Source organism: Fringilla coelebs (genome assembly GCF_963513975.1).
Source record: "Fringilla coelebs genome assembly, chromosome: 12".
NCBI classification, from domain to species: Eukaryota; Metazoa; Chordata; class Aves; order Passeriformes; family Fringillidae; genus Fringilla; species Fringilla coelebs.
Window position 1 is genome coordinate 13,278,929 of NC_140038.1, and position 144,179 is coordinate 13,423,107.

Consider the following 144,179-nt stretch of genomic DNA (forward strand, 5'->3'; position numbering starts at 1 on the left):
ATTGATTCATCTGGATTTTTTAAAATCAGCTAAAGATACATAGAGAAAATACAAAATATTTCATACAGAAGCAATTTCATATAAAATTTCTGTAAAAAAAAGATGTCTTTGTATTTGGAACAAGCAATTCTTTGAAGAGCAGACAGACTGAAGCCAGGCTGCCCACAGATTTCTGCATCTCAGCTGGTATTTCTTCTTTTACCTGAGTTTGCTCTTTTGTGCAAATCTATGCAGTCTCTTCATGAGATTGACTGAATTTGCACACCGGTTTTAAAGATGATTCAGACATGCACTAAGTCCATCAGTGTGTCCAAGGTGCATCAGTTTTGTTTTCTTTGGAAGTAAGGCTGAAAGGGCATGATCAGGGAAATTAGGGAACAGAGTCTAATGACATGCTATTGGTGGTTGAGTGGTTTCAACTGTGTGAACAGAAAAAGAGTGAGGTTACAACCTGTTAATTGCTACTAGAAATTACAGTGGGACCTTTATACTCACTCCAGATCTGAATGAAGTTAAAGTAGCGATGACTACAGCTAAAACCAGATTTTTAGAAATGCCTAGGTGTCATAGCATGCTATCTTGTGATCTGAGCAGCAAAATACAAAGAAAAACAATCTTACAGATTGTGAGATTATGACTGATTTGTTAGATTATTTTAAATAGCATTATTTGCTTACTGTGTAAAATATTTTATCAGCAAAAGGCACTTGTTATTTCACAAATACAATAATTTGATTGCAGAAAATATCAAATAACTAAATATGTTATACAGATGCTTGAGATGGAGTGTGATGAAATATGGGGAGTCAAGAAAACTAGAATGCACAATCAGAAAAAGCACAGATGCCATGTAGGGAGTAGTGCTCCTTCAGCATTTGGCAAATCTTTATTAGCCTTGTAATGAACTTTGGTTTAGCTTTGGTTTTCTTCAAACTTCTAAAAGCAAAATTTGCAGTATTTAACCTGCTTTCAGTCTTAAAGAGAAAATGAACAAGTCGGTTTCCAATTATTTAACTAAGGTGCTTGAAATACTGCATGTATTATGACACAGCAGGTACTTCCTCTGGGACAGGACTGGAGTCTGACCCGGGCGGCTCTGGGGACTCCCGGCGGTAGAATCTGTGACCCTGAGAATCTGTGTTGACATAGACATAACCTGCAGCGTCTGGATTAAGTCCTGGGCAGACCTCTGGCTTCTTTGGTGTATATTCAGTGCGATACAAAGTTTCATCTTTAAAAGGAACTCCAGGAGGTAAAACCTGCACAGGTTTGAAACTTTGAGGTGGATTGGCTTGATGAGGTATGTAATGGGACCTGAATGTAGTTAAACTAGCAAATTTTCCTGTGGGCTTTTGAATTTCCTCTTCTTTCTTAAGAGGCCCTCGTGGACAAACTCTCCAGGCTTGATAGTCTTCTTTTGTAGTAGTTTTCCCTTGAAAAGGGCCAGTGTTTTTTCTCCCAGGAGCTGGTTTCACGGGGACTCTAGGAGCAACCTTGTGTTTAATGTAATCGAGACGGTTTGAGGACTTGAGGTCCATCTTGTCTGTGGGTGGAACGTACTCTGTCGGTTTGTGGAACTCGGGTGCGGTGACCACATATGGCTGAAAGCGATCCTGGAATTCAGTGGTTCCTTTAAAAGGATCGTCAGATCCATGTTTTCTACCCTCAGGCTTGCAGCTTTTTGCTTGTTCCCCAGGCATCCCTTTAAAATCTCTCTGGTGGGTTGTGAGATCTTCAAAGGGTTCCTCGCTTGGCTTGTACTCTTCCCTTGGCCTTACGTACAGGGGCTCCATCTCATGGACAACGTACGCCGTGCGATGGATGGTGTTGCCATCAAAAGGCCCCTCTGGCAGCTTGCTGTAAGCAGGTTTGCAGCTTGCAGGGGGATTGGGCTGCTTAGGGATGTAGTCATCTTGAAACGTGGAAGGATTTCCAAACCTCTCCGAAGGCGGCTCGTAGTCACGCTCCACCTTACAGGGTTCTGTTCTTTGACTTATCCATAACCTGTAGTGATCTGTAAGGCAAAACCAAAATTCCACCACACAGGTGTTATTACTTAAAACTATTCCTTTAAAATTAAGACCAAGTCTTCTGGTATTAAATCTTGCAAAACAAAGAAAATGGATGTAAGTGAAAATGATAAAATGATAAATGATTATCTGCGTGTTTGTGATCTGACAAAATTGTCACTATTATAGCATGTGATAAAACCAGACACCCAAAATGGCACCTGATGCCCTATTTTGACTCTTTGCTCAACAGAAACTATACAGCAAATAGCTCTATACATGCTTTAAATACAATATCTTCCATTTTACTTAAAAGATTTAGCACCTTTGCACTGACCGTCGTAATGCAATAATTTGTGTTAAGACAGATCATTACTAGGATGATGTATATGTAAGTTATATTGTACACAAGCAGAAGCCTGAACTCCACTTTTGACCTACTCTGTGGAAAAATAAGTGACATGAACTAAAACTATACTGAAAAATATACTGCACTGTAGCAGGCACAGGCCCTGCGAGCCTGCCTTGGCGTTCAGAAAACAGGATGCTGAGTCAGGATGACTGAACAAAAGGAGCCCCTCTCTCCCGCTCTCGGACCCTGGCTTATCTCTCTGTAAAGCTATAGGTCACTTTCCTTTAACCCTTACCATTAGACAATTCTCAATCCTCCCTAACCCTATATAAACCCCTGTTTCTGCCCGGCTCGTCGGAGCCGCTGTCCCTGAGACCCTTCGAGACACTCCGTGGAAGAGCTACGAAGAAGACTAATAAAGACATCGTCTTGGAACCTCATACAACGCTCTCCTCTCTTTCCCGGTCTTGCGAGTGCCTGCTGGGTGCCCCAGCCAAGCCTAGCTAGCCTAAAGAGCTGAAATCACTCATAAGCTAATAATCACTGAGCTGTATATCACTAAAGGCTAGCTAAGGCATAGGCTGGGTGCACTGCCAGAGCTTGGGCTGGTTAGCCCCCCTCAGAGCTAAGCTATCCGGCTTTAATGCAGCTCCTGGGTACACCCCGTAGCCCAGCCAGCGGCATTACTGCACCTTAATTTCCATCCAGTTTTCCCTGAGATAGCCCAACCAGGTGCATGTTGGAATTTCCTTGTAGCTGACCAAACCTCAGAGAGGGCTTTTAATTTAGAAGCAATAGGTCTCCCCTCAACAACTGGAGCGCTGAATGTTTTGGGGCATCATCACCTGCTTCCTAGTATGTTTTGCTCCCTGTCCCAAACCAACAAATCCAGTTTCTAACACAGGTAATTCCAATGCTACCTTCATCTTGGTTATTTCTCTTTCTGTAGGGGACACCTTATTTACCTCGGTAGGTTGGGACAGTATCCACTTTGGCATCTGAAGTGTGTTTCCTCTCTCGAGGCCTTGCTAATGTCACTGGTCCTACTTTATGAGGATTGTAATCTCTCTGGTAAATGGTTCCCAGGTCAATCTTCCCTGACTTTGGTCTATATTCTTCTTGTTGGCGAAAAGGTCTCGTAACAATTTCATATGGTAAATAATCAGACCTGAATTGGGGAAAAGAAAACACTGGTCAAAAAATCTTTTCTTCCTTCTGAAGCCACTTCTGTATTTTTTTCCACTATTTGGAAAAATAACAAAATGTTTATGCTGAAAAATCTATCAGACACCATATGTTGGAGGGATAGCACAAAGGAGAGAAAACCACAGTACATAAATCTAGCATCTCTGATGCATTATGGAGTCTTTACTCAGAGGTAGATGGTTTTTTAACACTCCAAGTCCCATTCATGTTTTAACAATATTATTTAAAGTGTCTGTAAGGGGACTTACAAAATTGCTATAATTTTGCAAAGAAAAATGATCAGAAAGAAGCAGAGCAAAGCTCAAATTACTGCAAGTGGTAGCATTTACTGATTGCCTGAGGAGAATGGAATATAATCAGAAACAGCATTTCACTGTTTTTGTATGGGCACATTACATTAAAAGGATGTATATTACATATGGGGGTGTTTAAATAGACCATACAAGCACATGACCAGTCTGGCAGAATAGCATTTGGCCTTCCTATTTATGTCTCTTTTTCTTTGATAAACAAAGAAATTTCACCAGATACCCTCACAGCTTAAAAGAAAAACAATAATAATGGAAAAAGTAAATGTTGATGCTGCAGTCACATCACAAACAATGAATGAGTGATATTTTTTCCTAATTCTTTGAAAGATGCTCTTTAATTCTGTAAGCTTAAAGAGTCTATGCACAGATAGGACAGATATACTGAACCCCTTTACAGTTTGCTTTCTTAAAGCTAGTAATTTTCTTAAAACGAATAATCTGAATTTAAAAAATCAATAAAATAATTCCTTTTCTTTTTTCTTGAGATTTCATTATCTTGGATTCTACGTATATATTACAGAAAATTCCCCAGTTCACCAGGTTTTCCGTAAGACCTAAATATCCTAACAGGCTGAAAACAAGACAAAAATTTTTTATTCTCTTTACAGGTTAAAGGCTGCTGTAAAGAATGCAAATCTTGCTGGATGCATGTTTTGCTATTTTTTACAACCTTTATATTTTAAATATGCAAAAAGTGCAAAGGATGCAATGACTGTATTTTGAGAAGATTGCGATACAATACTTAAAAACAAAGAATTAAAAACTTGACAGACTAATTATAAAACATGGTTTGAAAACATTTACTTGAACGTTGTGGTGTCGTCCATTCTCGCCTTATCCCCTTGGAGCTCTGGTTTTGGCTTACAGCTCTCAGGAGGGCAGATGTTGCCATAGCCAGGGTAGTTCTCCAAATACTCAGTTTTGTGGCTCGGCTTCGCTCCATCACCGTAAATCTTTGTGGGTCTGTGGCAGCAGCGGTGGCGTCTGGGTCAAACAGATCAGAGCAGAGAATTTTGAATCGTTTCATTTAAAAGGAAAACCCATACTCTGTCTACTGGGAGTGAATAACAAATGGGAACGATTGAACAATGTCAGTAGTTCTTGTTTAAAATCTTTTCTGAGTGATAAAACCACAAAATAGTGTGCTGATGGCACAGGTCCCAGAGCACACCATGCTAATACAGTAATAAAAGCACTATCAGCTGGGACTTAGTCCTTGAAGCAGAATACAAAGCATGGGCAGAGTTGCTCTCAGTCCTCTAAATGGTGCTAGCACCAAGATGCACTTTCCTCTCATCTGTAATGTTTAATGATATTCCTCCTTTTATTTGGAAAAGTAACTAACTATGCTTCATTTCCTGTCTCATACCATCTCTTTTTTACTGCTATTACTTCATTGCTTGTCTTTTTATTTCTGTACCTATCTCACCTATTTTCACCACTACTGATTAACACTTTTTGATTAAAATTTTATGGTGTGTAATCTCATGTGCCCTTCTAGTGGTCTGCAGGCTATTTATGAATTTTCAACTCTTTTTTTTCCTCCACAGACTCACTAAATTCTCTATCCAAAGCACATGTTTATTTGAAAGTAATGACATCTCTTTTTCTTAATAGGTTTTATTTCAATTCCTCCTGCTTCTCATTGATGCTTATATCAATGACACCATTGTGGAAAAAAGGGAGGTATATAATGACAATTCCTTATTTATGCCTTGTTGTTTTCAATTAATGATCCATAAAATTAAAATTTAAATGGTATTGTTTTGAAAATCTTGTTGTATTAGTTCCAATTTGCACAATGAACATCTCTGGCTGACCTAAAGGAAATATATAATGACAGGTTTTCCTCCTACTTATGGCTGATAACTTGCAATGCAAAGGAAAAAAAACCAATAAATATTTTTTCAAATGAACAAGTATTGTAAAATTCTGTGATGAAAAGCTAATTATCTAAACCCCAAGAAGGGGAAAATTGTACACCTCTTAGTAAATAGAAATAAAGTCAAGTTTCAGGAAGCTAGATATCCAAAGAACATTTCAAAGGTCTACAGAGAATTTTAGTTAGCACTGAATACCATAAAGGAAAATAATAAATTAAAGCAAGGTAAAACAGAATACAGAAACAGACATGAAGGACTCCTGCTGGGAAAATGAAAAAATGAAAATGAAAAAAACACTGAAAAAAGTTCTTGGAGATCCTAAAGCTGGTATTTGTTTGTGCTGCCAGATTTTGCCAGCTCAGTGGTTAAAAAAATGAGAAATAAAGTAGCCCTGTCTATGAACTCAGATCCTTTCAATGCCTCAGGTGTTTACTCCTTTTCAATCAAATAAATTAACAATTGAGAGACCTTTTCAAAACATAGCAGGAAAGAAAAAAGGAAGAAGAGGGAAAGAACAGGAAAGGTAGGAAAACAAGGAGGTAAGTGTGTGCTATTTCTCACTACAGTGTTTGCCTGTCGTTACATTTGTCATGAAATTCACTTTCACCTCAGTAATGTTTTTTTCAGCAAGTACAAACAGCACATGCTGTGTCACGTAGCATCTAAAAGTAACAGCTAAGCAGAAACAGAAGACATTGAATGGATGGTTTGAAAGCTGGTTGAAATACAGGTTATCAACTTATAATATTCTTCATGTATTTTTTGGCATACAATTCAAAGGAGTTGGAAACAAACATTATCCATCTGCAAAAACTTCACTTTGACAATCTTCAGTTTGCCATAATATGGCCTGGAAGTCCAACCACCAATCAAATCACCTTCTGTTTTCTGGGGTCACCATTCTTTAAGGACTTAATTCTGAACATTTTTAACAATGTTGTGAGTATATCTCATGTACTACTGAATGGACATGCTACAAACTGAAATAGAAAAATAATTACTGCAGAATGACCCTGTAGTTCTTGGTAAATACAAAACAGGTGAAATCTACTCTTCAAGGAAAGATGTTTGTAATTTTATTAGAATTCATTGTTGATCCAAAAATGTCCTTCAAACCACTCATTTCTAGTGTATAAAATAATTCTGAACACAATCTAACTGTGCACAAAATGACTTGGAATCATATGATATTGTTGAGGAAGTTCCTACATCCTACTCTGTGTTGTGAAAGTGCTTTCAGTCAGCCTGAAGGGTAATGTAAAATTACCTTGGGAATTTGACTTGGAGAAGAGATTGGGGGTTTTTTTGGTTAACTGATAAATCTGCTTTAGGATGTTGTCAAATCTAGAATGTTGTCCAATTGCTAAACCAAAATTTTTCATTTAGATAATAATTTTATAAAATTAATTCTATAAGGCATCACATTGCTAAGAATCATCAGAGAATACAGATTCCAGCTCTGATACATGAAATATGTTGCTTAGAGTTTGGCCTGCACTCCTTGAGACATTGTTTATTTTTAACTTCTTCCTTTTATTTATCATAATTTCCACCCCAGAGTCACTGATAATTCAAATGGGTTTGGTGAGACTATCTCTTTTCCCATGCCTGACTGGCACTTGCTTTGATGGATTATTATTCTTTCCCTTCTTTGTAGGAGACTATCTGGTGTCTTGCATAAGGTTTGAACAGAATCTCAGCTAAATAAAAGTGACAGTACATCAGCTCTCCTGTGCCAAATGCTCTTGTTCTCGTTATTTTAATAGAATGCTGATGATTTTAACTTATTTAAGGCCTGGCATATGTACTTTTTTTAATACAATGCTAGCAAGACCCTCAAAATTCTACCACAAAGCATTTTCCTTCCAGAGAACTAGACTAAAAATGAGAAAAACTTAATATTTGACATAATAGAAAACTTACTGCCCCTCCACAAACACAGCTCAAAGCTTTTATTTTTAATTTCTTTTTAATTTTGCCAGTGCACACACTATGGTCTGGAAGACAGAAATGATGGATGGACATTGTTTTTGAGAGTCATCTACTTTCCTATTCTTGACAGGAAATCTGGTAGTTTTTACTGGGTTTGTATTTATATGTGGTCAGTATGATGGCTTAAGCAGCCCATTTTAGAGAAATCTTTCCTTTTAACTTACATTTATTCAGGAATATAGATTTTTATGATAATGATAACAAAAGGGCAAGAAATGGGGGAAGGCTGACAAACTGAGAAGGAGGTAAAGCAGTAGTTTCTTTTTGTGTCTCAAAACAACTTTGAAGCTTTTGTAGGCTGTGATTATCTTTTGTAGCAGACTAATACTATTCCTGAGTGCAGAAAATTTATCTACCACACAGGTTTTATTCTTCTTTGGAAGTCAGATTTAACATCCTAAATTTGAGAAAGCAGAATGAAGTTCTGTCTTACTGGCTTTGCTCCCCTCTAAGTTTTTCAGTGTTTTTAAAACTCTGTTGATAGGGGAGATTGTTTCCTTCTATTTTATTATTTAGAATTAAGCAGTGATTATAACTCCATAAAATTTCCTGCAGATAGCTAAATGATAATGTCTACAAAACATCAGATATTTATAGCTGCTTTGAAGTCTCTGCTAAGCTGTGTATGCATTCCAATGTCCAGGTAACACTGCCAAGTGACCAAGCAGCCTTCCCCTGACAACAGAAACTCTGGACACTGAAGCAAACACAATGTGCTGCCTAAACCAATAATGGCTTAAGATTTTATTGACTGTAAAAACTTCAGTGAGGTTTGTTTTAAACCACAAGCTTTATGCATATTTAATTCAATTATTCATATTATTGAACTCAGTTTTTGGATTGAGAAATTTTGGTTGAGTTGAAGCTCATTTTGTGCTGCCTCATTGTGTTATCTCACCATCTTTGTACTCGAGCCCGAGCCAGTTTTGTTATCTCATCATGAAAACATTGTGTTCCAACTCTTCATTAATCTAGGACTTAAGAAATAAATTTATGGGGCAAAATTCACCACAGGCTTGGCCAAAAAGAACATGAGGAGCTTTACTCAGTGTCTGCCTCACACCTCTGTCTACAGATGACCAAAAAAGTGGCTGATGAACAGATAGACAGACTTCCCACACAGAAACACATGGAGGGGGCCTGCTCTGCAGACTTTGATATGAAACTTGTGGGTCATGGGGTACTTTGCAACCATAGGGTTTGCTCTATACTTCCATAAACATTGAGCACACCTCTGTGATCTTATGATGAATGTTCTTGTATGGAGTTGTTAGATTTTTTATTTTTTTTTTAGTATGAAGTGAATTTTTGAATCCTAGGATGATGATTTTTGTGAATTTTTTTAAAAAGTAGAGAAGAAATTGAAAATATTAACAGTTGTGACTCCAACCTATAAATTTATATCTGAATTTTGACAGGTCCAAGTGCCTAATTATTTTGGGAGACCTGATTTGTGTGCTTTTTTTTCACCTATGGCATTGATAATATTGTTTATAGACCTGTAATAGTAATATACCCTAAAAAATTGCCTACTCTTGTGCCAGCCTCCCTGGGTCAAAGAGGCTACAGGAAAATGATGAACAGTTTGTCTCTCTATGGGATCATGGAACATAAAGCAAAGTGGTGAGTGCTACTGGAGGTGATGGCAGAAGGGCAGATAGATTAAATCTCTCTCAAGGGCTGCAGGGCTTGCACAGGTTGCTGACAAGGGTGCTAGGACTCTTCCAAAGGTTCTTTGGTGCAGTCCTTCAATGGGAGCTGGCTCTGGTTTCTGGAAAAGCCTGATTCTGATTTAGTCTGGGTGGCTTTTAAAGACTGTCTCCATTTTGTTCTATTTTAGTCCATTTAGGACCTTCTTTTACCCTTACCTGATTTAAATATAAATACACTTTACTGAGAGCATGCTCATACTTGGGTCCTACTCCCCAGGGGCCCAGGGTGCTGCTCATGTTATCAATGAGGCTGGAAAAGGCCTCTGAGATTATCAAGTTCAACCTGTGACCAAACACCACCATGACAACCAGACCATGGCACTGAGTGCCACGTCCAGTCTCTCCTTAAACACCCCATGGGACATGGGCACCCCATTCCAATGCCCAACCACCCTTTCTGGGCAGACATTCATTCTAATGTCCAACCTAAAGCTCTTCTGGTGCACCTTGAGACTGTGTCCTCTCGCGCTGTCACCGGCCGTGTAGGAGAAGAGGCTGAGCCCCACCTGGCTGTGATCTCCTGCAGAGGGTGAAGGAGCCTCCTCCTCCTCTCCAGGCTGAACACCCCCGGCTCTGTCAGCCCCTCCTTATCACACCTGTGCTCCAGACCCTTCCCCAGCTCCGACTGACCTTTTTCCCTTCTCTGGACATGCTCCAGCACCTCAGTGCCCACCCTGAGCAGAGAAGCCCAGAGCTGGGCCCAGCACTCGAGCTGTGCTCCCCAGTGCCGAGCGCAGGGATGGCCCCGGCCCTGCTGGGCGCCCTGCTCCTGCCCAGCCCGGTGCCACCGGCACTCCCGGCACACGCTGGCTGCCGTTCAGCCGGGGCTCCACACCCGGCTCCTTCTCTGCCGGCACTGCCCAGCCCTGTGCCCCGGCCTGGAAAGCTGTGTGGGGTGGTCGTGACCCAAGGGCAGCACCCGGCCCTTGGCCTTGTTGAACCTTTTACCACCGGCATCATTCCGTGGGTCCAGCCTGTCAGGTCCCTCTGCAGAGCCTTCCTACCCTGCCGCAGACCGATGCTGTGGCGGCCGAGAGTGCCGAGGGAGGGAGGCGCTGCCTCGCTCGGTGCCCGCCTCACTCACCCGCAGTTGCAGATCTCGCAGATGCAGCGCGGCGGCCCCATGCCCGGCCCTCTCGGCCGCTCGGCCGGTAACTAGGGACGCCGCCGCGAGCGGCACCGGCGGTGCCCGGCGCGGCCCGGCTTCCGTCCGGCGTCACGGGGCGGGCCCGGCAGCGGCCGAGCGGGGCGGGCGCGGCTTTCCGGGAGCGGCGGCGGAGCGGGCGCAGGTGCGTGTGCCCAGTGCCGGGAGGGCCCGGGCTGCGGGGCTGGCCCCGGCGCGGCCTTCGCCCCGCGGCGAGCCGGAGGGCAGCGCTGTGCCCCGCCTGGGGTGGCCCCGGGGCAGCGCGGCCGTGCCCGCTCGGAGCGGCGGGAGGGGAAGGCGAACCGGGGGAACCGTGAGGTTTGTGCCGCTGCGGGCGGCCGCGCTCCTGAGGCGCGTTCAAAGGGCAGACACGGCCCGTGGGTTCTTTGGAGTGCCCCCGCGGCGGGCAGGGTTCGCGGAGCTGCCCCCAGGAGCGGCTCTGATCGCAGTTGGCGTCTTTAAAAACCAAAGCCTTTCCTCAAGTTAACACCTCGGTAAAACACTCTGCTCCGTTCGCAGAATTAGCCAGCCATGGTGCTCACCAGCGTGGGGAAGATGGTTGGCCTGCAGAAGAAGGCGTCCGGCATCAGGAATATCTGTATATTGGCCCACGTGGATCACGGTATGGCAGGGGCTGGTGTCTGCCCCTCTGGTGTGTGTGTGAGCGGTGGTGAGATACTTTGCTCACTGTTCTAAACTAGTAGGATTTTGTGCATTTAGCTTTAAACTGGCTTGAACATGTTTCAGGGAAGTAAATGTGCTTTATGCACCTTTTTTTTTGGCCTGATTGAGCTTGTCATACATAAAAGAGCATCATACTATAATAATTTGAAATTGAATGAATAGTTGAAATTGAATGTTTGCTATGATGGTGAATGTTGGTGTGAATTTAATATATTTTTGAGAGGCAGAAAGGTATTTTTCTATGTTTTCTTGATAGAACAAGTTTGTTATGTAGGTGGAAATAGTAAGCACTTTTTTTAGAACACAAACATTTTGTCTAATTGCATGTTTTAATGAGGTCCTGATGTACTGTTTGTTATTTCAACTGCTCTTCTGGTCATGACAGGTAAATTTGCATCCACTTTTCAAAAATAAATTTGTGTGCATGCAAAGCAGAAGTAATTTGATTTGTTTCTTGAAAGTTAATTTGTACTTTTCATGGCATTTTATAGTCTTTATTGATGTTGATCTCTTAGAATACTGTATGTTGCATCTTTTGCCATTGCTTGTATTCATTTAGTCTAAGTAATTTATTTTTCTTTTCAGGCAAAACCACTCTAGCTGATTGCCTTATATCTAGCAATGGAATAATCTCCAGCCGTTTGGCAGGAAAGGTAGAGTTACATTGCCACTTTTAACACAATTCTGGTCTGTACATGCTGGGATTGTAAATTCTGGATCATTAAGAAAATTCCATCTGAAGTCTTTCTAAACCTCGTTTTTTCACCATCATACTCTGACAATTGATAAGTAAATTGTGAAGATGGTTCTACAGACTTATTATCTTTCCTGTGTTTCTGTACTCAGCTGAGATACCTCGACAGTAGGGAAGATGAGCAGATCCGAGGAATAACAATGAAATCTAGTGCAATTTCACTGCACTTTGTGAAAGGTAAGTTGTTGATGCTGGCTTGTGTAAATTTTAATATGCATTTCTGTTAATTTCCCCTGTCTCTTCGTTGTTGCTGTTGTGATCTTTGTGTGCAACTTTGGCTTTTGTGTTAGGCTCTAATTCTGCAGAGACTTAGGCAAGTAAGTCTGCCAAGATAATTGAGTTCCATCTCAGGGTCAGGAAAAACATTTTCAATCATATCTCCAAGTGGACGCCATGAGAGTAGTTGCCTCATCTTTTATTTTAGATATAACTACATATATTTTGATCTTAAGTCTTGAATCACTTTAAGGCAAGACCTTCTTTGAGAAAGACTCAAGTTTTAGTACAGTCTTAGTTCTTTGTTGAGATACCTGTTACCCTTACTGTGCTGTAAGGGTTTTTATAGTGTAGTCAGTGTCAGGACATTAAAAAATAATAGCTGAAGCAGTATAACTGGGTGGCTGGAAGAAATATCTTTGAAAACTGTTCTGAAATATTAATTTATTGTTTGATCCTAGGTGATCAGGAGTATCTGATTAATTTAATAGACTCCCCAGGGCACGTGGATTTTTCTTCAGAAGTATCTACTGCTGTTCGACTCTGTGATGGTTGCATCATAGTGGTGGATGCTGTTGAAGGAGTCTGTCCACAGGTGAAATAAAGTGTATTAAGTAGAGAAAGAGGGGAGTAAGCAAAGTATGAAGTGGGTTATATAGAAATGAAAGAGGAGCTGTCTAAGAAGCTTTACAAAATTTTTAATAAATACAGTCGAGCTGTTAAAGTGAGTAGTAAAAATAATAGTTGTGCTGAAAAACTGAGCAGTGCTGGTGAAGGGATGTAGAGAAGCAGGGTTGAAACAGTGGGTATGCCATTTTTCAGGTGCAATGGAATATTTTGATAGAGAAATAATTGGATATATTTCTCTGGGCTTTCAGGGTTTGGAAAAGAATGCACAAAATAATGAGGTTGCTCTTTTCCATAGCTTACTTTTCTAAGTAGTTTGGTTTTTGTTATTTTGGATGTTTTTGCCATGTGATCCCACTATTCTGCAGGATTGCTCAATAACTAACACTGTATACATCGTGGGAGTCAAACTTCTGGTTTGAGTGTCAGCCTGTCCTTTACTATATTTATTAAATTCTAGAATTATATTTGAGTTTTTTTAATGTTCTGTGTTTTTGGTGCTATCAGGCTTTCTGTAATGGGTTTTTTCAAAACTCTTTCCTTCTCAGACTCAGGCAGTCCTGCGGCAGGCGTGGCTGGAAAATATCCGTCCCGTCCTGGTGATTAACAAAATCGACCGCTTGATTGTGGAGCTGAAGCTCACCCCTCAGGAAGCATATTTGCACCTTAAGAATATCCTAGAGCAGGTATTTGTGCTGAGGTGTCATTTCACACAGCAGGTTTTGTGGCACTGTGTAGCATCCAGTCTGATTTTTAACGTTGAGGTGCGTCTTATTCCTGTTTGGTTTTGAGGTTAATTTGCAGTGCCTGTGATGGAGAAAAGGGTAGTAAAGGCCTCTTGACAGGTCATCAGGAAAAGTGTTCATTTTTAGAAGTAATGTGCTGGATGTTTTGTTCTTCTCTTAAATTGCTTAAACTAACTGGAGGTTGACTGTTCCTGGTATTGAGGATTTATGTAGGAATAATGTTGTTTCATCTTTAGAATTGTAGTTTAAGTTGCCCTCAAAACTTCCTTCCCACCCAGGTTGATTTGGGAGCATTTATCTGCTTGGTTTCCTTTTGCCCTCTGTTGTTTGCTTTGTTGGCAGAAATAAGCTCCTATTTCAACATTCCTTGTTTTGAGAGACAAAGTGTGTTACATGTGATACTTTGATTCTGTCCTGGTGTGGCTGACTTGGAAAACTTTAGGGTGTTTATGTCAAAACATAAACTCCTGTGGTCTTCAAATGTGTAGAATTAGGTGTGTTTTAATTGCCAAATGAATCACAGGCGTGCTAGCTTGTTAACACAGCTTCTCTTTTTATGTTTTTGAGGGTGGGAAAATTACATTTTAATTGCAAGGGTTGTGAAAGAGTGAATGAATCTGAGGGTGTTTTTACATATCTTTCTCTAGATCAATGCAGTCACTGGATCACTTTTTACCTCCAAAGTGTTAGAAGAAAGAGCTGAAAAAGAAACAGAAAGTGAAATCCTTTCAGACACATCACCAGGAGATCAAATTTATGACTGGAGTACTGGATTGGAAGACACTGATGATTCACATCTCTATTTTTCACCAGAACATGGAAATGTGGTGTTTGCCAGTGCAATTGATGGCTGGGGTTTTGGGTAAGTTTGAGATTTAATTACTGACCTTTTTTTAAAAATTGATTACTGCCGTTAAAGTATTTCAGGTGCATCATGTTTTTAAAGATGTTTGTTAGATTCTTCTATGATATGCAGCTGTGTCTAAATTATCTGGGTGACAGGGATCCCTGTTTTACTTAGACAGGAGCTTCTGAGCCTACAGTGGGGTCCAGCCTAGCCCGGTAAACATTATTTTCTTACTTGCTGCTGTTGGATAGACTGTAGCAGACAAGGGCAGGAGCTGTTCGGGGTACTCTGGTGAGGCGGGCAGCAGGGTTTGAGCAGTGCACGTGTTCTGGTCGCTGGCCACGAGGTGGAGGCGTTGTCCTCGTCCTGAAATTGTAATTACAGGGATAGCTCGGGTGTGACACAGGGAATGTCTTGAGTACTGCAGAGCCCTTACAGAAAATCATCTCCAGGATTTTTAAATCCAAGTCAGACTGTAAATAAGGTGCCATGCATAGTTTGTTGTCCAACACAAACAGCTCTTGTCCCTTCAGAGGGAAGGGAAAATTAAATGGACTATTTTAGTTTATTATCTTTCAAGACTGTTTTGTTTCTTCTGATGAACTGTCAGGCCCTGGCTCTGATAAATCATATAATGGAGAGGGTAAAAAAGAAGATTTTTCTTAATTACTTTAAAGAGGTTCTTCTGGACTGCCAGCTACAGTGTGCTGAAGTATGGATCAGTGGAGCTTTTACTTAATAATGGAAAGTCTTGACTGCTGTTTCTTGGTTGTGGGTTCTTTTCCTGAAGGTAATAGCAGAAAAAATTATTAGGCAGTGCCAGCCTCATCCAATGTGGTAAGTGCATATGCTTTTCACACAATTCTCAAGTATTGAAAAATGCCATTAATATATATGCAGGAACTGCTGGCACAAGAATCTTGAAAGTTCTCCCTGAATTGAGAGTTTAGGTAGTTTCTGGAAAAGAAATCTCTTTGGGCTTAGTTCAGAACTCACAGCTTATGTGTTGCTGACATGGACAGGTCCTTTTCTTAGCTGTGTAAAACTTAAGAATTCCGAATTTCAAAGAAAAGATTATCAAATAGCGCTGTTCTGTAAACTGGATTGTTACGTGTATTTTTTTTTCTGTATGCACAGGGAGCAAATATGTGGAAATATTTATTATTACTGCTCATAGAACATTTTCAGCAAGGAAACCATAGCATGTTCTGGGCTAAGCAGGCTGCTTTTGTTAACTCCTGGGGACTGCTGAACAACACAGTTGGCTTTACAACATAGTTATGGCATTACAGTTTTGTATAATTTTCTTGGGTTTATTCATTAGTAAAGTAATGATTCAAACAAGAAGAATCTTCATAAGTGGTTAATTAAAAATAATTACCACCATCTGATGGCTGAAGTGTGACTCAAAAGAATGCTTTGTTTTTAACATCTTCTATTCTGGTCCCAGACCATAGTTAAATGTGTCATGGGAAGTCTTTCAAAGTGTAAGTTCAAGAGTCGTCACTAATGTATTTATAAGGTTTGTGTTATGCTTTTGAGTTTTTGATGAGGGGATAGTACACAAATGTTTATTTCAAGTAAAGCCTTGAAGCTGACTTGAAACAAAACAGAGCCATTCAAATACTGTTGATGTTTTTGATCTGTTATGACTAAATATTTTTACAGGTGTAAATGTTAAACAATGTTAACGGAAGACAATTGGAAAAGTGGGAGTAAAACAAGGATTTGAGATTTTTGTCTGATTTTCACATAGGCTGTTGCTGTAAAAAACATTACACTTCCATCAAAATATGTTTTCTTTGCTTTCAGAATTGAACATTTTGCCAAACTGTATAGCCAAAAAATTGGAATCAAGCCTGCAGTACTTCTGAAGACTTTATGGGGAGATTATTATCTAAATACAAAAGCAAAGAAGATAATGAAAGGTGATCAGGTATGGAGGGTGTCAAAAATGCAACCTTTTTTGCCATAGGGATTTTCCATTGGACGCTGTGCTGAAGCCCTGGTCTGAAAACTGCACTTCTCTAGCATTAAACATTTCTACCATTAAAAGTTAAGGGAGGAGAGAATGGTTTCCTTATTTTCATGTAATCATGATTTTTTTCCTGTTTGCATAGGTAATGATTAATAGTTATATAAGGGGTGATAAGTAAGCTCAAGGTAGTCACATGCCATATTTATCAGGTTCTTTTTCTGAAACTGAAACCCTTGTCTTCCACTTGTAAATTTCATGTTTATTTTGTGCCTTATACCATTCTTATAAGACAGATTTCTTGATTTTAAATAAAGGTTTTACATGTTCCTAATGAAAAGTGCAATCATAAGCCTACTGAAAATGTGAGGAATTGCTGGTAATGCCATTTTTTTTTCTTCTTTTTTTATTTTTTTTAATCTACCAGTCAAAAGGAAAGAAACCTTTGTTTGTGCAGCTGGTGCTGGACAACATTTGGAGTCTGTATGAGGCTGTTATGAAAAGGTGAGAACATCTGTAAAGTTTTTGTGGCATCTCCTTTCATGTGCTTTGGTGTTTTTTAAAATACCCAAAAATAATAGATGCTGGTTATATATTGCTTCTGTGGATTTTTAATCTATTTATTCTTTTCCTTACAGAGACAAAGAAAAGATAGAAAAGATAGTTACCTCTTTGGGACTGAGAATTGGTGCTCGGGAGTCACGGCACGCTGACCCAAAGGTTCATCTAAATGCCATTTGTAGCCAGTGGCTACCAATATCTGATGCAGTCCTCTGTATCCTTAAAAAAATACAATTTTTTTTTCTGTTGGCAGTTCTCAGACTTCTGAGTGTGCTCACATATTTCACTGTGTGATTTGTTGCCTTTTTTTTTAATGTCTGTGCCTAACTAGCTGGACCTATCTTCTTGCTTGTAACATTACAAATGACATATCAACCATTATTTTTACATTTCTGCCGACCTTTTACTTTTGCACATCTGATTTTTAGAAGACAAATTATGAAACCAGAGGTAATTCGACAATACACCTTCTTTTTGTAACTTTATATCCAAGTTTTAGTCATTTTCCTGAGGTAGAAACTGATCTCCTGTTTATAATAGTATTATAGGTCTTCCATCCATGAAGTTTTGTATATGTCTGGTATTATGTTTTAGGCATGAAATTTATTAATTCAAAATCAGCCTTTGCTGTTTGTCAGCTGTGCCCATTGTTTATAATAAGATATGTCTTATATTATGGTAGATGTGCACAAATTATTGATTTGTAAATACTAATTACTTCTGCAAATCTTACCCCAGTTGTGCTGTTTTCAGCTTCCCAGCTGCACTTAGGGTGGACCACCCCTCCTTACCTTTGCCCCTGATAAATGGCAACAAACTGTTGCTGACCTGAGAGGGACCTGAATGCACTGAGACAGCAGAGCTGGATTTTGGATCTGCTGCTGCTGGTTAGTGCATGGGGCTCAATTAAAGAAGCATTGAAAGCATTCAGTAAGAAAATACAAATATGTATCCTTAACAGTGTGTTTTAGCCATGGTGTGTAGTAAGATTCCCAGTCCTCTGGACATCACTGCAGAGAGAGTGGAAAAGCTGATGTGTGTTGGAGCAAGAACATTTGATTCTTTGCCCCCAGAAACTCAGGAGCTGAAAAGTGGTGAGTAAGTGTTCTCCCATTAACATGAAGGTTGTTTCTGTCCTGGTGATTTTGTTTGTCTTTGGCTTGTAAGATGTGTAGTAATCTGTATGAAATTTATAAATATTCTACTTCCAGTAACTTTGTTGATGTTTGTCATTAACATGTCATAGTTTTATGGTCAAGCATTTTTCTTCCATCCCATATATTCCTGGGTTTTAGTCAATTTAACCTGCAGATGATGTTAAGTCCAGGACTCTGAAACTGAGAGATCTACAAGAATACAAGGTTAATACATTGTTAGTTCTGAGCTGTAGAAGTCATTATGTAATTGAGAATGGAATATTTTGCTAACTTGTTTATTAAAATCATTAATTTTTAGCCAGCAGTGGTTTGAATTTGGATTTAATTTTTGCAAGTGTATTGATTACCTTTTAGCGATTAATAACGAATCATAGCACAGTGCTTTGAGGAGAGCTTCAAGAAATCTAAGAGAATGAGATACCAAATGTCAATTAAAAATGAGATGTGAATGTCAAATTGACAGGCTGTTAGGAAGTGTTTCCCAGGGGTGACAAAACTGGCTTTTCATCCTTTATTGAATGTTTGAAAACATGGTATTCTCCAGACAGTATTCAACACTGTATTACTGTAAGTTAATGGGAAGACATTTGCCTCTGTAAACTTGGATCTTATTGCTCTTGGTTATGAGCAAGTAGTGGACTTACACATTTAGTGAGTATTTTGCTAATTTTTAGTAGTAGTCTTGTGCTTTTGTTTGCCTTAGCTCTGTGGTCTTTTTATATTTCAGCTAAAAAGGAGAAGTGTAGGAGAAGATGATTCAGTTTCTGTGTTAGAAGTTTTGGATGGTACTGCCTGGTTTGAATTTCATGTGTTTCACTTTGGGTGGAAAAAATGGTTAATGGGAATTTCCTATGTATTGAATGAGTTTTGTGTGAATCTTTCACCTTTTGAGGAATATCTGTTCTTGCAGTGAATTTGTTAGGATTTTGTGAGCAGGACTTCTTCCTTTAGTTTGAAAGGAAGGAGAATACTTTGAGGTACTGAATAAATAATGTTCAGTCGTAATCCTGTGCTGCTCTTTGGTTTCCATTGTGATCTAAATCAGCCTGTAAACTTAAGTTGTTTAATTGGAGTATATGTATTTTTTATCAAGAGTTCTGTTTTTGAAGTTTCGATCATTTTATTGTGTAACACACTTTAAGATACAGGCAGTGTTATCAAATGATTAGTCCAGAGAAATTTTCTACTTTTTCTTGTTGGTTTGTCCTTAGCATATTATCTATTGAAACTGGAAATAAACAGTAATGCCTACAAAATTAATGTAAAGTCATAGCTTTGTCCATACTTTTAAGGAAAGTATGTCCTTCCTTTTAAGGAAAAAAATGTGAAAATAACTTGTGTTTATGTTTTGTTTTAGCTTTTATGAAATGCAGTAGTGAAGAAGCAGCCCCAGTTATTGTCTTTGTTTCCAAAATGTTTCCTGTTGATGCAAAGGCATTGCCACAGAATAAACCAAGGTAGGAAAATGTAACATTTTATTTTCTGATCTGTGTTAGTTACTTCTGGGGGGAAAAAAATATGTCGAAGGCATGGATAAGTTGACCATGATCAAAATGGTCAATTTATCTATGAGAAAATAATTAATTAATTTTTTAAATGTAGTCAAGTCTTTTCTGCTAGTAAAGATTTTCTGAATGAGTTCAGGAGGTGATTTGTTTAATCATAGTAGTTTTAGGAGATAGAGCAAATCTGTTGGAGAATAGTACTGTTGTCCAAAGGTGGTATCCTAATGTGTGTAGTGTAAGCACTTTCAGGATGTCTGGTGGAAATGATGGAGTTGTAAACTAACTTGGTTTTTCTGCAAGGCTGTGTTGGCATGATCGTAGCAGCTTGTGTTTGTACCAAGGAATCCTTCCCATCAAACAGCTCAGTGATTATCCTGTCCATTGCACCAGCAAAATAAAATGGGTTGATTAAAGTAGTCCAAATCTTGACTGACTTTTTACAGTGATCTGAAGGGCATTAATGCACTTCCAAAGATTTTTTTCTGGGAGGTTTGGAAGATTTTTTTGTCACAGCCTTTTGTTTTTTAATAGCCATCCTATTTTCTTTGAGGAATAGGTCCTTCTAGATCTCATTCTCCTGGCACACTTAGGTGTACTACTTTAATCACCAGCTTTTTGTGCAGAAGAAATGTTGATGACTTTACAAGAGCGAGGTTTACTTTTCTGATGATTTTAGAAGAATGAGGTTCATCTTAATCTTTCATCCCTCCAAGCCTCTGGATTATTTTTAGTAGGCAACTTCTGTGTTAACTGGCCATTTTATGTTTTTGGGGGAATTGTCACTGTACAGCAAAGTAATATAGAAAATGATGATTTTCCTGCTGTATTAGACTGTGTTTAATCTTTGTGTGAAAAGCAGTTCTGCTACTGTAGTAATATTTGAAAGCTTTGCTATTACTTCAGCTTTTTCTTGCACTTGCTAGATTTATTTCAGTGGTTTTCTTGCCAAGGTTATTTACTGTGAGTGTTCCAGCAGAAATCTTCCTTGCACTGTTAGCACTCGGGGGAAGATGCTCCGTGTGCAGACACTAGATGGTGCAGTTTTGCTTCGAGTGCTGTCCTGAAGTGTCTCTGGCACAGGAGCTCACTCAGGTGTGGCACAGCAGCGCCATTCCTGCTTTGTCTCCTTTCCTGGGGATGGGCTCCAGTTATCAGAGGCTACTGCACTGAGGCCATCACTTTTTGGCTGTTCTGTCACTGATAATGACCTGGTTTTTTATTTGTTGGGAGAATAAAGAGTCTTTGAGGTGATGAGTATCTGAAATAGGGTGGCTTTTACATACACCAGACAGAAATTTTCAGTATTGTAGTTACTCTCCTTTCTCCTTGCTTATTCAGTGCACTGAAAATTTTAATGTGTTGCTCTGTAGTTTGTGTGAAAAGTATTTCTTGCTGGCCTTTGTATTAAATAATTCAGTTACAAATTAGCTAATATTAAAATGAAATCACATGTGTGTTTTTCTTGGAGAGAATCAGTCGTTATTAGTACTGTGTGGTTTTTGCTGATTAGGTAATGTCTAAGCTGTGTTTTGAAGGGACAGTTGGCTTCCATTAATTGAAAACCAGCAATAGAGCTAAACCTGTATTTCTCAGTGCTTGATTTGTTAAGAGTCTACAGGTAAGCAGTTCTTGAAGAAATTGGAAACAGAGGTTAATTCTAAAGGAAAGCACTCTCAAGAACTGAAGTATTTTAAAAACACAATATTGTGTGCCTGTGATTCTTGAGCATATTTTTAATTGTATTGGTCATTGTGTGCTGTTTACAGTTACTCAGTGAAGATTGTGCTTAACAGAATTGAGTGATGGTTGAGGGCAGCATGTGAGATTGCAGTATTTAAACTGGCATTCCATGAGGGTGCTCCATAAGAATGTCTGAACATGGGGAGAAACAGGGAATATCTACACTATGTCTATTACCAATTGCTTCACATTTTCCTATTGAAGAACATTAATCCATGTTGTGTATTTCACTTACATGTTAATTTTGAAGAGCCATAGCTGTGCTCTTATGTATCTTGATGTTTGAATGCTGCCCTCACCTAAGGTTATTTGCATCCCTTGAGAGTGGGGAAGGATTTTAAGCATGTTAAAGCATGTAAAAAAATCTCAGTGTTCTTCAGATTTTTTTTTTGCAAGATTTATCTCCTACTTGCAGAGGGAAAAAAATGTAGATCTATGCTAGTCTCTCTTTTTTCCTTTTGTGAGGCAGTTTTGGGTAAAAAAGGTTACCTTTTTGTAACTTTGTTGGAAGACTCCAGCTGACTTTGTCCTTTTTGATAGCTTGCCTTATTTCTGCCATCTGCTTGTAATACTTATTAAGCATAAGTTGGAAAAGTAAAAAGCTCTTCTAAGTCCAGGGTGTACAGTAAACGATAACAAAGGATGGATTTTTAATTAAAACAACCTCCTTTGAGACTGCTGTTGGCAACTAGTACCTCCTTGAAGGTCACTTGAAAATGAATAGATTCTATACTAAAGCTGGTATGATTTTGTGTTTGCTGTTTAAATAGCAGAATACATGGTAAAATTGTTAGTTGTCAAGTTAAAGCAGGTTGTCAGCTTATATTTATCTTTCCTTGGAAAGATTTGTAAATTGACTTTTTGTATGGTACTACTATGTCATTAATTTTTACCAAGTTTTGTAAAGAAACGAGAATTGCAAGTGTTTTGTCTTCCTGTTTCTTCTGTCTGATCTTCTGAAATTATTTGCTAATTCCCACCAAGTCAGGCAAAAATGTAAATTGTTGGTTGGGCAGAGAAGATTAATAGATTTAGGGCCCCTCCTCCACTTGCTTCATGTAATGGTTATTTGATGATGCCTGTGCTTATTTATTCTAGAGTATTTCTGTGTGCAATAGGAGGTGTTCATTCAGCATATGCTGTTTCTTTCTCTGTTTTCTACTGGTGTGTGACTTTGAACCCCAGTCTAAGACAGAATGCTCGAGTGTAGGTGTAGGAATAAAAGCCAAGCTTGGCATTTAGGTAGAGGGTATATAAATGTACCAGTTTGCTTTTTTGAGATTCAGAGTTCTGTCTTCATATAACCCAGTGTAAAAGAGAAATATTTAGTAGTTAATTGAATTGCTTCCAACTAATTGCTAGGGCTGTTTAATGTAAAATGTTTAGAAAATATAAACTGAATATATAAATGTAAATGAAAATATAAAATGAATATAATTAAAATATAAAATGAATATCATATGTTTGTTATGACGAAATCATCTACTTAGTAAAGCTTTATGTGTAAATCTTGCAGTGATGTAATGCCACATGAGCAATAGGAAGCAAACCTTTTATGTTACCTCAAGTCCATCTTATAATCCTGAATAATGTAAATAAATAAAGTGTACTGAAGAAATTCAATTTCTACTTTCCAGTGGTAATAAAGAAAAGTCTATTGAACAGATAAGCTAGTGCACTAAAATTATATTTCATTACTGCCTGGGAGGTATAAAACCTATAATACCTCCATTATTTTCCTCCAGATAATATGAAAGGTGGTTCTTTCTTCTCAGTCAGCTTGAAATCAGGACTGTTTTTTTTCTTAGGGTCACCCTGAAAGACACTTCTCCATACAATTCTGCATGAAATTACAGTGATAGTTGTTTCTTTGTTTTGTGGTACAGCTTGTTAGCATCTCTTAAACAAACAGATTGTAGTGTGCTTCATTTATATTCTTTCTAATGTATTATAAAAAGTGTAGTGGGAAAAAAATCCTGTGATTTTTGCCAGATCTTCAGCTGAAATGACATTGATCAAAATGAGAACCTGTATAAAGCTCCAAGCTCCGTAAGAAATTAATATCTTCTTGCAAGTAAATTAATTTCTTTGTTTAAGGCAATATGACTTGTAGCAGCTTCAGTGTGATCAGAACCCATCATCTTTTGTTTTCATTAGCATTTTGTTCTAAATTGTAGTTTGTGCGCTGCAAATTCATAGGACATGTATCATCTGAATGGGCTGTCAGATTTGCAGGTTAGCATCTGAATTTGGCATCCAGTTGCATTACTAATAAATGCTTTTCGAAAATTAAAAGCCCTGTTAGGGTTATCATGAAATAGATTTCAGTAATAGTATACATTTGAGTGTGGCTAAGACCTTGGCAACTGATCCAAGAAAGAAATACAGAATAATGGTTGAAATTGGAATCTCTGGACATACTATAGTTTGTGTAATGGTGAGCTTAAGTGAGTAAAGCTTGTAATATTTTGGAAGAGTTCTGCTTCAAGTTTCTTTTTTGTTTTTTGCACATTCAGCATGTCAGATAAATCAGAGGTCTCTCTATCAGTCTGGAGTGTTTTTCCAGGCCGTGTGACAGCTTGGGATTGATACCTTAGTTCATTACTTGTCACAGAATGAATGATATCTGCTCTATAATGTAATACAAACAGTTGAGTATTCCCTGTTGAAAGAGTCCTGTAAGTCTATTGTATGAAATTTTGTGGAAGTTGTGATTTGGATAATTTTCAGTTATTGCTTTTGTGCTAACACATTTATTTCTACTGTGAATTGTGTACCAGTCTCATTGCAATAGAACTGATAGTAAATGAGCTGAGTAGATGTACATTAGTTTGTGAATGGCAATTGTTCCACAGACATTAAGTAGTTTAATTCAGAACTTAATGAGCTTCTAAAGGATATGGGAGACCACTGGACACACACTGTACTGAAATACAGCAAACTGCACTTGACCAAGCTGTCCTTAGGGATGCTGCTGACAGGATTCTTTGAGTGCCAGGTGAGCAGAGCAGCAGCCAATGATTTCACTAGAGCTTAATTCTGAAGAGCAGAGTCATTAATAGGATTCTCTATTAATTACATGGATTTAAAGATGTTATCAGAAGTTATTCCATCGTCACCTTTTGAAGTCAAACATCTGTTCATGAGCTCATGCAGTTTAAACTGGAAAAAGCTGCATGGAGAGAAAGCATTCTCAGAGCTTGGAAACCATTGTTCATGGCCTGAGAGATGTATCACAGACATTTGTTGGCAGTACTATTAGTCTTTCAGAAAGCAGTTGATGTTTTGACTGTGGTGTTTCCTTTTTAAAACGGTCTGGAGGTTAAAAACATAAACATAACACTTCAGTAATCAAAGACAAATTTATCTTTGGCAGTTTTGTTCTGATTATTCACTCTTTCTGAGTGAATTTTTGAAGGCTGTCTTTAATAATGTGAAAGAGTAGAAAAGCTGTCATGTTCAGAGGATTGATTGCATAAGGAAGTTTAGTTGTCATTCAGTTTGAACTAAATGTGTTATCCTGGGGGAATGTGGGAATCAGAGAAGTCAGCAGGAGCTTGCTTACATTACCTGAAATCTAATGCCTTTAATCAGCAATCTATTAAATGTGAATAGCATGGATGTGATACCCTTTCCCATACTGTTATTTCCATAGCATTTGTTTAGCACATGTTTGAGGTTGAGTTGGTGATGGTGTGGGCACCCTTCTGTGCCAGCTCCGTTTCGTTACTTGTGCCAGGCTCCCGTGTCTGGGTGCTGTGGCATTTCTCTGGAGTCAGGGAATCTCTCTTTCTCTTTCTTCTACAGAATTTTTCTTTTCTGATTTTTGTGTGACTGCATGTTGCCATTTTTCTCTCTGCCAGTATTATGAGGCTGCTGTTCCTTTCTAATGTAACAAAAAAGGGGAAGGGGTGAAGAAGAAGAAGAACCAAGCTTTCTTTTGGTGTGGGCAGCTTTTGTTCAGAATTTACTTCTGATTTTACTTCTGATTGGTTTTGCCAACTGGAGAAGTGGAATAATTCAGGGTATAATTTGAAACTGGTTTTGTTACAGATCTAGTGCTTGATGTGCATTAATCTTGTTCTGTGTTCTGCTTGATTGTGTTACAATTCTATATAAGGATTTATTTGACAACATTATCTTTTTGTAATTTTTAATGATACTACTGGGAGTGACTAATTTTATAGAAATTGATGTTGACAGAAACCAGGATGGAAGTCTATGTTGTACCTGCAGTAAAAGTCCCACCTGTGCTCAATCTGCTTTTTCATCAAAATGAGAATATTATTGTGTGTTGATATATATATTGCAACTTACACCAGTGCATTCAGAATCTTAGGGTACCTTTGATATGTGTGGTTATTTAACACCTAAATATACTGATATTGAAAAATACCATATAAAGTGAAAAAAAGCAAAGAAGCTTTTTTTCTTTTACTCTCAGGTATTTTTGGACAATCAGATGTGTTGCAATGCATACATAGTCCCTGTATGTATACTATGCCATCATATATAGACTGTGTTTATGTCACCCTTGGCAGTCTGATCTGTACTTTCCCTATCAATCTATCTCCTCTAGAAATTTTTCTGACATTCCAAACCTTTAAATAACTTTGAACAGCTGCCTTCAAGAAAAAAAAAATCATAAAAAAGTTTTCTTCTCCACCATCTGCTTTGCATTTTGTATTGTTAAGCCTCGCTCTCTTCAACAGTAAAATAAGCAAGCCAAGCAGAAATACCACAGTATTTGAAATTTTAGAGATACATATTCTTAATTCTGCCATGACTGTTCAAGAGACAGTTTTTTCCTTTAAAAAAAAACCCAAAAAACGAAGTTGCTAAGAAGTTTGACGTGGTGATTTTCTTGCATTCTCCTTTTCCATAACATTCAATATGTCTGTCCCAGATTCTGAGTTCTAAAAGTCTGTGCTTCAAATGCTGGCATTTTATCCTGGGGGCCTCTCTTAGGTAATTTTTAGTGAGATTTTAAACTTCTATATAGTTTCCTTACTCTTTCAAATTGAACATTTGGGTTCAAGATAAGCATTACAACTGTGATTTCTTCAAGTTCTATGAAGAATTTTGATTAATGAAGTGTCTCATTTTTTAAATTGAGTCTCTTGCACAAGGTGTATGCAGAAAACCATCCTGATTATGATATAAATAAAAACCTTACTGGCAGTGAGTTGGTCTCAGCCATGTAATCTGTTCAAGACTTCCTGCCCCTAATTAATCCAGTTAAGAGCAGAGTAGGTGTCCAGTAACTCTTTCTACTGACTGCACATAAAACCTTTGACCTGTGGTTAATAGGGTTTCAAAGTGAGCAATAGTTGATATAGCAAAGTGAGTCCATTTTTTTGTGCCTTTTTTTAGTTGAGATCATATTTATATGGTTTTTCTGTAAACAGAAATTACTCTACTGCAGTAGTACTTCCTGTGGTTTTCTTCCCCTTATCATTCATTGCTGCTGTTGCTGTTCAGGAAATCTAGACCTCTAAATGTGTAGGCTGAGGAGGGGAAGTAACTTGTCCAAGGCTACTCACCAAGCTAAAGCTACTAATAGGGTACTTTTTGTTTTAATGCTGTGTGCTTGATGCAGTTGACTGAAAAAATCTTTACCAATCATTACAGTAAGGACTGTTGGTTTTGTTTCCACCATGTGAGCAAATGCAGGACAAATCATGTAGCTTGAGGTTTTGCTGTGGGATTATGTTCTCCTTCTTCACCTGAAGTCATGGTCCAAGATTTGGGATTAGTTTTTCCAGTTGTGTTGCAGAAATGCATCTTTTGTGGTAGAAAAACTTCTGTTCCTTCTCTGGAGTTAGACTTTCAGTAAGAATACTAATATAATATTAAAAGTACATGGGTTTTTATTTTGGAAATTTTTTAATGCTGGAAAGCAGTATATATGTTCATTGCTCCCACTGGGGAAAAAAAAAAGACAAACCCAATATTGACAGCATTCTGGTTCCATTAAAAAAATTATGTCTACATAACTTCATTATTTCTTCTGCTTTTAAGTTACAGCACTAAAGATTATTTTTTAATGTTGGCACGTAACAGCACATTACTTGAGAATTTGTTGATACTGAAATTAGTAAACAGAATAGATTATTCATAGAAGTATCTGTAATGATTAGGTTCCCCTCGTTTGCATGGGAAATTAATGGAAACAGTAATAGCTGAAAAGAGAAGATGACTAGTGTCTGAATTTATTTTCAGTTTTTAAAATCATCAAATAGAAGATAACATTACCAAACATATTTTTATTTAGGACTGGATTTAAACGTCAAATGGACAGTTTTGGGCAATGCTGTTAGATTTCATATGTGTGTAATGAAGATCACTTTGCTGTTTGAAATGCTTGCATTGGCAAACAAGTCTCTTTATATTGCCTTACGTAAGAGTGTTGATAATATTCTTTATCTTTTATTATTTATTGCTCTAAATCATACTTTGAAGCACTTAGCTTTAAGGCAGGGTGTGCCAGTGAGTAGATGGATGCATTAGCCTATTAAAATTATTTTTTGTTGTTGTTTTCTGTTTTAAATCTTTTGCCTTAATGGGCTTATTCACTTTATGAAAGGGAACATTAATAAACAAAGACTCTTCTCTGCATTTGAGCACTTGCTGTAAAGATTACCTTAAAGTAATAAAGATAACATGAGTAATTAAAAATGACAGTATTTGATCTCTGCATTTGGAAGAAAAAGGAAAGTCTAAATATGGTAGAGGAAGAGTTTGCTAATTTTAGCTGACTTAAAATTATTGTATTGGGGGACAAAAGGCATTCTGCATGAGTTTTTACTTATGTCAAATATAGTATTCTAATTACTGTTATTGAATTTATTTTAAAATAAATGACATTACCAAATACTGATGTTTTAAAATACAATGTAGGCCATTAACTCAAGAAGAACTTGCTCATCGGCGGGAACTTGCCAAACGAAGGCATGCAGAAAAACTGGCAGCAAGTCAAGGGAAGGAGCTGTCAGAAAAAACCCCAAGTGAAAATTCACCTGAAGTAACTGAGAGCACTGGAAATACAAAAGGTGTGTGGCACCTGAATACCTGATTTTCTAGGAAGATGTTTAGTAGTGTTGCCAAGGGGCATCTTACAAATCCACATTGTGAATTATCCAGTCTAAAGTGCAATACATGGAGCTGAACCAAGAGTGGGGAGGGATTTGTAAGAAAGCTGACAGGTCATAAACAGTGAAATAGTGCCATGGATTGATGTTCCTTAGCCTGAGAATGTGCTTGATCTCAGTACTTTGAGTCATTGAAGGGAGTTGATGCTTCAAGGAGATGCTCTGCTAAAAGACTGAGTCACTGTAAACGCCAAAATTGGTACAAAAGCAGGGTGTGAACAGCAGGACTGGATTATGGTAACAGCTATGGGGGTTGGTCTTTTCTCCCAAGTAACAAGTGGCAGGACAAGAGGAAATGTCCTTAGATTGTGCCAGAGAAGGTTTAGAGGAAAAATTTCTTGACCAGAAGTGTAAAGCATTAGGAGGGGCTGCCCAGGGAAGTCAGTGAGTCATGTTCCTGGGGATATTTAAAACATGCTACACTAAAGAACATGGGTTTGTGGTGGACTTGGCAGTGCTGGGTTGGACTTGAGGATCTTAAAGGTCTGTCTTAACTGGAACAATTCTGTGATTGCCACATGTGACAATATAACATATAATTTTTTTATTCCTCCAGATGATGAGGCAGAAAGTGTTTTTATGCTTAATGTATTTTTTCTGACTGCTTAGGTGAAGAGCAACAGCTCCCTGGTGAAGGAGACAGTGTGACCTCAAAGGCAGTGAAACAGGAAGCAGACAACAAGGAGTATTTCATTGCTTTTGCCAGAGTGTTCAGTGGCATGGTGAAAAGAGGGCAAAAAATCTTTGTTTTAGGACCAAAATATGATCCTGCTGAGTCTTTACATAAGGTAAGACCTGACTGTGAACTGTTGCAGGAACTTGGGATTCTTTTGAAAAACTGATGACTTAACTTCTTACACGTCTCACTCAAAAAAAAAAGAAAAAAGTTCAAGTTAATAATTCCAAAAAGTATCAAAGTAATTTAGATAGTTGTGCTAATAGCTGATTGTGTCTGTAAACTCATTATAAACTGTAGCGTTTCCAAAATAGTTTTAAGTACAGTGTTGTATTAGCTAACCATAAATCCAGTATGTATTTATTTTATTTTAAAATAAAAATGTGAAAGAAAAAGCAATTTTTTTAGGGAAGAGAAGGTCCACAATAGTATTGGGAAAAACTGGTGTTGAATGTTTTGAGATTCTGATCAAAGAAGTTCATTACTTTTGAATTTACTTCAAAACATTTGTGTTTTCAGTGATAATGAAAAGTGAGGTAGAAGTAGCGTACACCAAAAATTTGCCAAAGAAAGCATTATTTTTTATCTTCTTGGTAACATTCATGTGTTTGCCTCAAGTGTGGATTTTTGGGACTGTATGTTGGTTTCTAACATTTGAGCTTTGAGATGAAAATGCTTTGGATTGTATTTTTAAGCTTTGGAATGCAAGGAGGTTTTGTGGGAGAAGGTTTTATCAGAGCTAAGTGATGAATGTCCAAATGCTGGTTTTGTGCTCTGTGTAGCTGTCATCCCAGAGCTCTGCCACTGATGATCTGCCAGCAGTCCCTCACATGACGTGCTGCACTTTGGAGAACCTCTACTTACTTATGGGAAGAGAGCTTGAAGATCTTGAGGAAGTGCCTGCAGGAAATGTTCTGGGTAAGAACTAGGATTTAATTTCCTAGAGCCTGAATCCTTATGTTGTCCAAAATACACTGAAGTTGGTTTAATGTGATTAATAAATATGAAACCTTAAATCCATTAATATTTCTAAGCATGTTGTATGTGCAAAAAGGGAAGGCAGTCTAATTAAATTGGGATTTCTGTACACTTTGAATAGGAGAAAAGTACAGATTGCATTAGCCTGTTATCTTCAGGCTGGATGATTGCCAGGTAAGCATTGCTGCCAGGAATTGCCAAAGGCAGCAGTGAATTTCCATATTTCATAGATTGCAAGGATTATTTATAATATTTTCCCAACAGTGGAAATTCTTTAATGTGACTTTACTAGAGATGTGGATGAATGTAGTTTTATTTATGGGTCTGTTTGAACCCTGGTGCTAAAAATTACTTCTTTTATGGCTGTGGCAATTTTTTCACTTTCTCTATGGACAAAGTTGTAAAAGTCAAGCTAATCATTGAGTTATGCTCTTTTGTGCCAGATTCTGAGCTGCTTTGCTCTAGAATGAGTACTGCCTAATTTTTAGAAATTTATGGTGTATATATGCAGTAAATGAAAAATATGTGTACTCTGTAAGGGTTGAAATACTTTAATTTAGGCATCTAACCATGCTTTGTCTCTTTAATCATGGGTCTAGCATTCAGAACATTAGCAGCTGGTGAACTGCTTTTATTTGGAAGCTTAATATTTTAAAATTCTGAATTTTACCTTACTGTAGTGTGATTCTAGTTGACCATTTGCAGTATAAAAAGAGTGAATGAGTGTGGTTGAGTGTGAGAAAATATATGAAATATACGGTCTGTTTACTTCAAAAAAGGATTAAGAGTTTGGAAAAAAAATAGGGAAACTCATCCCAAAACATTTTACAGTAAAAATGAAAGAATGTGATCTTTGTGAATAGCAAACAGTAAATACTCTTGGAGCTGCCTCCAGCAGAGAAAAATGCATTGTAAGGATTTTGTTATGTCTTCAGTGTTAAGAGCTGGACCAAATTTTAAGAAGGGTTTTTGTAACTGTCAGATTCTACCAAAGTTTGTTGGTAGTCCAGTACTGAAGGCTGCTCTTCAGTGAGGTCTGACTGTTCCATAAAGAAAAGCAGTTTGCTTGAGTACTAAGAGTTCTAAATGGTCATATTTAGAAGAATTCATTAGAATTTTAAGATCAGAATTCACAGGCAATCTTAGCCAGACTATATTTGGTGTTTCATCTTTTATCATCCCATCATTGTAAAGTGATCAAACAAAGCACGTTTTCATTTTTACCTGAAGCATCTAAGCTCAAGTCTGTATGTTGGGTTTTTAAACATAATTTAATTTTAAAGAGGTTTTTTTTTAGACTAAAAATCCTAAATGCCTTTCCTTTATTTCTCCCATTTCCCTGTAAGGCTGCACTGTTAATTTACATCAATTCAGTAAGCTGTTAAATGATTTGGTGATGATTTCTCACACTCAGAAGAATATGCAATGCATTTATATGAAAGGAATGTGTAACAATGGTGATGCAAGACTTTTATTATTCCAGTTAGCAACAGTGATTTCTGTTTGTAAGGCCATTTGTCTTGCAGCTTTAGTGCATACAGCAGTGATTTCTCTCCAGCCATATAAGGAAATTGCTTGTGGATTATCCAGTAAATTAAGGAAGCTTTTCTGAGAGCTCTGTGGTTTCACCCTGTATAATTAAGTTATTGCCATAAGGAATACACAGTTAATCATGACTGCCTATTTCCACTTTAAGCTCATGATATAGATTTTTCAGATTTTTTTTCATCGGTGTTTGGGGGTTTTTGCTATTATTTATTTGTTGTTTCTTACACGGGAGGATCTGCTTGGTTCTAGTCTAAGTGTCCTTTTCATCCTTTATACTGGCTTATGGAAAGGTTTAGTGATCAAAGACAAAGCTTGATACAGAGGTCATTTTACTGAAGATGGGAAGATGTAATCCCTTATTCCTTCTGCTCAATTAAAAGGAGAGTAATATTAACATTTCCTTAAAATACTACTCTCCTTTTAATTGATAAAAATCTGAGATTGCAAAACACCCCAAGCAGAAAGGGCAATGAAGCATAGTGTGTTTGTCTTAGAGACACTAATGCTGGCCTTTGTTTCCATAATATCATCTGTGCAAATAGCAAGCTATTCTAACTGTCCCATGCTCCTTAAAGGCTTGTCCTCCTTTCCTACAGCAAAAATGTATCAGAGGAAGGAGCTTGATGTAGGCAATCATCTGGCTATCCAGAGGTTTTAGCTTCTTTGGTTTAGTGAGTGTTACAGTAGCTTAGGTTCCTGCTGGGACACTTCCCTTGGGAATATCAGTGGCACTGGAGGTTCCTGCTCCATGCAGACCCTCCAGAGGGGGTGGATTTAACAGGAGGTCAGCCCTGGCTGTAGCCTGAAATCCACTGCTCTCTAATTTGATTATCATAGCTGTCCTTGCTGGTGTTTGGTTTCTCTTCTGAAAAGGAAAATTAGAAATGGTTAGTTAGAATACAGTAATTGATTTTGTTTGGATGTTTAATGTAAGGCCTTCTGTTTGCTAAGTAGTGTTAGGTATTGTTGAACAAGCTGATAGAGACTGCATTATCAGTAGAGACTGATAATGCAGGTACATAAATAGAAGAATTAACACTACCATAAACAATTTTTCTTTTTCATTTTTTTTATTAATGAAAGTTGTGGGGAAGCAGCACTTATTAGGTCTTTCCATGAAGGAAAATAATGTGCCTTCTTTACCAGGAGGCAAAACAGTAACTTAAATTGAAACAGTGTTGAAAGCGTCACAAAGGAGATTATTAAATGCAAGTTTTAAATAATTTCAATTGTGTTTCTATGTTGAGAATACTAGTCTAAATTAAAACTCTTTCTCACACCAGTAAGTGTCTTTAACTATTAATAAGTCTGAATTACAGGGAATACAAGAAGATGGGATGGTTGATTTGCTGGTTCCCATGTAAGAATCTCTTCCCTTTATGTATATAAATACATTTATTTATTTGTTTACTTTATTTACTTGCTTGAACCACTCAAAGAAAAAGTACAATTACAGGAAAAGCATCACTTTGCAACAATTGTTGTGAAATTCTTGTGGTTGAAGACTATAAAAAGAACTGAGTGATCCCCAGAGTGACAAAGGAATAATCATGAGGCAGTATGTGAGGAAAAAGTAATTTGGGCTCATAAGTAAAGATTTAACAAGTGCATGCCCTCCAGATGCACAGAATAATAGCTTCTTTTTTTCTCCCTCCTTTTAAAAAATTTTTCTTGTTTCCATCCTATAATTGAAAACAAAATACCTTTTTTGTTCTCTGCAAAAAAAGGGTTGTTGGAGGTAGTGTAAAGAAGTATTTAAAAAAAAAAAAAAGAGGCAGTGGTTTTTTTGTGATCATGTAATGCACAGATTAAGGGCTTAGGATTCTCATGCCATTGAGATATTGATTATCATTTCTTAGAAAGGTGAACAAGTGCTGATGTACAAAAACAACACACATTTGAAAACACTGGTTTAGATACTTGTGTAAATGAATGTGGGATTTTTTTAAATTGACTCAGTCTCATGTTTTTCCTGAATGAATCATTGAAGGATCATTCAGTGATACATTTTTGTTAATTGGAGTAGAGTTTATCTGAAGGCATGTTGTGCATGCACACACTCAAGTTCAGAATGACATGCATCTGAAATGACTGATCTGTGTGCTGCTTTTTATCCACAGCTGACACAATGGACTTGTGTTTGCTAGTGTACAAAACCTAGATTTTTCTTAGAGCTGCCTATACAACTATTGAAGAGCTTTTTGTGTCTTGTTGAATACTGTTAAAAGCAGAGCTTTTCCCTTGCCACTAGATTTGTAGTGCTTTAGTGTAGGGCTCATAGGAGGCTAGATGATTTCCTGAATGTTTTCAAATGCAGTTAGCTATGTGAATATCAAGAGTTCTACCAAATTAAGAGCATTTTGGTTTTTTAACTTACCAAATGACATTGTTAGAAGCAGCAATCTGGAAGTCCCTTCTGTTGCCAGCTCACTGTCAGACTTCCTACATGACACACTGTTGTGTACCTTGGTGTTTCCATTTCTAAAATGCTCGTTTTCCCATACAGTGTTCTTTCATGTTTTACTTATTTATAAAGCACTCATAGGATTCTTGACATGGGAACAATGTGGTGCAGGAAATGTGGGTGATGATGGATTCATTCCTTTGGATTTTTTGGTACCTTTCTGAAGATAGGTGCCATAGAACTGCAGTAGCATGAAGAACTGGTGTGAATGAGTACAGCTAACCTCATTACAAGGTGTCTAACAAGCACTTTTTTCCTTTAGGACTTCATTGAACAATTTAGGAGCTTTTAATAAGCAGCCTCTGTTAAGAGCAAAGAGCAGCTGCAAGCAGCAATGCCATTTTAAAGGCCCAGAATGGCTTTCTAGGCCTGATGCCAGCTAGCAGGCATTGCCACCTTCTGTGAGAGCACTAGGAACAGGCCTGCTGTTCACCAGCCTTGTATTTCTGTGCAAACATTTGGTGGGCTAATTTCACTCTCTGAATCAGTAATGTGATTATTTAAAAAAAAAAATTAAATAAATAAAATCGCCAGCTTGAAGTGATTCCAGCTGCAGGGGCTGTCTCAGCCCAGCCTGCAGTGGTGGCTGAACACAGGAGGGCAGTCTTCCTCCAGAATATTACTGAACTTAGCCCAAAATACTGAATGAAACAAAGAAAACTCAAACCTTTGTCTTCCGTTTTGGAATACTTACAATTTTTATCTCTAACTGCCATCTTATAATGTCTAGAAAATAGCCTTCTAAGGCTAAAAATAGCATTTTAACTTGTTTTTAGTAATTCAGCCCTGTTGAGGAAAAGGTATATAATTGAATAGATTTTGTTGTTGAATGACATTTGATCTCCATGGACTATTGCATTTACCTGACACCATATTATTTATATTATTTTCCTACCCAGTTAGTGTTTTATTATTAGTGAAATTGTTGAAAAAATGGAATATGTTCGATTTGTTTCTTTGAGTTAAAGACATAATAGTTAATCTCTTGCCTGGCCTCTTTCAGAGCTGGAAACTGAAACCATTTTCTTTAACTCTATTTTTGCTGTAGTGGGTTTAGTCCCTTTGCACTTCCTGCTCTTAGCTTTTCTAACAAGGCAGGCTGAGAAATTTGTATTGCTTAGAGGGCAACATAACATGACATAGTGCACAGCTAATGAACTAGCACCAAATGAAATTAGAAGTGTATTTTGCTGATCATCTGCTGAGATTCCTTTGCCCTGTTTGCTTTACCATTTCATATGGGTTATTTTGAGGGCTTTGACTTGACAAACTTTATTACGAAAGAAATAAGTGATTCATTACCTTGTTTTCAAATCAATATCAAGATATCACTTGAGAAGAAAAAAATATGCCATGTCTTAGGTCAGAGTTACAGCACTGACGTGTCTTTATTAACTCTGCTAAATTTTTTTTTGGGAGCATCCTTTGAATGGTTAATAGTTTCCTTATAAAGCCCTTTTTGTTAAGTGGTTTTTTGGTGGGTCTTTTTGGTGGTTTTTTTTTTTTTTTTTCCATAATTTAAATTGCTTTTTGAGTATCTGTATTTTTTCTGGTTTTCTGACTGAAGCTTATTAAGGCTATAAAAGGAAATCATAAGTGTAGTAATCCTTTCTGAGGAGAAACACTTCTAAATTCTCTAGTGCTTCTGGAATGTTCTCTGCTCTAATTTTCAGGAGTTGATTATGAGATCTTACAAATGTTTTTAGTCTTGCCACTAAAATGGAAGGGGTTTTTAAATCACAGTTTAAAATTTGAACTGTATAAGACTATTTAAGCTAAAGTCATAATACATTCATCTGTAACAATGCCTGTAAATTTGCTCTTGACCCCTGCTGGAATCTGATGTCAAAATAATGCAAATTATTAAGTTTTTGAGGAAAGGGGAGAATGCAATGAAATATTCTATGTCAGTTTTATAGCAACTTTGAATTTTTATAATCTGTAAAAACTGAGCTTTTGTGTAAATGGAAATTAGATTTCTATATAATTTCTCAAATGTGAGGCAAGCACTCCTGATTCTTTGGGGTTTGTATGCAGACAGTTACTTGCTGCTGCTTGAGGTTTCCCAAATAATACCAGAAGGAGAACTGCCCAGACTTGTCAGTGTTGGTTGTTGCTGCTTGTGTGCCTGTGGGCAGCAGTGGGGCTAACAAGAACCGAGACAATTTCATAGCACTGCTGCTTGAAGGAGCTCAGAGCACAGCAGCAGGCACTTGCAGTTCCTTAATATAAACATCTAGAAATAGAGTGGGCACAGGCTCTGAGGTGCAGTCTGTTTATCACCCCAGAGTTTGCTGCAAAAATAAATGATTCTTGGTCATGAGACTTCAAATTTGTCCAGTGCCTGTTACCACACTGCTCTTCATTGTTCAGAATTCAGGGCCAGTGGTAGAGGGGCCTGACTCCTCTTGTGTCAGAGTGGACAATTGACCCCTGTAGTCACTGCCCCTGGGCAGGTGTTACTCAGCCTTTCAGTAGCTAACTGTGGCTTTAGGTCACAGGTACTACCTGGTTTATCTCCAAAATCTCCAAATCTTCTCTGAGTGGTTGGGTGGGTGTAATTTTGCAAGTCTCTTTAAAATGAAAAGACAGGGATTTCCCCCAGTATTTCACACCTTACTGTCTTTAAGTCAGCATCAGTGTACTATTTTCAGTCTCTTCCTCTGTGAAAGTGCGTGTAAAAATAAAGGGAGAACAGTTATCTGCAGAAATATCCATATTTATTACTTGGCTAATGAACCTCTTTTCCAATACTGTATGAAGAGAAGAGGTTACAGTAGTTAATGTAAATTATCATCAGTGTAAAGTGGTAAGAGAAATCTTAAGGTGAAGTTTTGAGATTATTTGCTCAGCTCACATCTGCAGTGTTGCATTTGGGATTTTTTACAGCACACTGAGATACGTCAGTGATCATTTAGGGAAATGACCTCATGTTTTCATTTGAAGAGCCTGAATGCTATGCCCCTTAGTCTGCTTATAAAAATTGCTTGGAGTGTGCTTTTTTTCTTTGGTGTGTTGTATTTCTTTAAAGCCAGTATCCTCTTGAAAACTAGAATGTCAGCATTTTTTAGTAGGTGTCTGTAGTGTAGCTGTTTGCTCCCTCCTTTCCTCTGATGTGGTTCTAAGGGAAACCATCTAACTAGCCTTGATTGGTGGAATATCTCTAAAGAGACTTTAGTATCCATTACTAAATGAGGAATTATAATAGAGGAGCCACAGTGACTTCAGTTTTGTTCTCAATGTTAATAGCATTCCATTTCTAAGAAAATCCTGCCTGTTAGTGCAGCTATGAAATGCTGCATCAGGAGTGGGAAACACCAGTTTGGGACATCAGGGCATTAGAGCCAATGTCTGAATAATTCAGCACACAGGCCTCACTTGAGGAGTCAGTGCTTGAGACTCAGTTTTTAACAGAGGTGTAAATTATCTGATTTAATTTAGACTACATAATTGAAACTTTTATCCCCATGTACAAAATGGCATTAGGCTTTTCTTCCTTCTGAATTAAATATGCTAGAGAATTGCCTTTCCAGAAGTTGTTACTGTAGAGCTGAAACTTTCAGAAAGCTGTTTTGAAGGAACATTTCCTTTATTTAATGTCACCGTGAGTTTTCTAAAATTCAGACAGAGCATTCAGTGTCATTTCAGAAATAGGTGCAAAATAATTGCTTTAAGCACAAATGGGTTTGAAAATACATGCCTTTCTGCATGTAAATTCATGTATAGTCATTCAGACATGAAAAAGACACCATCAATCAAATCTCTTTAGGAATGTGTCCAATTACCAATGCAGAAAAGAAGTTCTATACTAAAAGGATTTGGAGTTTTGCAGTGTTATTTGTGGAAAATACATCTTTCTTGCTGCTGTGATGGTGTACATGAATCAAATCCTGACATCTTTGAAAAGATGTGTGTACTTTTAATCATCTGGCTATTCCTTTCTCTGTTTTTGGCAGATAAAGTTCAATTTCCATCAGATGGAAATTGATTGCACAGGTAGTCAATTCATGTTCTAAAAGGTAGTTGTGAAATGTAGATATTAGTCAGTGTCAAGTGATAGTATACTTGGGGGCAGGTAACTAAATAAAATTATAGCTGGAACACTGCCTTGTAGGTGTCATTTAGGCTGGACTTTTACTCAAGTGTGCAGTTGCAAAGGTACAGAAGGCTGTAAAAAGTGACCTTAAATCATAAAGTTATCCATGTGGATAATGTGCTTTCTGTAACAGAGATGTATTCCACATGTGTGTGCACCTCTGTTGCTAACACAGCTTCTCTCTTGCCAGGTCTCAAATACTGTCCTGCTTCTTTATTCTTTGCAGTCTCAAGCAGTGTGCTTTTCCCAACACAACCTAAATAACTCAAATAATTGTACTAATGATAGAAAATATTCTCATTCCTGGTGTTTGTACTGCTGAAATTTACCATGTGTAACACTTTGGGTGGGGGAGGAGAAGCTTGGATCTAGAAATTAGTTCAGTTGTCTCAAAATGTTATCCTCTGTGTGCCCTGAAGTGATGGATAAATAAACGTGGTTTTTCTAGGCAGTGTAGGCTTTGGTAGTTACATCTAGTTTGTCACTACTTTTGCCTGGTTATTCACTTCTGAGTATTTTCTTTTAAATCTTTCCTTTTTCACCTTTAGTACACCAGGAGGTTGCTCTCTGTGTATGTGTTTAGCAATAAAAGATTTACAGTTCTCTTGAATATCTAATCTCTGTTTCTGTATAAAATCTTTTCTAAGGTTCTGTAAATTTGAAACTCTTTTACGTGCATTTGACTAAGGCTTTTTCCCATCTTTATACTTTAAACAAGTGTCCTTTGAACAAAACTGTTCTAAAGAACAAATTTTGTGGTTTTCTGTTTTTCACTGTTTCAGTTTCTTGAAGCATATGTACAACTCTCTGATAAGGATTATATTTTAATTTGTATAGTAAATATCTCAATATTCAGGGCATCTGAGTTATGATGATTCCTTTACAAATTAGGGTAATTAGAGAATTGTTGTGTTCTTTTCCATGTTTCTTTGCAAGAATTGCCTATAGGAACCAGTTATCTTGTTTTAATCTTAAACTGTTTTCTTACTCCCATTTAATGTGAAGCCAGAGGGCACTGTTTTTCATACAATACAAAAAGTTCTGCTATTTCAACTTTGGATGAAGGTCTCATATGGATTCACAGTACTGTCAGTGTAGTGGAAACTCTGGATTATAGTTTTTAATGTATATTTCTTCATGCAGAAAATCTACAAGTGTTTTGACTCTAAATTAAATTAATCTCACCGAGTAGCCCGAGAGCCAAAAATCTGCAATCAGCATGGTTCCTACTTATTAACTCCACTTGGAAATGTACAGGTTCCAGAGGCAGTCTAGTGTTAAGTAAAGTCACTGCCGTGAAAACGTTTTGTTCAGCCTCTTTTTTCTGACACTTTCTTTGTCCTGAGAAAAGCTACTGTTTTATGGAAAAGGAGCTTCTCTCTGAATGTTTCTTTAACTTTCATGGCTACACTAATTGCCTTCTGCTCAGAGTAATAGCCCGACTGTAGAAATTAGGCTGGACCTCCCTCAGCTGTTTTTGGAGTGTTAACATGGCTCTGAAATTGACCCTTTTCCCCTAAGCTCCCCAGCCCAAATCTCACCGTTAACCTCTTGTTTTCCCTTTCTATTCCACCTTTCTCTCTGTATTTCTGTTATTCTACCTCTGCCTTTAATTTGTATTACCTTAGTTACCCATGTCAATAAAGTAAGGCTTTATGAGAATATTTTAGTTAACCACAGCCTAAGCAAACGAAAACTCTTCTTTTAACTGGCATTGTTTATGCAAAACCACTAATCTGTGAGGGCAATTTACTTGAATGTGTTCTAAATTCCTGGAGCACTTCCTAACGTGAAGTGTTAAGGGGAGAGGAGCAGGATTCCTGCTTCCCCACCTGGTGTGAAGTGTTCCTCTTACTGTGTGGTAGCCCTGGTGCCTGTAATACACAGCATCCTTACAATAAAGAAATAAATCCCATCTGTGGCTGTGAAATGCTTCTACTTTTACATTTAGACTAGCCACAGAAGCCTTCATTTATTCCTTTGGATGTTTCTGCTCTGCTTCCATCGTCGGTTGTACCCAGAGCTTCTTCAAGGAGTTCAGAGAAAGCAGTGAGGGGTTGCACTGAGGGCAGGGGAGTCGGAGTGGGGAAGACCAGTTTGGAGTCATTTCTGCACATAACCCCACTGAAGGCACATGATTCACAGAGAATCACAAACAGCAAGGTTCAAAAGTCAAGAGACTGTTAACAAAGGCTGTGTTTCAATGACTTATTTTCTAAATATTATCCCAGATTTGGATGTTGTTGGTGTCTCAGCTGCAATTGCAGAAGTGTTGTGAGGGTTGTTTGGCCTGTGTCAGGCTGTGAGTCATGGAGCTGGCTTTGTCTGGGCTGTGAACTGTGGGGGGGGACTTAAGGCACAGCTATATTTAGGATTATCAACTGATGTCAAACTGTGGAGCACTGCTAAACAACACTGTTAAAGGGGCAGCACTGGATAGTTTAGGCTCAAAGTTTAGATAGTTGATATTTACTGGAAGTAATCTGCAAACCAAACAATGTAAGTTTCAACTCCATTTGTATTTAGCCAGTAAAAACTATTGTAATTTCATGGACAAAATGGTATGATTTCAAAAGAGCAAGCCTAGTTTTACATGTTTCAGAATCTGAATGGGTAAGAACATTATGTATAAAGAATTGTTAAATTCTAGTCATAGACAAGAAATAATGTTCGAAGAGCTGGTAACATTGAGTTTATGTCTTAAGATGCAGAGCACCTGCTCACCCTACTTGATTGTATTTGAAATTCTGCCATTAATGCCTGGGACCAAATTTAGATATCTTTTACATCTAATTAAGACTAAAAGAAGTAGGGTTCTTCTCTAAACTTTCTTGTTCCTTACTACCTAATTCTTTCCAGTGAGGTGTGTTATGTATAGGAGCTAAATTCAAGAGTGATTTTTAAAAATTAGGAGTTCCGCTTTCCAAGGCTGCTCCTCTGTCATGACTGTCATGGACATAGCTAATGTTTTTTTGTGGGGTTTTACATTTGCTAGCCTTCCTTTTGCATGCATGTTTTGGTAGATAATCCACCTAATTTGGTGGAGAGAATTTTATATTGAAATCTTTGCTTCTGGTCCTTGTCTGTGTGAAAACAGTGAGATTGCAGTAGGAAGACTGCAGGGAGTGTAAGGACCCCAGCTGTGATGTGAGTCAAAGTTTTTCTGACAGAATAGAGGTAATTTCTGTCATCCCAATAAATTTGAAGTTGGGAAGTTTTTCTAAAACTCTTGATGTTGGTTTAAGTACGCTTATTATTGACTTGAATGTAGCCAGATCTGTGCTGAGACAATGTACTGGTGGAAAAATAGAAAAACTCCACACTGAGTGTGTCAGTTTTACAGTTGTTTAAGTTAATGTATGAGACATTAGTCAGTCTATCTGTTACTGACATTTTAAGCTTCAATGAAATGGCAGCTTTGATACAAGTCTGTTTCAGTGACTAACTGCATTTCTGAAACATAATATTGAGCAACTAATACTCATCCAAAGGCTTGATGTTTTCCAAGTGTCATATGTTAAGATTTGTACAATACTGAGGTATTGGGTCACCAACTGGTGTGAGCTGCGTGGCTGTGAACCCATTACTGTAAATGAAAATGCAACCTGCTGGTAGTTCTTGTTCCATCAGTTACTGCACTTACACAAAGACATTCATGCCCATTCCTTACTCTTTAGCCTGCTGGAGCTGATGAGGACCAGGCAGTTGAAAGCACAAACGATTGAGAAGCTCTCCAAATGGGATGTAAAATGTCTGGAATCCTGATGGGTATATTTTTTTGGAGCTTTTGCACAAAAGAATAATTGGTTTGTGATGTTCAAAAAGAAAGTTCTCTGAGCAGTGTTACTAGCAAAGCCTGGATTCCTGTGGACTGATCTCCTTAAAATCCTCAGCTCCCCTCTCTGCTGCAGTTGTGTCCCAGTTGGCCGCCGGGCTGCGCGTGCTGGTCCCAGGCAGCTGCTCCAGGCGGGACGTACAATGATCGTGTTTTGCCTTCAGTGAGATCACCAATTTTGGTCTCCCTTCAGTACTTAGCCAATGATTTTACATAACTTGTGGAAACTTAATTACACCTGAACCCTCTGCTCTCTCTCACTGGTGAACTTAGTGAAAGTTGACAACATGTTTGAAAGTTGTTGAGGGGAGCATGTGTGATTACAGGAGTTGCGTTTACTTTGGAAATGGGACTAAAAACATGATCCATTTTTAACAGATTCTTTTGTGTCCACAGTGCCATCAGGAAGTATGACATACTGTGTTGAAAGCCTTGCCTCTAAACCAAAAAGAGTCATTTCAGTGCTCAGGCATTTTTAGCAGAAATGCCTCTCATTTTTAGTAAAAAAGGTTTATCTCTCTGGAACTGTTCCAAAGCATTTAAAGCTGACACAGAGCAGTGGCAAATGGCCACCACGTTTCTTCTGTTCAGAAAAGCAGCTGACTTTTTTTTTTTTTTTCTCTGTGTGTTTTAAGGTTTTGCTTTGTCTTGAAGCCGCGGCCGAGCCACTGCTGTTGCCTGTGGGTGACACTGGATACCTCATCTGTGGGCTCTGCTGCTTAGGCAGCACAGTGTCAGCCAGCCTGAACTTTTTTCACAGCCTAGAGGTGTTAAACTGCTCCCTCTAACATAGATGGGAAAGAGGGAAAAGGTCTCTCAACTAGTTTTTGGAGATGCTGATTGCTTAACCTGGTGTTGTGGTTGGTGTCATCATGCCATTGGGGTTTCACTAGATTTAATATGTTGAGTTTCCTGTTCTTGGACAATGTCAGGAGCAGCCTCTTAATGCTTTGATAGTTGGGGGAGTGCAAAATTGCTTTTTATTGGATGAGTTTTACTCTGTTTAGTTAGTATCTGACAAATGCTGGTGCTGGGGAGCCAGAAGTGGGGACAGGCTTGGTGTTGTAGGGCACAGCTGGCTGTGGGTCATCCCAGCTGTATTTGGGATGGTGTTCTCAGACTGCCTTTTGGGGTGGGCTCTCTTTTCCTTCTATCCTTGAATGCAAATGAATTGATCAGTGACTGGTGATATTCCTGTAAAAAAGGGAATTAAACCAGGGTTTTCCAGATGTGGTGGTGTTAAAGCTCCAAGCTCCCTCCCTGGTATCTTTTGTCACTGTGAGGCTCCTGCCTGTTTGTAGCAAATGAACACAGCAGTGTTGGGGATGTTCTCAATGCATATAGACTCATGTGATGTAAATAAAATTAAATCTTATTAGTTATTTTGTTGGGGTTTGGGTTTTTTAGCAACAAGGCAGTAAAAATCAAGATTAGTTCTATTTAATATCTTAATTTTAAAATAGAGGAATGTTTTAAAGCTCAGTTTAATAATGTGTTCCTCTGCACTAGTCCTAAGAATTCTCATACCTTAGGAATGATCTCTATTTCTTTCCTTTTTTTTTCTTGTCCTAGAGCTAATGGAAGTTAATATGTTGCAATATTTTAGGATGTCAAAATTATGCAGACTGCAAATTACAGTAATAACTCTCGATGATACATTAACTGAACTAATCAGAAATTAGGGCGAAAATTACAGTCTTCTTTCCTTTGGGGGAAAAAGGTTTGGAGGGATAGGGAGGATAAATAGCATTCCTAAACTTTTAAGGTTTTTTTACATTTTAAATATACTTGATTTTGGTATGCTTAGTTTACTCAGACTGACAGTGCTACTTAAGGTGAAGCTGACTTTTAAAATCCATTATTTAAATAAAATTTTGTGGAAAAATCAGAATTATTTTCAATCTGAAGTCGGTATTAATGGCCCCGTAACGGGTTTTCATGTGGCAGCAACTTTTTTCATTCTTATTTTACAATTTGAATGCGTTTTCTGTTTATTTTTTAATTAGTTTAGCTATTAAAGTGGAGCCTGTGATAAATAACTCATTATCAATAACTTTCTAGGCTGCTGATATAACAAGTGTATTTAAGACATTTCTGTTCCTTCTGATGCCATCTGTTTTACACCCGTTATGTCAAATAGTCCAAATCTGAGTCATTTGCAAGGTGCTTTATTTAATTAGAATCCTTCTGATTAATTATTTCCCAAAATATTATTGCTTGTGTAAATACAAATGAGCTACTTAAAGGTTTCTTTTAGCTTGCAGTGAAATGTTATATTCTTCTTTATCCATCTTGAAAATTACTGTATTTAAAGTAAACATCAATTTCTGTATAATGCAGGCTGAAGCAGTCCATTATTCATGGTGCTTTGGAAGACTCTAAGCCATATTTCCCAAGGCAGCAAGATCAGGCAGCATAAATCACTTACAGACAGATGTGTTGGGGGTGGGGAGGCTGCCTTTAAAAGAGAGCATTAGGCATTGGGTCAGGTCTTGGAAAATTGAATTTTAATTAGTTATTGCATGTCTTACAAGTTAACAGGATAAATGGTCAATGGCTCAGGCATTTCCCACAGGAGATTGGACACATTTGGTAGTCAGTGTGCTGCTTTCCCTGTGCTATCTGGACTGTCCTCGTAACTGGTTAGTCTGTATTTGCATTTATCTGATGTATTGGATGATAAAGGCCTTATGTTCTTTCTTTAGGTAATGAAATATAAATCACATGTATTGGGATTCTGCAGTTAAACATAAATCAGCACATGGGTGGACAAAGTTTAATGAGCTTTTGAACTAAGTGCCATTGTCCTTTGTAATTGACACTTCTAGTAGTAGATTCTAAATTCGCTGTGTACCTGGGATATGTAGTGCAAAATTTGTAGGAATATATTCATGTAGCTTTTCCTAGGCAAAAATGACAAAACTTCGAAGAGTTCTACAGATTAAAATTAATTCTTTGCTAGATGAGTGCCTGAAGGCTTAATTAATTTTAACATCTTATAATTGATTCCGGGAAGTAGCAGATGTTAGTTATATTTTACAATCTTCTTAAATCTACTGTTTAAGAAAACAGTATATACATGAAGTCTGCCCATTTTCAGGAGGCATTACTAAAACTGAATAAAGCCTAAAATGGCATTTGCTCTTTGGGTGGTTTGTAGACTATGCTGTAACTAGTCTGATTTATGAAGAAATCAGTTGATGTTATTGATCTATTAGTTGAGATTAGTTATTTTGCTGTTACAGGAAGCATTTGATCAAGAAATTAGAAAAAATTAAGTCTTCTATTGTGCTGAAACCCCTCAATGAATTTTAGATCTTTGTTCATTTGCATGTTGCTTCTACTACTCTCATAAAAATAGTAAAATATTGTATGGGAGTTTTTGTGTTCCCATTGTCAGCTTAGAAATAAATATTGAACTTTGCTACATGTTCAAGTGGAAAGGCTTTGCCTCCATCTCCTGCTTTTAGTGTTAAGCACTTTTCATGCTCAGTCAGATAGAGCACAAGTGATTCCATGCTTCCCTTCCCAGCCTCAGGCTGCTGCCTCCTTCTCCTCCGCCTTCTGAACATCCATACCTTTCAGTGTAGGTGAAATATTAAACAAAAACATTGAAATAAATTGAGAAGTGATTGTTTTGAGTAATACTTCTGATATCTGTTCTCTTCATGATCCTGTAACACGTGGTCCTCTTTTAATAGATTTCTGGAACTGAGTATATGTGCACAGCTAACGTTTTGATGGTGGTCCTGCAAAAGATTGTTGTACTTTTTTCTAATGTAACTAGCCAGAGAAGTTGGTTTTTAAGAACTTTGTTTCCTTTTGAAGTGTAAAATAGAAATATCAAATGTGTCTTTGCTAGATGACTGCTGGAGATTTGTCTTTTTCTTCTGCTAGCTTGAGGGAAGAAATTTGGATCTTCTGGTATATGTTCCTTTTTCAAACTTAGTTATTCATATTTAGCCTAAGTCTGAAGTATTTTACCAAAGTCTGCAATGTTTTGTTGAGTTTTGTTGATGGATGAGGGTGTTGTTGTTGTGGTTTTGGTGTTTTAATTTTTTTTTGCTTAATAGTTTTCTCATTTTACCAGTAGAAACCAGCAGTGGATGGCCAGCATGTGTGAACATGCAGGGAGGCCTCCAGAGCTGCAACTGAAACATTTCTCATCTTCACAGAAAGATACACAGAGTCTTCAGAGAGAGTAGCTATGTTGACTTGAAGACTTCCTTTTTTCTTAGAGGATTGCTGGGCAACTTTTTTCCCTGCAGAGAATGCTTCATAGGAATTCAGCTGATCTGTTTTCCAATACAGCATGCAATTTCAACTGTTTATTTATAAAAGCACATTTACTATTACTAAATAAAAACCCTCAAAACAAATCAGTGTTTCAAAAGACTTGTAGATTACCAAAGTAAATATGTTGAACAACTATTCCTAAATTCCATGTGTTTGGGACAGCAACCATTCTCAACTGGTGCTGAAGTTCTGGTAGGAATTTTTTTTTTAAATTAAGTAAATTCAGATGTTTTGCTGTCGGGTCAAATTAAAATAATCTATTTAAAGTAATTATAAATCTAAAATTTGGTTTGTGTTTCAGAAAGCTTGCAGAGTTTTGTATGGCACTAAATACTTCCCACATGCAGTAGTGGAAGCATTAATTTGACATACAGGTTGCAGCTGAAGTGAGCTCCAGTGCCTGTGTGGTCACATTGCACAGAGATCTGTCCACATATTTACTGTTCTTCACGATTGCTGCTTTCAAGTGATGTCAAGTTGAGCTGGTGTGTGGAAAGGAACTTTAATGTGTGGGCTAAGGCAAAATATATTGCATATATATTGCTAAGGACAGCTACTGACCATTTTCGAAAACCACAAAAGGTGCTGTTCAGTGCCTTTATCAAGAATGCTTTACAGTTAAAAGGTTAAAGTAGTTTTAATTGGAGGAAAGATTTTTTTTCCTTTTTTCTTTTTTTTTTCCCTGTGGAGCTACAAGTGCATTGATTTCATAATACATAAAGATGGATGCAGATCTAAGTACAGATCTAAGTACAAAATTCCTAGGTTTGTGTGCTAAAATGACACTTAAACATAAATGTTGAAAAATTGGGATCATTTTCTTCAGTCTAAGCTCCAAAAATTAGTATGCCATGATAAATGAAACAATTCTGTACCGTAAGAAAAACATGATTATTTGAAATGCTTTCATCTTCTGTAGTTATTGGTCTCATTAAGCAGCTTAAGGAAATCAATATTTTATCTTGACTACAACAGTTTGTAAATCCAGAATCTAGTTTTGGAATGTTAACAGATTTTGGTTTAATTCTGTTTCCTTTAAAGTAAATTTGTATTTTAGCAAGCAAATTTCTGACTCAGCTTTGATGTCAGCTTTGTCACACAGACTGATTGCAGGTAGCTCTCAGGCCATTCACTGCAACATTTTAAAGATATTACTGTTTAGTGTAAAGGATATTTTTTACAGTTTCCTTGAAATTGTTCACAGTCTCATCTGAAGAAGTATAGGAATGTTCATAATTAGAATTGTAACTCAATCAACACTTAGGGAAATGTGTGTTATCATGCAGTCTAAGGGCCCAATGAAATAGATGGTATTTTTTCCCAAAGATACTCAGCAGAAGATAAATGAGGCTGGTTTACTCATTATGTGTGTTTGCAATCCCTCTAGAAGCTATAATCTAGTAATGGGACGTTTTAGTGGAACGTGCTGTTAGAGTGTATTCTTGCTCTCCTTGCAGCTCTGAAAGCAGACAGCTTTGTTCTCTGAACTGCTGTTTTTTTCCTGAAAGAACTCAGTGGGGTGCTCCAGCACTGTTTCATCTTTCACTTCCTGAGGATTCAGTACTAAAGTACTGAGTTGCTTCTTGTGTCCAAAGCTGCTTATTGCATTCAGTGTCTTACCACAATTGTGCCCCTTGGGAAGAGGGAGTTTTGTTGTAGCATTATTTGTAATATGAGTTTTCTCTCATGCGATCAGAAAGTTAGGCTCAATTTCCCTTCAACTGCTGTGAACTGAAAAGTAAAATTTCATAATAAAATTACACCTGAACACTTTGGTACTGAGAAGCTGAATTCATGTTAATCTCCAGTGCATACTCAGGTAGAACTTGTGTTTTTGAAACTCAGGAAGGAGCTGGGGCAAATGGTTCTACAATCTGTTGGATACTGGTGATTTTTAGAGATTCAGCTCAAGGAAAAAAAAATGGGAAAGCGGAAAAAGAAAATGTTTAATTAACTTTTCTGTAAACTGATTGGAACTGAGAGCAGCTGAAACCATGCACATACCTTACAATATTCTTTTTTCCATACAAACAATTTCACTTGCCTAGAAACAAGTAAGAACTGAGGGGGAAGTGCACAATTAGAGTTGAGAAGAGGAGGCTCACCAGCAATCTGTGCTAACATGTGGTGTGTATTATGGAAAAAGTTGATGAAATCTCAACTAGAATGTGGTCTGTGTCTTGACTTACATTCCCCTCTCTTCTAGAAACAGTTTCTAATATAGAAAGGTCAAATTTTGCCCTTAGATGTCTCTCTGCAGTGCCCACGAGACACAAGAGAAACATGCTTAAAATCTGAGGTGATAAATGTATAATGCAAGTTATTCTTTAGCCATCGTAGTTACTTGTCCCTGCAGTTACAGTCATATCGTCTCTGTGATTAGTAAAACCTTTTAAGATTCCTCAAATGTAAAAGCCATACTATTGCAACTGAGTTTAATCCTACCAAATGCCACTTTTGCTTTCCAAAATCCCCCTCCTTTCCTTTTTTTTTTTTTTTTTTTAATTAGGGACTGAAAGGCTGGAGGCTGATGCTTAAAGTTTATCTGGCTACAGTGAACCAATGTTAGTCACCCAATAGGTAACAGTGTGCTAATGGTATAATGTTTTGTAGTCTTCATCTAGATACTGGGAGATGGAAAATTATTTGCATAGATTTGGGGAAGAATGATGATTGATATGGAAGCATTTTCCTTGATTTTTTTAATTTTAATATTCTTTGGCAAATATAGTTTGTTCTTCTGTTTTGGTTGACCTTTGGACTATTTACTTCAAGAATGAGCTGGAAACATCTAGAGCCAATCATACTTTTAAGGTGGATTTGTGAATTTGTTTTCTCATACATATTTTTAAAATCACCTTTTAAAGATGTTTCTTTTAAAATGCCTCTCACAGGGCACAATAAAAGTATTCATATTACTGCTCAAAAAAATTATAGAGATGTCATTGTGTTTACAATCCCGTTGAAACAACAGGCAGATGCTCACTTTGAGATTTCAGATTGTGTAGATTTACAGAAGTTTGCCTCACACCTACATAATTCACATGAATTATGGAGGAGCTTGCATGGTCTTCACTGTTCCATAGAGAAGTGTATGGAGCATTTAAACCAGGAGGCTTTACATGTTGTAAGGTCCTAATCTTTCTAAGGAGGTATCATTGATAAGAAATGATAGATTTCAGTGAGACAGAGCCTTACTGGGAAGATTAACATCAGCTCTCTGCTTTACTTAGTTCCTTATGGTGTTAGTCCAAAGCCTGACAAGTCTCCATTCCAGAGCAGCCCGGGATTCCTGAGTGGTGATATCATCAGTGAGAGAAGATATAGATCGACTGAACTAATGTGCTGAGGCTAGTAACAATGTGGCAGAAGTTAAAATTTAAACAGCTTTCATTCTTCTTTGTTTGATTTTTCACACTGCAAACTAAACTATTCCCTTATCTGATTGAAAAACTTTAGCGTGGTGTTGGTGTCTGCCTCATTTTTTTTCAACTTGAAAGAACGTTAAATGCCTAAATCTTTCTACATCAAGAGCAACTAATTACAGATACCTTGAAGTTGATCTTTTATGTGTTCAGATCTTTATGGCTGAATTGAGCTGGCAAAGCATACTTTAAAGGCAGCAAAATTATTGTGTAAGGTGTAGTGGTTACCAGCAAGACATAGAAGTGAAAAGTAAATTGAGACTTGTCTGAAAACTCCTACTCCTTTTGAAAATTTCAGTCATGATGTTCTTGTCTCTTTTTACCATTTAGCTTCTATCATATGCTAATATCTGGTGATACAGGCAGGTATATACTTGATTTATTATTCTTATCTTCTAGGGCAAGTCAGAGAAGGGACTAAATGAAATAAGAACCTTTGTAAATCTTATATTTCACCACCTCTGTAATAATTCTCCCTGAACCATCATTTGGTCCACTTTTAAAAGCACCAACCACCAGCCTCTGAAGGTCTTACTTACCATTATCTCACAGGCTTTTTTTCAGGCTTAATTTTTGAGTGATCTTTCTGAGACCTTTCAAGTAGCATATGGATACATATCTGAGATCTGTGATCTCAAGTAGTGTGTGCAAATTTCAGTGGTCTGGATTTATGTATCATCATAATTAGTGGAATTCTTCCATTGATGACATGTGGTGCTATGGAATTAGTTATGTTACCTCTTCCTCTAAAATTATTCAGAAAACACATTAGCAGTTACTCAGTAATCACGCTGTGCAAAAAGAGTATCCAAAAATCTTTATAGATTTTTTTCAACATTTGTTAATAAGAATTTTTAAATTAAATAGATTCAACATGGCTGGACAAAGTTCTCTGCTAGCTCACACACTTCAGCAAATAAAACACTCAGGTTGTAAGCCTAACAGATTTTCATGAAAACTGACAGTTTTTTATTTTTAGTGTACTACTGGTGCCAGACACTTATATTTCATGTATTTTTGCCTTCAAATATGAAACAGAAGAGCAAAAAGCTTCAATTTTTCTTTATGACAATAAAAGTACAGGAACGTGTTAAGAAAGAGTGAGTCTATCTGAAGTAAGATTTGGTAACTTCATTTCTCTGGTTCACATTACACTGTGCAAAGAAGCTGTTCACCTCCCATTCTAAATCATGTTCATTTTACCAGCTGGAGAAGATCAGAATAAAATGGACCCATCCCTTTTCTCAGTCCCTGGTGGTGATGATGATCCAGCATTTGTTTTTCATTCAAACCACATGTTGAATAAGTGAAGAAGAGGAAATACATTCTGGTCATAGGTCAGGTGCAACACAGAGTTTATACAGATTTATTTTCTTTGTAGCATCTGCAATCCTGCATTTAAAGCCATTGAATGTTGTTCTGCTTCCAGTTATTCTGAGGCAGGTTTTCTTATATAATGACATTTTGGGTTTTGGATTGCCCTGCTGGCCAGGCATCCAGCCTGCAGAGCTGGAGGAAGAGCCTGATTCTGCAGCTGAATCTGCAGCAGAACTCAAACTCCAGACCTCAAACTCTTGCATGATCTCATAGGGTGGAAGCTGACCCTCTTTGTTTCTGGCCCCAAATGAAGAAAGCTAAGCCAAAAAAATAAATTAAAAAAACCTGGAAAAGTATTAGGGTGATGATGGGGAGTTGGGGTGAAGAACTCCTTGGGCATGTAGGAGAGAGTAAGGAGGAAGGAGCACAAATATACTGCAGTCTGCAATGGAAATTTGATTTTTAAGCAGATATAGATTATGAGCTGAAGATTTCCGTTTTCTCATAGCATTACAAGTTACATGCTCATTTTATTTATACTCTGTTCGAACTGCAAAGCTCATTGCTTATGATTGAAGGAGCATCAGGAAAAGTAATTGTATAAATTGATATCAACTTTATTTGTTGTCTTTATTATTCACACACTTCTAGTCGGGTTTTAATAGCTTTGACTAAATTATGAATGATGTGCAGTTGGTTAGGAATTTGAAGGCAATAATTTCACAATCTCTTAAATGTGCCAGCCAGCCAAAACTCAGTATGCATTTGCAGCAGCTATTTTGCAGATTTATAGCTAATATTTTTTTCTATATTTTCTCTTATCACTACAATTTAATCTGACTTTTCTTCAACTTGTCAGCATTATAATGTATAATAGAATGAGAATTAATAGCTTACAATGGGATGAATTCATTTTTACAAGAATCAAGTTGGACAAAAAGTGAATCCCAAATGGGCATGAGGGGGTGGGAAGAAAAAAAAAAACATTCTTCACAATAATAATAATAATGAAGCACTGGAGGAGGTTGCCAGCAGAGGCTGTGCAGTCTCTACTGTGAAAAGTGTTTAAGCCTTGGGAAGAAGGTCCTGAGCAACTTGATCTAATTGTGAAGTTTGCCCTGCTTTGGCCTGGATGTTGGACTGCATGACCATTGCAGGCCTCATGCAATCTAAATTTTTCTAAATTTAAACCAGAATTAAATCTGAACTGTACAAAGGCTTGGACATATTAGAAGGGAAAAAATTCCTCATGTCCTTTCTGTTCTTCAGAGCTATAAACATGCCTTTTAAAATACTGAGGGAATGCAATGGGAACTGTGAGACTAAATATCAAATGTCACACCAGAGACTTAAGAACCCAGTTTATGGACAAGTATCTTAACAGATATTTTATATGAACAGTGAGGAGTTCTTGAATCCTCCTTTTGTGATTAGAATGATTTCACCTTTTATTAACTTGATGTTCATGTTTTCAGTCTCTTTTAATATGATAGTCGGTGATCTTTTTTTGTTGTTTTGCCTTTTTTTCCCCCAATTTCTATTAGGAATAGGAGGCCTGCAAGATTTTGTGCTGAAGTCTGCAACACTGTCAACATCACCTGCTTGTCCACCATTTACACCTCTCAACTTCGAAGCTACCCCGATTGTGCGAGTAGCAGTTGAACCCAAACATCCAAGTAAGCTTCGGGAGGAATGGGGATGGTTACACCAGCTCAGTGTGGCTGCACCAGCCCTCAGTGATTTGGCTGGTTGATGAGCTAGCCACTGAATCAGAGACTTGCCCAATATTAAATAACCTACAGGTTGCCTGGAGGGCAGTGTGGGTTGTTCCAGCTGCCTTGCTCAGGTCTTGGTAGATGAGGAGACACAGGAGAGTTGTTGTGCCCTTTTGTGACAGCTGCTCACAAGTCAGACCCTGCATGGGCAAACAGTTCAGTGTTCCTTTACTGTGAAGATGAGCAGACTCTGTGTCTGCTGCCCTTCTTTTATGGGTGTCAGTAAGCTTGTGCAGATTTGCAGTCCTGCTCCTCGATGCCCCATCCCACTTCCTGCAAAACAGAGTGGGATACCTCTGGCTTTATTTGAATTTCAGCCCCATTTCCATTTGTTGTTGTAGCAGCGTTGGTAGAACCAAAATAACTGGCTTTATGTTCAGTTGCAAAATACTCTGACACTGAGATTACATGTTTTTTTAGAGAGCCATTGGACAGCTTGGCAGCTCTTTGTTTCATGTGTTTGAGTAACAGATAATCATATATTGTACATCCTACATTTGTTAAAGCAGTTTTGAAAGTATTGGAAATTACTGGTTCTGCAGATTGTAGTATTAAGTTCAAAATATTAAAGGAATGTAATTCTAGAACTGCTGACCAGTTTGGGGGTAACTTTTGTTCCTTAAGAAATAAAGCTGGATCATTCTTGCACCATTACTTAGTTTCTTGTCCTCAGTAGCTTCTGAGTTCATGATCTGAACTAAATTTTTAGGGGGACAAAAGCCTGAAAGGTGGTTGTACCTGCAGAGGTCTCCTGAAAATCCACTATAACTTGCAATAACAGGAAGACAGGCAAAATGTGGCCATTGCAGTTGCCCAGAGAGCTGTGTTAGTCTTGAAGTGGCCCTCACACATTGTCACATGTGTGCATTGCGCTGCCACATCAGACCTGCTTCAAAACTACATCTGCTTATGTTGAAAAATAACTCATCTAAATTATTTTCTATGTACATTTTACAAAATTACTGCATGTCTTCATGCTCATGTCAAAATCTTCTTGTATGATTGCCAAAAGCTCTGAAAGAAAAAAAAAAAAAAGTACTCATCAATCCATGAGCTTAAATGCAGAGACAAAGTTGAAAGTCTGTGTTCAACTCTGTTGGCCATGTGAAATAACACTCAGTTTTTCCACTTTTCTTTTTTTTTTTTTTTTTTTTTTTTTGTTTGTTTTTGAAAGCTATTTTTCTATTACACCCTTATAAGCTCAGCAGTAAATAAACAATATCATATTTCTTTTAATAGTCTCCAAGTGAATGACAACTTTAATGTCACTCTTCCTTCTGAATATGAATATACATTCCTGGAAACCCCTGGGGTATTCTCTACTGCCTGTGTAAAATAAAAAAAAGAATTCATAATTAATTTCTTTAAATGGTGTTCATTATGAAAGGCTGCTGACATGGGGTGTTTATGCATAGCTTTGATGTAATCTAGCCAAATTTGACTCAGCTGTGCTTGTTCATTCTCCATTAACTTTAAGACAGCTCATTTTAAACACCTTCATTTTAGGGACAGCTGTGATTTGTTTCACTGAAAAGCTCTCACATTCCTGATTATTCCTCTTTTCAGATTTTCATTACTTTAAAGCTTTCTAGTGGCTTACAGCTACTTCAAAATCCTTCCTGTGCTTTATTTGAAATTATGCCTTCTAAGTAATCCATATTGTTACTTTTGTTTTGGTAAAGTTAATATTATTATTTATTTATTTGGAGCATTTTAAGCATTAGCAATTGCACTTAGTTATAAAAGATTGCAAGGAAATGAAATTATTTACTGAAAGATGACTTTAAAAAGTTGTCATGGATAAGAAAGGTTATAATTTGATAATTTGTGAAAATGAGGAGTGAAGTCCTGAATTTTTTAATCACTTAATTTCAGTAAAATTTTTGGGTTTTATTGGGTGTGAGGTGTATCTGAAGTTAACTGTGTATAGGAAGCAGCATAGCACAGTCATAGTCAATAGCTGACCTGTTCTACTGAACCTGCTGTAAAGCTGTGTAAACAAAAAATGTGCAATCCATTGAAGTGTGGTGTTATATGGTTATATTTGTATGATGTGAATTTTGTCATCAGTGCATAAATTGTTGGTGACAAATGCTGAGTGCAGCTTATGTTTTCAGTTGGTGCTCTTAAACCACGCTGCTGTGTGTGACTCATAAGCAGAAAATTGCCCACTGAAAGTTTTTGTGTATTCCTAAAATACCCATTTGTGTTCAGGCTTCCATAAAAATGAGTGTTACTATTTCTCAGTTTAAGTCTATCCTATTTTGAGTATTTCTTTCCCAGTATTCCTTTGTTAATAATACCCTGTTTTGCCAGGTGATATGCCTCAGCTGGTCAGAGGGATGAAACTTTTAAACCAAGCTGATCCATGTGTGCAAGTTTTAATCCAGGAGACAGGAGAACATGTGCTGGTGACAGCAGGAGAAGTTCATCTTCAGCGCTGCTTGGATGACCTGAAAGAAAGGTTAGAGGGGCAAGGAGGAAGAAATATTTTTAGTTCAGTAGGTGTCTGTTGTATTTCTCTGTCAGATGGATATCTTTGATTTATATTCTGGTAAAATAGAGCTTTATCCACAAACAGTTTTTACCATTGAGTCATAAATGTACCTTTTTGTAGCTATAAAATTATCTGTAGCTGGGCAGAAGCCACTAATTCATTGCTTCTATACATCTAACACAGACTTGGGGCAGTTTCTAGAAATTACAAATTGCAGTACTTTCAAGAGTCTAATTAAGAATGTAATGTAGCATTTGTACAAAATAAAAACTGAGGGGACTCATGTCTGATAAATGAACTCTAAAAAGTCTTAAAGCATCAAGACCAAAAGTGTATGTGCACACTCTATCCTGTGCCTTTCCTCACTGATTTTTTTTCAAAGGTTGATCTGTTCTCATTTATGAGTAGTATTTTTTGCAAGCACACATGCATATATTTAGTATCCTCTAATGTCTCTTCAAATGGCAGAAGAACAGATGTCTGTAACAATCCCTTCCTGTAACTTCATTTACTAAAACATTTCTGATACTTCTGCCACATCCATTTACTGGCATTTTCTACCTAAACCAAAGAGCAAACCTGATGAGTGGTTGAATGTTTGTCTTACTGTACCCATACTCATTTTAGTTAATCTCAGAGAACTGTAGTTTCTTATGAAAATTAGCTGGATCGCTTGTAAAACTGGATGTATGTTTTAATGGTTATTCTCATTACAATTTAGTGCCACGTATTTTACTGCTTCTAAAAATGTAATATTATTTATTGATACATTTTGCTCAAATGAAGTGTGTTTAAGCAAAACTGGTTGTGCCTGTCTTCAGCTGCAGTTTGCATAGCAGGATTGCATTACTGGCAGGGGTCCAAATCTGAAAAAAAGAAACTTAAAATAATACTCAATGACAGGGTAATAGGATTATAGTGAGCAGCCAGTAGGACTTACTTACGTACATTTATGTACATTTTCATCCCTAAACTTTTGTTTCATGTATGTGATTTTGGAGGTTTTTATGATTTGTCATCTAATTTGTTTTTTGTTAAGAGAAATGGTCACTTTTCTGTCGAAAGTGACCATTTTAGACCCCGTGCCTGTGGCATTGTGAGCAGAAACAAGAAACACCTGGAGACACAGATGAGCTGGGCTCCCACCATTGTCCTGCCTGACTGTGGTTCATGATTTCTCAGTCGGGTACCAGCTTCCAGAAGGAGTTGGGAGCAGGTGTGTTCACTATAGAGCTCATGCTCCTTCTAAATCTCTAAGGATTTGGCATATTTTAGTTGCCATCCCTCACACACCAGCTTGTGGTGATGCCTTCAGAGGCTGCCTAGAACAGAGCCTAGACAGAGTAAAAAAATAAAGAAGGTATTTATTAAAAAGGCCTTCAGAGGATACACCTTGGGCAGTACAAGAGCCTGGCCAGGGCTACACCCAAGATGGTCTCTGAGTCTTGAGTTTCCACATTTTTGTAAGTTTTGTTCCATTTCCATATTGGGGTTAATTATCCCCAGTTCACGGTTGTTTACACTTTTTGGGCCTGAAGCTGCAGTGGTGTCCTTGGTTCTCAGGCTGGAAAAGGATTGTTGTGTCTAACTAAGCTGTGAAGAGAACTTGCTCACACTTTATATGAAGTTCAGAGTTACATACTAATGCATTACAAAATCTGGAAAATATGAAAGCTAAAACTTAAGGCATCAGTGGGACAAGAATTGTCCCTTCCTTCTCGCCCCATTTTGTAGAAGAAAAACTCCAGAATAGGATTCTTGTCTTGCTCCATTCCTCATGGATTCTGTGTTAATTCTGACAGTGGTAAACTGGCACTACTGAACTTGTAAAGTGTGAGGAGAAGTTGTGCTCTGAAATATGCTCTTTGTTTCTGTATAGATGTTTAACTTCTTCTAAGTGCACATAATTTGGAAAAGCAAATGGTGAACTAGGGATCAAGACATCATATAATAACCTTAAAATGTGACCCACAAGTTTTTCCTCCAAAATATTGGCAAAGGTTATTCAAAATGCTTGACTCACATTTGAAGTAAGGGGGCAGGACCCTGATATTGGCATCTATCACAATTGCATTGACTGGGTTTTGCAGATTTGATGCATTTGGACTCGTTACAGCAGTTGAGGATGTTCTGCTGAATTCAAACTACATTGCATTGTCAAGATTTTATTCAGATTTTTTCGAAGGCACATATTTAATTTTAGCTTTCCCACTGTGTATTTAGAAAATCATGTTCAAGTGACAGTTATTGTCAGAGATGTGGAGATACATGGAAACAACTAAAAGATTAGTCATCTGTGTTCATCTAAATGATTAAATATGGATGTTCTGCTTGATTTCAGCAAATTTATATTTTTTTTGTTCCCAATTAGTTCTTTTTGAATGGAGTAAGAAATTAGACCTTGTAACTTTCAACATTTTATTTTCTGCATTGTACAATAGAAATTTTTAGAACTTTCTTTCCCAAGAGCATTGCAAATACTAAGCATGAGGGGATTAAGTTACCCTTTTCAGAATGAGAAACAAAGAGAATTAAGGTAATGGTGACATATGGGTGGGTTTGTGTTTGGTCTTTTGGTATAATGCAAATTCTTGAAAGAACTGCAAAAGGGATAAATCTTCTGGTTCTGACTCCCATAGAAATAAATCTTACAATTGTATTGCTTTTCTTCTGCAACTTTTTTTATCACTGCCAAAATTTACTGGGACATAGGAAATTTTGGTTAGTCCTTCTGTTGTCATTTAATGAACCTGCTCAGAGCTCATGGATGGTTAAGAAGGATACACAGCTCTGATCTTTGAGTCAGTCAGATAATAAATAATTCCTCCTTTTTCCTTGCTGTCATTCACAGCATTTGACATACCTAAAACGTTGTGCCTGACTTTAAAGCATCACTTCATAGCATTAAGCTTTTATAATAGTGGTTATCAGACAAAGCTCTGTTACTCTTTCCCAGTGCTTCATCTTTTCTGGGCATCTCCCTGTGTGAGCAGTTGTGCTGGCTCACACCAAGTATCCATCTCTGTACCATGTCTGAGCAGTGTGGCCAACAGGCAGGGATAGGAGGAGTAAAACTGGAGTAACTGTGATGCTTTCCCAGGCCTCTGTCATTTCAGTCCAGGGCCCTTTGTGGTTTGGTTGTCAGTTAATCCTGGTCAGCCTTTCCCATACCCCATGTGGTTTTGTAGGTCTCTGTTGCACCCTTGGAACATCTGAAGGCTTCTTGTCCTTGAGTTCCTTTGATCATCTTTATTCTCAGTTTTTTTCTAGTTCTGTTTCGTTTGAGGGCAGAGAACAGCACATACTTTCCAAGATGTGGGTGAACCAGTGATTTATGCAGAGGCATAGCAATGCTTTTGCTTTTATTTTTTTGAGTTCCTTTCCAAATATTTCTGAAGACATAAAAGGCAGTGCTTCTTTTTTGAAGTACATAAAATTTGGGTTTGAAATGCATTACCTAGTAATCTATGTTGCAATCAGATTTCTTCATGAACATCTGTTCCGTGTTAAGGCCGCTGCCCTACCTCCCACCCCCAAGTTTAAAACTATTTTCAAGATTTTAAACTATTTCTTAAACTTTGTTTTGCAGGTTTGCAAAGGTGCAGATCAGTGTGTCTGCTCCTATTATACCCTTCCGAGAGACGATAACAAGACCTCCCAAAGTCGACATGGTGAATGAAGAAATAGGAAAACAGCAGAAAGTTGCTGTCATACACCAGACAAAAGAGGACCAGAATAAAATTCCTGAAGGAATTCAGGTTGATTCAGATGGGCTTGTTACAATTAATACGCCAAATAAACAAGCTACTCTCAGTGTGAGAGCAATGCCACTCCCTGAGGAGGTAACTCGACTTCTTGAAGAAAACAGTGACTTAATTCGAACTATGGAACAACTCAACACATCTCTGAATGAAGAGAAAAAAACCCATGAGATAAATCAGAAGACTCTTGATAGAATCAAAGAATTCAAACAAAAGTTAGAGAAAAGTCTTCAGGGAAGAAAGTGGAGAAATGCCGTTGATCAGATCTGGTCATTTGGACCACGGAAGTGTGGGCCTAATATTTTGTTACATAATTTTGGGGGCTATAAAAGATCTGTGTGGCAGTGCCTTGGGAACTCTGTGAAAGAAGTAGGTAAATATAGAGACTTTGACAACAGCATAGTGAGTGGGTTTCAGCTGGCTACACTTTCGGGTCCCATGTGTGAAGAGCCTCTCATGGGTGTTTGTTTTTCAGTGGAAAAATGGGAAATAAGTAAAGCTGGAGATACTCTGTCAAACAGTAGTCAGGATTCAGGGGAACTTGATGCCACAGAACATCAGCAAAATGAAGATAATACTCTAGCAAGCAGTTGCACTGCTGAAGGTCCCAGTGCACATGAACACCAGGGCAGGAGCCAAAGTGGCGCAGACTCACCTGAGAAAACGAGTAAGCACAAAGGAGAATTACCACTTGCAGATTGTTACGGGCCTTTCTCTGGACAGCTGATTGCCACCATGAAGGAAGCCTGTCGTTATGCTTTGCAGGCAAAGCCACAGAGGCTCATGGCAGCGATGTACACGTGTGAAATCATGGCTACTGCAGAAGTTTTAGGTAAGACTGGGAAAATAAACCTTTGCCAAGAATTTGCCTTCCGATTTCTAAGGTGAGGTTTTATCAATGAGACTGAATCAGAAGGTATAACTTCATTAAAGGTTTTGTCAGGAATCTTTTACAGTTCTCCAGTAGATTCTCTAATGACTTTCTAATGCCTGTGATATTTACACTATTCTGAATGAGAATTCAGCAATCTTCTTGCTTATCTGAACCATAGGCATAAAGAACAATGCTGCACCTTTGGGAAATGCAAGATAAAAAATATTGCCTTTCTATGGAGTTTCTGTAAGACCAGCTTCAGTAACCATGAATATCAACACTGTCCCTCATAACTGAGCATAAGTCCCATGAAGAGAGGGGAAACCTCTCCTGATTATTAAGGGAGTGCAAGATCTTAGCAAATGCCATATCAAGGTATTTTAATACAATAATGCAAAAAGAAAATCAGGAAAAGGAATATTAAATTATTGTTGTAGTCCAGTTGGAAGTTTTGTGTTTTTAAGTAGCATCTGTATTCTTCTGGTATGCAAGCTGCTGAACCCAGTGCATGGCAAATGGTGTCACTGATATTACCTTACCACTTACACCTACTTAAACTTGTTTTTATGACCTACTTATGACACCACTTAACTGTATTTATTCTTGGAGTGTTCCATGGGAGTTGCTTGCACGCTGATTCTGATCCAAAGCACTGAGATTTTCTTTAAAATCAACTTCCAATGCATTTAAGCTATCAGCAGTTTTACTTTGACTGTACTAATCTTGGCACAAGTTGCAGCATATCCCACATACAATAATTAAATATTTGGTTACTTGTAAAGAAATCTCAGCTGTTATGCACACAATCACACTGATAGCAGTCCAAAGACCAAAAATTACAGTTGTTGTAATGTAAATAAATGCCTTTGAGTGAGCAACTGTTTTGTGCAGATGCATGATCCTGCTCTTTGCTGGAGGTACCCTGTAGCAGGCCTGGTAGAGGGTGTGCTGCCATGGGCTTAAGGGCACATTACCCTAAACATCCCCTACCATGGCAGGGAACTTTGGCATTTCAAACTCTTTTCTAATGTGTAATATTTCTAATAGCTGTCAAAACTGGACTGTGTATTGTTCCATGTTGCTGTTCCAAGCACTTTGGCACATTACTTCTAAGTCTCTATATCAAGCTATAAGCAAGGTACCAATTTTTAGACCTCAGAAACACTGTATAAATTGCTATTTTCCAAACTACTCAGTACCCAAAAGGCATGATTGTTTACACTGAAGTAATAAACATGCATTGGCTCATCTGTTGTGCCATAAACCCAAATGGAAACATGGCTTTTTAATGCATATATGTATATATATTTAATGAGTGTAATTTTGGATTCAGACATGCAAACAAATTAGTACAGTCTAATGAATGTGAATTGTGTTGTAATAGCCATGGACATGCACTTAGTTCATTACAAATTCATGGGTTTTAATATTTATTGTGGAAACTTCAGCTAATAAATTGCATGCTCATTAGGAGGAGTGAAAAGCAGGCCTTCAGTGCAGTCAGGCTTGGCAGTGGACGTGTGTCAAACCACTGGCTTTTGTATCTTTATTCTTTCCTTTGGCATTCCATACATTGATGACCTGGGAAGTTTAATATATCTCCATATTGAGCTGCTTCTTTCTAAGATGGTCACTTCTGCAAAAGTGAAGTCTTCTATGTTCTCAGAATATAAAACCTTTTCCATCAAACTTTTCTGACAATCAGTAACTCAAACTGAAGCTGAGGAGAGGAGCAGGGAGAGGGGGACACTGTTTTTAAGTGTTTTTCTTGTGTGCTTACTATCTTGATCAACACAAATGTATTTGTTAGTTTTTGTCTGTAAAATACTTTCAAAAACATGATGCCTGCTGTGAAGTCAAATATGGACATTTTCACAGCTACTTCCATGACATCCACACAGTATTTCAATAGATTAAATATTAACTTGGGAAAGAAAATTGAAATTATCCATGACTAACTTAAGACTGAATTTATTAACAAACCAATTGAACTCGTTAAACACAATAAATATGTAGTATTTCAGATAAACTAGTTTTTTGGGATTAGAATAGCTCTGCACTATCTGGGACAAGTACCATGTAGGGGTATGGTCATCCAAGCAAATTTCTACCAGGAGCTTAGATACAATTCCTGAAACACAATAATATTTCTTAGTAATGATTCTCAAATATTTGGTTTTAAGAAAAAAAGCAAGTTAGGCACATACTCTGGCGAAGTGCCTTTTTAAAACTGTCATATAAAGGTATGAAATGGACATAGATGGATTCATCCAGCAGTAATAATGGATTAGATGCTACTCAGATGGCTGTGCACATTCTATGGCAGGATATGTTGTTTGAATTTAATGTGTCCATTTAATTGATTGACTTACAAACCAGAGTTTTAGGCAAAAAAAAGTTATCCCTTTTTCTTAAAGCTGAGCCTTGCTGAACAAATACTGATGTATTTCTGTTCATGGTGTATTCAGGATGTGAATAAGTTGGTAAGCTGATGAGAATTGTGTCTCTGCAGGTCGTGTGTATGCTGTGCTGTCCAAAAGGGAAGGCAGAGTGCTGCAGGAGGAGATGAAGGAGGGCACGGATGTGTTTATTATTAAGGCAGTCCTGCCAGTAGCAGAAAGCTTTGGCTTTGCTGATGAAATCAGGAAGAGAACCAGTGGCCTGGCCAGTCCACAGCTGGTGTTCAGCCACTGGGAGGTAAAAATATCTATTCATTCCATCTGTTTTGGTGATCTATTTCCTGTAGATGTGGCAGACTGGAATAATAAGCAGAAAAGGTTAAGTTTTGGTCAAGACATTTGATTAATTCCTTTTTGAAATGACAAAAAGCCTTATATTATTTCTTTTTGTAGATATGCTGTTCAGAAATGTATTTATATTTTGTTTAGATGGTATTTTTATTTCAATAGCAAGTAAGTCTTTCATAAATGAAACTGTTTCTTTATAGATGTGTTTTCCTGTATTTATGTGCCCTTTTTCACGAGTTCTCTGGTAAACTTGTTTGGGGAATGGGAAAAAAACCAAAACCACAAAACAGCCCCAACCTACCACTAACAGAAAATAAATGTATCAGCAAATCTAATGCACATGAAAGTTAACCTCTTAAGGTCTAGCAGGCACCTTCCATATTTCCAGCCAACATATATTTTCATGCTTAAAAGGCAAATCAAATAGATTTCATTCTTTCAAAATTAAATGTGTTGGTAGTAAGTAGTGGTGACCTCAGAATCATTCCTTTTGGTCATCCTTGTCACTTAAAGAAATGAAGAGTTGAATGTGAAGGTGTAAATCAAATGGGAAAACTGGTGAGGAGTGTCATCAGCTGAAAGTGCAGTGTAGTTTATTTCTATGATGTGGAGAGTATATATTCAGGGGGAAAATAAAAGGCTGTAAATCAGAGCTCCTTGTTCAAGACAAGCACACCTGCATTGTCAGGCTCCTCAGAAGACTCCACTGAAGAAGCTAAAAATGGCTTCAAGGGCAAAAGTCAGTGGGTGTAAACTTTTCACCTTAAATTTTTAAAATAACTTTAAAGTCTAGGTTTTTCTGGGTTTGGTTGGTGGTGTTTGTTTTGCTCTAGCCTTCCTTTATTTGGTGTTAAAAAACAATAGAATCTTTTGTAAATGGATGAAAAAAAAATCTTTAATTCTTTGTTTGATCCTTGATTTATTTTGTCACCTCAAATGTCAAGTGTCTGAGTACAACCAACTGCAGATTTTGAGGTCAGTGACACTCCCTGCAGTTACCAGTATGGGCTGCTTACCAGTGTTTCTCTGTATGTGCTGCTTTTTCACATGGTGTAGATTCTTCATCCACAGCTAAGTTGTCCCCCTATCTGTAAAATAGTCCACTAACTGTATTTCTTTGTTAGTAACTGTGGTAACTGTGTCAGAAATTTGATGTGGATGATAATGGAAAAGGAGGACCTGTGCAAACTGGCCACATGCTAGCCAAAGAATTGGGAAGAGTACTTGAAACAGTTCACTTGGAAAAGCAGATTATGTCTTGCTTGGCAGTGGTGCCTTACTGGTGTTAGTAAAAGTAGGCACCAAAGACTTAGGTCTCCTCCTTTATATTGATTTATTTAATCTATCTTAAGTACACCTTCACATAGAGCCACAAAAGGAAAAACAGCTGCACAGAATGCAGAAGGGAAAAAAAAAGATCCTACACACATGGTGTACACACCCAACAAAATAGATAAACTGCATCTTTTAAGTGTAGAGGTTTTGGTTACAGCTGGTTACAGATCAGGCACCTCAAACCAGTGAGGGTTGGCTGCACTGTGTACAGAAATCTTGTCAGTTCTGGATGGTCTCCTCTCAAGTGAGGGGGCATGAGTGAGCTGTAAACACATTTAATCAGAATTCTTTGTCATTGTCCCTTCTAAGTAGAACAGTGCCTAGAAGGTGCCTTAGGGCTCTGGAGAAAGGTGAGAGAAGGGCTGTGTGTAATAATTGCTAGGAATATGAGACTTCTGAATGTGGAAGTTTTATATTCTGAATTTTAATTCATGCCTTTCGAATTGTAAGTCATTTTACAGCTCAGAAGATGGGGCTTAATATAGAAATTGCTGGATGAGATTGTTAGGCTTGCATTAAACAGGAAGCAGGCTGAGGTAATGAGAGAGAATCTATTCTAGGTTTGAACTGTAATCTTACATACATTATTGCACCAGTGACAGTTTGGGCACATAAATGAATTCGAGGAGTAACCTGGAACCTTTCAAATATAAAAAGCTCATTGTTTTGGCAGGAACATCTGAAGCTAATTGAAACAGTAAATAAGAGTGGTAGGGGTGTGGCTTTAATTCTCTTTCTCAATACATGTTTCTTAAGTAATAGGAAAAAATGCAGCAGTAGAGCCACACATCTCCTTTTTTTATTTCCAGTTACCAAATTCCCATTAACAGCTTCTGGCTGAAGTCAAGGGTAAAGTGTAGCTGTCACTGTTTGAGACACAAACAAGGATGATGCTCCTGAGCCAAAATAAACTTGTATGAGTTTATTTTATAGCTTACTGTGTAAATGTTCATTATTACAATATTTCTTGGAAGAGGAGTTCTTGTATCTAACCAGGCATTTTCAGGCCTTGGCAGTCCCCATTATATTGTGAGTGGAAGCTCTGAATTATGGGATAGTTTTGGATGCTTCTTTTATTGGCAGGGTATCCACACACCCAGTACAGTCATGAAGGGTGTTCTCTGTTCTGGAAGCACAGTGCCAGTACCCAAGTGGCCTTGAATTCTTGAATTTGCTTGTGCAGCATTACCCAGCATACTGCATGTGGTTTTCTTGAAAAACAGTAGGTAACTGTTCACATACACCTCTGTCTTCTTTCCTTCTCAGGGCTACTTCAGACATCTCAGACATGCATATCAGCTGTACCTTTCTCAGTTGCATAGTCTGTGTCAATGTCATTACTAGGTGATGGATGCCACTTGAGCTGTAAATGTTCTTGAAATACCTTTCTACCATCAAATTTTCCAAAGGTAGAAAGGATTCTGGTTCACTGGAGCCCGTATCATCCTTGAAATTATGCATAATAGTTATTTTGACTTTTTTGTGTGTGTTTTGTTTTGTTTTGTTTTGACACAAGAAAGAACTTCTGGCATACTGTTTTTCCTGGCTTGCTCATGGCTGCTGGTGGTAATGCCCAGTCACACTGAATTTAGTGTTTCTTACTGAGCAGTTCACAAAGGCCATAATGTTGCTTGCTTGGACTTAAAATCTCCGTGAGACAGTGTAAGATTGCTCTTTCTATTCATGGCCCAGCTGAGGCATTTTCCACATTGATGATATTTGGCTCAAAAGAATTTTTCTGTCTTCATCAGACAGTAAGGACCAGTAGGGGACATGCTACCAGGAGCATGCTGTGTTCCCAAATCTGCCTGACCTTTTGGATGAACTAGGCAGATCCCTTCTGTTTGCTTCTGGTGCTTCTCTCAACCTTGTTTTGCATAATTAAGCTGCCTTAGGCAGAAACTGGTTTTTACCATCATTTTGTGAAATACACTAGACAATGGGACCAGGATCACTATTGGAGCCATCTGGGTGACACTGAAATGCAAATAATAAATCATCCTCCAATTAAGCCTTAAAATTCCAAGTCCTCTTGAATTGCAAGTGGTCTGCCCTAACTCACGTCTTACTGAAAAGCTTGATTAGCTTACATAATCATTTGCAGGATTAGTACACACTCTATCATTTGTCAGTATTGACATAGCATGCTCACAGTATTTCTATTTTTATTGATTATTATTACAGGTATTCAGATTATGTCTCTCATAGAGCTCCAAGCATTTATAGCTTGAATAATTAATGTGCTGTTAAACTAAAAGAGAGTGACATCTGTTTTGCCTGTGCTACTCTGCATGCTCTTACTAAACAAGTCTTAGGAGACTTCATTGTTTGGGTGTGTTGGTTTGAATAGTTGTTATATTTAATGAAACATCTTGCTTTAGAATGGTTTCTTCTTCTAAAGAATACTCTTTGCTTACAATATTTGAAGTTATCTATTTACTTCTTTTGGAATACCCAATCCCAGCTGACTACATTGTGAACAGTTTTATTTATACCTAGAGTGGATTCTGCAGTGAGCAATGGGACACACTTCATGTATTTGACTGGGAGGTTTTATTTTTCTTTAAAGCATAATGGAATTCTACAGGTGTGCTTATAGTCATACTTTAAACAAATTATATCACTCAAGACTTCTAGAAAATAAATCAATGGAGATTAATATAAAATGTTCCTTAATTTCAATGCTCCTTTAATAGGAACATTTCCATCACTTAGGCATCATGTTTGCAATAATGGATTTAAGAACTGTATCAGCTGCTGTGCATTGATTAATTTTCCTGTGTTGCATTTTATATGGGCTCATTTAGAGAAAATGCTTGTTTCCTAATAGAATAAATGCTGGTCCAGTGATCCACTGCATGGATCTTGATTTATAGTTCACTTTTAAAAATAAATGTCTTTCAGAAGAGCCTTGCAGATGTATAGAAGTTGTGTTAAGGAGGACGCACTTTGTTGTGGACACTTGGAGGAGGATGTGCTGGGCTCTTTGCAGTTAAGGCTGATGTTGTCCCTGTCAGAGAATTCTGATGCTGAGTAATAAATAAGCACAGGCTGCTGGCTGTTAAAAAGAAAAATTCCCAAGCCCTAGAAAAGTTCCTGGAGAAAAGGTGTGCTGAATTTTCCAGTTATCAAGTCATGCACAGTATGGTGGTATTTGAAAATGTACTTTATCTTAATGCTAATAATACCATAATGTCATTGGTTTTTCAGATTCTTTTTCCTAATCTTAGTGCATCTTGACGTCTTCTGTCTGTTAAACTTTGGACATAAGGTTTGGCTGTGGTAATTTTCTTTTCCTCCCTGCTCAGTGGTTCCCAGACACTCAGTACACTGGCAGAGAGAGAGAGAGAGGGGCAGACCTTTGGTAGAAAGTTCACTGATTGCTTCAGTCCCTTAAAGATTTTTCATCTGTGCAAGGCATATTATTTTGAATGTCCAGTTCTCTTTTGATTGAAGGTTTTGTTGAGGAATGTAGCTTTTTGTAAAAGTGTTGTCAAGATGCTATCACATTTCTGATTTTAAGGGGAGTCTTAGGCTATATGTTCTAGTTTAGTACTGAGAAAGTAGTATATGGAAACATTTAAATAATTTTAAATTATAAGTGGCATGCAACACAGAATAAATAATGTTTCTGGGCATCTGTTCTGCTTTGAGCCTGTAGATTTTTCAGGATCCTAAGTGAATGGTCTCTGTGAAATTACTATACCATATTCCAGAAGGAATGGTCCATTTAGAATCTAATTCATCACTGAGGGCTTCAGTCAGACAAAAACTCAATTCCTGTTACAAATTCCAGAACTATCCTTGTGTGGTTCCCATGAATACAAACAATAGCTCAGGACCTAAAAAGCTTCTTAGCTCTGATTCCAGGAAAGCCAGACCCACCATTCTGACAGTTCCCATTGTAAGGAAATTGATGACAATGCTTTGGGACGGTTCTCCTTTTGCATGCTTGCACTGTATTAACAGAGCAGGGGAATGATGGATTCCACCTGCTGTGAACATTTGCCTTGATGCATTAATGTGATATGAATAAGGAGGAGCAGTCTGGTTTATGCCCTTGCCTTCACTCACAGAATCAGAACTTTGAAAAAAGAAAAACTTCCTACTTTTTTGTTTGGGTCACTGTTTCAATAACACCCCTGTGTGTCATAATAGGTTTACAGTGACTTCTTAAAGATGATGGCCTAGGTTCCTCTTTCCCATTGCTTACCACGGCATGGTAACACATTTGCTGATTATTCCATCTTTTATAGTGTATCTGCACCATTTAGGTAGGTGTAGTCCTCTAACAGAAATTTTCTGATGCCACCAGATCTTGCTCTAGAAGCAGTGTGTAGTGGCTGAATTATTTAGAGAGGTTGATAAGCCAAGCTATTCCTGAGGTAGTTCTTTGAAACCTAATTAACCTCTTTACTGCACTGCTCTGCATCATGTAGCAGTACAAGGTTCACTCAGGATTCTGTAACCCTGGGCTGAAATAGCTTTACCCTTACTGGCTAATAAATACTGAATAGTACATTGAAACCTGCTCTTATGCTGACTTCCCTTAGACCTGCTGAAGCATAAAGAATTCTTGTCAGTGGAAGAAATATCCAGTGCAAAACTTCAGTAGAGCAAGTCTTTCATCAGTTATTAAAAGAGCCAGTCTGTCAAACCTGGGGATTTTCTTAAACATCCATCACTACAGTATCTAAATATTTACAGGTAGATTAGATCTGTAAGTTCAATTTTGTATACTTTTGGACTACTCTGTTATATTCATTCTTCAAGAACCTCTGTCTCACTGCTTCTCTCTGGGCATAATTTCTGTGTGTTACACTTCTTGCCAATTAAATCATCAAAGGGCATAGTAACAGTCTTTAACTAACCAGTTTGTATCTGTAGAACCTCCCTCAGCAGTACAGTCTGAAGCAAATCCATTGAGCATCAATCACCTTTTCTTCTTCATGTGTTCTTAGACTTGGAAATGTTGATTTATTCAGCTCTTTAGGAAGATCATGAAAGGAGAAGTCCCTTGTAGCTTTGCATCATTAAGATGTTCAGGATGAGCATCGCAGCAGCTTTATCAAGTCTGCATGCAATCCTCACTGCCCTCTCTCTATATTTCTGGTGCATTAAGTAATGGTGAAACTTTCAAACTCTTATAGAGAGGGGACCATTCTTTTTTTATAGATATAAGCTGTCAAGGAATTACCTCTAAGTTTCTATGCATTGGTTAGAAGGCCCTGTGCAAGACATTAGAGTGGGTATGACTCAAGCAGATTCTTCTGTGGTTAGACAGTCCTTACGTTTATGGTGAAAAATAAACACAGCAAAATTTGGAAAGCTGAGTTTCAGACTGTTTATTTCTGAGCTCTACTTGCTTTTGGTTTTCAGCCAGACAACCCTGTGCATAGTCATTTCCCATGTAAATAATTGAGATTGGCTGTCACTTTCAGCACGAGTAATACCCACTTAATTTAGTCTATGCATGTGCTTAACTGTAGCAAACTAGAACTGTTTCTCTTGGTTTAGCTTGACATCCCATTTTTGCCAGATTGAACCTACACTGTTGCCTAACACAAATTAGTCTGCCATAGTCATTCTCCTAACTCCCCATAAAGTGTAATTTGTGTGGTTGTGTTGGGAGTTATTTAACGTGAGGTATTAAATTAGGACTAAATTGTCAGTGTTTCTGGGGAAAATCATCCATCTTCAGTCATCATCTTGTTTGTTTGTATAACCTGAGCTTGAGGTTATTTTGCTTAGGTTGAAGTACCATATGGCAGTTGAAAGGATTTGTCAGAAGAAAAAGCTTGCAATGGTAGGAAAGGCTTATAGCATTAAGCTAAAATTGGTAATTTAGGAAAATTTGTTCTCTAAAATTTGTTCTCTTTTTTTCAGGTATTAATGCTAGTACTAATATTTCAGAATTTATTATAGAGTAATATGCTCAGATGTTACAACTATTGTGGTACTTGCATTAACTAATACTTGTCTGGACTGCTTTTTCCATGAGGGTTTTGTTTAAGAAATGAGTACATTATTACCTTTGGGGGTTTTTTTAGAAAAAATATATTACCTGTAACTGCCTGTTGTGAGGAAATCTACAATCAAGAAAAAATAGTATTTTTGAAATCTGCACTAGAATTTGTGTAACATTATGTGGTCAATTCCATCCCTTCCTAATGTTCATATTTAGGGTTCTCTGTAATACCCTCTATGGTGTCCCACAAGTGTGGGGTATATAGGATGAACTGGAAATAAAGGCATGTCCAGGTATTTTTTGATCATGTTAGATCTAAACTCTGTTCTAGAGAAGGGCTACAAAGCTGTAAGAACAACTCTGCTAAATATGTCAGAGCCAGAAACAGTGATTTTTAAACCATCTGTCCAACTTGGGCTTGGGATTGGAATACATAGGGCACAGAAAGGAGCAGAAATCTTCAGTTCTGATAAATTCTAATACAACTGTTGTGTGGTAATATTCTAAATAAGGCATTCTCTCTTGAAAGTTGAGAATTTTCTGAACATTATTTAGCACTGTTTGCTGATGGGCAGTTGAAATTGCTTTTAGAAAAACTTGTGCAGATAATTGCAGCTGACTTTGAAAAGTTATTGTGTGCTTCTTAGGGCAAGAGCTGCAGAGTGTCTCTTAACTCCTGTTTTCTGCTTCCATAGCTAATTGCAGACTTTACAGACAGCTTGATCTGCTCTGCTTTGGTTTCTCTACTTCAGCTGTTGATTGCTTGAAAAATGCTAATAAACTTTTGTACTACTTGACTATTTTTTGTTTGTTTCCTTTTGCAGATCATTTCCAGTGACCCGTTCTGGGTCCCCACCACTGAGGAGGAATATTTGCACTTTGGGGAGAAGGCAGACTCGGAGAACCAGGCCCGCAAGTACATGAATGCAGTGAGAAAGAGAAAGGGGCTCTATGTGGAAGAAAAAATCGTGGAGCACGCTGAGAAGCAAAGAACTCTGAGCAGAAATAAGTAGCTGTGTCTGCCTCCTTTCTCTCCTGTCACAGCTAAGTGTGGGCGGAGTGTTTTTTATGCAGCAGATGCAAAATTTCATCTGGACTTTGTTCTTTGATACCATTTTTCTTACATGCTTTGTCTGTGGCTTATGTTTTAATAAACTTAAGCCTTTCCAAGTTTTGTACAGAGAAAATAGTTTATTTATTGAAATAAAATAGAAGTGTATTCACTGCAATTGGTCTCAATTTTTAAAATTTAATGCCCTATTGAATGTCCTGTCACAAGAATTAGGAACTCCCAATTCAATTTGTTTCTTTCTGATTTGTCACATGTAGTTACAGTAAGAGCTGGTTAGCTAGCTTTTTGCAAATAAACCATGCACTGAATTTAGCTCTTTAATGGTTTTGACTGTTTTTTAAATTAATTTCTGTAATGTATTTGTTTCTTCCCCATACCTTTCATAGTTACCTGTATGTAAATAGATGTAAGCCTATTAGGAGTTTCTAAACTATTTGTTTTACTCCATTCCTCATGCAAGCAGTTATTTAAGGCAGTAATATATCTTTATATCTTACATCTTTTAATATATCTTTAAATCAGAGGGTAAAACCAACATATCTGGAAGACAGCACTGCAAAAAGCTGAGCAAGATTTGTCTTGTTTTCCCTCCCTAGAGAACACCTTATTAAAAACTTCACTTTCCACAGACTAGGTGAGGGGAGTGAGTATCTCCAGGATAAATGAGAAAATGGACATCAATTTTCTTCCTGTACTTTATGCAGATGGTAAAGTACATTGTACTTGAAAACTCTGGAAGTAAAACAGCACTCGTGGTTAGAGAGGGCTTCCTCAAATATATCTGTCTGAAATGTTTTTTCATATTTAAACCTAGTGCCAGACAAGTGCCATTTACAGATGGGACTAGAAGCTTGCAGGTCTGCTTAAAGCCTCCCACAGTGTGACTTGGCAGCAGAACTCGAATGGGGAGCTCAAGTGACTTTTCTCCTGGCCCTGATCATATCAACCTAAATTCTTCAGGGAAGGTATCTGATAGTTTTGCTTCTTCTGTTAGGCTTTCTCCTTTCTAACTTCAGTTTGGTTCAGAATTCTGTGTAAATTTTTCTGTGCTTCTTGCTGGTTTCCTTTGGAAGCAGAAACAGAAGAGCACGTGGAGGAGAGGATGTGAATGAGCTGGACGATCTTGTCAGCACCATTTTTTTTAATGCATAATTTGAATTCTCACATGGCTTCTGATTCATTTTGATTCTTGTTCATACCAGACTGCCTGTGAAAACCCAAGAGTTGAAACTAGGCAAGAGAGTGTAGTTTTCTTTGTTGCATCATGTATAGGAGAGGGACAGTCATGAAAACGGGGATAAGGGCTTTTTAATACCTCTTGTAATGTTGGCACATTGTCCTTTGGTATTCATAAAATGTTTCCTTGAAGTAGAACCTCTTATTTTAAACCATGCATAGATATGTTGGGGTAGTGATAAAAAGTGTATACTTTTCATATTCTGTTATTCTTCACCAGTTTTACTCCTCAAATCTGTAGTATCTGTGATGTGCTGCTTCAGTACAGCCCTGAGAAGGAAAACACTTCCAGTGCTAGCATGAGTTGTCTGTGTAGGCTTTGCTGATCTTCCTGGTGTTGAGACAAATAGTTTACATGCAAGATAAAATATTTACATGTAAATACCAATTTGATTTAGCAGCGTGTCTGAAGTTTGGGCTCTTATCTACTTGATGTGGCTTAGTCATATCCTCTGTTGTGATTTTGTGCTTTTTGATTTGTTTTGTGCTACTTTGGATCTACTCAAAAGTAGATAAGATAAAAATTAGTATTTATTTTTATAGCATCTATTAATAAACTGAAAAGGTTTTGGTTTTTTACAGCTGCATCATTCCACGGTTCTAAAACTCCTGCAAACCATGACTAATGGGAGGAAAAAATAGATACCATGAAATAGTGTGGTTTGGGCTGTTTGACAGATATTTGCTATTTCAACAGATGCTGTTTTCCTACAGGAGCTTGCTTTATTTATTTATTTATTTATTTGTTAATTTTTCCTTTCTTCCCCTCATCCCTCCTCCTTAATTTCCTCTTTTAGCAAAGATCCAACTGCATAACACCCCCCTGGTTCTTTAGAGGAATATTTTTATTATCATCTTACTTCTTTATACTGAAACTGCTTATCTTTGTAAAGACTTGCTGATTCTGGAATTTGAACCAAAAAAAAAAAAAAAAAAAAAAAAAAAAGGCAAAATTCAGTAGTGTTTTCCTGTTAGCATTTTCGTGGCCTTGTAAAAGCCTTGTCCTTCACCCTTAGAAAGTGTCATGTCTCACTGTTCTCCAGTGAGACATCTGGATGCATTTTTTCTCCCAGAAAAACTGCTGGTGTAAAAGGGTAACAATAAAAAATAATTTATTTATTGCCCAGGCAGCAAAAATAAAACTTTAGTCAGGAGCCCTGCATTTCCTACGTGCTCACACAGGTTTGATACCCCCGAGGAGGGGGGGAATTCAGTGCTGTTACAAGATTTATTTTTTTTTTGTGAAGTGGCCACTGAGCACAGCTAAAATCTGCATCTTGTCAGGTGGAATTACAAATGGAAGGCAGATTGTTCATCATCACCAGTTCACTGCTGGCTTTTTCCCATCTGTGGAGAGCTCTTTCCAGATTTTTTCATGTGGTTCTTTTACACTGTAATAAGTAAGGTAATGAATAAATCACTGTTATATCACTGCTTTCACAATGATTTATGCCAGTGTGAACTGCTACCCTGGAGTATTTTGTAGGGGTTTTTTTGTTGTTGTTTTTCGGTGTTTTTTGCTATAGCAGAGGCCTCAGAGTTAGAGACAAGCCTTAAGAAACTTCTGGGCTTTAGTGGTGATTCCATGACAGTTATATGGTTCATTGTCCCCTCTGCCATATTTTCATGAAAACAGTAATTGTGGATTATAACTTTCTTAAAATAGAAGAAAGAGCTCACACTGTTTATCTAAAAAGGTGCCTGTGGAGTAAGCAACAGGCTTTTCAGAGGGGTAGTACAAAAATAATCCCTGGCCTTTTTAATTCAGTATGATATTTTTATGGCATTTGAAAAACAACATTCAGTGGTCTTTTCATTGTAGGATTCAAGGAAATAGTTTGGAGTGGCCATCATGCAAGGCTGCCTAAATGCTGTCTTTGTGGACCTGTAAGAAGGTTGATCATGAGGAAGAGACACATTTAATTATGCTTATAAAGGCCTTGACAAAGTCCATGACAGCTTCAGGAATTCTAATCCTTTGCTGCATCTGAAGGCAGTGTATCTTTTTGGCTAGACTTATCTCCTGAGCACTCTGAGATATTATTCCTGCCTTGTTCAAAGGGGAGGATGCAAAGTCAAGGTCAGTCATGTGGGAGTAGAGACTAAGATGACAAAAATCCCTCAAGAAATTTTTATGGCAGGACTTATACAGCCTTGTAGTAGAGGTTTTTGGTTGCCTCTAATACATGTGTGTGACTGTAAGTCCTGGGTTTTTTTCTTAAATCTTTCTAAGGCTCCTTTAAATGATGATTTTATAACAATCAGCCTAATTTCAAAGGCTGGTTCATTTGCTGGAGGATACAGATACATCAAAAGCCAACTGGTGCTGAAATACAGTAGCAGACATGCTATGGAGCATTTTCTGCCTTTCATCTCTTGTCTTGTGGTAGCATTTACCTTTAGGAGATGAAGAGCAGGGCTCCTGAGCAGGAGAGGCTGGCAGTGCTGCTGTGAGTGACTGACAGCAGGAGCTGTGTGAGCAGCAGCTGGGGCTGCGCTTCCCCGGAGACTCGGCACAGAGTGCTCGTGACAAGTGCTGCTGCCACTGCTCTGAGCATTGAAAGCTGATCCTCTTTATGAATCCATGTCTTCTCCTTGTAATGTTGCTGTCTTGCAGTATGAACAGCTTAGGAAGGTTATTTTAAATTAACCTTCCTGTGTTAAAACAATGTCTAGTCTGTTCCTATCACATCCAACATTGTAAGCATCAAGGCCAGCGAGTAGTTCGACTGCAGCTGGTGTGAAAGAGGAAGGCTGGAAGAGTAATGTAAAAATGTTGTGGAAAAAAACCCATCACACTTGCATAGATGCCTTTATAGGAACTGTTTTCGTTGCATAATGAGATTGCTTTGTGCTCTAGAAGTGGTCAATAATAGATAATGTGCAAGTGTGCTCCATGGAAGATTGGCTGCCTTGGCAGGCAGCGTGTATTAGCAGTCAGAGCAGCCCTTCAGTGTAGCCTTGCTTCTGCAAAGGACTGTGTGAAGAAACAAGCCTCTGTCTTCTTGGCTGTCCTGTAATTTCAGTAAAAAGATTGTGGCAGGCTCATCATTTTGGGAGCTTGTTGGAAGGGAGCTGTGCGTTCCCAGCAGCAGCAATTCCCCAGCTACCAGTGGGCTCAGTGACTACAGAGAGCAGCTCTAAATAACCTTTTAAATCCCATTTCTGCCAGGACCTCCCACTGAATCATGGCTTCTGTGGAGTCTTGTTGCTGGGACAGGTGGAACCTGAAGAACTGAATGGAAGTGTATTTTGCAGGGATGGTGTTCTGAGATCCACTGGGGATGCAGTTCTGAGACTGCCTGAAGGTGGGAGGCCCAACATCATGAAATTACAGCACTTACTCTTTCTCAACTAAAAGAATATTGTAAGAGAAGTTCCTTAATTGTTCTTTTGGTCTTGTGATTCTTGGTTGAGCACCTCAGAGCCCATGAAGAAGCCTTTGCTAACCTGGGCTGGCAGAGTTGGGCTATAGAAAATGGAAGTACAGTAACCATCCTGCTCTCTGATAGCTGTCACTTGTACTTGAGCTTATCAGCAACATTTCTTCCAAAGAGAAAATATTAAAACTGTGATTAACATCGCTGTGTCACAGTTACTTAACTGTGAAGACAGAGAGTTGGTGCTTGACAAACTGAGCTCTGCTTTTCCTCTGGAGCTTGCAGGCAACACATTTCTCTGGTCAGAAAGAATTAAGCTATGCATTTCTTCATAGGTGACTAGAAAAAAAGTCAAACAGCTGCAGCTTCTAAATATGTCTGAAAGGTTTCCTTGCTTTTGTGTATAAACAGGTTTCGTATTGATATTAGGAGTTAGGACATGAGCAATGTCGTTGTCATACTATGTGTGAATCTCTGAGACAATAAAAAAAGAGCCACATTGCCCAGCCCATGCTGTGGGGTTGTGCTAACCCCCAGAGGGTGTCCTGTGAGCTGGCAGCCACAGGAACAGAGGGGCCAGAAGAGCTGGAGGTGGATATTAACTTAAAGCTCAGCTGGTGAGGAACAAGGAGCTGTTCAGTGAAGGAAGTCGCTGGCAGAGTCAGTGCAGGGTATGAAAATCACTTGCACAGTGTCAGAGACACCCCTCAGTGAGCCAGGACTGATGTGGCAGATGGACATACAAAGGAATGGATATCCCTCCCTTTGCTGCCCATTCCATGGAAGTGCCCTCTGTAATACAGCAGAGCCTTTGGTTCTTAGGACTTTAGGGTTTTTTAGGACTTTTACAGAGGTTTAGAACCATCATCTCATTTTGAGTAATTTGTTGTTTATGCGACTGCAGTTGAATCCTGTTTGATTTCTGCCAGATGAGGATCTGGGTTTTGTGCCACTTTCATTTTGTTCTTGACTTAAAAGGTGACAGGTATCTGTGATAATTGCTGCTGAGCCCTTTTTCCTCCTAGGTTTGTTACTGGAGAGCAGAAATATGTCTGCAGACTTGTGAGTGCACCTATAAATAGCAGGCTACTGTACATAAGATTGTTACTGTTGCCAGCCCTCTGTTTTTATGGCAAATCTTGTGATACTTTGTTTTTCCTAAAAACCACAGGTCTTGTATTTCATCAGAATCTTGGTTTTCATTTAAAAAAAAAAAAGTTTCCAGTTTGATGTTGGCACCAAATTAGAGAAGAACATGACAATGTTTGTAGCTTCACCACGATGGCAGAAAAAACAAATGCATACAAGAACCCCCAAATATAGTATTTTATTTTAAAAACAACAAACAAAAAATCCCAAACCATCAAGCAAATGAAAGACCTGTGGTTTTGAGGGACAGACTCTTAATGTCTGTGTTGTGGTCTTTTACTGTAACTGTAAAAATTACTTTTGTAATACTTTTTATAAAGTGGTGGTGTGTTTTTTTTTTTATTGCAGATAAGCTTCTTGCAAAATCCTTATTGAAAAAGAAAAGATGTTGCATCCTTTGGAAACATTGGTCACTTCATAAAACAAAGAGCTGCTAATAGTCCCTGAACAGATGCCTTTTTCCCTAGATCTGATTCTTGATCTGAGTCTGCATGATCCAAAGCAGAAGGGCTGGAGGCTGACAGTAAATCTGCTAAAATATCGAGCTGTTGTGGAGGGAAGTGCCAGTCTTGATTCTTCCCTTTTTGCTCTATGTGTGCTGAGTTACCCCTGCTTTTCATCAGGGTAAATGTTTAAGGAAAAACTTGTTCTGTTTTCATTTTTAGACCTTGGATTTCACTTTTTGAAGATATTCTCATGATAGAGCCCTCCCTTACCCCCCAGTCTGACTCAGCAAACCAGTGTGTGTGTGCAGTGCTTTTACTGGAGAAGTCTCAAGTCATCACTTCCTTCTCGTGCTCAGGCTGAATCTCTGTGGGTCTGGGCACTGCAAACTGAACTGGAGCTGTCCTCCTCTCACCCAGTCCTGTGAATTGACCACTCTTCTTTTCACAGAGTGAAAGATTAAATGTTTAAGTCTTGTGTAACATAATTATACAGCGCTCCAACAAAAGGGAGAAAGATGGCAAGTAGTTGTGTTTGATATTTCAGATGTAAAAATCAATTTGAAATTACTCCAGATCAGATTTAATCATCCTGAATAAGTAATGAAAGGGCAAAAAAAGTCATTGAATAAGCTTTTCACTCTGCTTTTGTTGACAATAAATGCTGTTGCAGATGAAGCAGTTATCAGGGCTGAAGAGAGAAACATGATTACTGGAAAAATGGGCAAACTTCACTTTTGAGAATTGTGCAACCAAAGGTAAGATTATAGAAGAGAAAATAAGAATTTGGTAAGTTCAAAAGCCTTCTTGCTACAAGAAGCATTCTTTTGGAAAAGTTAATGGAGTTGTTGGAGAGGAGGTTAGCAGAAATAATGATTATCTGATACTTAAGAGATTGAAATTTTTCAACATTTGTTAATTTTGAAATCAAAATATATTTTCCATGACTTCGAGCTATGTTAGTTTTATGTTGTTATACTCTAAAAAGCTTCTTTTTGGAATTGCAGCAAAGTAAGGGGAGCTAGTTTATTTTCTATCCCTTTTACTCCATGGATTTAACCAAATCTTGTTAATTATAGATATATTTTCAAGGCAAACTTGCAGGCTTCCTCTGTCGTTCCATGTTTCCTTTTCTGATGGTGCTGTGTCAAACTTCTTGGTGATGACACTCATCACTGACTTCCAGTGACACTCTCAAAGAGCATGCTGCTTTCTCTGGGGATATAAAAACAGGGGAGAACATCCCAGGAGCTCACCAAGTCAGTAAAACATGTATTTTCTCTTCTCATTCTGCCCTGACAGATATCTTTCTGAACACTACATATTTTGCTGTACTGTATTTAAAAAACGAGACATGTACTTGGGGAAGTGTGTGATTTGTGACTGGTGTAGCAGTGGAGGAGCTGGTGGCAGAATCTGGGGTGTTTTTTCTGTGCTGATTGCTCAGGGATGTATTATATTATCTAATCAGAAGTCATTACCGGTCTGTGCAGCATTAATTCATGCAGCCTTCCATACATACCCTCTGTTTGGTCCCTCAGGGCAGGATGGTTCTCTAATGGATCACATTCCCCAGATCAGCTGATAGGGCTGCAGCACTGCCCTCACCCACACAGATGAGCTGCAGAGTGAGCTCACACTGAACTACCCAGGGAAGGAGTCCCAAACTGATTTTCAACGCTCAGATTTCAGCTAAAGAAACAACCTTCGGTTTTCTTTGTTTGTTTAAAAGAAAATAAAAATAAATTGTCCCAGTGTTCTAGAAGACACACCAGGAATCAGCAGGTTTTGTAGGGGATGGTTTCCTCTTCCAGCACACCCACATTAGTAGTGGAAAAGACCTGATTTTACAAACTCAGGATTTCTGTGCTGGGATATGTGATGGCTTCAGGTGGGTTTGCTGTGAAGTGTGTCTGGCACTGAGCGCTCATCCTGAGCTCAGTGTGCCACGGAGTCTTTGCCAGGCAGAAGTGTTGGAGGTCTGGGACAGGGCAAACAGGAGCATGAGGGTTGCTGCTAAGAAAACATGGGGGTTCAGAGGTGGGGCTGATTTCATTGATGTGTATAAAAAGAAATAAGTTGATAATTCCTCTTTTTAAGAAGGATGTTTTGAATACTGAGAAACTCCTTCTCCACAGCTGTAAGATGCATTTAAATCACCCAGCGGAAGCACTGATCTATATTCATGTAAATGTGTTTTGATGTCCTCTTAAAAGTTTAAATGAAACACCCACGTCCAGGAAGCTGCTTCTCTCATGTGGGAGCACAATTGCAGTTCTTCCTTAAATGTACTGATAGGACATCTTTTTCACTTCAGAAGCACTGAACTTTGGCAATTTATATTTATTCGAGATGAAAGAGGCGAGCTAACAACTTGACACCACTTCTAAATAAGAGGAGACCTTGGTTACAAATTCATTTTAAGCTTACTTAATTTTTGATGAATTGCTCATTCCTGTTGCAGATGATTAGCAGCACTCTCTGTTCTGTAAAGACAGATTTTCTTTTTACCACAGCACAGCAACTTCTACCCTCCATATCCACAGGAAAATGTTGCAGAAGGTAGAACAATAAAAATGTGGGTGTTTTCTCAGACAGTATAAACTTGTGTAATTTTCTTGTCTTGGTAGCTAACATCAGTTAGCCAGTGTTGCAGCTCTTGTAGATCAGGGAAGTTTAAGTATTTCTTCTGGTTGAAGGTCTTAGGGGGGATTTTATTCTTGGTGCAGATTGGGATCTTGAGCAGCCTGTAGAATTTCAGTGAAGGGAAAAGCTGCCTATTAAACCTTAAATGAAAGATCAAAGACAAACTCCTTTTTTAATGAGCCCCTTTATTTAATTCTGTGTAGGTATCAGTGCTTCTATTTGAAATGGAACCAGGTTTTTTATTCAGGTGTGTGTATAAAATTTTCTATGTAATGTTTTAGGGGAGAAAAAAGGGATTGAGACCCTTGCAGAGTAAGCTTTTTCATGAGTGAAGCTCAGAACAAAATCTACAGCACTCTGCTGAATTACCTTGGGAAAGTACTGCCTCTGTAGCTTTTATCTAATGCTCAGCTCAGGCTTTACATGTAGGTCTGTTTGATTATTGCCCCTTGGAGCAAATAAGTGCAAGCAATGATCTCACTCTGTTGTTATGATAATTTCTCTTTGGGGACTCTGACCTTCTTCATATTTCAGTGACATCATCCTTTTTGCAGACTGTAAATCACTGATGTTGACTCCTGACCTTGCTAATGAAACCTGCAGAAATACAGTATGGAATAACAGAATGCTTATATTGATGTTGTGGGATGTGTAGCTAGCTTTTAGCAGCTCAAAATTACTTTTTAAAGGTAGTAAACTTGGATCATTGGAGATAAACTTGAATGTATAACCTTGAATAATCATTTTTTGCTCCTAACATGTCTGTTCTATGCCAACCCATGTAGTATGTACATGTGCATCTACCTCAGATGTAACTTCAGAATTTTCTATTAATTCTGTGATCTAAATATCTTTATTAATTAGCCTGAAACACAGCAGCAGAGGGAAGTACACAGTGACCAACTTGTAAATTGCAGAAACACTGTAAAAAATAGACATACCCCTTTAGCCACAGCAAAATGACCTTAATTCATAGAAAAGGCCAGTTTCACATGAACCAACAAAGACAATTTTCTCATTTAACACAGCAGGGTTTTGGTGGATGCAAAATTGCTTTCAAAATACCTCAGAATGATGCCTGTCAGTTTCTCCAGTAATACCTTCCTGTCGACATCCAGGGTGCTGCAGGGGGTGCAAGATTGTGGGAGCTGCAAAGTGGCTGAAGAATTGACTATTCTTGCTGTGGTTTATTGCTGGATTGAAGCAGAGAAAGCCTCTTTCCTTTGTCAGCCCTTCCATGTGTGGATTTTTATGCATTTTACCTTTTGAGCAATCCAGGTATTCTATGTTATTGGAATTAATTTTTAATGCCTCATATAATGGCATTAAAAATCAGGTTTTCACCTGATTTGTGTGTGTCTGAGATAAATTTGTGTACAGTGACTTTCACTATTTCTCCTGCATGTTGGGACAATTTCCTGTTATGTTTGTGTGGCTTTTCACATGCAAGAAGAAAAGTTCCTAAGAGGATGGGATTGCAAAGTACACACCTGGATAGTTTGGGAGCTAGTTGCAAGGATGCAAAAATTCCTTTTTTACTGGTTTTTATTTTAGGCTAGCGCATATCTTTTTTGGCTTGTTAATGTGGTCTGTGTCCTATCCTCAACTAAAGGACTAATGGACAGAAATTGAAGCTGCTTGGCAGTAGCTGTCAATGTGTACAGTGATGTGCAAATACAATTTCTGTGAAGCTCCTATCTTTGGGGTGCATTTGCACAGGAAAAGCATAATTTCACAAGCCCTGCACTTGTAATTGCTAATCACAATTTCAATAGCTGCATCTCCCCTTTGAGTCATGTGTCAGCTCCAGGTCCCCAGTGGTATCAGAAATGTTTTAAAAAACTTGACTGGAGTAGTGAAATCCAAGTGAAAGAGATGAGGTTTGGTCCCTTCGTCTTCCCCTTCCCTCCCTCTTTTCCTCTCTGCCCATTCTCCTTTGTTCCTTGTTTTCTTGGGAAGCTCCATAGCTGTAGAATAGAAGTCAAAAGACCAACAAGATTGCATGTGCCAGTGTACCCTGTATTGGTTTCTTTTCAGTACTCTGCCCAAGCTAAAACTAACCCGAAATCATCATTCTACCATTTTTATTTTAAATGTTATTGTTTCTCTGTTTGTTGTTCTGTGGGGCATATTTGCCGCTTTTAACTTCTTTTAATGTTTTTTAAGGAAATACTGATAACAGCCTATCTTTGTCTAGAAAGATTGAAAGGAAAGAAACTGATTTTTTTTTCCCTCATAAGTCGACATTTCCGTTCAGAATTACATTTCACCTCATAGATATATTTAAAATGATCTGGGAAGTTTGTCTTTGTTTTCTTTGTGTTCAGAATTACGTGCTGTAGACAGTGACTTCAGGGCCTCCTCAAGCTGCAATCAGAAGGCAAATGGGAGAGAAATATTCTGAAAAGGGAACCAGACTGGAGTCTGTTGTGCTCTTTATGTACTTTCCAGCTGGTTTTGCTTCTAACGTTCAGTATTCCTCATGGGACACTGATGCAAATCTGCATTCACGTTTTTCCCCTCTTTGTGTATAACAGCACAAGACCCTAAAGTAAAGGAGTGATTTGCAATATTAGGAAATGAGGCTCGGTGTCCCTGTCCCCAGTGTGAACGTGCACATTTAAATATGAATGAAAGTGGGCCAGAACCCCCTTGAAGCCTGGAGTTGAAGCACAGACTGCCTGTTCTTTCCGGTTTAAGTACTGTACTTTTTTTTTTTTTTCCCTTTGCTGAACAACAGCTACCATATGGGCTGAGCTTCAGCCAGTCAACTGCTAAATTACAAACACTCTTTTGACTGTAAATTGAATGGAAAAGGATGTCAGTTATCGCTTTCCTCCCGTGGCCACACCACAAGAGCACCTGCAGTAAAAAACTGGCATTCATGCTCTGAAAGGCACCACATGCTGCTATTGTGAGCTGAACAGGATCTAACCTTGGCTTTGCTCACCCTGTTCCTATCGCAGCGAGGAGATGGCAGAGATAAGAGCCTCACTTCTGAATGTGAATTCACTCAGAGACATGTCCCAGCACTTATCCACCCTATTTTGCTTCCACTAAAGGAAGTAAAAATCTACTTAGAAGGATGGCTATCTGTGCTATCCTTCAGAGAGCAGTCTTTGACTTGGGCACGTGTTTACCATATTGATGTTGAGGTTTGTTATGAAATTATAAATGTTCTCTCTCTGAAAGCTCCTCACTGTGACCAGTTCAGCTCACTCACAGGATTACCTGGTCTCCAGCCTGAATGCCAGAACAAAACTACTCTGGTTTCTCACCTGAGCAGAGATGGTCTGGAACAGGACCATCCCTCCATGCCCAGGGCACGCTGGCACCATAAACAGCACCAATGTGTGCAAGGAGAGCTTGAGCAGGGAGAAAGAAACTGCTGATGTCTGGAACAGTGCCCTGGGCAGCCCAGTACAGGAGACAGCTGCTGGGCCAGGAGAGGTTCCTGCACTGGGCCATGTGTCCTGACATGAAATGTGGCGGCTGAGCAAGGCTGCAGCTGCTGCTGGCAGGGGCCTGCCAGCCCTGGGCTTCCAGGAGGGCCAGGGAAAGTCCATCATCTGCTGTGTCCATTAACTCTGCTCTTCCTAGACAGGTAAATGTCCTTACTGAGCCAGCCCAAATGGTTATTCACTCTGTGATTTGGAATTATTGGGAAGAACGGGCAGTTCAATAATTAGGGTGTTTCCTTACATCTGCTGGAGCCTACAGCTGCATGGCTGTAAAGAATCAGTGTTTCTGTGGAGCTCCCCAGTTATGGGGATAATGTTAGATGCATTATCTATCTGTCTTATGGCTTTTGCTCAAAGAATCCTTAAAGTTCAGTGCCTACAAACCCCACTCTTGAGTCATTAGGGTCTAAGGGTAGTCATTAGGTCAAGGCTCAGTGTACTGAAAAAAGTATTACAGTGCTAAAGGGATTTGTGGGGTAACCGAATAACATCCACAGTATTAATTTACAGGTTTTTGGAAGTTGGAGGCCTTGAGCATTTTGGCCAATGTTAAAACCCACAATGCTTGAACACAACCAAATAATTCTAGCATTAAGCTAGCTTTGTGATTCTGGTAATTATTTGGTAGCATATAACATAAAAGAGATCAAGTATTTTTATATATCATAATGTGTAGTTGCCCTTCTCCCCAGAAGTGGGTGAAAGATGCTATTGCTGTTTGAGTATTCTCAAAACCAAGATGCTGATGTTGAAAAGTTGTTTCTAGAACATGCTCTATATCTTTGGAGGTTTTTAAAATGCTTTCTTTTGAGATGGTAGATGACACCTTATGTAATGAATACCATCAGATGTTTCATCCTTGGTTCCTCTCCTAGCTCTGGGCCACCTTTTAACATTCTTGCATATTATGACTACTTTAACATTATAATACATTTATTAAGCTTAAATTAAATGTCATTTATGCTGTTTTTTGGATATCCATTAGTGCCCTTTTTTCCTACCATCTGTGCAGTGCTGCAGATTAACAGCCCACATTCCCATTACCTGTAACATTTATGAATGTTTAGCCTTCACTCTTTCTTTGTTTCTGATTAGAATATTTTGTACATTAATCAGGCATATGTATAATATTTCTTAATTTTTAATAGAACCTGTAAGGTTTCTTTGTGTGATTCAAAAAAAGATTGGGAAGATGCTGTAGCATAGCTGGCAACTGGAAATCTTGTAGCTGTTTCACAGTCAAGGTTGCATCTTGTCTCTTGCCTTGATGAGCTTGTTTTTCACAACTTTCCTAGATTCTTAAAAAATAAATATGGGATGTCTTCTAGGAAAGCAAGTCCAGGTTTGGGAGAGGTACATGAATTTTAAGCAGCATGTCTATTGCTGGCTTTTCAACATTTCCTTCCTGACAGCCTCCCCATGGATATCTCCAAAATGTCTTGAGTGACAAAATTCCAACTGATTTTTCTGTGCCTTCCATATCTGCGTGGAGACTCCTGATGAATTGTTGCAGAGTTGTCTTCAGGGTTCACCTGCATGGTCAACAGCAGAGCATGGACATCAGAGCAGGGAGCACTGGGGAAAAGAGGTACAGGATGGTGCAGAGGCAGGTGAGGACAGGAGAGTGTGAAAAAGTGTCAGTGTGAAAAATGCATTGTCTGCACATCTGCTGTTGCCTGTCACCACAGTCCTGGGCTCACACCCAGAGAATCAGAGAGTGGCTGTGGCTGGAAGGGACCTCTGGATGTGACCCTGTCCAACCCCTGCTCAGGCTGCCCTTGGCAGGACCATCCACAGCTGGGTTTTGAATCCCTGCAAGGATCTCTCCAGTGCACTTGCATTTATGCCCTTGCCAGACAGGCCAAAATCCTTCAGAAGGGGGATTTCTCCAGAGAGGCTTTGTAAGACCTGCTGGACCACAGAAAATCCTGGATGTCTGTCCTAACTGAGGGTTGGAAGGGGGCAGAATTCCTAAATAAGCATGAGAAAAATGCATGTAGGGAGGAAAGTGAGGAAAGCAGGTGCAAATGTGAATGTCTGTTAGGTCTGGTTGTACCTTCACAGAAGTTTCTCCTGTTAACAAGAATTCTCAGACCTTGGAAGGTCTCTGAAACATGCAGTTGAATTCAGAAATTCCTGTGTCTGCTAGAGTGGGAAATGTGATATTTGCTTCTTAATTGTGCTCTAGGAACAATGTTAGGAGAGATAACAACTATTCCTAGCCAATGTCTTTTGATAAGGTCAGTGTGAGCTTATTCTGAATTTGCTTTTGCTGGGAAGTATTTTGGAGTTCTCAAAATTTGGGTTTTATGTGTCATGTATGGCCATCACTTACCTTAAGTCAAGCAGCTGCTTTTATATCCTGTTTTTCTGTCTCTTGCTAGCTCCATGCTTGGTATGGGCCATCTTGCTGCAATCCTGCTTTGGATGAGCCAGTTATGTAAACAGAGTGGGGATAGGTGTAGCTTCCTCTGGACTGAAAGTGGTGCTGGCAGCAGAGAAAGAGTTGGGCTGAAGTAACTTCTTTTCATTAGAATAAAAATCTGAAAATAAAAGTCTGAACTGCATCTAGAGGTAAGCTGACTGTTTCTTTCAAACTCCAAAGTATGGATCCTTCCTCCTTCCCTCCCAGAATTGAAAAAAATATGATTTGTCTTTGAAAATGGATGGGTCGAGGGTTTTTTTTAAGCAAATATTTTTAAATGGGTGGTTTCTTTGGTATGCTGAAAGAAAACAAATACATTCACAAGGGCTGAGACTTTAACCCCAGGGAAGTGCTGAAGAAAAGCCAGACAAATTCCTGTGCTGACTCCACAGCCCTCGGAGTGGCAGGTTCAGCACCGTTTGCTCAGTGACACCACAGCCATCACAAGGCTCTTTGGGCTTTTTCCAGGGCTCTTCTGAGGAGCAGCCAGAGCAGAGCCTGCCTGAGCTGGAAGTCAGAACACCCTGATTCAGGCTCTGCTGACACAGGAGGAGGGGAGAAGCCGAGCCTGGGACAAGTTACACCCATGCCAGCAGCTCCCACAAGGCTTTGCTTTTGCTCCTGCCTGCTCTCAGGGAGCTTTTCCTGCCTTTCACTTGTCAGCCCCTGAACATTTTTCCTCTCTGGCCTCTCCAAAACACCCCCAGCTACCCCAGGGGATTCTAGCAAGTAAGTGAGCAGCCTGCAAGGGCCCCTTGCCAGGCAAACCCTCTGGCATTTTAACCAGATGTTACCTACATCTCCCTGCTCGCAGTAAGTGTTTCTCCATTTGTGTTCTTTTTGAGGTGTAGAATACAGAAGTGGAAGAAACACTAAACAGTTAATGAAATAATTTGTGTTAGTCTCTGCTTTGCATTGTCTTTAACTTAATGCTTTAAATAGGCTTATATAGCTTTTCTTAAAAAACACCTAGCCTGTGAAAGAATAGAAGAGGTGGTTATGGTGGCATGGGAGGCTCTGAACTTCCATGTTTCCTATTATGACATCAATGTTTCCTCAAATCTCTTCCCTCTGTGTTTACAGTATTTCTCCTGACTGCTGAGAAGAAAAGTTTCCAAGGGCTCAAGGTTTTTTTTCAGCAGCACCCAGAAGTCTGGCACCTTACCTAACCTTGTAAGTCTGCAAAACTGGCCTGGAAATTAAATGGAAACAGACTCTCTCTTGGGAGTCCAGCTCCCTCCTACTCCTGATTGGTCCAGAAACACTGTGAGAACAGACAGATTTTCTAGCAGTATCCTGGCACTTTCTTACCCATTTCTGGCCAAAACCAGAAAGTGTTAAAAAAAAAATAAAAAATTTATATATATATATAGGAAGTGGGAGGAGAGGAAAGCACTGTATATTTTTAAAACACAAATCTCATCTGAGTTTTGAGAAGAGACTTTTGGGTCAGTTATTTTGTCTGACTGGTTCATCTACCCCCTCTCCTAATCCCTGTGTTTATTGCAGAGCTGTGTGGTTTCCTTCCTCTGGTCCCCTTGGTTATCTGCATTGGCACAGAGCCTGGGATCTGCTTCCCTTCCTCCCTGCACACCTTGTGTCCCCAGCCACTGGATCCTGCAAAGGCAAGTCTTGATTCTTCACACTTCATTTTTTGTGATTTGCAGCTGCTCAGGGGCGCCCTTTGCAGGCTGTTGTGCTCAGCCCTCACTGCTTTGCCTTCAGCTTGGCCCGTGGTTTTTTGGTTTCCTCTCTTTTTTGTTGTTTTTTGTTTTTATGGCTGCTTTGAAGTGCTCAAAGAGCTGCTGACAGCTCATGGAAAACGCAGCAAACATTCCACACAGACCACTTGCTTGCCTTTACCATCCTTTCCTGTGCCATGCTCATTTTTATTTGGGATAGTTGAGAAACCAGGACTTTCAGGCTTTGGCTGATCTGCTTGTGCTGCTTTCAGACAGCATGCAGGTCTGGACCTACCTGCTCTTGCTGCAGCAGAGGCCAGCTGGAACAGCATTTCTGCTGCCTCCAGCCCAGCCTTTTAGTCCTGTGACTGCTTCCACTGGTTCCTCATCAGGAACTTGCTCTTCAATCAGCTCTACCAGCCTTATCCAACTGCTTCCAGCTTTCCCTGGTTCTCTTTTTCACCCCAGGTTATCTAGACAGCTAATTCCTCTAAGTTCATCTGCTTCATTTTTATGATTCCCACTGCCTATTTGTTCCTTTTGTCCCTTGTTTTGAGAGGTCTGACAGCAAAGCCTCAGATATTTCATCCCTCAGATGACTGAGAATTTTACCTGGTAGGTAAGTAATGATTTTGTAGGGAAGTGAGGAGGAATCTTCTAACATGGGCATGGCTTGGTACTTGCCCAGCTCCTCAGCTTGCCAGTCTTGCACCACCTCTAGGTAGTGTTAAGCATTTAACTATAAACCACAGTTAAAAGATTTTGCAGCTGAGGAAAGGTGATCTGAAAAGTTGCCCCTGCCCTATCTCAGGCTGCCTTGTATGACAAGCCAGGAGAGGGGGCTTCTTTCCTTATTAAGGAATTTCAGAAACTCATCTTTAATTAGGAAGTTTTGCTAAGTTCTCTTTGGCTGCAGTTGTCACAAGCAGCTCAATGTGGCCTCAGGCAAAGACAGCAAGCAGAGCCCATCTCTTTTCAAATCCTCCCAAATACCCTGGGAGGCCATTCTCAAGAGCTTGCTCAGCATGTGTTGAGTAGGGTGAAGTCAGCAGTCTCCAAGTTTTAGAAATCTTGCCCCTGATTTCTTGGAACCACACCAGCTGCAGGTACTTCAGAATACTTGTTTTGGCCACACAGCTGTGAATCCCTGAGGTACCTTGCTTAAAGATGCAGAGATGTCGCTTTATGTCACTTCCATGTTAGCACTAAAATAACCTGAAGCACAAGAAGCCAGTGTAAAGGTGCACTGGCAATGATTTCAGAAGTAATTTTCAAAATGAGGAGCACTTCTTTTGGAAAGCCAGTGGGTCCTTTAGATGCCAAACTCAGAACCAGGTGGCTGCCTCTGCGTTTATTTTTACCTCACAATATCTTCTTCATGTTCTGAACTCTGCTCTTCTGATCTTTACTGCTATGGTAGAACTTCCTTGATTCCATCATTAATAACTGTATTGGATTTTATTTTGAAAATGTTTTCTGTATGTGGTCCCATCTCTCAGATTTTATTCCAAAATAGTTTTAAGGACTGCAACCCCTGCAGGAGTCCCTACAAATCTTATGACTGGATCTCATGACAACATCCTCTTCAATGTTGTTGATTAATCTTTGTTCTCTTGAAGGTTAGGAAGTTTGCACAAATAAGAAAGCCCTCTCTATTACTCAATAACCAGCCCAACTTACATCCTGACACTTCAGTGGAAAATCAGACTCTTGTGGGCCAGAAGAATCTAACCGTGTTACCAAAGGCGTTATGCAAGACAAAATGAAGTTTCATTTTCTTCAGACTGTTCAACTCTCTGCATAATTCACATAGTATTTTAATCATCTTTTGAAGAGTCCTTACTTTGTGAAAGGTCAGAAGTAGCCTAAAAATAGTGACTATCATCTGATGGCTGCTTTGCTGGATATGAGCCTTGATTCCCAGTGGACAGAGTTTTCACGTCACAAGCCCAGAGTTATCCTGGCAGTAATTAGCATCCTTGCAGACGGGCTGGTACAGAAATGCAAAGCTTCACTCTGAGCTCCTTGCTTGCAGAAAGTGCTATTTATATGGAAAGCTCTTTGGGGCAGGGACTGTCTCGTGTTCTGAATGCTTCATACAACTGAATCTTGAATAGGTTGAGGCCTGAAGGCACAAATGTAATTCCAAGAATAGTATGATTGAATGGCTGTGGAGACTGAGCAACTTTCTCAGTTCTAGACATGACGTCAGAACGAGATTGAGGTGGAAGTGGGAGAACTTGTACTGTGCAGGGTATCTGCTCTTTGGATGGGAACAGGACTTCATTCTCTGGGCTTGTCAATGGGTCTCTGTTAGTGAGTACTCCCAGTTCACTTCAACTTTAAGATCTCTCTGACTACAGAAATTGCTCTTAAAATCTCACAACAGTCTATTTCCTTTTTTTAAAATACCAGTGGCAGAAACCTTTTCCTTGCTTTGATTCTGCAGTGGGTGCTGCGGTTGCTGCTGGTTGTTGGTAGTGAGGATACTTGCAAAAACTACTGCCAAGCTTTAAGGTTACTGTAATCTTAGGATTAAGACATGAGAAGACACTAAGTGAGCCAGATCTGTTCACAGGAAATGAAGAACTCTTTTCTATACTTGTTTTGACTAAGAGAATAAAATCCAATCTTACAGAACTCTTTGTTCCTTGATCAAGACATGTAGGAGAAATGAAGATAGACCTGGCAGGCAACCTTATGAACATTAATCTTAAGAGTTGAATACCCAGATATGAACTGAATCCAGAAAACTGGTAAGTATCTTCCTGCTTTAAATCTGAACTGTGGTTATTTCTATTGACCAAAGTCTTGCTGTTCACCCATTACTAGGCAGAGTAGAACATCAGTAATGAGGAGGAGCTAAGGTAGCCACAAACTAGAAAGGCCTCTTGGGCTCCCACTACCCTTCTGCTCAGTCTCCTGCACAAATGCACCTCAACAGCTTATTTTTTGAAGATCTTTGCTTATGTCCTCACAGGCTGGAAGTTGTAATCCTGTTTCTGATATTTATTATCTAACCTCACTCTAAAGATGCTATTTCCTTCCCTTCCTCTTCCTTTGCACTCAGCTTCAAGTGTGGAAGGAGGAAATCAGGAAACCCAGCTAACATGTTTTTAACCCTGGCCAGATGGGAAAATGAATGCCCTGGCTCTGGCAGCTGACCTGTTTGGTTCAGAAACCTGCTCTGACACTTCTGCTGCAAACACCCAGTGGGAAAGGCACCTTCAGCAGGGCAAGCAGCTGTGCCTGCAGGCAGTGTGGGAGAGAGGCAGAGACTGAGGCTGCTCACATGCTCACAACCCTCTGCTCCACCAGCCCAGCTGTACTGGGACTGCCACAGGTCTGCCTGGACCAGCATCTTGTTTCTGATGGGGGACAACCACTTCTATATATATCTATTACATATTTTAATGCAAAGAGTTCCTGGAGTCAGGCAGAATTTTCCCATCTGCCCATGATTTCTGTACATATATATTAAAAAATATTTTAAAAAATATAAAAAGAGAGTCAGCTTCCTAGCTCTTGTGTCTCTTTTGCATCTTCTTAGGAAATGGAGGAAAGGGAGATGATCTCGTCTTCCAGTCCAACCAAATACTAAATGAGGACATACAACCAGTAGGAGGTTTTTAGCCATGGATGGGTTGTTTATGAAGTTTGGGTTGTTGCTGTGGGGAGCTGCTAGCACTGGTGGTGACACAGCTTTAACAGAGACATCACCAGCCAGCAGGAGTAGCTGTAGGGAGGTAGTTTGACCATATTGGGACAGATTTTTGTTACTGAGAATGTCTCTCTAGTACAGTGTGTACATCCTTGAAATAGGAATAAATAAGCTTGTGTCTGGATTTGGAAAAATAACACGTGTGTGTTTATGGCAGGAAGTTTGGCCTGGCTCCATCTCCTGCTCACCTACACATACAGCTTCTTGTACCTCTTCAGTGTCCCTTATTGCTGTCACAGGCTTTATTAGAGCCACAGTGTGGACATTTTCTGTACTCTGGCTCTGTAAAATAGGTCATGTTTCAAAATGTATTAGTACCTGTGGGTTAATGAGCCTCCTCTCTCCTTTCCAGCTGTGTTCTGCTTTGAAACTCATGCTTTTTAGCACTTTTGAAAAATCTCTGCCTACACCTGTCTCTTGGCTCCCCTTCTTTCTCAGGCAGATCACAGTACTTTTAACACAGCTGAAATAGCAGTACATTGGACATAAAATTGGGTTTAATGCTGTGTTTGCTTCCATGTTTGGTTGTGACCTCTTCTAGTCTGGATGAGACCACAGTGAGAATGGAGTTTAATAATGAAGTGAAATTACAGGAAGATAGAGAAGATGCCACTGTAGGTAATTTTTGTGCTATGCTTTCATCTGGGCAGGACTGAATATAACTCTGATTCTTATTCCTGACAGCCTGTTTGACATTTCTGTCTCCTGCAGCAGTTAGACTGGTCTGTACTCACACATTTGTGCAATAGCTACTGCTCAGTTTAAAAGGAAAGGAAAGAATAGATAGGAGTCCTTGATATGCATCTAAGCAATAGCTGGCAAACCTCCCTGGCACAGGTCACTAGTCCACACTCAGTGCTGGGTCTTGAACATGAGCAGCATTGAAAATTTACACAGCTTTTCCTGTGCCCTGAGCCAGCCAGTTTTCAATGACATTCATGCCCGCCCCTTCTCTTTGATATGCAGTGGTTAACCCTTGTGACAGAGTCTCACAGTGCCACCTGTGCCAGTGCTGCTGGGCACTGCCAGGAGCAGATCTGCTGGCACTTCCCAGGGCAGGAAGTCAACCACACACTCAGATGTTTACTTTTTCCATGTTGTTACTTTATTGATTGCTATTAGTGAGGTACAAAAATACTCAAGGTGTTTTTCATGGGATTTATCATAGTTTAGGGTGTGGGGAGATGATGTTTTCCCCCTCTGCTCTACAGCCATGTATGAATGGTGCATGGGTATGTCCCTTTTCTCCTGGAACCATCCAGGTGAAGGGAGCTGTCAGTACCTCTCTGGGCACTGGTGCCAGCTGGTAGTATATGGGTATATTTATCTCCATTTGATGCCACTTTCACCCAGCCCATCCTGTGTTTTTTCTTTGTTTCCTTGAGAAAAATAACCATTCTGCAGTCTTGGGGGTTCTGCTGTTGCTGTTGTTTGGCAGTACAAAGAGTTAGAAGGGTCTGCAGAAGAGGTTGTCAGAGGAGTTAAGCTAATGATCCCCTAGTAATGATCCCTAGCAATCTTGACTTGGTTTGGCAGAGGAAGCAATTTAGGGAGTGAACTGCTTATTACAATGACCTTTACTGCATGTGTCTGTACTCAGTAATTGATACAGATTAGCCAGGAGTTAGTGTAGCATTTTATAATGGATTAATCCTGGAAAGCTGAATTTTTTTTTTTTCCTTGGGAGCAGCTCAGAACAAGTCTGTGGCTGCTGCAGGCTTCTATGTTCTCTGTTCTCTGCAGCATCCCCTTAGACCCACTCCCTGAGGGATCAGTGCACACAAAATCTCTGCAGGAGACATGCACTGTGCAGTTGGAATGGTACCTTTCAGCAGAAAATGCCCTCAAAACAGAGGCACAAAGCAACCTGCCTGTTTGAAGGGCAAAACAGCTGTGTTGTTTACAATAAAAGGGGATCTTAATTTTTATGTTGCACATGTAGGCACACTAGGACAGGCACACACACATTGTCTAAGGCACAACAGCAGCTCTCTGTGCGTGAGTGCTGATGATCCTAGGAGTGCATGCATGTACCAGCAGAGGGCACGCAGACTTCGTTAAATGGGGACACGTGCTAATTAGTAAATCTCAGAAGCAGGTAGGGATCTACCTGCATCTGTATCAGTCCCAGACAAAGTGCTCATTCAGCTGTGCAGAAACTGCCCGTTCCAACAGACTGGCCTTATCTGAAACAGGCAGGAAGTGAGGGGGCATGAAGCATATGTTTAAAATTACATAATCCGTAGTCAAACTGTGATCATGTTTCATGTTCATGCTTAGTCAGACTGTGGCAGTGATTAGGGTTGACTAAACAGTTACTGTAGCTCCCATTTTTTCCATTGTGTGGCATCTGCTAGCTCTGTTCATCGTTAAAGTCTCAATCCAGGCAAGTGACACGGAGCGTGGATCAGCCATAATGAACCAGAGAGAGTCAGGGAGAGACAGTCAGCAGTTTTTGTAATATATTAGCACAGGATTATTGGGAAATGGGAATTTAAAAGGAAGGCTATCTGCATTTTAGAAACTGAATCAAAGCTAAACTGTACAGTAGACTCCTCTGTTCTATCCTGCCTATGCGCTTGCAGTACATTCATAATCTTCATAAAGGAGAAAATGAATTGGTGAAATAGGCTGTTTTATGATAATATCCCATATGTTATCAGATTCATGCAGGCAGAATCACACTAATGAAGAGAAATTGCAGTTTATGTAGGGCTTGCAGGCCTTGCTGAGGCAGATTAACAGTGGCGAGGGTGAGAGGCAGCACAGTGCCTTGGCAGGCTGCCCGAGAGCTAATCAATGCAGATGGAGTCAAAGGGACTGCCAGCCTGATTCCCAACAGTTTCATCTGGGAGCAGGAATGACTGTATCCATCAGTGCTCCTTGATAAGACAGCCTTTAAGCTTGTGGTAAGAATGAACCCATTTGGGGAGGCAGAGCTGAGCAATACTAAAGCGATGACTCCACATGCGGTGCAGGGGAGAGGTGGGTGTTTAATTTTAGCTGCTGACCTGATTTCATGCTGAATGACAAGTATCTATAGGAATCCTCAAGGGCCAATCAGTTGCTATGCTAGCGAAGCTTTTGGAGAAATGCATTTAATTTTATTCAAGTGATGCCTTTAAGGAGGCAATTATGATTTTAGCTCTCAGAAGTTCGGACTCCTTCAGGTTGATTTCAGCTAGTGCTAAGCTGAACTTCTTTCATGTTTCATTTTGCTGAAACTGAAGTGGAACTCAGTTGTTTATTTAACATGGCGCATGCTAATGATCTGGAATATCCCAGTTTTCCTCTGCTGTTCGATCTTTTTCACCAATATAAGAGCAAACTTGGTGCAGAATCAAAACAATTGATGTCCTTTTGCCATTTGCATGCACATCCTGAAGCGAGGCTTAGAAAATAAAGGAAAAACAGGGCTGTAACATCAGGGAACTCCTTTGCAGAGTGCTCTTCATGCCTTTGTGCTTGAGGAAAGGGTACTTGTGGTGACCCAGGAGAGGGCTTTCATTTTTCAAGAGGAAGACTGGCAAAGATCTCAGTCCACATATCATGAAGTCCCATGTCATAGAAGACACTCATGAAAAAAATATGAGAGCTGGGCCCACACGTGGGGCAGATGCTTCACTTTGCACTGGTGATAGAATCCTGGCCACTAGGATCATTAGTCACTTGGAGCCTTTCCCTTGGGATAGTGTGTTTCTGATCAAAAATGAAGGCTGCACTCAGCCATGAGCTTAGACTCAAATTGTTCAGTATCATTGAATGTTTAAATATTAAGTAGTAGGGCTTTTAATACTGTGGTTAATAATGTGGTAGGAGCTCAGTTGTTCATACTCTGTTCTGCTGCTGTTCCTGGCTTATGTCGGTAGGGTATGGATCCAGGTTTGGTTCATGCCCATCTTTCCACAGTCATATTGATTGATTTGAAAGTTCCTGTTTGGAGATCACTTTGCATTATTCCCTCCCCAGTTTTGACTTCAGTGAAAAATGGCTGGACCCAAATGCCAGGCTTTGTGGATGGGATTTGTTTGTTTTCTGTGGCTAGTTGCTGACTGGAACTTCATCTGCATGTTTGTGTTGGCTTTTTATTTTCACTTGTCTCTGAATCTGTCCAGTGATTAGTTTGTTGACAGATGGCTTTTCCCTTGAATAAGATACAGTGAGTGGATGTTCTGAATGTCCCAGAAGGGCTCTGGCATTTGTCCTCACGACAATGAAAAACACCCTGGCATTTTCTGCCTTCTCTGAATTTGCCTTTCATTTGTGTCTTGTATAGATTCCTCTAAGGATAAGGAAAGAAAAATCTTAAAATGTGGTTATGACAGGCAAAGTGACAGGTCAAAAAAGCCTTTTCCTCAGTATAAGGAAAAGGATTTTCTTGCAGTTTCTGTGTATTGCAGTTCACACTTCCTTGCTCCAGTGAATAACTGTGGGGTTTACCACTTTTTGAGGTAACAGCAAAAAGGATAGGTTTGATTCCACTTGCCTTGTTCTGACTGAGTTCCCATCCCTTGCACCCATGCAGATGGTTTGAGGCTCTGAGGTTACACAAGCAGTGCAGGCAGTGCAGTGGGAAGACATCAGGGTTTTCACATGGATGTAGTGGGAGCTGTGGGACATTTCCTTGGTGATGTGCAAGGAGACAAAAACTTCATCCAACTCTATCTCCAGTTTGAGATTGGAGATGCAGGGTTGGCATCTAAGGGAGAGGAGGAGCTCTCTCCCTGTTGTCTCTATGTTGCCCAGTCTTGAAATGGAACTGCTGAAATGGAATCACTGAAACACCCCGAAACCAGGCATCCTGTGGTGCTGGGACTGGTCCCTTCTCCAAAAGGAAAAGGATCTCAAAATTGTAATACTTTATGTAATCTCTTGATCAGCTTTCATGGAACAAAAGCCTCCCAGGAGCATACTTCTTTCAACAGCTACAGGTGAAAAAGCCTCATCTGAGCTTGCTGACCCCCTGTGCTGCTGCAGCTGGGTGCTGGGGACAGACTCACCCTTTTCCACCACCGGGTTGTGCAGAAATCCACAAACCCTGCCTCTGCTTTTTCTTTTCCCCTGCACCAAATTCTTCAATCTTGTAGCATGTGAGTCAACTTGTAAAAATGACTCACGAGCTCATTCCAGCCTTCTGAATTGGGAGCCCAATTAAAATACTACTTGCAATGCATATATTGAAGAGAACGAAAAGTGTCTGTTCTGAGTGTCAGGCATTAGCACAGCATATCTGAAGGCCTGTCTTGAGCTAGTCTGATACTTGCCAGCAGGAAACCTGGTGTATAATTAGGATTCAGCTAACAGAAAAAAATGTTTTGAAAAATCAACTCAGGTTAAAAAAAAATCTAATTAAAGTATGAAGTCTATTAATCGTAAATGTAGAAAAGTTTATTTATTTTGAAATTAATAAACTTTTATACATTTCTGAATTTCTTGGATGGAATGGTTTATTTCTAAGATGCTGAAAAGGTGGTTTTCCTGCAGAGCTGCAACAGCTGGTGATGAGCTTCTCTTGTTGCTGGTTTGACTTCTGAGTAGGCATTGTCTGGGGTTTAACCTGGTGTTGTGTGGGCAGGTGCCCTTAGAGCTGCAGGGACAATTCTACTCAATCTCCATCTTTGGCCTTCAGGGAGCCTTTACATCAGGGTCAGCCAGTCTTTCTGACATTGCCACCCACGTACCAAAACCCTCCCTGGAAGCTGATCTCACGCAAGAAATGGCAGCAGCAGGACTGAGATCAAGGGCACAGCAGGTCAGAGCGTGACTCAGTGGAGTCAGGCCTGGCTTTCTGGCACTTTTCCTTTTTGCTGAGGTGAGGGCTCAGTCAGGCTGCACATTGATATAGTCCCAACATCAACTTTATATTCTGAATGATGTCCAAAATTAGGCGTCATCCACAGCAGCACCACCTCAGCAATCATGCAGAGGTCTCCTCTGAGAGCATGGAGGTGGAAAATGTCCCCCCAGCTCAGCCAGGGTGATGTGTGTGGTGTGCACACCAGGGCCTTTAGTAACATACAAATCTGGCATATAAATCACAGCACTTCTGCCTCCAGGATATTTCTGTGGCATTACTGTGAACCTTAGGGCAAGAAGGTGAGAACTTCAGCAGAAGGCAGGGAATCGCCTGAGGAAAAGGTGTTTCAGAGTGTCATCTTTCCTTTGTGTTAGCTCCTCAATCAGCCATGGCCCTCCTTTTCCCAGGCTGCTGTGTGACTGGGGCAGAAGAGTGGTTGAATCCAGGAGCAGCATTTGCCCCAGGTTTCTTTCCTGGTCCCATGCCAGCACTGTAATAATTTATGCCCCATTTCCAGGACAGTGGGTGTGAAATGGGAAGATCTGTAAGCCTGGTGGGACCACCTTACCAACTTAGGGATGAGCCAAAAAATATTCCATATTACATTACTGGCAAATACAGCCACCTTAAATGGGAAGTGTTTCACTAAACAGCTATTCTGGTTCAAGTTCTTATTGAAAAGAAAACAATAACTAGTCACATGCTGTGGGAACTACATCCACAGGAATATATTTTTCTTCAAGTCTAGTAATTGTAAAGATGAAGAATGATCTTTGTTCTACCAAAGTTCATGCAAATTAAATGTGCACGTATTGTTGCCACTTATCAGTATGTAAATAACATATATGAATAATTGCCAGTAGGTGGTAGTGTGTGTTTTTCAGATAAGCTTGTGACTTAGTACTGCAAGTGTTTCATGTTTGAGGTGACTTAGAAAGATCCTGTCACCTTTAATGTATGATCTCAAACCCTCATTGCTTTGAATTTAGTCCCCTGGTTTCCCTGATTTGATAGCTCTGCTTCACAAACATCAGCCCATCTGAGAAAGACATATTTTGATTTTCCTTTTTACACTTATGGACAAACCTAACTGGTAACATTTTGAAAAGTGCCAATTAGTGTGAGCCCAGAGAATTCAAATGCATGTCTTCATTGGAATGATTGGATTGCTCTCTAGTGTTTCATTTTAGGAGAAAAGCTTTTGACAAATAAATGCATTATTTTAGTGATTTATAATCTTAGAATTGCTCTGTCATAGAAGGTGCCTTGAGAATTCCTGGAAGAGCTCACTGGAGAAGGAGCAATTCAGTTACTGGACATCAGATTCTCTTCAGTGCCTCATCATGACCATTTAGAGAAGATGAGGGGTTTTGTTGGAACCCATCACTTCCTTGGCTCCTGTGTTATTCCTTGCTGAGAGTAACCAATACAAAATCAATGCTGTTGGCCCAATTCATCACACAGGAAGGGATGCCCACGCTCCCTCCTGTGAGTGTGTGCCTGCGTTGACGCTGGTCCTTCCCCAGGTGGAGACCAGGCCACTCCTGCAGCCTGCCTGCTCTCTTTTCCTGCCTTAGCAGAGCTCTGGGAAGGGACTGCTTTCTTGTTTGGCAGAAGAAGGGGATGCCAGTGGTAAGGATTCTTTCTGTGGTGTTGCCTGCCAGGAAGCAAGGCAGAGGTCGGGAAAGGCGCTATAAATATTTCTGCAGTAACTCAAAGGCAGTGAGTGTTTTGGTTGATTTGTTTTTCCTGGGGTGTGTGAGACTGCTCTCCTCTGTGCAGGTGTCTGATTCATGTGAGGCTTCCTTTTTCTTTCTTTTCCTACTTGCTTCCTGCCTCTACAATTGTTGCTTGCACTTGCAGCACTTTTACTCACCCGGCAGTCCCACAGAATGCAATTAGGTTATTTGTGCAAATGCTTTTCATCATGAATATGGTCTGCAGAGTCAGACCTTTTGCTTCTTCCTTCTGCTTCTAACCTGTCCCTCCCAAGTTTCCTTTCTCATTGTTTTTCCTTTCACTTATGTCTGCCTGCTGTTAGAGCAAGCTAGCAGAGAAGGAAGTGGGGGAGGGCTGTTTCTGCAGGGGTTTCAGTGCAAATAGCTGCATGGCTTATAATTTCTTGAGCAGGTTAGGCCGTTCTTGGCATGCACTCGGGCTGAGAGAGAACTGCTTATTGCCAGGTGAAGTTACTGTGCTCATGCCACCAGTGTCCACGAGCTGCCCTGGCAGGAATTGCAGTGAATGTAAGGAATGGATCAGTACTTGGCCCTTCCCAGGAGCAGGACTGGTGATCCCAGAGCAGCTGTGCAGTTGAGATCAGTGTCTGAGGCCAAACAGATCCCCACTCAGCCTAGGGAGCTGTGGCTGTCCTGCATGTAGAGGAAGGCTTGGGCATACTCATGGCCAAACCTCCAAATCAGAAAGCTTCCATCTCTAAATGAGTCCTGGTTCCACTTTATTGCAGCTTTTTTATATTTACTTTATATTTACTTTTTTTTTTTTTTTGATCTCGAAGTAATGCTTATCTCCAGTAATGAAAGAAAATGCAAAGTGATGGAATAGGTGTTGGAGTTGATCACACAGGCTTGCAGCCTGCTTCCAGTCCCAGGCAGCCATGCACAACCACTCTAGGGCAGAGGTGAGATGTAGTTAACCTGCCCTGTTTGCCTTTCTGTGATATCTGTTCTTAACCTGCTCCCTTGAGATCTAAGTTGACTGTGTAAAAGGTGGGATAAAATCTGATTCTGTGAAGAAATATTTTTTATTGACTGGAAGTGAATGACATCAAGTAAGCCATCCAAAGCTGGAGCCCATTTGGAAAATGCTGAGCTTAATATTTCTGTTCTGCTTTCTGTGGTTTAAATGGCAACTGCCAGAGGCAAACTCAAGTGAGAGACATGCATACTACCCACATGTATGTCCTTTTATAAATATACCTGTGAGTAAACTGATAACCAAAAACAGATTAGTGAGAGTTGGTTTCACGCTTGGAGATTGAGTTTCATGAGAAATGTAGATTGAAGGAAGGAAATCTCAGGGTCGGAAGCTGGTTGTGTCGTGTGGAAGGCAAGAAACCACAAACTTGGTAAGAGATAAACATTGCAGAAATGAGAATAGAGATGTTAATTTAGCAACTGAAATCAGACATGCCAGAGGCTTTTAAATTGTGTTTTATTTTATAGAAACAAATAGTCCACCCTGGAGAAACAGGGTCTCTGGACCCTGAATGTTTCTGTTTCTTCTTACTGGGTGCACTGGTGACAGCACCTGTGCGGTGATGGGTCCCAAAACTCCTTTGAGTTTTCTGTTTGGAATGAAGGAGAGGAGTGGGTGGCAGCTTCACCTAAGTGCTCACAGTATATAATCTGTGAGTGAATACACAATGAGAGCTAGATGGGACATTGTTCCTGGAATAAGGCCAACACATCCATGCTTCAGTACTCTAAAGAGATAATCCTTCTCACACTACGTGTAACGTGGGCTCGTGCTTATGATGTACCATATCCCAAACACACAAATTCCCTTGACTGTGGCTGAACTTTCCTAGACAGTCCCAGACTGGAGCCCAGTGCTAAGGATTTTCATCTGACTCTCAAAGTACTTTGCCTTTGGATTCAATTTTCCCTTTTGAGTCAACTTGGTCTGAAAAAAACAGAAACAAAGACCTTGAGAATTGTTATTTCCATCTTCCTTTCAACATTTTCTTTCCGCCAGGAAGCAGGAAAAGCATGAGGATGTCACACTTCAGTTCACACTCTCACTCCAGATGCAAGAGCTGTAGAAGCTGGGGGCTTTGACAAGGCAGATGTGGTGAGGCTGAGCTGGGACTTGTTCCACTACAACTTCCCTCTACAGCTGTGGGGAAAATCCTGACTGGGGAGCCTTCAACACTGATGGTGATGTGCAAGGCAGAAGGATGTGGACAAACCTCCAGCTCACTGGCTGGAAGAAGGAAAAATAATTCTAGAAATCCCATCAACTTTCACCCAAGACCTTTGCTTCCTAGTGTAGACACTGCAAGTTAAAGGTAGAATTGAGAGTTTGGGTTCTTTATCTAAAGTAAAATTTTGACTGGGAGTTACTAAAAGGCAGTAAAAATGGAAGCATATTATGTTTTTTTCTGAGTCCCTTCTTGATGATTGCCATTTGAGGGATGAGAATGTCCAATTTGCCACATTGCATAAAGTTATGGCAGCTGTTCCATATTGCTAGATTGGAAATTAAAATGGAGATCTATTTAAATTGTCTGACACTACCATCAAGCTTGAAAGCAATGCTTTAAAACATAGCAGAACTCTAATCTGGGTCCTGAGGGGTAGTCAGTAACATTAAAAGCAAATGTCTTCTTCCAAATGGCCTTTAACTACTTTGTGTCTTTTCCTTTTTGTTGCTAAATTCTGCTTTTCATGGCAACCATTTGATGAAGTGAACAGAATTTCTGAGAATGTCAAAGACCAAATCCTAAGTGAGAACATTTCAGCAGGTCTAGTCTGTTATGATAATAAATATTTTCAGGAATGTTTAAGCTATGCTAACCTTTAAAAAAGAATGGCTCACATTTCTATTTTCTTTCTTCACAAATGTCCGGTGCCTGAAACTTCTTAACAGTTTCTTCATCTAAAGATAAGACTAGGTTTATCTCCACCTGTAAAAGGTAATGCAATCTCTTAGTTTAGGAATTTCTAGAACCTTTGCCTGTCAACACACAATCAAATCTAACTTTTGATCCTAGAGCTGCTGCTTTAGCAACACCAATTTGATATAGACTAGAAAAACTCATAATATAGGAAATGGTTCTTTGAATCACGTGTTATTCCAGACCTGTGCTTCAGAACTCAGAATTATCCAGTTTGATTTGTTGTCACCATAAAATGTTGGTTAAAAGCATTAATGTTTTTATCCAGTAATTCTTAATCCACAGAAAGAATGCACTGGTGACATCTCTGCAATTTTTTGTTGTCCCGGATATGCCAGTTCATCTCACTCATACTGAGCATTAATCACTAAATGTAGCATTGTGATGTGTTCAGGAAATATTTGAGGAGGCTTTAGAAAGGCACACCATTAAAAAAGAAACAAACAAGACCAAGTAGATTGTGTTGTTCCTTGTGGGTGAAATTCACCTGCCTAAAGCTGAAATAAATACGTGACAGACTCTTGTGCTCAGGCACCTCCAATTCCACTGCTCCCTGTGTTCTGTTTTGCTTCCCACACATGCTGTAATGACGAAGGTACTCTGTTCTAAAATACCATTTGCATTTCCAGGGGGGCATACTGGAAAGTATGAAGGGCACAACAGACCCTGGAAAGAGCAATGTGCTACTGATTAATCTATCCTCTGGATGAACCCTGGTAAAAACCTGCATTTCCAAAATTCTGAAATAATCTGCATACAAATAATGGCAGGATGAGTTCTCTCTGGGATTATATGACTACATAAATAAGCAGTTCTTCAGTGCAGCATGTGGTTTTCTAATTTCCAGTAAAATGGAATGAGTCACACATGACAACAGCATTGCCACTAACCAGTGTGGCGTGGCATCTGAAAAAGATAGCACTGGAAGGGTGTGAACTGCAGAGCAGATGATGGGGCTTGAAACATCTCGTTTGCTTTGGCAGGGCAACGAAAATTTTGATGCTTTCCCACAATCTGCTCCAAGGATATAGGTTTTGCTGTGCTGTATCAGATTATTACCCTGGGAATTTGTGTGTCCTGCCTTTGCCAATGGAGAGCTCTTGATGCTTCAGATAAAGATAAATGCCTGGACTCCCCACAGGGGAATTCCAAAGTTGGATGGTGTGTCTTCAAGCAGGGTTTACATTACTGCAGATTACCAGGGGAGGGTTTTTCTCTCTGGTACCAAAGATACTCAGGCAAAAAAAAGGCCCCATCCAGCTCCCAAGTGCAGGCTCACATACCAAACATATTATTTATATGTAGGTACATGTGTTGGTATGGGCCTTAGGCTGAGTTCACTCCAGAGGGAGAGTCTAGCCATAGTCATGTCTTAGCACAGGCCCAGGATTTTCTTCCTTGTGTCTGGACAGTTTCTGCTTGGCAGCACAGCTGCACAGGAGCTGGTTGCTGCTGCCATTGGACCCTGAGTCTGAGAGGAGGTCATGCAGAGTCTCAAAAGATGAAGGCCCAAATTAAAGAGATTGAAAGCAAAGCCCTTCTCTTTATTTCTGCACCTCTAGAATTGGGGATCAAATCTTCTGGTGTTAATAAATTAGAAACTCAGAAAATTTTCAGTTCAAAAGCAAGATGGAAATGACCTAGCACTTGGTCACTGTTACAGGGCATTAAGGTTGTCAACTTTGTAGTCATGAGAGACTTCTGCCTTTCCAGATCTGTTATATGAAAGTGGTGTCAGACACTTTTTCCTTTGAATGTTTCTCTGAAGGAATATTTGTTAAAGGAGGGGTGGGAGAAGCTTGCAAGTAATTCTTTTCCTTCTCCTGGCATATCCCCAAACACAGCCATATTTAGGCAGAGTTAATGGTGATGTTCTAGGTGCCCAACATTACATTTTCATTGGTTTATGCTGCCTCCTCCCTGTCAGTATTGTCCACAGAAAGGGCTCAGAGAGTGCAGTAGTTTAAGCTGCAGTTTAATTCCCTGGAGATGGAGATTTGCTGTGACAGAAATGCCTGCTGTCCTGGCAGTCTCTCACATCTGCTGGAGGCAGAAGAGTATGTCGAACAATAACTCGGCCAGCAGATGTGGTTCTGTAGGGACAGTAGCGTCTGTGGTACGAAAATTCCCTCCCAAAATACAGATCTGCGGGGACAGTGAGCGTCTGTGTCAGTGACAACTTTATAGCATCTGCTGGGACAGTAATGCCTGTGATACGTAAATGCATCTCTGCATCTGCTGGGTCAGTCAGAGAGAGATGTATTGTATATATCCAGTTCTACATGTGAAAATCTCCTTCTCTTTAGCTCGGGGGATTTGTTTGATTCCCTTTCCCACAGAGTTAATAAGAATGATTTTATGTAAGAGGAGCTGAAGGTATTTGTGAGTCTTTTGCACGTAGGACAGACATTGCCACATTTCAGCTGCCAAGAAATGCTGCTACATTTTCTCCTACCATGGTATTAATCATTAATGGCTTTGTTCTCAATGAACAGCCTGAGTATCTTCAATGATGCTCTTGTGAGTGCTAATGCTTTGTGGTTGCAGTGAGAGCATCACATGAGAAATGTGTTTGTTCAGAGAGGAGGAGACGCACCACAAACACAGCATTCTGACCCAGACCAGATTTCAAATATTCCTAAGGACAGGTGTGCACAGATAAAGATTTTTAATTTGGCCTCATCTCTAGGTTAAGCACTGGACCCATGTTAGGAAGGATTGCACTGGGGACAGTCAATTTTCCAGCAGCAGCAACTCCATTCAGATGTCAGGGTATTTTGCTACAACAAAGGCTGATGTTGACATTTTTTCTTGGATAGAGACAGATGCAAGAGCTTCTGCCTCAAGGTTATCCATTATACTGTATATTAACTAGATGCTTTAACACAGGGCTTCCTGCAGAGACAGCAGTGAATGATGATTAATACTTATCAATTAAAATCTAATCTTTTTCCCATGTGTATTTATATGCTGAACTTCAACCTACAAGGCAATTCTATGACAGGAATTAGATATTCTTTTGTTGGAGAGCACTGGAATTATGGTCAGGGATGTATTATTCACTCGTTTATTATGAGTATTGCGTTTGTGCCTGGTTTTTGCCTAGGCATTGTATATAAACATAGTCTCTGTGAAAAGGAGTTTATAAACAATTACCATTAAAGGGACAATTATTTTCTCTTTCTTCATGTAGCATCTCTGAGTAGGAGGTGAGGGATGGAGGAGAGAGGAAGCAACGGTTGTACATGTTTTATGACCATAATTATAATTAACCATTTGAGAGATTAAAATTATATTAAATTTTAATTATAATTTACTATTTCAGAGATTAAAACTGATTAAAAAAACTCAAGGTTATGAGGTACCTCATAGATCTATGAGTTATCTAGCTCAGTCTAAACAGATATAAATATATATACAGATATAAATCTTCCCTTTTTGTTGGTTTTTTTTTTTTTTTTTCCTTTTTAACCCAGCCCAGTTGAAGAGGCAGTGCCCACGAGTGCGGTGGGTGCCTCGCAGCCCGGAGACGCCGGCGCTGCATCGCAGCCGCAGAGCTGGCCCACGGGCCATGGTAACAAAGAGCTCCAATCCCGCAGCCGCGCAGCGGGAGCGCTCCGCTGGGAGAGAGGGAGAGGGAGAGCTGCTCGCGGGAGCAGACGGGAAGGATGGGCTCCAGACACGTCGTGTGAGAGCAAAGGAGAGGCAGAAAGGATTTGAATTTCGAACTCTGTTTGGCACGGTTGTTAAACACCACTCCATTCAGATACACCGCGCGATAACCCTGCTTCACGGGCGGGAGGCAGGGCGGAACAATAACTGAAGGAGGCCACTCTCAAACCCTGGTGGAGAGCCTTAAAGTGGGCAGGTGATCTGGCTGGTTAGTTCTGATTTATTACAAAGGCATCTTTATGCTTTTTGAATTCCCTTCCATCACTCATGTTAAACAAAACTGCATTCTTGCAAGGCACTTCATCCCCTCCATGCATGCACACGCTCATCGCTCATGTCACACTACCTGCAAAGGCATATGAAGGAAGTGCAGTTATGTGATGCCTATTACAAAAATCTTTGTCGTTTTATTATATTGGAAACAAGCACTTCAGTAAAGCTGCTAGGAGCTGATTCAGGTTTATGGTACTGTATCAACATTTTTAGACTGATGGTGACTGTTAAAGGTGCGAGGCTTTTTCTGGTTTGCAGCAAAATTGCTTTTCACGACTTGTCCCAGAAGGTCTTTGTTTTTAAAAAAATATTTTGCAAATGAATTCTGTAGCAGGGAGAGGTGTGGAATTGTGGGAATGAAAGTGCTTGTGGAAACATCATCTTCCCGTTTTGTAGTTTTTGATGTGACATTCTTTATCACAAGGGAAAGAGGCACTTCTGCAGCTTCCCTACCCCTGAGCCTCCTACCACCTCAGAGAGGCGTCACAAAGCCACTCACTACTCAATCTCCATTTCATTTCTTGTTGTTTATTAACACAACCATACTGTTGTGAGAGCTCGGCCCATCCCTTAGTAAAAGCCTTCAAAGTGGCTGGAACAACTGGTGAAAAAATGATAAACATTTTCAGCTGAAATTGGTCAGATTATGGATGAGTTGTTTATAAACATCTCATCTAGAACTGTCAAGAGGTGGAGCTGACATCATTGAAAGATGATAAATTCTGACACGGTGCTCTGAGATTTCACTGCCACCGAATGTAGGTTAATATGGGATTCAATAGGAAATCTGGCTTGTGTATTGCTGCATATTACAGGAAACGAAGGAACTTGTCATTTGTCTGCAGATTGCTAATTGCAGTTTATTGCAAATGCAAAAGGTTAATTTGGGTATGTTATCACAGTAATCACATGCACTACCTCAGATTAAACCATACCCCTACACTAACTGATGAGCTGGCCTATGGGATTTGGGACATTATTTTGTAATATTATGGCAAATAAGAATTTTGAGTAAATGCTGTAAGAGTGGGCAGAACTGTCTTTAAGTAAAAAAAAAAACAAAAAACCCCAGAGTTACAAGTCTCTGGTATGAAATACTTTCCCTTAACCCTTAATTTAATTATTCCCTGAGATGCATGTAATTTATTCTTTGTGATAATTGAAAACAGAAGACTCATCCATTTTAAATGAAAATTATATCCTATTCTTATTATTGTTAATGCTTTGTATTTAGAGGAGTATTTAAAGGGCTGAGATGAATTCATGACCTCTTCATGCTAGGTGCTGTATATACACACACAGTAAGCTCACTGCCCCAAAGACCTTACACTTTAATTAAATAAAGGTTGGAGGAAGGAAGTTTTATTACTTCTGTCACAAATGGGAAATGATAACAGAGAGAAACTAAAAGGACTGAGAATTACACTCCTCCTGCAACGAGTCCTGTATTTGCCTGTAATATATCCTCCCTTCCTGCTTTTGTTAAGTTGCTGTAAATTGCTAGGTGGATGGTTGGTCTCTCCCCCAGAGATGGAGTTTAATTCTGTGCATGTTTCAAGGTTTTATGGAACGAAAGGTGTTCTGGAGATAGATAACACTTTAATTTAGACCTGATTAAGTTATTCTGAAGCAATACTTCTGTGGAGGGAGTAGATTTGTATGAATCTGGTGTGTGTTTATTGTTGCCATATGAACATACTGCTACGTAGCTGCCGTGCTCCCCGGGGGCTGCGCTCTTGGTGCATGGGGCTTTTAAGGTACACCAGTATAACTTTTTAATTGTTATTATTCCCTCTAGTTTGCTCTTAAACATCTTCCAAAATAGTAAAAAAGTAATAGTGCTTAAGATGTTGGAGCATTCCACAGGATTCATGGGGCTCTTGGAACACCAGTGCAGGCTTAGTCTCCCAGAAATGCATCTTCTTCTCCCCCTGCTCCCTGGAAGTATCGTGCTCATTCTGAAGTGCATTTTAAGCATTTTTAATTAGAGCTTCTAGCTTAACATTAAAAATAAAGCCAGCTCTGCCTGGAATCTTGCTTTGGGAAATTTTTCTATAGAGGAACATAAACCTGATGATAACTTGTTTCTCTTTTTCTCCTTGTTCAGTATGGTAACACTGATCTGTTTAAGCAGATGGGGTTGGAAGAGGAAGGAAGAAAAAATGGACAAGTCAGGTGAAGAAACAAAACAAAGAACAGGTGAAATCCAAGCACAACCCAACCACTCTCCTCATATCCCTGCATTTCATTACTTATGACTTTCACTGTTGGACTCCAACAACACTAATTCCCTACACTGATGTGTCTTTCCCTCATCTCATCTCTGTCCTGTCCTGCCCTGTCTGGTAAATGCATACAGTAATGTTCTGTCTCACAGATTTTAAGACTCATTGAACTAAAACGATTGCAAAGAATCAAACTTTCAAAAAATTATTTAATAACAAAGAGCATTATTTTGTTGTTGTAAGTTTAGGGATCCTTGAGCACTTATAAGTGACCTCATGTTTACCCTATGGAAACCAGACCTGCTGCCTATGCAAGTAAAACGGTATAATAAGTAATCTTTTAAATATGAAACTTCAGTTTCCTTAGTTGATGGGACAAGCTCAGCACTTAGGAAAGCAGATCACTAGTGTGTACCCTTGCTGGAAAACAATCCACTGGAGCTTTGTTATACAACATTCAAACATCCTGGCGAAGTGACAGTAATTTGCAATAAACACTGCATGTAAACAATTACCTGTGACTTGTTACACTTGTTTGTACAGGCAGCTGGCTAAACAGATCTGGGTGCACTTGTAAACGTCTGTCCCTGTCACACCTGATATTGGAAAACAATTGCTTGTTATATGATTACTCTGAGAAAATCAGGGGTTTGTACCTGACAGCTGGCAAGGACTGAGTATGGATGTTTATAGAGGCACAGAAAAGAGCCAGAGCAATCAAATGTGATGGTGGTGTTTTTATGAGAACGGTGAGGGCACTTTCATGTCTAATCCTCCCATCAAGGGAGGTCTTTGTGACAGAGTACTTGACAAAAAAACCACTTTTGCTGGTTGAAGGGTCCTGTGGTGGTAGAGGTGAAAGAAAGTCATTTGGTCATCCAAAGTCCAGGCAAGAGGCAGAGGTGATTTATTTTCCAGTGGTTTAGCAAGGCGCTGTAAGATGCTGGTGATGCTACGCTGGAGCAGCTGTGCGGGAGGCGTTCCCATCCTTCGGGCTCCTTACGAGCGGACCGAGGTGTCAGAGCGCTCCGGCCGGCAGGCGCTGCCGGGGCCGCAGGCCGGCACCGGGACACGGCCGCTCTCGGGTCACCGTCACCCCGCGCCCAGGGCGCGCCGGGCGGGGCGGGGCGGGGCGAGGCCGCGGCTCCCACCGGCTCTGACCCCGCGCCCGCCGGGGCTGCAGCGCCAGCGGGGCGGGCCGGGAGGCGCCTCGGCCGGCGCAGCTCAGGCTCGGGGCGGCGGAGCGGGCTGAGGGCCCGGGCGGAGCGGGCTGAGGGCCCGGCCCGTCCCCGCGCGGGCGCACTGCGCGCGCCGGGGGAGGGAGGGGCGCGCAGGCGCGGGGCGCGTGCCGGGCGGGGCCGCGCGGGAGCCGGCGGGGGGTTCCGCGCGCCCGCGGCCGCCGCCCGCGGGGCCGGTGAAGGGGCGGCGGCGCTGCCGGCGCGGGGTCGGGGCCGGTGCGGGGGCGGTGCCGGGGGCTCTGCGGCGCTGCCGGCGAGCGGCGGCGCCGCCGCTCCCGAACCCGACGGCGCACAAAGGGCACCCCCCCACACCCCGAACCAACCCCCCCGCCGCAAAAACGCACCCCAAGCGCGGCCCCCTCCGCCGGCGCTCAGGTGGGGCTGGCGGCGGGCGCTCGGGGGCGCGGGGCGGGGGTGGGGGGGGGGGGGGGAGGCGGGGGGGAGCGGCGGCCGGCGGGCCGGTGCCCGGTATTGTTCGGCAGCCGACAACAAAGAGCGGGGCCGGGCCGGGCCGGGCCGGGGGGGCAGCGCCGGCCCCTCCGCGCCGCCCCGGCCAATCGCGGCGCGCGGCGGCGGCGCGCGGTGACAGCGAGCGGCGCTTACGCTGCGGCGCCCGGCGCGGCCCCCGCTCCCCGCCCCGCGCCCGCCCGCCTCTCCAGAGCCGTCTGGCTGCAGCAGAGCCTCAGACAGAGGAGGGGAGAGGAGGAAAAAAAAAACGCTGAGTGAGTGGAGTGGAGCCTGGGAGGGGCTCCTTAAAGAAACGCTGCCGCCGCTTGGCATTGTGGCCGGCGAGGAACTCGAGGGGGGGAAGCCATCGGAGCTCCTCTCGCTTATCCTCTTCCCACCCCCCCCACCCCACCCCCAGCCGACAAAAAAAAAAAAAAAGGAAAAAAAAAAAAGCCAACCGAAAAAAAAACCTCGGGGGGGAGTCGTGGGGGGGGTCCTGAGAACATCTTATAAACCGGATTGCACTGAGAGGAGGAAAAAAAGCAAAAAAGATACAAAATATACAAGCAAAAGGCAACAATTCCCCGGTCTCCAGCAGTCGCCCACCCTCCCTTCCCTTCTCTCCTGCTGGCCATCTGCCTTGGGTTCTCCTTTGTGTCTGATCTCTTACTACTGAGCCGAGCGCAGGCGGAGGGTGCACCACACACAGGGACTATGCCCAGCTCGCTTTTTGCAGACATGGAGAGGAACGGGAGCGGCGGCGGCGGCGGTGGTGGTGGTGGTGGCGGGGGAGAGACCCTGGATGACCAAAGAGCCCTTCAGATCGCCCTGGATCAGCTCTCCCTGCTGGGGCTGGACAACGACGAGACGGGCTCCATTTACGACAACGAGCCTCGGAAAAAGAGCGTGAACATGACTGAATGCGTCCCGGTGCCCAGCTCGGAACATGTCGCTGAGATAGTGGGGAGACAAGGTGGGTGCCTGCATGCGAGGGGGTGTGGGGGCGCGGGTCTCCCCTCCGCGCTGCCGGGCGGGCTGCTCAGATGCGACACTGGCCATTCCCAGGAACGCTGCAGCCGTGCGGTGGTGGCCAGTGCCGGCTTCCCCCAGACAAAGAAAGTGCAGCGGCAGACGTGATGTTTCCGAGGAGTGTTATGCATCAGTTTCGAGATGCACTTTCAACTGCCGGGTTGGGGAAAAAAATCAGGAAAATAATAAAAATCTGTCCTTTCCTCCGGCTGCAAAAGTTAAGATTTGCAAGAGGAAACGGGAGGAAAATGGGAGCCTCGGTGCTTTCCCCCCTCCACCACCCCAAAGTTAGAAATCGTGGATTATTTTTAAGGAAGAGAAATGGAGTGGAGAAGTGGAACAATGGGGTTGGAATAAAGCATCCGCAGTGGGGAATATGGCTCATTCGGTACAGCCGCTGCTCCTCACCTTAAGAACTGATTTTATTTTTCCAAAAGGAAAGTGCTGAGCAGGAATGTGGACTGGCGGGTGTGTTGATTTGTGAGGGCTGCTTGCATTTTATTTAATTTTTTTTTTTTTCTGGCGATGCAGTTTTCCTGCACGCTTTTTTTTTTTTAATTTTTTTTTTTTTTTTGTCGCTCCCTTTTTTATTTTTTTTCCCCCCTCTGTTACCGACCCTATGAACTGCACGTTGGTAGTTTTGGGGCAGTTTGCATGGCAGATGTGTCGGTGGCCACTTGCGATGCCTTTGGGCGTGTGCCAGGGCTGTGGGCTGACATTACTTTACACCGTGACCGAGGCTCCCGGACGAGATGCCAGCGATCACCTGGGGTTGGGGGCAATGTGTTTCGGGTGGGTGTGTATTTTTTTTCCCCTCCCTAGCTGCACCCAAACAATGGGTTGTAACCGGTTCTCCCCCACCACCTCCCCTTCCTCCCCCTCCCCTTCGCCCTCCATCTCCGCATCTCGTTCCCAGGTTGTAAAATCAAAGCTCTGCGTGCAAAGACCAACACCTACATCAAGACCCCGGTTCGCGGGGAGGAGCCGCTCTTTGTTGTGACGGGCAGAAAGGAAGATGTGGCCATGGCCCGCAGGGAGATCATCTCTGCGGCCGAGCACTTCTCCATGATCCGAGCCTCGCGGAACAAGAACACAGCCCTGAACGGCACCGTTCCCGGCCCCCCGAACCTGCCCGGCCAAACCACCATCCAGGTGCGGGTGCCTTATCGCGTGGTGGGCTTGGTCGTGGGGCCCAAGGGGGCGACCATCAAGCGCATCCAGCAGCAGACGCACACGTACATCGTGACCCCGAGCCGGGACAAGGAGCCGGTCTTTGAGGTGACAGGCATGCCAGAGAACGTGGACCGGGCCCGGGAGGAGATCGAGGCACACATCGCCATGCGCACCGGCGGCATCATCGAGCTGACGGACGAGAACGACTTCCACGCCAATGGCACGGACGTGGGCTTCGAGCTGAACGGCACGGGCAGCCTCTGGAGCAAGCCCACGCCGCCCAGCATCACACCCACCCCGGGCCGCAAGCCCTTCTGCAACTACCGCAACGACAGCTCCAGCTCGCTGGGCAGCGCCTCCACCGACTCCTACTTCGGGGGCGGCACTGGGGCGGGCGGCAGCGCCCGCCTGGCCGACTACAGCCCCCCGAGCCCGGCGCTGAGCTTCTCGCACAACGGCAACAACAACAACAACAGCGCCAACGGCTACGTGTACGGCGGGGGCGGCGGCGACGTCCTCTCCTCCCCGGACTGCTGCTCCGAGCTGCCCTTCGACTCGCCGCCCGGCTTCGACCTGGCGCCCGCCCCGCCGCCCGGGGCCGCCCTCCTCTGGCCGCAGTTCGAGCGCGGCCCCGCCGCGCCGCCCTCGCCCGCGCCCTCGCCCGCCGCCGCCGCCGCCTTCCCGGGCGCCGCGCCCGCCAATGCCAACCTGGCGCTGCTGGTGAGCGGCCCCCGGCGCGGCGCCGCCCCGCCCCCGGCGCGGCTCTCCCCGCCCCTGCACGGCAGCGCGGCCGGCACCGAGCACCCGCTGGCGCGCCGGGTGCGCAGCGACCCCGGCGGGCGGCTGCTGGCCGCCTCCTACCCGCTCTACGCCAACGGGCTGGGCGCCCACCTGCCCGGGCTGCCCTCCGACTCCTCCGCCTCCTCGTCCTCCTCCTCCAGCTCCTCGTCCAGCTCCTCCTGCTCCTCCTCTGGCGTGCGGCGGAAGGGCAGCCGCGACTGCTCGGTGTGCTTCGAGAGCGAGGTGATCGCGGCGCTGGTGCCCTGCGGCCACAACCTCTTCTGCATGGAGTGCGCCAACCGCATCTGCGAGAAGACGGAGCCGCAGTGCCCCGTGTGTCACAGCGCCGTCACCCAGGCCATCCGCATCTTCTCCTGAGCGCCGCGGGCCGGGGGCACGAACCGGGGGGGCCGGCGGGGCCGGGGCCGCCGCACGCCGAGGGGTGCGGGCTGCGGCCGAGGGAGGGCTGGGGGGTGGTGTGACAGCGGGTGCATGCTATAAATAATAACGGGCGACTCCATTCTAGTGCTAGGCTAGTTTTTACACTGTACTTTAATACGAAGCTTCCAAAACTCCCCTTTTTTATAAACAAACAAACAGAAAAAAAAAAAAAAACCCAGAAAAAAAAAATTGAAAGTAGAAGATGCTTATGATGATGACAATGGTGTGTGGACTGTTAGTAAAACGTGCTGGTAGTTCTAGGATGCTTATTACAAAATAATTAAATCTATGGGTGGATACTTTTCTGAATGTTCTTGAAAGGGCAAGAAGTTCCTGTGAAAAACCATGATACTGCAGCTTTATCAGACTTTTAAAAAGAAAAAAGAAAAAAAATACCAACAAAACTGTAACATATCTCTTATATATATTAAAAACGTTTAAAGGTTTTAAAGATAAATTGCATTAATACAGATTGAAGTATTTTATTCTTTTTTGACTTGAAAAATTATATTTCATATTGCAAAGATGTTTACAAGTATTTTAATTTAAGTTCAGTGAACTTTTTGTAGCTGGGTTAAATCTTTTTTATTTTAGTATGGCCTTATGGCAAAGAACACTGTATTATTTTAATATCACACAATTGTGAACGGAATTACAAACCATAAAATGTGTAATGCTTTGAACAGTATTCTGTTGGGATGGAGATTTTATAGGTTCAGAAAAAAATCTTTTAAATCTGCTTCACCCAGCATATTTTCTATTCAGTGATATAAAGCATATTTTATTCTATATTATTACAAAAATGGAAATGTATAAACATATGTCAAAAGGAACTGTTGAAGCTTTCTAACATTTGTATAAATAGAATTCAGTGGAAATTACAAAAATTCTGTTGCACCACTATAGTTTTAGTATTTCTATTTTAATACATTTGTTTACCACTTGTTTATGTATATGTAGGTGACGTTACTTGAGCTTAAATGTACTTTACTGAGCAAAGTTTAAAAACAAAGTATATTTTATTTTATGATAAAGGGCCTTTAACCTCATGGTCAAATACTAATATTATATTTGCTGAGACAAGATTTGAAATTGTATCAAGAGTTTTATTTTTCTGACATTTAAAGTTCTACATAATAAAAGTAAAACTTAAGTAATGGTGCTACTTCATGTTTTTTTAAGTATTTCTATATAAATAAAATAAAATATTACAGAAAAAAAAGGGTACTCTGTGTGGTGATTTGATTTCATGTGCTGAGAGTTTTTTCTGGAATTTTTGTTTCCTGCTTGTATCAGTGAAACATGTTGGGAGTTTAAACTGTGTCATGCTAATGTTGCTGGAACTCATGCAGGCTTCCAGAATAATCCTGCCAGCTATCATACCTTATAATATGTTTTTAATGAAAAAAAAAAAGAGTCTTTTTAAAATATGTGTTATATTGCTGGGGTTTTCCACAGCACAAAGTACTATTTTTTTTTAGACTCTCTAGTCATGAAAAGTACTTGGGTTCGTGTGAATTGTTACTTTTGGCAGACAAAGCATTGGAAGTAGGAAACTGAAAAGCAGCTGAAGGAGGGAGCAGGGGAGGCTCCTTTGCTGCCCTGTGCTGATGGAGGCTCCGGGCTCTGCCGTGCCCAGGGACCCCAGGACTGCATCCCAAACTTGGCACTTCTGGAGCAGAGCAAGGGCTGCAGCAGCCTCCCTGAGTCCTTGACAGTGGTATTTGGCAGTTGTGGCTGGGCTAGTTGGCGTTGACAAGCTTATTTGAATAGCATATTTATTGCCCTGTGAGGTTGGTTTGGCGTTGCTGGTGCCAGCGGTGGCGTTGGGGTGAGGGACGCTCGGCCGAGCCCGCGGACACACCGGGCAAGCCCTGCAGGACTTGTGCTGCTCGGTGGAGTCCGTGGGAACAACGTGGCTGTTGGCTGATGTGTGTTGGAGCAGATTGCAGAAGGTGCTGCACATCCCTAAGTGTTTCTCTTAGAGCTTCTGTTGCCCTTTTCAGTGGGTGAGTGGAAACAACAAAGGAAAGGCAGAGTGTGTAGCTTATTTCATTTGCCTACTTTGTGCTTAGCAGTGTATGGGCAGAGCTGCTCTGCTCCGGTCTCCTTTATGGACTCCAGAGCTGCTGGTTGGGTGGGAAGGGGGAGGAGGGACGATGCGGCAGGGGATGATGGGATCTCTTTGTTTGATTTGATTTGATTTTTGCTTCTTTCATTGAACTGTGGTTGTGGTATCATCCGATTTGTAGAGCTAAAATCCATCACTGAGTGTTGCATCTATGTCAGGAATCTTGGAGGTTTGGATGGGGGGCAGAAACCCCCCACCCCAAGGATGTGGAAAAGAATCCAGAGAGTGGCAGAGAAGATGTGTTTAAATACATAAGCAGTACAGACACTGAAAAAACCCTTGGCAAAATCAGTTACTTTAGAGATCAGGAAGTTTAAGTCCATGTGTATATTTTCTTGATGATACGTGTTTAGGAAATGCTCTCAAGATGCGTCAATCAATTTCTCATGTCTGTGTAAACATCCTGTGCAGTTTTCAGGGAGAAGTTGTGAAAATGACTATAAATAAAAAAGTGAATTTGATCACTTTGTTTGGTTTTCAAGCTTAGTGAAACCAAAAGGTAGATAAGATGAACGAATCGTTAAAACTAAAGTCTCCTCCTTTTCTTCCCCATGATGTACAATCCTGCTGCGTCCCCGGTGTTGGCAGTGGTGTTATGGCTGTGATCAGCCTCTGGAGAGCAGCCCCAGGAATGCCCTGGCCTGGGCTGCCCAGCCTGTCAGTAAATCCAACTGGCCTCGTTGTCCATGGTCATCTTGCAGGACTTGCTGTTTCTTTACCAGGCTGTGGTGGAAACAAAGGCAATCCCCTCTGGGTCCATGGCTCTGGCTGCCTTTCAGCCCCTGCACACTGTTTCAGCCCCTTTACATGCTCCATGTGTGCGTTGTCTCGAGATGGAAAGATGGGCTGTAGTGCCTTAAAAACTGGTTGTGTTCACTCCTCTTTGGGAATTATTTTGCCTGCAGAAGGACCAGCCTGGATTACTCTTGCTTTGTCATCCAGTGAGTGCATTTTGCCCATCCTTCCAAACATGCCCCGTGGTGGTGGCAGAGCCAGGGGGCTCAGCAGCGTTCACCCACCCAAGGAACCTCCACTGCCTGCACCCTCCACTGCTGGCAGGGCTGGTGCATCTCCCCTCTCTGTTGGAGGCCGTTTCAGGCTGTGCTGGCACAAACCAGAAGGGTCTCATTACTCGCTGGGTTGCCCTGGTGTGCTCTGAGCCCGGATCTGCTGCCAGAGTGGGGTGTCAATCCCCCATCCTCGGCTGGCAGAGACGAGCACACGGGAGCAGGGCCGGTGTGGGGAGGAACGTGCAGGCTGCCCATGTGCTCTGGCCCTGGATTTATGCTGCAGGTCATTCCCTCAGAGTGCAGAGGCCATAAATCAGTGCAGAATTTGTCCCAGGGTCGGGAGCCATATGGTGTGCTGGAGCAGGAGAGGAAGAGGGATGCCCACACCGAAGGAGAATAAAGGCCTGTGTTCGGGGCCGGAATATTTCAAAGCCTGAGAAAGGGGCAAAGTTCAGTTTCTAATTGAGTGCTTTGAAATATATAGATGTATATGGTCAATGTTTATCTTCCAGAACAAAGCTCACTCTGTTTGTCCAGTGCTCGTGTGTGGGTGCTGGGAGCTGTTCCTGGGGATGTCCAGCCCAGAGCTCCTCGGTGCTCGGGGACTCAGGGGCTGTGGGTGCCCCTGGCACGTGCCAGCAGCCTGGCCCTGCTGGCCCAGCCCCTGCTTGGTGAGGACCTTCACGTCTGTGGGAGTTTCCTGGCTTTCCCAACGCATTTGTATGGTTCCCAGTGCATGTACACGTCATTATCTCAAACCATTTTCATATGTAAGAATTATTATAGACAAAGTCCTAAGTTTAATTATTCCTCTGTCCGTATCTTGTTCTTCACAGAATTTGCATAACAATCAGACATCAAAGCCAGAACCCTTTACTGGAAGAAAGGTCTTTCTGCTATATTATTTTAATAAAATAAATTATAATGATCAATTAAACCTAAATTTACTCTTTAGATTTTTTTTCCTGCGAATCCATTGAAATGAGAGTTAAAAGCAAACTTTAAATTTAGCAATAAGAATCTAACACTGTAAGGTATTTAAATCGCTTTTTGTTTGATATTTCTCATTCCTCTCTGCCAACCCCATCACCCATCTTTTTTCCTCCATTCTCTTTGTCTTGCCATTTTGGAAGTTGAAATTACGCTTTGCTGTCACTGAAGTGAATGTGGATTCTGCTGCTGGAAGAGCTGGTGAGTATTGTGTTTAATTGATCTAGAAATAGCAAAAAGGAATTATTCACCCTCCCTCTGCTTATTTGTGTTTCCTGTAACTCGAGTTGTCTCTCTAGTAGAGATGATTTAATTAGAGAACAAAGGCTATTTTAAATCTAAGGTAGGCAAGGGAGGCTTCAGTCTGTATAATCATTTGCATTTCTGGTTTACCTGTTTATGACAGTCTACCTGCAAGCGCCGAAGGGCCCGAGTTTGCAGGTGAATATGTGCTCTGCCCCATGGTGAGTGATGTGGTAGGCACTCCTAACTCCTGTGCTCTCCTGCTTCATACTCAGGAAACACAGAGAGTTACATATAAATGTGATCATATATCCTATATGTACTTGTGTACACAACTGACTGCAGAGAAATCATCAATTAGAAAATCTTTCCCTTTTTAGTGCATTGGTGTTAATAGAAACTTGCTGTAATTATGGAAAAACTTGTATTGCAGTTTTATTACTTAATAGTAAGGTTTTTAATGAAGCTTTCACAGTAGGATATATGAAATAATTATATCTCATCTAAGTTTTAGCTTTGATTATAAAGCAAAAAGCTTATTTGCTATTAGCGAGATAGGTTCTATCATGATGTGCTTCTCCTGTGATGGAGCTGTATCAAAACTATCCAGGCACTTGGTGTTTGGATTATTCTTTAATGTTATCTGTGCAGATCCAGCACATGCAGCTCTGACTGTGCCCCAGGTATATACATGCATACATGGGAGCACCACAGAGCCCTGATCTTTTAAGATTTGTGCAGTCTTGGGAAATAGCATCTATCATGAGAAATTGAATTAGCGGCCTAAAGGAATATCAGGTGGGGATGTGGCTACAGAAGCCATGAGTATCTGCCCTGGGTTGCATTTTTCAGAGTTTAGGGCTCTGTGAAATAGTAGGATTTAGTTCCCCTCATAAAGTAACCTGGCAAATAAGGTTTGTTTGCATGTATACACTTAGGCAGGGCACACAGGTAGGATTTCTCCCTAATGTGGGTTTCGTGGTTATTTTTGTTAGGGAATTTTTTTTGCCCTGTCCTTTGCAATAACCTATAGCTCTCCACTCTGAAGATGATTATTGTTTAGTGGAATCAGTCAGTTATAAAAAAAAGTTAAATACTCTTGTATTAAGTGTATCTTATACCTCTGCCATGACAAATGTGATTGATTAGCTGTCTTCAGAAATTTATAACCTTTGATAGGATTGCACCAAGAGAAGTCCTTTGTTAGTTTTCAATAGAGAATGGAAAGAGATTTTTGATGCTCCTCATTACTGGTTTTCCACTTGTGATGGAGATAAAATACAGTAAAGTGCTTTTTCCTCTTATGTACGAGGGCTCTTCTGCCTTTCATACCTGGTAGAATTGTGTGGTCCACTTTGTATTAGTATGAATGGCAATTGCCTTGTAAATGTGATGGCCATTAATGGGTGAATAGTCTGTCATCTCTTATTTTGTCCTTTGTCTTTATGTTTTATTCACTTTTACCCTCTACAAAAGAGCTTTAATTTAGACCTCAAACAACAGTAGCAGTGCTCCAGTTCATTATAGATCTAGTGGCAGTTTTATTTCATTTTGATGTTCTTTATATTTTGATGGGTGTGCTAAACAGTAGAAGCCATTTTAATCAAAAGAAAATTTCAATGAGAGCATGACCTGTAAACAGTGGTTTTGTAAGAGTCACAAAAGTTTCTGTTACACATTTGGAAATTATTTCCATGATTTAACTGCAAAGGGCAAGTAAATCACCTCCCTCTAAGAGTTAGAAAAAGGAGTGTTTTTCAGGATCTTTAGTTCTTTAAACTGACTCATTGTATCATCTCAGCTAATTAATTTCACCTTTTCTGTGCTTCAGGATTTCCATCTGTGAATGAACTAATGACACCTACTTACAGGCAGTATTGTGAAGATTAATGAATTGACATTATTGAAGTATCCTGAGGTGGAAGTCCTGATGTAAGTACAAAGAACTATTACTGATGCTTCCTAATTAATCAGTCCACAATCCAGCGTGTGGAATCACATTGATCTACAGCAAACAAACACTGGATTATATCTGCAATCCTTGGGTGGGTTTTTTTCCCAGATTTCTGGTTTCAAATGTTATTTGAACCACCTTTTTTTTGGTGAATGTAAGAATCTCCCACCCTCCCGCGGCCCTCAGAGGTGAGATGGGCTTGATTGAGAAGAAATAGATGACACATGTATCACCCTGGCAGGCTTTACTGTGGATACACAAAGGCAACTTCTGTATCCCGGGATTTCCTTGCCTCCTCCGGGGTAACACTAGTAACACTTTAAACGTGCTGCCCTTTTAAATGGGGATGAAAATGTTAGTGTTACCAGGATCATCCAGAGTCCCAGCAGGGGCTGGATGTTCCTGCAGGTGAAGGTGGGTGGGAGCAGTGATGTCTTACACCAGGAAATGTCAGAAGGGGATTGATGTTGTGAAATTGCTCACAATTTATGTGGATAACAAGGTCCATTCTTACTCCTCATGGCTGGGTTGCTGTTTCCATACAAATACAGCTACAACTGAGCAGGTCTTACACTGCGTGTTTAAAAAGGGAAAAAATAATTTAAAAAAAAAGGCTGGAAACAGCTGGGTTTGTCTGAGCCTTGCTCTAATTAAGTAGCATGAAACATGTACCTAAAATCTCACAATTTTGAGTACATAGTTGACAAAAGAGGTGAATGCAGTTGCTGCCTGTTTCAATTTCCAGAGACAAGTCACATTCCTAAATGTCTTGATACACTCCTTGTTGGAAATTGAAGTCACAAGATATTTTTTGAGTTATTTGTAACTGTTACACAAGTGCAGACAGGGAGGTTTAAAGTTCCACAAACATTTGTATTTCTTTCTACTTATGTCACTTCTTTAAAAAGAAGAATCTACCACGTGCAATTATGAAACTGCTTCATGTTTGACACAGTTGAAGATGTTTTCAGGCCACAAAAATGAAATTTTCTATGACTAATTTAAATTAAAACCCCACTCTGGCAGAACATGTCCTCAATCTTTGGAGTCACATGGTTCTTGGAAAGCTCTTCCCTGGCTGTGCAGGAGGTCAGACTTTTAAGGAGAGAGCCTGTGCACAAATGTGCAGCGCTGCTAATGAGAGGAATTTCACACCTCTCCCCTCTGCCTCAAGCTCTGTGCTCACCCTGCTGCCTCTGAAGCCTTTGGAATTAGATGTTATAATGAGTGCTGGGCCATCACTGAGCTGGTGCAGCCCCATGCTGGAGCTCTTGCTGGGGACATGGCTTCCAGGAGGTAGGGTCACCCACTCTGCAAAAACAAGCAGTACTTAAAAGTGGGGTCTCCTGTTTGTTTCTGAGAGCATCTCGGCTCTGTGGCTGCCCTTCCTCTCCCCAGTGGTGATTTTCAAGCCAAACAGCCCTTTCATCATTGCTCTGGCTTAGCAGCAAAGTTGTCTGTTGATAATAGCAGGCTTCACTTCTTCCCCAGCTAACTGGTAGTCAGGCAGCCAAAGAATGGCCTATCCAAAATTAGGATATGCTCAATGCACCATCCGCTGGTGTTGTTCCCATCAGCCTAATTACATGACTTTTGGGTCAGACAATGTCTCATTGTGTGGCCCTTGGCAGCCAGGGGATGCCTAATGCTGCATGAATGTCTAATGTGGAGTTTGATGGCTATGACCGAGGCTGCAGCTCCTCGCTGGAATTGAAAACATCCGTGGAGTTTCCATAGAAAACCAGGTCAATGGTGCTGCCATATAGCATTAGCCCCAGGGAAAGCCACTGGTTGCCTGTTGCCTGTACAAATCTGGGCAGGGTGGGCAGTTTACAGTGCATTTCTCTGTCAGGTAAATCACAGTTAAGGAGTCAGATTTGTTTAGTCTTTAGTGACCTAATTCAGAATCCTAATTTATGGCAAGCACCATCCCACATCCATTTATCTCTGTCTTTTCTTCTGTTTTATGCATTTAAGAACACTTGTGAAGTATCTTATGAACACTGCAAGCACAATGAAGATGGCTTTGTACCCATAAGTTAAAAGAAAAATCATTTTATGTTTTCTTTGACTGCAAAGATTTTAGGTAGAACTACCCTATCTTTATGCTTCCTGTAAAAGCTTGCCTTTTTTACAGGCAAAAGCAAGGTATGAATGTAAAACACAATTCATTGTGGATGAAGGCTGTAATATGCTTGTTCATTTCAAAGGAGAATGTATAACTAATTACATTTTAATTGAATCTCTAACGTCAACAGCTGTTTTTAAAGGATCTTTTAAAGCTACATTTATTTTTAGTATTTAGGATAAGATCATCTTTCTTTGCACACATCTCTCTTCATGCACTATTGCCCCTTAGAAAGCTTCCCTTCTTTTAAAGTACCAGTTAACACTAGCAACCATTAAAGACTAAGCTGGTAAAACTTGGTTTTAAGATGCTTCGTGTGACTTTTCTGTGTGGAGAGGGAAAAAAATATGGCACCACCAAAAAGCACTTTGTTCTCTTTTTCTCCCAGAAGTAAGAAGTTCCAGTTGCAGCCCAAAGTGCCAAGGCCAGTGCTCAGCTCCTAGTAGTTTGTGTTGGCTGGCTGTTAACAGTTCCTCCACAAGGCAGCTGCTAATTACAATAAATAGCAGAACCATCTCTTCAGTTGAGGCAGCTACACTGATTTAGTCCTTCCCTGATAAATCAGCAGCAGCATTTGTGAGTATCCTTTAACTTCGAGGGGTCAAAAAACAACTAACTGCTGTTCATGTGAAAAAACTTTGTCAAATTAGGGTTTAGTGTGTCGGGGCTTTGTTCTGTTTCTTTCCTGGGACATGAGTAAAAGTTAAACCCCTCCCCAACACCTTCTCTCTGCTCTCAGCAGAGGGGCTGGGTCATGTCCCAGTGGGTTTGCAGCAAATCTGTGTCTTGCTGGCCATGAGCAGCTCTTTCCCTACACGTGCTGGGATTCCTGCAGCTGTGGAATTTACTCAGAGAGAAGATACCCTCCTCTGCCTCTCCATCACCTCTTGAGAACTGGATGTTTTTGTATGGTTCAGAGTCTTCAGAAATGGAGGGAATTATCTGAGAGATGATTGCTGTATTGCTGTGCATGAACATGTAGCTAATATCAGTTTACTGTTTTCTGTATAATTCTACAAATTCTGCTCTATTTTTCTGTAAACATCAAAGCCTAGTAATCATCAGAGCCCTGTGTTGGTTTTGGAAGGTAGTTTCATTAGAGATTGAAATGGCAGTGCAGTTGCTAAAATTTCATAAGCAATAAATAAAAATTCATTATCTCTTGCAGAAAACTAGGCAGTAGGCTCAGAAAGACTTGACATCTGAGGCTAGGATAGTAAATGGATGTAGTGGCAGTAAAATAATTGCAAATCAGGAAAATCGGTGAATCTTCTAGTTAACACTTGCAAATGCATGGTGATTATGTTTTCACCAGTAAATGGAGATTTGTGAAACCTGTGATTTGCAAGAGAAGAGTTGACCTCTTGTGTTTTAATGTTAAATCTCTCTTGTCTCGTTATAAGTGCACTGCTTCTAATTTTGATTCTGTTAGGCAAGTGTAAATCACAGTTAACACTGGTGACATTGCAAATATCTGGAGTCAGTGTATTTGAGAGAAAATCAGACCAGTTTGGTCAGATTCTTTGGAGGGGGAAATCTCTGAAAGCAGAATAAGTTCATAAGAATGGTAGGAGCTATCCCTATCCTGATGCTGCTGTAAATGAGAGCTGAATCTGACCAGCTTAGCACTGCAGCCTAAATAGGATTTTTAATGAAGCATGCACCAGCTCTTACATAAAAAGAGCTTCTTTTGTTTCAGTAGTGTAAAGCAGACTGAAATACTGAGATGTGTGATGTTCCTTCAGCACTCCAACGTCCACTTCAGGCATTCCTGGAGCAGCTCAAACCCTTTTAATGCACTGATGGGGCAACTGAGACTAAAAATGATCCTTGAGGACTTTGATTTAGCTCTTAGACAGTCTTGCCTTGATGTATTAGGTTCCTGTGAAGATAAGTTAACTGCCATTAAAACACGTTTAAAATTCTGGATTGGAGAGCTCCATAGAAATGTGAAGCATCTTGTTATGTTAGATGCTGTGGAATTAGCACATGGTTTATCCTAGCATTCAGCAATAAATTCTCTGTGCTGGGGCAGAAAAACAGATCCAGTAAGAAATGTGCCACAGCTGGGCTGATGGAGGCTGCAGTGAAACAACATTTTGATTTGTTGTGTTCTCAGAACTTTGCTTAATGTGTTACTATTTCTTCTTGTTAGAGCTGATTGAATCACATAAAACTGAATTCCAGGAGCTGAATAGCAGCATGTCTTTGTATTAGGAGACAGACACATCACTCCAGGACTTCTTTCCTGGTGTCAACAGCCTGTGCTGAATACCAGCAGCACCCAGGGATGTTCTTCTCTGTGGCTGGGAAAACGCACAACACTTTGTGCAAAATGAACATGTCTTGTATGCTGAGTTGTTGAAAAGTTGTGTGCAACTTGCCTGGTGTCATTTTCAGTAATATTTACCAGTGGACTCTATATACTGACTCTTAGACCTGCTGTCATGTCGGATTACCATTCCTATCAGATAATGCAGTTTTTATTTGTGTGTGTGTGTTTCCACAGGTAACACTCATTCTGCTCCTGTGTGGTGTTTTATCCAACCCCTCTCTTGCCTTTCCCCTCTCAGCTCAGGGCTGTGTGCAGCTGAGCTGCAGCAGATGGGCTGTGCAGAGGGATGCTGAGGGTTTGCCCTGCTGCACTGAAACTCTTGGAGCATCAAAAGTCACCCCAAGCTCCTGAGCCAAGGCATGCTTTCTGTCTGATCTCAGTGGATCCAGGGGTTTCCTGCCATGTACATTTGCTGCCTGGACAGCCAGGAATTGTTTGGTTGCCTGTGTGCTCACACATGAGGTTACGTGGAGCAGGTGTGCTGTGTGTGGCTGAGAGTGCAGGCAGCACGTGTTGCCCTGTCAGAAACATGCTTTTCCTGCTCTGAGGGCTATTCAGGTTATCTGTGTAGAATATCATGAGCTGGAAGAGAAAAGGGGATTTGTGCTCTTTGAAGAAACTCCTCCAGTTTCTCCTCTGTCTCTCTTCAATGTGATACAACACTATTTACATTTTATTTTATTCATCTCTTTCCCCCCACCCTCCTGTTGCTCCAATCTTTTAGGGAGTAAGAGTCTGGGTTTGGGCTTGCTGGGGGTTGCAGATTTTCATTTCAATGAGTTACTGGATTTTTTGGCTCTGGAGCAGAAGCCAGCCTGTCTCACAATGGCTCCTCTTTGCATTAGCCACTGCCAGGTTCATAAGTGCACTGATGCACTTATTAAAACCTTGGCTATTTATTCATTTCCTCTATACTCTTTTAGGTTTACACCTGGACTTGGAAATGATCAGTCATGTTTTTTTCATGTTGCCTTGCTCTTTCTATCCTCTTATATCAGCATGGAAAACCATGGTGTTGGTACTGGGACCCACTGCATTTATCTGTATGAGTTGTCTTCCTGTATTATTTTTTCTGCTTTTCTGGTGAAAACCTTGAAGATGCCATGGCCTTTCTTCCTTTCCTTCTTGAGATATATATATAAATCAGAAGGATATAACAAAACTTTCCCAGACCTGGCAAGCAGCTACCTGAGTGTGTTGAGAACTTGCAGGCACAAAGTGAGAGGTGAAAGTCAGGGAAGAGAACTTTAGAGTTTTAAATAAAATAATAATAACTAGAGAGTTTTATTCCACAGGGGGGTGGAATAAAACTTTTGAATGCAGACCTTCCAGTCACACAGTGAGATGTGTTTTATTTCAGAGAAATGAGCATTTGCAATCACCTGAATCATTTGCTAGTACCTATCTAAACAGGTGTTGCTAAACCTCCTAAATTCAAATAGTTTAATTTTGAGGGAAAACCTACTGGTACAAACCAGTCTGGAGACACCCTTCTGCATGCAAATGGGAGAAAGGGAGGCTTGTTTGGAAGTACAAATGTAACAGAAAAAGGGGAGAAAGTGAAGAAAGGCTGGAAAAACAACAGAGGGAAAAGCCAAGTATTGGACAAAATGCCTTCCTTGAAGAATTCACATCATTGTGGTGACTGCACTGAGGACCACCAGCACTGCCCTCTAAAAGCTGCTTCATTATTGGAAATGAGTGGGAAATCCACTATCAGATCAGCTGGTGCTTTAGATGGCACAAAATGAGGCACTTTCCATGCTGCAAATTTGATTTGCCTTTTCTTTTTTTTTTTTTCCTTGGCATAAAATTTGATTAGACTCCAGGAAATTCCTTAGAATTTCGAGGGAAGGGATGTGATGCAGTGCTGGGGCATGGCCAAGGTGCATTTTCACAGGTGTTCTGATCATTAATGAGGGGCTGTTCATGATACAGGTTTTCACCTGGTGAGATAAATGTGATCTGAATCAAGAGGCAGCACAATCACACTTCTGTCAAATTAGCCTGGATGAATGATGCAAAGTTTATGCAGCTTTATGTTTCCAGATCAGTTTTATGCCTGCTGTGGGAGGACAGCTGACAGTGAGCCAGGCAAGGTTAGCAGCTGAGCTGGTGTAAAGTCTCCCAGTACGGAGTCACCCCAATAAAAATTTTTAAAAGAAGTTTGCAAAGGCAAAGCACATTTGCATCGGCCCAGTGCTCTCCATCCAGTGGTCACAACGTTGTGTAACACCATAAAAGCAGATTTAGCTTCTCTTTAGGTCACCAGCACAGCTCCCTGAGGTTCAATTTTCTAGACCTAAGCAGGGGCTGAGGTGAGCCCAGGCTGAGCTGAGCACATGGAGGGGCAGCCTCCTTGTGTGTGTGTGTGTGCAGAGCCCCACTTTGCATCCTAATCCTAAGGGTGATGTTTTTTAGAAAACTTTCTGCAAGTTGTAATTCTGAAAATCCACCTGCAGTTGTTTCCTGCAGGTGCAGCAAGCTGGGGAAGAATGACCTCCCCTGAAAGGGCAGGTTAATATCTGAGTTTTTATCAGTGCTGGTTGCATTCCCTGGAGCCAGCTGTTAAAATCCCTGCTGATTTCCAAATGGGTGTTAAAGGCTTCCTCTACCCAGCTCCTTCTTCCCTCTGTGCCTTCTCCAAGAAAGCTCTGGCTCCAAAAGGGGCCCAGAGTTGAGGGATTGGATATCCCATGTGGGATCACTGAGCCCAGCATGTTATTCTCTATTCTCTCAAAGATTGAAAGTCATTAAAAGTAAAGATGATGGATAAGTGGTGTTTAATCAAGAGCTGTCTTTAAGTGGGTTCAATTGTGAAGTGGCAAAGGGTTAGAGAGGCTTATTTCCTTGTTCTAAATGGGTCCACTTAAATTTGATCATTGGAAAGGGTAATCCATGTTTCGTGGAATAAGGAAATATCACAGCTAAAGGAGCAGACAATCAATTTTCAGCAGTTTTCCCCAGTTTTAGTGTTTGTGTGAGGAGGGGTATGTCTCCTTTACGTGTGAAAGACAATTTGAAACAAACAGAGAACCTGCAAATATCGGTACAGCATTTTAACCTCCCTGAGTGTGGCCCTGGTGCCAGGTTTGTCTGTGGTTCCTCCCCTCAGGCAGGATCTGATGGGAGTGTGAGCTGCTGTGAGCAGCTCCTCAGAGAGAGGGGCTGCCCTGGAATGGCACCCCAGGTCCTTCCCATGGTGTCCATGCTCATCATGGCAGGAGTGACTGAAGAGGCTTCTCAATCTTCTCTCGTGCAGCTTTGGCCAAATAGTTCTGTCACTGGGTTTAAAGATGTTTAACACAAGGTTTGGAGCAATCCCCCCCAAAAAGCAATAACTGCAAGAGAAATTTCTCCCTACAGTTTCTCCTAGGAAAGCTTACCCAGGTGTGCTCCAGTCCCATGGCTGCTCTTGTTCAAACCTGCAGAGGAAAAGGGGAAATTGTGGCCATGGACCCGCCTGCTTGGAGGAGCCAGTCTGTTCTCTTGGTTAGCTGAGAGCTGGGGAGGACTCCTGGTGACTCCTTTCTCCTGCTTTCCTCATCTTTGTGTCACAAGAAACAACTGCAGGCATTGTTGGAGCAGGTCTCAGCCATGTGTTGTCTCAGTTCAAGCTCCCAAATTGTCTTTTTTCCCCAGAGCATACAGTGATCACTGGTGACAGTACCTTGTTCCAGTGGAGCTGTTCTGCCTGTTCCTGAGACTCTACATGGCATCAGTGAGGTTTTCAGCCATGCTGGATGAAAATGGATTCTGTAGGAACAAAGTAGGCTCACCTATGAATCTATAGATAAGCTGATGTTTAAACCTCATTTTCTACTCTCTTTGAAGTGAAAGGAGATCATCCAAACAAGAGATTTGAATTGATTCCGTTGTGTTTTCATTTTCTTTGTGATAAATGTGACTTTCCCTCTCTGGAGGATGCCTGTCCCTCCTCCCGTTGGAGGGAGGCAGCGCTGGCATCTGTGCAAACCTCCTTGCTCGGGTTTCCCCACCGGGAGTTTTCCACCCTTGCTGCCCACACTGGCTCTCTAGAAACCACCTTCCTTTCAAAATCCCTCAATTAACTGTGGATGGTGCCAGGAAAGAGGCTGCCCCTGTTACACTTTCTCTGTGCCAGACCTGGTTGCTGGCAGAGGAGCTCTCCATATGGTTCAGCTTTGCCATTTTTCCTCTTCCTCCCAGATAAGCTGACTGACCTGGGAGTCCACTTGGCCCTGGCACAATTGAAGCTGTACATAATCCACGAGGGAAGCAGAAGTGAAAAGCCAGTAGCAGTGTGGTTTCTGGGCCAGGCATTAATTGGGCTGTGGCTGAGCTGATTTCAGGTCCCAGATCTGCTGCAGCCGTGGTCTGTAATTTCAGGAGGGTCACTTAATGCCTCTGTGTCTGCCTTCCTGGTCTGGCCAAGCAGAGGGAGCAGAGCTCCTGCTCATCCCACAGCTTTCTGCCACCCATCCTTTGGGGCAGGGCTGCCCAGCATGACAGGGATCTGATCTTGCTTGAGGTCTGTGCAGACTCCAGTAATAATAATGCAGACAATCAGTTAACTGACTCAGAAACAGGCACTCAAACAATATGCCTGTGAGCTTTCTCTCTTCATTGGATTTTATTATGATGTGTTCTTTGTTTGATTCACTCTATACCTCTAGGAACATTTATTTAGCTTATTTATGACATTATGGTTTTCTTAGAAATCAGGGCATGGTTCTGAGTAGTCAGATGGATAATGCCTTTATTCATGTTGTTTCTCATGTAATAATTTTAGCCTTTACAAATACCTACTTCAGGCACTGAATGTATTCAAATTCTTGCAGTAGTCTTCCCTCTCTCAGGTAGGATGAAATAACCTTCTCCTGCTGGCTGGATCTGGGCCCTCTGCTCAGGCTGTGACAGCCACATTATTCCACACTCAGTGCCACTGTGATTGCCAGACTTCCAGCATGAGTAAGAGAACCTGGTTAATAGCAATTGTGTGCACTTTATTTTTCCCTTTCAGAGGTTAGATCTGGTTACTGTGTGACTGGAACAATGAGACAAACCTCAGTTTTACTGTAACAAAGCAGCTATGAGCTTTCTGGGTAAAGTATATTTTGACTGACATACAAGTAGCTGTAGCTTTGCTGCACAATGGAGAAAATGACTTCATTTAACAGCTTTCTGTGCCAAGAAAGAAATAAAACAGTTCTGAGAATGTTGAAGATTTTTTTTTCCTGTTTTAATTTTAAACCTAAAAGAAAAAGCTGTTGCCATATAAGTCCAAGTCAATGGAATGTATAAATCTTTAAAAAGGTTTCATAAAGTAATAATGATTTTAGTATATGTACCAAATGAGATTAAAGAGCTACATTTGGTTCTAATACAGAGTTTCACATTCAAAAAGACCATCAGTTTCCTGTTTAAAATCTACTTATATTGAACTGAATGGAGTTCAAACATAATGCCATTGTATTTCAGACATTTATCTTAATTTAAAACAGCTGAAAAGCATTAATAACAGAGCAAGGAGATGCAGAGGTATAGGCATTCCTCCCTCCCTTCCCTGCTTTTTAAAACAATGAACTCAGATGGAACATGCCCTGCTGATCTGCCAGTCTGCAGAGCACCAGGAGCAGGGTGCCAGCCCCCTGAAACCATAGCAGGAACATTCCTTTGGAGGGGCTGAAGGGCATGAGGGAACCTTCCTTGACCAAACATCCCTTTCCAAACAACAAGGGTGGGTCAAACAATGATTTATTGGGGCGGTTTTTACCCTGAACATCTTCAGGAGGCATTTGCAGAACAGGCACAGCGAACTGGAACTCCCCAGCCTGAACTTTCCCACCTTGTGGCTTTGGTGCCAGTCTCCTCCTTCCCACTGAAAATTCTCCCTCTGCCATGCCTGCCTTTGAGCACATAACATGGCACATCATGCACTGTGCACTTTACATGCCCTTTGTATGAATTTCATCTGATCTGCTGTAATTCCACACAGGGTTGCTAATTTTGTGCCAGTCAGAATTGTTCAACATCTTGGAGCTCTGAATCATTGTCAATAAAAATCAAAGCTGATTTCTGTTTTCCTGCCTGGTGTTGTTTCCCAGGAGGAGATGGTGAGTGAATAAAATGAATGGTGAGGGCATGGGAGGTCAGTTTTAGCACACCTACTAGAAAAATCCTAATGGGGGCTGGGTCAGTCTTGTTTCAGGTGCTGCACAAGGACAGAGAGGAGCCAAGTGCTGCCTCTGAAGGTCTGTAACATAAGAAACCTTTACAATGATATTCCAGTGAGTCTACACAGGAGAATAAATTACCTCCAAACCCCTTGAGAATGATAAAGGAATCATTCAGTTTGATGTTCCGCTTGCATGGGAACACCTTTTCCCCAAAGATGCCTGATATCCCACCAATCAATGTATCTGTCTAGTGGAATAATGTGAGAATGTAGTTTTTATTATCAGGCTCTTCCCAGGGAGCCTGGGCTACTTTGTAGTGCTGTATTCCTTGCAGTTCTCAGAATCATGTGCATTAAAGGTTGCTTAACAGCTGGTGAGTCACACAGCTTGTTCTTTGAGCTCGAATGCTCCATTAGGGCACATCCACTAGAGGTATTTTAACCTTTGAAAAAATCAATACAAGTGGCTTAAGCATTCTAGGTTTTAAGGGAAAAGAAAAAACCAGGCAAAACAAACCAAAAAACAGAAGACTCAAACATCATGCAGGCAGTTTGTTGTTATTTAAATAAATTAATCTCTGCCAGTGGATTTGTCTTAGGGGTGCAGCATTTGCTAGAGAGCAGCACAGTTCTTGTCTAAAAAGTCACTGTGCTTGGGCATCAGACAGAGCTGAGTCTGAGGGGAGTAAAATGTCTTCTGAGTTATAAAAATCTTGAGTTCATTTTCTCAGCATCGCAACGGGGGACGGACAAGGCACTTGGAAGTGTACTCCCTAATTTCACAGGGGAGTTGGTCTTTGTCTTAAACCATGAACTGCGTTTACTGCAGATAATTGCAAATATGGCTTATGTGTAGCAATCCACAGTGCTTGACTAAGTAGTCAGAATGAGAGAGGAATTCTGTGGGCAGTGTGTATTTCCCTTGTGTTTAAATGTACCTGATGTTAAACGAGTTAAACTAGTCCTGCTTCAGCCAAACTTCTTGAGGAAATGAAGTGTGTGCTCCCCCTTCCCTGGTCAGTGCTGGGGCTTCTGCTCTGTGATATAACTTGGTGGAGAAACATTGATTTGAATCAAATTTGACTGTGAGATGAAGGGCTGAAGGATATTGCAGTCCTCCAGATCTCATAAGGAGAAGCAGAGGGAAAGCAAATCAGTGCTTCCTTTAGGGAACACACTGCAGAGTTTGCTCAGTTGATTATTAGACACCTGAGGAGCCAAGCCTTTGCCATGCACACACATGGCACAACTGAGCAAAAAGCAGATTTCTGAAGTGGTGCCTGTGCAATGAATCCTTTGCATTAAAGGACAGTGGTTTGATTTTTCTCTTGTGGTCTAACATCAGTGATTTTATTTCTCATTATGTCCCTTTGGGATAAATGACCTGGCTGTATAATCCCCAGCCCCCTCTCAGAGCTCCTGGGTTGCCTCTGCTTTGGGCTCTTTGGCACTGATTTTATCCTCAGTGTGAGGTGGAGAATGTTCTGGTGCTTCGTGCCACCAGCGTGTCACCAGAGTTAATGGCAGATGTGGTTGTGAAAATGTTCTGTATTTTTAGACAACCTTTAATTAAGACACTCTGTATGTAGCAGCCACCAAATAATATGCTGCCACTTGAAAGCTGTCAGGAGGGGGAAAGTGTACAAAGCTTCCTGATGCAGCCCTCTTTATTTTTATCTGAAAGTGAATTAGGAAACCTTTCCAGTAACAATAACTGTCCTTTCACATGAAATGATTTATTTAATGCACACTGTAAATACTTTGGGCATCTATATGGATTTATACTTAACCCCTTTCACTTCACATTGTTTAATCTAGCCTCATATTAAAAAGATTACATCTGAAAGCTGAATGGGTTTTGTGATCCCAGCCCTTTCTTCTGAGACTAATGTTTTATATAATTATTTTGATACAGCAGATTTTTTTTCCATCCTTTTGTTAACCTTTGTGAGGGGTGAATAGGCCTTTCAGGGATTTCATTTGGATTAAATGAAGAGAAAAGAAATGTACAGGGTACAATTCTATTTCAAACTTAAAAATGCCTTCATTAATAGCATATTTATTTGCCTATAGGGTTAGAAAAATGTAAGATGATAGAGGATTCTCTATTAGAGCACAGGGTTCTTGCTTTGACATCACACGGATAAAGTTTATCACATAAAATCGGGCTTTGATAGAAAGCAGTTTCAGTAAATCAAGATATAAAAAAATCTGAAGAAACCTTATAAACATCATTTTGACATTCATAGAATTTTGATACCCATCACTGGATAATCCCACTTTAAGTACTAATTAGATCATTATTAAGCCAAGATGTTGATCACACTTACAGAATTAAATTGGTTAATACATGTAAACTGCTCCCAGCCTGCCTCTCAAGCTCTGCAGAAGGATGACCAAAACCCACTCAGGCTGGGAGTGGAGGACAGTCTTAAAAATTGCAACAGGAATAAATCTTTGTGCAGGTGGATTTTCATTTGCAGCCTTGCTCTGTCACCTGTGGAATTGCAAAAGCTCCACAAGGCAGAATCAGGCCCCAATTTTGCTTCTGCAGGGCAGCTTATGTTCAGCTGGAAGTGCACCCGAGTGGAAACGCTGGCAGGTGTGCTGATTTGCTGGCTTTTCAATTCAGCTTCAGCGCCTCTCCTTCATTCTTGTGTTTTGTTAATTTTATTGTCGGTAGATGCTTTGATATGCTAATGTGCAAGGAGAATTTGCCAGCAGTTGCACGGAGGGAGGCAATGCCTAAGCCTGGAAGGCTGATCAGGACATTCCTGCAAATTCACATTATTCTACATCACAGCTAGCAAATGGCATCCTGCTTTCTGCTGTCTGCCTGTCCCCAAGTCCCTGCTGCCTTCTGTAACAACCCCATCCTGACTGAAATTGTGCAAAGCATCCAGACAGCACCATCAATAGATGTTCTAGAGCAACAGAAGCAAAGAGTGCTAAGGATCTCTGTAGTCTGCAGTAATGCTCAGGGAAATTATTTAGCTTTGGTTTTCAGATTCCAGCTCTTCTAGGCTCAGGTGCAAAAGCTCAGTGGAGTGACCCCCATGTGTGGGAAGGATGGTTGGAAAAGAGGTAAGTGTGACAGGTTTGCAAAAACAGAGGGGCTGAGGTATGTGCAGATCAGATGTCCCTTGTGTATATGGGTTTTTGGAGTGTCCTGCACGTGAAGAACACCAGAGAAAAAACCCCAAAAGGCAGCAGAAAGAACAGGTCCTATTGCTAAAAGCACAAAATCGTTATTATTTTTTAATTCAAAAGCTTTCTATAGTTCTGCAAGATTTTTTTACTTCTCAAACCCTTATATCTTTTTCAGGCAAAGGACAAATGACCTGATTATCCTGTTTCCACAAGTGATTTCTAACACACCAGCACTTTGCAGTGGATCAAAAACCAGAAAAGGAAGAAAATGGAGGATCCATTTCTCATGTTATTTTTCAGAGAATCTCCTCTAGTATCTCTGGGAATGGTGCCACATATCACAAATATCAGCATCTGAACCAAATCTGATATTGTTGCTCACACTAAATAGCATTCAGTTCTGGAGCAGACCTACAATAACACTTGAAAGGTGTTAGCCACAAACAGGCTACCTCCTAAAATAGCTCTTCAGGCAGTGATACACCAGAGGCAGAAACCAATGAGATGAATAGTCATGCAGGTGATGATGGTTGTTACATGAGAATTTGGCCCTGAAAGGCTCCTTTTTGAGCACCCTGTACCAGTGGTTAACAGAGGTTAAGTGAATATTATTTCAGAAAGACACATTTTGCACAAGAGGTGATTATCTTCTCTTGGACTGGCTCCTGCAGAGAAGCCCATGGTCACAGCTGTAGGCACACCAGCCCTTCTTCAGGGCTGATGCTTGAGCCCCAAGAAGAATCAGTTTATAAAGTATAGCACTTTTATTTCAGTGGCAAAACACCCAAACTGTGCTCAGCAGTTGGTGGGCCTGGGCTCAGAGCATGCTGGCTCCCTGTGCCACATGGGCCCAATCAAAATCCACCCTGGAAGAACAACTAGCATATGGAAAGGGGAGGAAAGACACAGACACATCAAACACTGGAACAAAGAGACACTGTCCCTGCCAGTTTTGGTAAAAATAAAATAATAGAGCTGTCAGTGTCCTGGCTTGCTAATGAGTGGTGATGGATTGAGAGAGCTTCATTAATTGTCTGTGGAGGTGAATAGCAGAGACCAGCTCCTGGTGTGGGATTCCAGTGTGACCAAGGTGTGGCTACACAAATTCATGAGGTTTATTGGATATTTTGGTGAGTTCACTGCAGCTGTAAAACCTCCTCAAGGAGCTGCCAGCACTGGGCTCAGAGCTGGCTGGGATAACCTCAGGGGCAGCTGGGTGTGCATTGTTGCACCTTGCTGAGCTGTTACCAGCTGTGCCTGAATCCCCACACCAGGACTGAGGCATCTCTTTTTCCTCTTGTCACCTGAGCTGTGAGAGCAGAGCTGGAGGAAAGAGGTGTTAGTTTGTTAGTGGGTCACGTTGTGTTTTGGCTTCTCTAGCCAGCAGACAGCCAAAGAGCTTCAATTACCTGGTTAAAGAGCTCAATTACCTAGTTAAAAACAACTTGCCAGCTTGCAGACAACTTTAGCCTGCTGGTACTGAATAAAAAAAGCTATTTATGCTATTTTTCAGAATTTGTTTGATATCACAGAGTGCTCAGGTTTGACTTTGATATCAAGGGGCTTTGTGGCAGCTGAAGGTGATCTCTAGAGGCTCCTTGGCTTGATGTGCTTCAACTGTGGGATGAGCCTGCACAGGGACCCTAGAAGCCTGAGTGCCTGCTGGCTGAGGGGTAGAGGTGTGGGGTGGGGTTATTTTTCCTTCTTCTTTCCTCCCCCATGTCCACCTTCTTTCATTTTCTTCTTCCTTCCTTGCAGGGCTGTGTGGTTCAGCTGGGTTTAAAAGCAATTTGCCATGTTCTTTTTGCCTTCATCCAGGCTGCAGTATTCCTCTGAGGATGTGCTTTTTAGTTGCTCTTTATTCTTATCTCCAGGAATTTTTTTTCCCTCAAAGAGAGGCTGCAGTGATTTTTCTGGCAGGATGTTGCTGTTGTAGCAGCAGAGGGCTGTGGGTCCTCACCAGAAATGTCAGCCCTTTGCCATGGGGCAGTGAGTCTGCATCTGCAGTGCTTCTGATGTGAGCTATCATGGCTTGGGGAGGAGATTTTGACAGGAGACAGCACTTTAGAGGGTAAGTTAAAAGCATTATGCGCTTGCTTCACTAAACTGGAAACACACTTTTACTCACAGTCCCTGCTAAGGAGGAATTGCAATGACTATTTAATAAAGTGTCACCTGCTTGTGTCACACTGCCCTGGGGCAGAGGGGTTCTGTGGGTCACACTCAGCTGAACTGCTCTTTGTTAGAGGCTGCTGGGCTCTGTTTAGGGCTGCTCCTTGCTGAGCACAGCTTTGGTCTCTGGCAGCTTTTGGGCTGGTGAACCAGGCTAAAATTTGAGACTTTTGTTGACAGGTACCAGAGAGCTACATATTTTGGTTATTCCCACTGTTGCTATTTTCTCTTCCACATTAAGCTTTTGAAATTCCCTCTGATGCATGCCCTGTGCCAGGATCACTTCCAGTAGACCTGAGAGGCCTTGGAGAGCAGTTCCATCAGGCTCTCCCTTGCCCAGGTGGACAGGAGCACACCTCATTTCCAGGTGGAGAGCAGCAGACCTTTGCTGAGCAAAGAGGAGATGCCTTTTAGCTTTCTAGGGAGGCAACCAGCAGGAAAGAGCAGAGTGATACCTGGCACTGGAGGTATCCTTATCCCAGCTGGGTATTCTCTGTGTGTTTTTGGTGAATATGAGGTTGCCCACATCTGCCCAAGGGATGGTGGTGCATACATGGTGAGTAGGGGACAATCAGTGTAGCCTGCTCTTTATCTTTGCCCTTCAATGTCCTTCATGACTGCATCTAGTCAGCAATGTTTTCCCTTACCTTGTCACCCCTTCAGCGATCTCTTTCTTCTGTTCAGGCTGTATTTTTAAAATTTTTTTTATTCTCTGGTCTGCTCCAGCCCTTACCCACATGGATAAATGGTTAAAAATAGTTTGAATGATGCTGTACTGAACTTCCCACCTTGCTGCTGGCACAAGGGCTCCCCTCCAGCCTCCAAACTCTGCTTACAAGCACTGCCATCCTCTTCCATTGTACTGAGTGCCTTTGTGCTGCTGTGAGCTCCTTGCAGTAGAGCAGATTTTTTGTCCTGATTTACCTGTCTGCTGCGAGCTGATGTTCAACCGTGCGCTGTCAATCCTTCTGCTGGCCTGGGTCACGAAAGGGGACATGCCACACTCCACACAGGGACACCTTAGCCTGGATTCCACGAGGTCACCTGCAGGGAGACAGAGATTGGCACTGCTCAGTGCCCCAGGAGGGAGCTGAGCTCCACCTGAGCCCCCTGCTCTGCTCTGCTGAGGCAGTCGGGGAGTGCAGCTCCCTCCCTGCACTGGCAGATCTTGGGCTGGCATCTCCCACCTTCCTCTTCAGAAATGCAGCCCTGGAAAGGAATCCCCATTAACAATTTTGTGGTTGTTGTTGTTTTTTGGGCTGTTTTTAAAATTGTTTGAAATTTTATTATTTAATCACATTTGGCGAGTGGTTAGTAGCCAGGTCACCCAGACTGCCTCTCCAAACAAGCAATGCCAGATTTACTGCTCCATCACATTTTTTTCTTTTTTTTTTGCTGCATCTTCTTCATTTGGTATGTACTTAAGTTAATTTAAAAAAAAAATCATAGATTTATTTATTTTTAAGTTTTGCCTGTTTTTTGGCAGTGCCTAACACCCCACACATGGATCTGTTTTCCTCTGTGCTGTAAAGACAGGCAATAGTGCAGCTCAGGAGGGTTTACAAGACAAAATGATATCTGCTGCATCTTAACCTGAAAGGAGATTTCTGGGGCTGAAGCTTCTTTCTTCTGTTCATTTATAGGGTGCTGGCTGCAGTGGGATCTCAGGCCTGTGTTTTACAGGAGCTGCTGAATATATATCACAGCTCTGTATTGTTTCATGGGTCTCTTGGTACCTGAATTGCTGATTAAGACTTTTCAAATTGTTTAAAAGAGCTCTCAGTGCTGTGTTATCTATTCATGTGACCTTTCTACTTGCAGGCAAAATATCTGTTATCTCCTTTTACAAAAGCATCAATTACTCAGTTAGAATTTTTAAAAGAATTTTAATATTTCAGCTGCAAAATTCTCCTTTAAGGATAGTCAGGAAATGGGTATCTAATCAGAGTGCCTGGGGAATGCCAGCATTCTATGGCTTATGGCCACCAAATGGGTTCTGTAGGAACCACAAGTGTGGAATAGGCAGGTTTTGACTTTCAAGCCTGGGAAGGACATTTACTAGAAGGTTTTTTTTTTTTTTCTGGGAGGTCTCAGTGATCTTTGAGAGGTGACCACTGATGTAAGCAATTAGAAATTTGGTGTTGCTTGGGGATGCTAAATGAAAATAGGTTATTAAAGGTTTTACTAGAAACAATTTATGAATAATTATCTCCTGAATAATCAGAAACATTAAACTGAAAAGAATAGATATGTCATTAAAAAAAGAGGGAGAGATGGGATCAAAAGGGATCTGGAATTAGCATTCCTCATTATTTTAATGCCAGAACATGCTTCTGTATTATTAATAGACGTTAAAGCTGCTGCAGATTTTTCTGACTGCATTTCTACAGCTTGAAGAATCATAATCATCCTAGGGCTGAATATCCCTTTCTTAACAATGGCACCTGTTTTACCTTCCTTAGTTTTTCTCTGAGAACAAAGAAGGTCCTGTAAGGTCACCTTTGACTCAATCCATAACCAGGGCATGTTTCTGTAGTTTACTCATCGCAGTCCAGGCAGACAAGCTCTGAAATCTTTTGGAAATGGAATAGTCAAATAATATTTTTCCCTCTCTTATAAGCATTTCACAGTGCAGCATTTTATTCCTTACCTCTTTTAATGGTATTTCCTTCCAAGTGCATTTTTCTCCCTATGTAACATGTCATTAAACTGCAGAGCATTTCAGCCTGGACTTTCCCAAGTGTTATGGCCTATTCCCAGCCAGCCCTGTGAAGCAGACTATTATTCCTCATAGCAGGGTTTAAAAATAATTGCCCAGCTCCCTTTAGAAAAAGGCAGTAAGATAATGATTTAGTCCAGAAGTGTATTTATCTGTTTCAGAGCTGGGTAATGATCAAGATCTATTTGCCTATCAGCTCACCAGTGTGAGTGTGATTATTTCTGTGTGTTGGAGGGACTGGAGCACCCAGGGGGTGCTGGGGGTGCCCCTGCCCAGCCCTGAGCTGGGGGTTCAGGGGGTGCTGGAGCAGCAGGGCTGAAGGCTGGAGGCAGCCCCTGACACACCTGAGAGGTAATGCCTCGTGGAGTGCTTTTGGGAAGGGGCATTCCTGGAGATGTGCTCCTGAAAACCTTGCAGAAGAATGATGAAAAGGCTGGGGAAGGCAGCACTCAGCTGTGTGAATGCTGCCGGGGTTTTTCTGGGTTGCTGTTTAACAGCTCTGCTTTATTTGAAAGAAATGCCAGCAGTTTGGATCTGATGTAAAGTGCATTGAAGATGAAGGGAAGGCTAATGTTGCACTGAGTGAGCTTTGCTAATGGTTATTTTAGAAGACTTTTCTCTTGGTTTATAAATTAATTCTCTTGGTCTTCTTTTTAATTGGTGAGACAGAAATTCGATGGGTTGAGTGGCACTAAATCATTCAGAAGACATTTAAAATCTGTGTTTTCACAGAGAGGTGGGAGATACTATCCTTTCCTAGTGCACTGAACTAATCCTGGAAAAATAACAGAAAATAATGTAATAGGAGGAATAACCAGGCAGCCACAGTGGAGAGCAGGTTGTTTTACTTACTTGCCTTGTGATTCTGTGGTAGAAATATGGGATCAGGTAATAAACCCAGAACACACTCCCACTTAAATGAATGGAGCCATTCATTTCAAGGACAGCTTCAGGGTTTTTAAGCTAGCAATGTAACTGACTGAATTCCCTACAGGCAGATGAACCAGTGAAGGAAAAATGTACAGAATAAGGATTTCAGGTTACAAGCGTCAGTCTGTTGATTTGGTATGTTTGTTTTGATTTGGGTTTTTTCCATTTCTCCTTAAGTGCTGGGGCTAATTACTCTGGAGGGGGGTGGGGAGGTGATGGAGAGGGGGGAGCTGGGTTTGGGGAGAGGATGGTCTTTGTGACCACATCCCTCAGTTTGCAGAAGGAACTGAACCACCAGAGCTCTGCAATTCTGAAATTAACCTACATCCCGTAAAACACAGACTGCCTTTTTCTGGGCCTGCGGTTGATCCAACAAGAAACTTCTGAGAGCGAGACCAAAGGTCTTGCAATAGAAACAATGAAACAATATTGTTACACTTTAATATAACAATATTTTGGGAAGCAGTAATGAGCTGGTTTCTCTGCTGGAGGCAGGTCATAAAGATAAGGGTTTCTGGAGCACTTCACTCCTTCCAAGTGCTGCTTTGAGAACAATAGCATCTGTGATGCTGAAGGCAGATACAGAGGGCTCTTAACTTCTGCTATTTCTGCAGGAGGCTGGTCCTGACTGTGGGAATACTCCCACTAAAGACGAGAAGAGGCTTCACGTGACCCTTTCCCCATTCAGGATAATGGTGTTTTTCTCAACGGGTTTTGAAAGGAGGGGAGAACCTGCTGTCAAAATGGACTATTGCAGGAAAGTAAAGGTATTTCAGATAAGCACATCTGAAGGATGTGACTCTCCTGTGGGAAAGTCAATAGCAGTACAGAAACGTGGCATTATCCTTTGCAAGCCAAAATGCAAGCAGTGCATCATCCTCCACACCCTTTAGGACCTTACTTCAATTTGCTTTTGTTCGTGATTGTGGGGAGTGGTGGATAAGTGGATACTGCTTCACGTTTCTGTCTGAGTCACTTGGTCTGTCCCCTTCAACAAGGGAGAGCAGAGGGAGTTGGCAGGGTTTTTTTGGATCATCTAGAATGTGAATCAGGGAGAAGGCATCCCACTTCTTCTTCCTGGAGGGAAGGAAAAATTATCTTGTGCAGTGGAAGCAGAAAACAGGAGGTATCAGATGGGCTATTAGATATCACTGCTGCTTCACCAGGCAGGGGAGACACTTGGAGGCTCAGCAATATTTCTTTTTCTCCTCCCACACCATAAACTCTCAGTGATCCTAGCTCTGGTTATCTCATGTGCTCACTTTGTCCTCAGGGAAGGGGTAGAAGGGTCCCTTCACCAAGAAGGGGATGGGGAGGGACATCAGCCCTGTCTAACATGCCACAGGTCTGTTCCAGGGCTTAGCAAAGGCTTTCCTCCCACGGTGCTGCTGTCATCCTTGTCCCTTCTGCCTGCCCAGCCCTGTCTCGTGCTTTTGGGCTGCATGATCTGATGTGGACTTGTGGCATCTTTGGAATTTCTCAGGAAATGCCATTTGGACTTTGGCAATTGCTTGGCTTTTTACATGAAGCTGGAAAAATTGGGGATTTTTTCCCTCTCCTGGGCACATTTCATTGTGTCTGTGATCCCTCTTTACTGAGGACCCTAGAGAGGTATCATTACAAAAATGAGTGAGAATATGGGGAAAGAGGTGGTTTCGCTTCTGATTCTATTTCTGAGTGAGTTTAAACATGCTCATTTTGTACCTCCAGGCATTGTGGAAGAGCAGTGATCCCACCCAAAACTGAGATGGAGGTGACACTCCTGGGAGCAGAAGAATGGGAGAGCAGCTGCAAGGGCAGGGAGCTCAGCCTCCAGCTCCAGCCAGAGTCACTTATGTCTGAGTCAGGCCCAGTGAAGGCTCAATGCACTTTTGAAGCCATCCAATGTTGGTGTCACCCCAGCTTTCTCGGCAGCCTGTCCCTGAGTTTCGCCATCCTTATGTCCATAAAACTTATTTCTGTAGTATCTAATTTTTTTTTTGCAGTATGAGCCCATTTCTCTTTGTTTTATCTGCTGCACATGTGGTGGAAAGATGCTTCCCTTCCTTTTGGAAACGTAAAAATTGTAGGTACTTATTCATATCAGTTTCTTCTCATTAACCTCCCTGTTCTCAGCCTTTTTTATGTCCCTCCTTTCATTTTCCTTTGTCTCTTGAAAACTAAAATCCTCTTTTCATCAAAAAGCAAAACCAACTGGAGGAAAGAACCCTCTGAATGCCAGATGAGTTTTGCAAGCCTCCGCGCGGCGTCGCAGCCCTTTGTCTGTCTGCTCTGTTTAGACAGCAAGCTCTTCAGAGGAGGGGCTCCTTTCCTGTGTTTGTACAAGTGCTTAGCAGGCTGAGGCCCTGACAGAGCTGGGCTCCTTGGGGGCTATCACAGTGCACAATAATAATGAACCATATGTTGGCTTTGCCAGGAAAATGCTCAGGCAGTAGGCAGATTTTTCCCTTAATGAACCAGGTATTGCTGAGACAATGCAGACCATTTCCCCTTCTATCCCACTAATAATACATTTCACTTCTAGAGGAAGTAGTCCTAGGGATAGTGACGTGTTTGAAGCTTTGTGGGTCTTATTGTTAGTCTCCAAATGTCTACAATATATTTAGAAGAACGTTTCTGGAGTATTTTGCACAGCAGGCACTCAGGAGTTATCTGTCATACCCCTCATGGGGCAGCAGTTTTGTGGGGACAGCCCTGCTCTCAAACCTGGCCAAAGTGGTGAAATATCCTGACTTGGGCTCAGCATCTTGCCAAGCTTTAGTGCATTTTGGATGACTTCTGGTTTGGCTCACTGGTGAGCAAGTTTTTGTCAGTCTGTGAAGAGCTGCAGAGGTGTACCCAGCATCTCCACAGGGGGATCAGCCCCCTTCATGTAGGGAGCAGCCCTGCAGTGATCAGCCTGTTTTAGAGGGATCTGTCAGGTGTCAGCAGGATTGCTTGCTTTTGCAACTAGCTGGAAACTCTCGTTTTTAAAAGTTTTTTTTCTCCTTTCAGATCCAGAGAGATGTTATCACCATGTTTAATTTCACTCTTACCAGTTCTGTCTTATTATCATCAAAATATTTTGAGCAAAGTTTTAGGTGTGTAACAACACTTAGAGATGTTGACACCAAGATGAAGCAGTTAGACTTTTATTTTTTGGAAAGAAAAAACTTGGAATTTTAATTTCATAAATGTTTTTCATAAATTGTCCTGAGTTAAAAGCAAAAGGGATGCAAGGTCATGTTTAAGAAGGTCATGCTTAAAAGTATTGGAAAGGACACCAAGATGGTGCCTTAAGTTTTAGCTCTCATCTTTTCCAGATTCTGTACTGCATTAATATATAACTCTGAAAGAGTGTTAGCAAGTTCTCTTCACAGTTTAGTTAGACAAAACAATCCTTTTCCAGCCTGAGAACCAAGGTCCTCATGGCAGCTTTGGGCCCAAGAAGTGCAAACAGCAGAATTGTGGGGAGCAAACTGGGAGGATGTGACTTCATTGCCTGAAGCTGTAATTGGACAATTAACCCCAATATGTAAATGGACCAAAACTTATAAAAGTGTGAAAATGTGTGACCTGTCATCCACCTTGGGTGTATCCTCGGCCAGGCTCTTGCACTGCCCAAGGTGTACCCTTGGAAGGCCTTTTTAATAAATACCTACTTTATTTATTTTCTCTGTCCAGCCTCTGTTCTAGGTAGCCTCTCAAGGCATCAAAGATGACCCAGCTTCCAGCCAGAGGCCTTGTAGGGCACTTGAAGTTCCTCACAAGCTCAGGGTGAGCCTGGCAAGCTGATGTGGTCACCACAGCCACCCTGCCCTGGCGTGGCTCTGCTGGGACGGGGTGCGACCCTGCTGGGGCTGCCCCTCTCTGCTGTCAGAGCTCAGCTCAGCAGGAATCACTGGGAATGGGGGGAGGGAAATCGAGGATTTGCTGCTCGGTAAATCCTCCCACCTCCCTCCTCCCAGTGGAGACATTGTGATAATCATGGAGAGCGCTAGCACTCGAGCAGCAATAACGGGCTCGGCTGCGCCGCGCCGTAATTGCCGCGCGCCCAGGGGAGGCACGGCGCTGCTTTCCTCTCATCGCTGTCCTGGCGCTGGGTGATGCCTCCTCCTGTCAGCCCAGCATTGCTCCTCACCCTCATCTTCATTTCCCTCGCCAGGCAGCACATGGGGTTATTTTTAGGTGGGAGAAGGGACGTGCAGGGTGCCGTGGGATGCTGGGGTCGATATTTATGAGCGAATTCAAGCAGGGCGCGATCCGCACGCTCCTGTAAAGTGCAGGTCTGTTTGAATCGAGAGAACTATTTTAGTGAATTTATCGTTGCCTTTGATAAGCTTTTTATATGTTCTTGTCAGAAGCTGAATTAAAAAAAAAAAGTGCTGCAGTTCAGTGTTAGGCTGTAAAAACATAAAAATCTGGCAGAGAAAGACCTGTCATCATAACTTTCATCATGTTTCAAATCCTTACTTTGCCACATCTGCTCATTACATGAGACGGGCAAGGATTCAGAGCAGCTGAGCTTTGAGAAATTCAGTTACAGAAGGTAACAACTGATTAAAAGGTCAGGAGATGGCTTCAAAAATATTCCTATGGCCTCTTGGCTTCATGAATTTCATAAGTGGGCTGCTGGTAGACCGCATTGCTGCATGTGTTTAGGTACAGATTAGGCTGAGGAATGAATTAGAGTGAGGTGTAAAATAACTGAAATGTAAGCTGTGCAGCAAATGTACTTTTAAAAATGGTTGGTGTTTTTGTACAATAAAAGTAGAAAAAAGATCATGGCCATTTTGGGAGCACAGTGGGTGAGATCAAGCATGGAAGGATGAAGTTAATGGTGCTGTGGAGATTCACCTTAGCTGATGACCCTGCCTGTGGGCTTTAGCTCTGTTACTTGGTCAACAGATGCCATTGTTGTTGTTATGTTTAAGAGAAGCTATGGATTTTCAGTCAGAATGATCTTACTTTTGTTTTTACTATTATTCTCTTTCCAGTTGAAATACAGTCTTGCTGCAAAAGCGCTGTTGGGCTGCATCTCCCCTCTGGTGCAAGTGGCCTCCGGAGGCAGCAGGGCAGTCCCCAAGGAGCTGGGTGTGTTCCCCCTGTGCAACTGTGCTCCCTTTGGATGCTGCTCCCAGGGGCAGCAGGGAGAGCACAGGGCTGCCTGCCTTCCACTGCTCTGCCT

General features: G+C 40.8%; 3 protein-coding genes across 5 annotated transcripts; 2 read left to right on the top strand and 1 right to left on the bottom strand.

Moving 5' to 3' along the window:
* Window positions 1-1,040: 1,040 nt before the first annotated feature.
* On the bottom strand, window positions 1,041-10,590 carry SAXO2 (stabilizer of axonemal microtubules 2; the record flags this gene model as incomplete). Its single annotated transcript, XM_084213635.1, has 4 exons — window positions 1,041-2,014; window positions 3,327-3,529; window positions 4,683-4,862; window positions 10,550-10,590. 4 exons carry the CDS (start codon window positions 10,588-10,590, stop codon window positions 1,041-1,043), a joined length of 1,398 nt encoding a protein of 465 aa, XP_084069761.1.
* A 106-nt stretch (window positions 10,591-10,696) lies between these two features.
* Window positions 10,697-71,453, top strand: EFL1 (elongation factor like GTPase 1). 2 transcript variants are annotated; one of them, XM_084213783.1, is made up of 20 exons: window positions 10,697-10,754; window positions 11,129-11,231; window positions 11,879-11,946; window positions 12,140-12,224; window positions 12,725-12,858; window positions 13,439-13,576; window positions 14,284-14,498; window positions 16,296-16,419; window positions 16,886-16,962; window positions 17,097-17,233; window positions 17,991-18,113; window positions 19,534-19,633; window positions 28,322-28,473; window positions 29,182-29,360; window positions 30,031-30,166; window positions 52,752-52,883; window positions 55,299-55,446; window positions 59,069-60,072; window positions 62,627-62,811; window positions 70,989-71,453. In XM_084213783.1, the coding sequence occupies exons 2-20, from the start codon at window positions 11,141-11,143 to the stop codon at window positions 71,175-71,177; spliced, it is 3,417 nt and encodes a 1,138-aa protein (XP_084069909.1). In that variant the 5' UTR covers window positions 10,697-10,754; window positions 11,129-11,140; the 3' UTR covers window positions 71,178-71,453. The 2 variants fall into 2 exon arrangements, with proteins under 2 accessions (XP_084069909.1, XP_084069910.1); XM_084213784.1 differs by lacking the exon at window positions 62,627-62,811 and having other exon boundaries at window positions 70,989-71,132.
* Window positions 71,454-109,411: 37,958 nt separating this feature from the next.
* MEX3B (mex-3 RNA binding family member B) lies at window positions 109,412-114,241 on the top strand. 2 transcript variants are annotated; one of them, XM_084213846.1, is made up of 3 exons: window positions 109,412-109,598; window positions 110,407-110,643; window positions 111,616-114,241. In XM_084213846.1, the coding sequence occupies exons 2-3, from the start codon at window positions 110,409-110,411 to the stop codon at window positions 113,028-113,030; spliced, it is 1,650 nt and encodes a 549-aa protein (XP_084069972.1). In that variant the 5' UTR covers window positions 109,412-109,598; window positions 110,407-110,408; the 3' UTR covers window positions 113,031-114,241. The 2 variants fall into 2 exon arrangements, with proteins under 2 accessions (XP_084069972.1, XP_084069971.1); XM_084213845.1 differs by lacking the exon at window positions 109,412-109,598 and having other exon boundaries at window positions 109,747-110,643.
* The last annotated feature ends 29,938 nt before the right edge of the window (window positions 114,242-144,179 follow it).

Excerpts from the sequence above, each read along its gene's own strand:
- EFL1 (XM_084213783.1), top strand. The coding sequence starts at position 11,141 with ATGGTGCTCACCAGCGTGGGGAAGATGGTTGGCCTGCAGAAGAAGGCG. Across the intron at positions 30,167-52,751 it reads GCCTGCAGGAAATGTTCTGG|GAATAGGAGGCCTGCAAGAT; the intron begins GTAAGAACTAGG and ends AATTTCTATTAG. Across the intron at positions 52,884-55,298 it reads AGTTGAACCCAAACATCCAA|GTGATATGCCTCAGCTGGTC; the intron begins GTAAGCTTCGGG and ends CTGTTTTGCCAG.
- MEX3B (XM_084213845.1), top strand. The coding sequence starts at position 110,385 with ATGCCCAGCTCGCTTTTTGCAGACATGGAGAGGAACGGGAGCGGCGGC. Across the intron at positions 110,644-111,615 it reads TGAGATAGTGGGGAGACAAG|GTTGTAAAATCAAAGCTCTG; the intron begins GTGGGTGCCTGC and ends TCTCGTTCCCAG.